At 43.5% G+C, this 110,070-nt stretch overlaps 1 protein-coding gene across 1 annotated transcript; it reads left to right on the top strand.

Moving 5' to 3' along the window:
• Nucleotides 1–566: 566 nt before the first annotated feature.
• On the top strand, nucleotides 567–107,544 carry LOC137375638 (uncharacterized). Its single transcript, XM_068043020.1, has 13 exons — nucleotides 567–608; nucleotides 18,904–19,008; nucleotides 19,873–19,972; nucleotides 23,182–23,287; nucleotides 26,611–26,671; nucleotides 32,414–32,545; nucleotides 43,133–43,216; nucleotides 43,713–43,841; nucleotides 43,989–44,028; nucleotides 47,645–47,697; nucleotides 65,690–65,784; nucleotides 103,128–103,251; nucleotides 107,462–107,544. Exons 2-13 carry the CDS (start codon nucleotides 18,912–18,914, stop codon nucleotides 107,485–107,487), a joined length of 1,047 nt encoding a protein of 348 aa, XP_067899121.1. The 5' UTR covers nucleotides 567–608; nucleotides 18,904–18,911; the 3' UTR covers nucleotides 107,488–107,544.
• The last annotated feature ends 2,526 nt before the right edge of the window (nucleotides 107,545–110,070 follow it).

Genomic DNA, 110,070 nt, shown 5'->3' with positions numbered 1-110,070 from the left:
TTTCACTGTGGTTCTTCAGCTGCATACATTTTTCACACCTAAGTACTGGTAAAGCAATTGATTTGAGAGGATGTGGAATGAACGCAAATTGCTTTCCCACTTATTTCTGAGTGTTATAATGTGGGCCTTATATTACTAGCTATTAATGGAAGTTCACTGAGAACTTTATCGATGAAACAATTACAACTCAAGCCATAATCCCTCTCCCATAGTGAAACCAATTCATTTGCGACTTTTAGCGAATAGGCCTTAACAGCCCCGACTATTTCGAACCCACGCCACTGTTCTGGCAACTCTCACTGTTGCCAATGGGCAGATCTTACCGCTGCGAACTGAGCAGCCATCAATCTGAAGCTTGGGAGGTCCCGCGCCAGCAACCGTCGGCTCCAGACTCGTGGCAAACGGTTGTTGCAAAGAAGCAGGTGGCGTTGGCGATGTCACAGATAGAGAGCGCGCGTGCGCGTTAGCCTTGGTGAAGTCACAGAGAGAGCGCGCGCGCCAACAGATGGCCTTGGTGATGTCATAGAGAGAGCGCGTGCGCGTGGCAGCCTTGGCGATGCCACAGAGTGAAAGCGCGCCAGGTAGGCGGAGCTGGTGCAGGACTGGTGGTGAGTATTGAAGGTGTGAGGAGCCATCTTAAGTGCTGAAATCCATTTGTAAAGGACTAGATTCCGCTTCCCTTTCAGTAGCTCTGGCTTGGAAAATGAACAGAATTGTTTTTATTGGTAATACATTTGTTTGTGAAGGTGGATGGTTTGACTGAACCTTGCTTGCCAAAGTGTCATTGAAATGGTTGTAAAACCGTATCAAGTCTTGCCTGGTTTTGGGCCCTGTGCCGTTCAGCCTCGGATAATTTGAGCTTCGCAGCACGGCGCCTGAAGAAGAAAGTGCAGCTGGCTCATCGTTTTAGCAGTATGAGTTTATCAGGAGGGGGCTGAATGGGACTGCGGTTCTTTATTCTTAAACAACAGTTGATGGGTGATCTAATAGGGCCCTTTACGTTCATGCAAGGGTTTGATTAGGTAGATTTAGAGAAGAGCGAGAGCAAAACTAGGGGTCATCAACGAATGCAATAGGAATTCAGGAGAACCGTCTTTACTTAGGCTAGAATGTGGAACTTAAAACCACAAGTAGTACTTGAGGCAACTAACATTGCTGCATTCAAGGGGAAACTAGATATGCACGTGAGGGAGCAAGGAATAGAAAGAAATACTGATAGGATGAGATGAATAGGGGTGGGAGGACACTAGTGTGGAGCATAAATTCTGGTATGGACTAGTTGGGATGAATGGCCCGTTTCTGTGCTGTAGATTGTTTAATCTCAATTAAATTTTGCAGTTACCACACTCTTCACAAACCTGATTTAATGGCTCCAAATTAATTATGTTTAGAGCTTGTATTAGAATGTTTCTTTAAAAGGCACAAATTTACAGAATTGATTTTCCTTTTTGTATGCCACTTCAAATAAACTTTTAAAAGTGTATTTCTATTAAAAGCTGCCAGCTACATTAATAGTGCAGAAAAACATTTTTTTAATGCCCTGTAAAACTGACTTTTAAGAAGACATGCATGATAAAATTATGAATGAGCTGAATGTTGTTTACAGTTGGCTGTGACTTTGGGAAAGAGACACAAAGTCAGCAAGGGAACAGAATAAGCACACTGCAAAGAATAAAAATTCCTTTCATATTGCAACTAGCTACTGTAAAATATAATAGTGTAGTTACACAAAGCTGAAAAACTTTTTAAAAATCATATTTCCAGTGGCAATGAAATGAAAGCAGAAATGGAAGTAGAAGAATAATTAAACAACTACCTAACACTAAGGCTCAGTTTGATGGACCAATGAGGCTGAAATAGGCAATTGGAATCATGCCATTGGAATCTGAGTGCAAAAAAATTATGTGGCTTAAAAGATTGTAGATTTTTGGGCTTAATTGGGTTAGCCTTTGAAACTATAATATGCTCAAGGCTCCCTGATCTTTTCATGTTCATCTTTCTCTTTAAATGACTGCACTAAGCCGACCAACTCCTGGTCCTCAAATGCGAGTATATGCCAGAAGTGCTTGTTGGGGGTTTCTGAAGATTGCAATCACATTTTCAAATGCAGCAGGAAAGAGTCATGTTGTTTTAATTACAAATTATTTTTAAAGAGTATTTTTAATTTGTTCTGACTGAGATCCGCATAGTGTGTTCTATTTCTTTAATGCATTTTTGTAGCAAAGTGTAAGTCATCTTAAAAATTGAAAATCTAGCCTGATTACAGGGTAGTAAAAATGTGCCTGATGTGCATGAATGGTGGTTAAATAAATTGAAATTTTACATTTACCGACTCCAAGAAGAAATATACTGGTTTGAGTTTGGCGTATTCTTGATCCGATAGTTTCCGTTGATTTATACTAATTTATGTCCATTTGAGTTTGGCTGTGTTCTAATACACTTGGAACAATACTTGGGTGTTTTTTGCCACTGGCTAGATCAGTGCAGCTTTGACCACAATTTAGGGTGCAACTTCTAGGTTATGCCCATGGAGGAAACTAACTATCTGCCATTAGGGGTGGTGGATGGAGGGTTAAGGGTGAGATGAATGACAGCAGACCAAGGGGAGGATAAAGGATTTGAGCAATTAGTTCAAAGGGGAAGAGGTAGGGCTACTGTTGGGAGAGCATTGAAGGAAAAAGTATGGGTGGTGTTAAAGTGGAGGGATAGGTGACATGATGGGTGGGAAGCATGAGAAAATGGGAAGGAAGTCACTGAGGGATACCTCTTCCTAGCAACTGCCAGCTTAATACAGATGATTGTGACTCCTTTCTCACCACCTCTTATCTGAAAGGAAAAAGGACAGAGAAACAGAGTTAAAAGTAGAAGAAATGAAATAGACAAAAAGAACTAGAGATAGGAAGAGAAATAGCAACACAAACAGTAGAGACAGGTAAGAAAGACCACATTCTCAGATTTGCAATGTACAACATCAAGGAAGATTAGCAATATATTAACTATTTTGAGCTGTTTGCATGGTAAATTATTTTTTATAATGGGAATTGGTTGTGTGTTTGTCATACTATAATTACACCCAGTGAAATATCACTGCAGCATCATTGGTGGGAAAGTGTACTTCCAATGTGGCAAGGTTAGATAGGCAGTAGCCATTCCAAAGGTGGGCATGGGAATTCAGTTCCTTCCTGGCTACCTTGTAACCCTCTAGAGCCCTGTCTGATCCTTGCTTCCTCAACCTTAAGTAAGCTTCCTTCTTCCTCGTGACTAGCTGTTCCACATCTCTTGTCATCCAAGGTTCCTTCACCCTACCATCCCTTCCTTGCCTCATCGGGACAAACCTATCCAGCAGTCGCAGCAAGTGCTCCCTAAACAACCTCCACATTTCTGTCGTGCATTTCCCTGAGAACATCTGTTCCCAATTTATGCTCCCCAGTTCCTGCCTAATAGCATTGTAATTTTCCCATCCCCCAATTAAATATTTTCCCATCCCCCAATTAAATATTTTCCCATCCCCCAATTAAATATTTTCCCATCCCCCAATTAAATATTTTCCCATCCCGTCTGCTCCTATCCCTCTCCATGACTATAGTAAAGGTCAGGGAGTTGTGATCACTATCACCGAAATGCTCTCCCACCGAGAGATCTGCCACCTGGCCTGGTTCGTTGCCAAGCACCAAATCCAACATAGCCTCCCCTCTAGTCGGCCTACCTACATATTGAGTCAGGAAACCTTCCTGGACACACCTGACAAAAACTGCTCCATCCAAACTATTTGCACTAAGGAGGTTCCAATCAATATTAGGGAAGTTGAAGTCACCCATGACAACAACCCTGTTAATTCTGCACCTTTCCAAAATCTGCCTCCCAATCTGTTCCTCCGTGTCTCTGTTGCTATTGGAGGGGTCTATAGAAAACTCCCAGTAAAGTGACTGCTCCTTTCCTGTTTCTGACTTCCACCCATACTGACTCAGTAGACAAACCCTCTTCGACGACCTCCCTTTCTGCAGCTGTGATACTATCCCTGATTAGCAATGCTACTCCCCCACCTCTTTTACCTCCCTTCCTATTCCTTTTGAAACATCTAAACCCCGGAACATCCAACATCCATTCCTGCCCCTTTGATATCCAAGTCTCCGTAATGGCCACAAATGTTGTTTCTATCTTCATAGTGTTTAAGAATTAAATCTAATTAAAGAGTTAATTTGTTGATTTAAAGACACCTGGTTTGCTTAGCCTCATTCAGGGGTTAATAGTACAATTTGGCTGGGTCTTTAATATGGAAAATTTTAAATGATATGTTAATTCAATCCAGTTGCTCCATAGATTGCCTAACAATGCGTTTCTCCCACTGCAATCAGAATCGTATATTTTGATTGGGGGCTTTGATTGGAGCGGTTGGTCGTAACACAAGGAAAGGCTGAAACAAAATTTACAATGAAAACCAGAAGTGTGATGAAATAAGATTTTAAATACAGAAATCTTACTTAAGATTTAAAGATTTATGGCAAACATGGTTTAAAGGGAAGATCAATAATAGTGCAAGATTTTAGATCTCAAGCAGCAGCATCTCTTTAGTTGTATTTAAACACCATACTCATTCACCATGGAAATATATTTTAGGGAAAATAATCCCTGATCCTATTACTTGATGTTGCATAGAATACTTGGAATGCTGACAGATGGAAAGATTTATAGGAGAGCATATTCAAGCCTTGTGAAGATCTAGATTTACACATTGACTGTTGGCCTCATACTAGAGTCCTGTCAGCACAGCGGAATAGCACACACTCAATACAGTCCAAGGAATAGAACCCATAGCAATAATGATCATAGCAGTAATCCCAAGGAGGAGTGAATTTTCTTGGGAACATGACCAGATGGTTTGCTTTAGTGGCATTGGTTTAGGGATAAATGTTTGCTAGGACACCAGGGAAACTCAGCAACTCTTCGAATAGTGCCTTGAAATCTTTGTCTATTTGAAAGGGCAGCTGAGGCCTAGGTTTAAAGGCCACATCTTTGCGCTCCTTCAGTACTGCACTAGAATAGCAGGTGCATTAGAACTCTGGTCAACACCTTGGCACTCCCTAGCCAACAGTATTGTGGGAGCACCTTCACATTGACTGCAGCAGCTCAAAAAGAAAACCCACCACTCTTCAAAGGCACCTATGGATGGGGAATAAATATAGGCCTTACCAGCTGTTTATATCCTGAGAATGAATTTTTTTAAATGTCACATCTGAAAGATAGCACCTCCAACAGTTTGGTACTGCACTTAAATGTCAGCCGAAGTTAAGTGCTCAAGTCTCTGAAGTGGGGTTTAACTTCATGTCCATATGACTGAGGCAAGAGTGACACCCTGAGCCAAAACTGGCACTCTTTATTGTACAAGAACTCATGAGACCACATAACCAGTAGATGGCCTAAGATTTCATGCTATACCATGCTCCCATTAATCTCTTCTACATTTGCTGCTCACCTAGGTGAAGCTCTCACACAAACCTACAAGCCTTCATTGCAGCACGTGCATGTCCATATGAATAAAACATATGTTGAAGGTGCAGTGTACAATTTGAAGCCTTGCCATGCTCCTATCTTCTAAGGGCATCAAGTCTCAAGTCATTGCAATGCAGGATTATCACCTCAACCATACTCAAATTGACCTATTATCCTATTCCTTATTTCTATTCAGCGACCTCCTACAGATGCTGCCTGACGTCCTGTTTGAAAGTTGGGAACATATCTGTGCATGTGCTCCTGAAATTACACATTGCGACACTACTTTTATGCACTCTTCTTGTACAAGAAACTGGAAACCACTCCCTGACCAAGCATAGGTATTGAAGGCACATCTCTGACAAGCTGAAGTACCTCCAGTGGGTTCAGACCCATACACTTGAGTAATTACAAGTTTATAGTCATCTGCCCTCCAAACAGGACTGATTCCCAGAGGAATGCCTATTGTAACACTAATATTAAGCTTCCTGGAAAGCTGTAAAATAAACCAACTCTTTTATATAAAAAAAAAATGTATTTAATTGCATGCATAAAAGCCCCAGAACCAAAAATGCGATGACATGATGAACATTCCTGAACTAACTGTTACGATTAGGTGAGGAGGGGTTGAAAGGCTCCCCTCTTGTCCCCCTCCTTGTTTGACCACAGCAGGGGGTTTTTTTTAAACAGTGGATGTGCTTACCAATTCAGTGAGTGTTTAACCCTCTATGTGCGTTCATAAAAAAAAACAATCAGAAAGGTTTTCTTTAGTTTAACCAAGAAAGGGGTTAGTTTGTTGTGTTTAAAATCAAAACCCGATCTAAGTAAAAATAATAAACCATGCTCCAACTTTCTCTCTCTCTCACGCTCACATACACACATAGGTTACAGAGTGATTAAGAATAGATTGGTTGGATTACAGTACAGAACAAATAAAAAATATTATACAGTCTGTGGAGTCTGGTAATTCAGTTGTCTTCAAGATGAATTCATTGTCCTGAAGTTCCTGGCTGGTAGATGTGACCACCTGGTCCAGGGTTTTTAAGGAGACACTGATATAGATGGCTTTCTCCCCGGAGTCTCTGTCTGCAGCAATGATAGACTTGCATGGTTTGAAACTGGGGTCCTGCGCTGATTAGCACTCAAAGCTTGTCTGCTGTGTCCAAAAGAAACTCCAAGTTTTTACACAGTTGGACAGAATGTCACATGATTGTCTTGGTGTATTCTCTTTTTCAGTTTAATATGATCCAAGTCTAAGAATTTCAATCTCTCTCAGGTCTTATTGTTTCAATATTTATCCCCTGGGGGTTCGTCTCCACTAATGCTATGCTCCAAGATGGCTTTGACAGTCTCGCTAATGAAAGTGATACCAGGTAGTGTTGGATCTCAATTTTCCTGTTCTCATTGGTTACACCAAAAAGAGACGAAGTCCGACTGTAGCTTTAAGAAACTTTATTGAAGTACTTAGTGGTTACATCATCAGCAAAGCGTACAACAACAACACCTGGGCTTTCCTCCCTCTTCTTCCGTGCTGGAGGAGGGAATTCAAGCCTTTCTTATAGTTCTTCTTACAAATCAGTGACACCCCCTTTATGTTCCCAATTGGTTTACAAACTCTGCAGTTTCTTGGTGTTATGGCCTGATTGGGGCACTGCCTTGTCACCTCCCTCAAGCAGTTTCTTATTCCCCTATCTCATGGGAATGTCGGGCTGATTTGTCATACAAAGGGTTAGTCTTCAGTATCTGCAGCTGTCCTACTAGCCTTAGCTGGTACTGATTTCTACTGATAAGCTGTCTGTGCATCCCTACAGCTACGAAGCTTATTCTGATAAACTGTCCCTCCCTGCAGCACTGAATAGGCTACTATGAATTTCTGATGAGCGGTCTGCAGAAGCTCTAAAGCTATGAAGTCATTACTGATGAGCTGTCTCTGCAGCTACAAAGCTAGCTTGTTAGCAATACATGATTCATTAATTATTTCATCTTAAATGTCCCCATATTAATTTGTTCTTAAAAATTCTGTTCTCACAGTAGCATTCAAACTGATAAAGTCATTGTTCTGAATGAGGGTCGTTCAGACATGCATCTCTATCTTGATACTTTGGAATGTGAGGTATTTCAATGGAAATTGTGGTGGCCATCTTAGTTGAATTAGGATTCCAGCTTTCCTTTTAAAAGTTTAATTTTGGTTTCCCACCAATGCATTAAAAATCATTATTCAGCATAGCACGTTTTCATGACCCCTCCACACCACACGGAATGAAATGTGATGACATGAGCATTTCATTTTCAGCTCATAGGTTTAAAAAAAAAAGAAACTGTACACATACATTCATTCTCAAACACTCACTTGAACTCACGCTGCCACAGCTAGGTTCTGGTTTAATTATCATCTGGGATGATTTTGCATTGAGTTAGCTGATGCCTTGTCCAGAGTCTATCACATTGTTCTTTCCTGCAATATGGGTAATTTTTAAGTGGTAGGATTGCAAAAGCAGGCTCCATTGAAATTGTCTGTAGGTTTTTTTTCCCAAGAAGTATGTGGTGTGCCTTTAAGGCTGGAAAAGGTTCAGTACTGCTTTAAGGCAGCAAACTCCAGGGACTGATTCAAAGAGTGCATTCTGGTTGCCCCGGGATACCGCCACTCAGACTGAGAATCAAAGATACAATGTTGCCGATTGACATTTGAAACGAGCTGAAAAACTGGCTTTTGAGACACAGTTAACAGACACAGACAGACAGCTGGACCAGCATGAATGGAACAGAGATCTCTGATAATTTAAACTGAAGGAAGGGAAGTTAGACTGTGACAATCTTCTATCCCTCAAAAATTCTAAAGCCGTATTGATTCATGAAGAAGTGTTTGCAAGTTGTTAATTGCTGAATTCGTCGCTGGAGAAGAAAAGCATTACTTCAACTGCTGAACTAGACTACGGACTGTTCGACTGTTGAATCACCTTTTTTTCCTTCCCTTTCGGACAGCTGTGAGAGCTTCAAGCAACCTTGGACAGTTCACATTGGAACATTCCACTTCGGCAGGAGTGTAGATCTGCAAGGACATTTATTTTTATTATTTTAAATGTTGTTACGACCAGGTGTGAAAGGTGTCTGGGGGTCTGTTACTATCTTCACCTGGTCGTCTTATAACAGGATTTAATTTTAAACACACTGTTTTGAGCTCCCCCTTTGTGAATCCTTGTTCACAACTTTCCAATTATAAGGCAAAGAAATGAGCACAAACAGGCTTTCTTTAATTTAAAGAAGAAATATGAAATTTATTAAACCTTAAACTTAAACCCTAATCCAGTTAACGCCTACAGATATACAATGCGCCCACGCTAGCACGCACACGCAATACACACCTGCAAATAGGGAGAGAAAAGAGCAGAAGAAAAGATAAGTAGAACAGTTTGAGGCAATATCATGTGACTGTTTCTCCAGCTTGCTGTAGTCCTTGATTGAAGATATTGTCTTACGTTTCGTTGGGGCTCAGTATTCTTCGTAAACTTTGTTCATGTAGGAGATTTTTCTCTCTCTGAGTATACATGTCTTCACGAGATTCAGTTCCGTGGGGAAGAGATGGAGGCAGGCAGACAGGAGAGGAAGTAATTCTTGCTTCAGTTCCAGGAGAGATCTTCACTCCATGAGCACATGGCTTTGTCTGAGTTCAAATCCTTTGTTGGAAATTCAAATTCTCTGCAACAGTCAGTTAGTCATGTGACTAAAACTGCTCTGATCACTTCTGTGTATTGGGGAAGCACTGACTGGGTCCCCATTGTTCCAACACTGCTAGTTTTATACAAATGTCCTAGTCAGGGGCTTGCAATTTTAAATTTTAATGTCCATGTGGCAAAATAATATGTGCCTCAGTCTTGGCAGTTTGGGGGGGAGGGGGGGGAAGTTGCCCGACAATGTTGTTTATATCTTCCTGTTTAAGAATTTAGTTTTTCTAATTAAACAGTTAATTTGTTGATCTAAAGACACCTGGTTTGGTTAGCCTCATTCAGGGGGTTGGTGGATGGTCAGTTGGCTGTGGTTTTCTTTGATTTGGAAAGTTTAAAATATGTTAGGCGATCAGTGGAGGGGCAGGACTGAATCAACAGTGCATTTCTCCTGCCACAGTCAGAATCATATATTTTGATTGGGGGCTTTGTCTTGAATGGTCAGTCATAACACCTTGCATTTTGATTTTTGAATTTCTCCACAAAGGTTAAGGGATTATGGTCAGTATAGACCATAGTCTCCCTATTTTGGACATAGCTCTCCAGCACTTTGAAGTCCAACAACATTCCCAGCATTTCCTTTTCCGCAGTGGAATACCTCTTTTGGTTTAATTTTTTGGAGAAGTACCCAACTTGTCTCTCAATGCCTGACTCATCAACTTGGAGCAGGACGGCACCTATCCCGAAGTCACTAGCATCAACTGCCAATTTAAACGGTTTATTAAAATTCAGAGCTGTGAGCACTGGTTTATTGGTTAAGATGGCTTTTAGCCCCTCGAAAGCTGTTTGGCACCTCTCTGACCGCACTGCCTTTGCCCTTTTCTGCAGGAAGTCTGTCAGTGGGCAGCTGTAGTGCTGAAGTTTGGGACTAACTTGCAGTAAAACCCACACATCCCCAAAAATTGCATTATTTTCTGTTTGGTCCTGGGGACAGGAAACTCCATCAGCATCTGTACTTTTGCTACTCTGCACCCGCCTCTGATCTGCAACATGCCCTAGGTAGGTTACTTGAGCTTTAGCAACTCACTTTTTGCAAGTTTTACCACTAGGTCAGCTAACTGAAACTTCGGAAAAGGGATTCTAATTTTTTTTTATTCATTCGTGGGATGTGGGTATTGCTGGCTAGGCCAGCATTTATTGCCCCATCCCTAATTGCCCTTGAGAAGGTGGTGGTGAGCTGTCTTGTTGAACCGCTGCAGTCCTTGGGGTATAGGTACACCCACAGCGCCATTAGGAAGGGAGTTCCAGGATTTTGACCCAGTGACAGTGAAGGAACAGTGATATAGTTCCAAGTCAGGATGGTGTGTAGCTTCGAAAGGAACTTGCAGGTGGTGTTCCCATGCATCTGCTGCCCTTGTCTTTCTAGGTGGTAAAGATCGCGGGTTTGGAAGGTACTGTAGAAGGAACCTTGGACTGGAGCAACTCACCATTCTAAATGGTTCTCCCCCCCCCCCCCCCCCCTCCCCTGCCCCCAGTCTCACTGTTCACTAACAGATCATTGAGGTACACCACACAGCTGGGTAGGCCAGCCACTACCTGGTTCATCAGTCTTTGAAAGAAAGCTGGGGCATTCCTTAATACAAAGGGCATCACTCGGCATTGGAATAGGCCCCATATGGGGTGACAAAAGCTGAAATCTCTTTGGCTCGGGGTGTTAAGGGAACCTGCCAATAACCTTATGGCAAGTCTATCTTGGTTATGTAGGTGGCATTTTCTACTCTATCAATAATCAGTTTTCCAGATGAGGAATTGGTTAAGAGTCAGCTCTGGTCACTGCCTTAACCTTTCTGTAATCAATGCAGCGCCTTGTTGAGCCGTTGGGCTTGGGCACCAGCATAACTGGGGATCTCCAGCTTCTCTTGCTAGGCTCAATTAGCTTGTTTTCCAGAATATACTGGATTTCCTCCTGAGCATGGGTCTGTTTCCTGGGACCTAGGCGATGGAAGGGGTCTTTCCTACATCCGTGTCGTGTAGGGTAGGGTTGTGCACCCTGGTGTGTCCCTGCAGATTTATTTAAAAGCTGTGAGCAGCTTTATTAAGGCTTCTCTTTGTTCTTCCTTTAAATAGGAGAGCACAGTGTCTAATTTTCCGAACATTTCAGTGTTGTCTAACCGGACTGTAGGGGGTTCGATTTGGGAACCCTCCAGGCCCCCCTCGAACTTGTCGTCACTGTCCTTTTTGTTGTCCTCTGTCCTAACTGCCTGACAGACGTGGACTTGTTTGTCCCTGCATTAATGTGGGACAGTCTTTGTTTTTTCCTACGATCAGGGGTGTCCATTAAATAATTCACCCTGCCAATTCTCTTTACTACTCCTGTAGGGGTCACTGAACTGGGCTTTCCGGTGTTTGCCCTATATTGGGAGTAGTACGAAGACATGGTCTGCAGGTCGAAATGTTCTGGCCTTGGCATGTTCATCTGCCTGCCTTTTAATATTTGTTTGGAAGGTCTCTAGGTGCTCCTGAGTCACTGCATAGGCCCTCATAAGCTGCTCCCGGAACATGGAGATGTATCCGAACAGGGAAGGCTTATCAAAAACCTCTCCTTGATTAGTTTTAAGAGGACTTCTCGCCTCGTTTCCATAAACTAATTCAAAGGAACGAAAGCCAGTGGTCTCATTGGGTGAGTCCCCAATGGCAAACAGGAGAAATCCCAGTCCTTTGTACTCACAGCAGTATGCCTTGATCATTGTCTTTAGAGTCTGGTATTACCATTCCAAAGCCCCCTGTGATTGTGGGTTGTAGGCTGAGGACTTAAGCTGGGTTATGCCAGATTACCCATGACTTTGTGAAAGATACTAGACATGAAGTTTGTGCCTTGATCCAATTGGATCTCGGCAGGCAGCTCATATTGGGTAAAGAATTGGGTTAGCCATTGCCCCACTACGTTGGCAGACATGGTTCTTTGGGAATAGCCTCTGGGAATCGGGTTGCCGCATCCATAATTGTGAGAAGATACTGGTAGCCCTTTTTTGTTTTCCACAGGGGTCCCACACAATCCACCAGCACTCTGCTGAAGGGTTTCCCAAAAGCTGGCATGGGAATTAGGGATGCAGATTTATTGCAGGTTGGGGCTTCCCCACAACGTGGCACGGATGGCATGTTTTAAAGAACTCCACGACATCTTTGTGGAGATTTAGCCAGTCAAAATCCTGTCTTATGCGGGCTTGGCTTTTTCGTATATCGGCATGCCCAGCCATTGGAAGTTTGCGGGCTATTCTTAGTTTCTCCTTCTGGTACCTCGGTGGCATCACTATCTGGTGAACCACTGTCCACTTTTCATCCGCAGGTCTGTGAGGAGGTCTCCACTTCCTCATCAGCACCTCATTCTTTAAATAGTAGCACTCTGGGACTCCCTGTGCCTCAGCTTCAGTTCGGACAGTCTGTGTTAACTTTTTTAACACTAGATCGGCTTCCTGAGCCTCGACCAAGGAAGACCTGTTTCACACATCATTTCGGCCCTCTAACTTTCCAAAGAAGTTTTCGGATTACCAGACAGGGTCATCTGTCTGCAGTGCCAGTTCAGCCTCCTCTGACGGAGCTTGTTTGGCCATGGACCAGGTAACCACACAGTCAGGGAAAATGCCGGGGACCTTCTCCTACAACTGCTCTGGGTCCCTGACCTCTTTGCGTCTTTCTCAAATTACTGGGGAAGCTACCACCTTTGCCCCCACCGGATCATTACCCAGGAGCAGGTTGACTCCATTTACAGGTAAACCAGGGACAATCCCCACAGTTACTGGCCCTGAAACAAGGTCGCACTCCAGGCGCACTCGATATAAAGGTATGGGCATATACTTTCCTCCAATACCGTTTACTCGCATTAGTATTTAATGCACTGTCAGGGAAAGGTCGTGTCTTTTCCCAGCAGAAGGGATTGGTTGGCCCTATGTATGATGATGGGCTTGCTTGCCTCACTCAAGGGATATGGATACCAGACATGAAGTTTGTGCCTTGATCTCGGCAGGCAGCTCATATTGGGTAAAGAATTGGGTTAGCCGTTGCCCCATTACGTTGGCAGTGATGGTTCTTGGGCAATGGCCTCTGGGAATTGCGTAGCTGCATCCATAATTGTGAGAATATACTGGTAGCCCCTTTTTGTTTTTCTTGGGAGACAAAATCCTGGTAACTCTGTCAGGGGTTTTGTTACATTTTCCTGAACCCACAGTCGTATATGTACTGGGTTTTACTGCCGTAGTTAAAGCCACAGCCTGGTCTGCTGTACTTTCCATCAGGGCCCCTTTTCCTGCACTGATCTGCCCTGATGAATGCTACAGGTTTTCCCTGTAATTTCCAGCAGTCAGCTCGAAGGTGACCTGCCTTGTTATGATGCAAACACGCACGTTTCTGGGTGTCACTCCTGCTCTCAGCACCATCCATTATGGCCTGAGGAGAGCCCCCTGTGTGTCCAGCTTTCCCTTCTCACCCATGGCTGTTCAGACTCCTATCACCCTCCCAACTTTTAACATTTTCAGGTTTTTGAAGGTGACTAGGTAAGGGTGTCGCTTGGGGTCAAGGGCTTGTGGACAGCGTAAATTCATCAGCCAGGGTTGCTGCCTGCTTGACTCAAGGAACCTTTTGGGTTTTAATGCAAAGGGGAACTGAGTTTTTGAAATCCTTAAGGATAACCTCTCTGAGGTTTTCATATGTTGGCTGTATCTTGAGTGCCCGTATCCATTGGTCAAAGGCAAGTTGCTTAACACTCAAACTCGGTACCAACTCGGATGCACTCAGGATAGCATTTTTAGTCATCTCATAGTCTGATGAACGCTCATTAGGCAACAGTGAACAAATATCATGGGCTTTTCCTGTTAGTTTGCTTTGCAATAGCAAGGTCCAGCTCTCTGATGGCCACTTCAGCTGTTCTGCAAGCTTTTCAAAAGAGATGAAATATGCTTCCATATCCCCCTTATTGAACTTTGGAATCAACTGGGAAAACTTTTAAGAACTCAACACTTGGTCCTGGCTAGGAGTAGTTCCCTCACTGGTAGTGCCTTCACTGGGTGCATTGAGACTTCCTTTAGTTAATTCAAGCTGTCTTAACTCCCTTTGGAAAGCTCTTTTTTTCCTTTCCTGAACCCCTGAACTCTCTTTCGCTCTCCGCAAAGTCTTTCTCTTTCATTTTCTTTTTCTTGGAATTCTAATTCTAAGCTCCTCTGTTCTAGCTGTATCTTACCTAATGTTACCTTGTCTGTTTTTAAGTCCTCTGTTTCAAGTGCAAAATGGTTGGCCACATGTTTTAGGATTTTGGATTTCCTAGCTTTTGGATGGATAGTAATCCCTAACTGCCCAGCTACATTTCTCAGCTCTTCAATAGATAGGGCTTTTAACCTGCACCAAGTTATTTCACTTGGGTCTAGGAAGGTACTGGCCTCGAATGTGGACATTTTAGTTCTCTAGCACTGAAAACCACAAGAAAACCTTTATTGAAGTTTTTAATTTTTTGCTAGTGGATCAATTTGGTTTCCCACTTCCAATATCTCGTTTTGCCTTTGGCTTTTGATCCCAGACACGAACCCCCAGATTTTCATTATGATCAGGTGAGGAGTGGTCGAAAGGCTCCCCTCATGGTACTCCTTGTTTGACCACAACAGGGTTTGTTTCTTTTAAACAGTGGATGTGCTTACCAATTCAGTGACTGTTTAACCCTCTATGTATTATCATAAAAGAACCAATCGGACAGATTTTCTTTAGTTTAAAAATCAAACTAAAATCAAAATCTGATCAAAGTAAAAATAAACTACGCTCCAACTTTCTTTCTCTCTCTCTCTCTCTCTCTCTCACCTCACTCACGCACACAAAACAGAGGTGGGTTACAGAGTGATGAAGAATAGATTGGTTGGATTAGCGTCCAGAACAAATAAAAATAATATACAGGTCTGTGGAGTCTGGTAATTTAGTTGTATTCTGGCTGAATTCATGGTCCTGAGGTTCCTGGCTGGTAGAAGTGTAAGATTTTTGTTCAGGTGGGTTGTTGACTAGCTCTTGAGCCACAAGGTACAAACTCTGGCTTCTTAATCAAGATAGAGAGTTTACTAAGTACAGCAATAATATACAAGCAATACTTAACCAAAAGCAGCAGTTATACAGCAGGATATAGGGTGTCCTCGGTCCTTGCCTTCTGAGCTGCTGTGGCGCCGTCTTCTTTCTTGTCTTTTTTTTATTTCCAAAATATACTTTATTCATAAAAATCTGTTTTTAAAAAAAAACATTACAAAACAGTTCCAGACAGTGCAAAGGAGGTCTGTTTCCTTCAATACTGCAGTGAGTTGCCTCACAATGTTTCCATTTCATTTTTCATGCCACATACATTTTACAGCAAATGAAAATTTTCCCAATACAGTTCGAGGTGTTTTCCATGGATCCAGCCCCTCAGTTCAGCTTGGTGGGGGGGCCTTACACAGTGGTCTTTCCCCATTGAGCCTTTGCTGCGGCTGCCCCAAGCTTTAGTGCATCCCTCCGCACGTAGTCCTGGATCTTGGAATGTGCCAGTCTGCAACATTCGGTCGTGGACAACTCTTTGCGCTGGAAGACCAGCAAGTTTCGGGCAGACCAAGGGGCGTCTTTCACCGAATTGATAGTCCTCCTGCAGCAGTTGATGTTCATCTCGGTGTGCGTCCCTGGGAACTGCCCGTAGAGCACAGACTCCTATGTTACCGAGCTGCTTGGGATGAACCTCGACAAAAACCACTGCATCTCTTTCCACACCTGCTTTGCAAAGACACATTCCAGAGGGAGGTGGGCAACGGTCTCTTCCCCACCACAGCCACCTCGAGGGCATTGTGCGGAGGGGGTGAGATTTCGGGCGTGCAGGAAGGATCTGACAGGGAGGGCTCTTCTCACCACCAGCCAAGCTACATTTTGGTGCTTGTTTGAAAGTTCTGGTGATGAGGCATTCTGCCAAATGACTTTGGCGGTCTGCTCGGGGAACCATCCGACAGGATCCACCATGTCCTTTTCTCGTAGGGCCTTGAGGACATTCCGTGCAGACCACTGCCTGATGGATTGGTGGGCAAAGGTGTTTTTCCGCAGAAACTGTTCCACGAAGGATAGGTGGTACGGCAGAGTCCAACTGGATGGAGCGTTCTGCGGCAATGTGACCAGACGCATCCTTCGCAACACCGGGGAAAGATAGAACCACAGCACGTAGTGACACTTGGAGTTTGTGTACTGGAGGTCTACACACCGCTTGATGCAGCCGCACACGAAGGTAGGCATCAGGTTGAGGGCCACATTGGGTACATTTTTCCCGCCCTTATCCAGAGGTTTGAACATCGTGTCCCTCCGGACCCGGTCCATTTGGGATCCCCAGATGAAGCGGAAAATGGCTCGGGTGACCGCCACAGCGCAGGAGTGGGGTATGGGCCAGACCTGCACCACGTACAGCAACAAAGTGAGTGCCTCACACCTGATGACCAGGTTCTTACCCATAATGGAGAGAGATCGCTGCTCCCACATGCTCAGCTTGTGTTGTACCCTGGCTACTCGCTCCTTCCAGGTTTTGGTGCACGCCCCGGCCCTTCCAAACCATATTCCCCAGCACCTTCAGGTAGTCTGACCTGACGGTGAAGGGGACAAAGGATCGGTCAGCCCAGTTCCCAACGAACATGGCTTTGCTCTTGCCGTGGTTAACTTTGGCTCCTGAGGCCAGTTCGAACTGGTCACAGATGCTTATCAGTCTGCGCACAGACAGCGGATCCGAGCAGAAGACGGCAACGTCATCCATGTACAGGGAGGTTTTAACCTGAGTGCCTTCACTGCCTGGGATTGTCACCCCTCTTATGCTCGCATCCTTCCTAATAGACTCAGCAACGGGTTCAATACAGCAAACAAACAGGACAGGGGAGAGAGGACAGCCCTGTCTGACTCCAGATTGGATTGGGAAACTTTCTGATTCCTACCCATTGATTGAGACTGTGCTACTGATGTTTGTGTAGAGCAGTTTGATCCAATTGCAGATTCCCTCTCCAAGCCCTATTTTGGAAAGCACGTCCATCATGTAGGTGTGCGATATCTTGTCAAAGGCCTTCTCCTGGTCCAAGCTGATGAGGCAGGTGTCCACCCTCCTGTCCTGGACATAGGCGATCGTATCCCTGAGTAGCGCGAGACTATCGGAGATCCTCCTGCCAGGTATAGTACAGGTCTGATCAGGGTGGATCACCAACTCCAGAGCAGACTTGACTCGACTGGCTATGACTTTGGACAGAATCTTGTAGTCAGCATTAAGCAGTGAGATGGGCCGCCAATTTCTGATTTCTCCCCCTTCCGCTTGTAGATGAGGGTGATGATGCCATTCCTCATCGATTCTGACATGCTGCCGGCCAGGAGCATACTCTCGTATACTTCCAGCAGGTCCAGGCCGACCCAGTCCGACAGGGCCGAATACAACTCATTAGGTAAGCCATCGCTTCCGGGAGTTTTACTCGTCTCGAAGGACTTGACGGCCTTTGTCAGCTCGTCCAGAGTTAGCGGCTTGTCCAGTCTCTCCCTCATGCTGTCATCGAAGACCTCTGTGATAGTTGACAGGAAGGACTGGGAGGCTCTGCTGTCTGTGGGCTTTGCGTCGTACTTCTTTTGGAAGAAGTAACGCGAGCGCATCTCATCCTGCTTAATGGAGCGGACTCTGGACCGGAAGATGATCTTGGAGGCCTCCGTGGCAAAGAGCGAGGCCTGCTGGCCCGTCACCTCATGGAGGTCCTCCTTGACCTCGACCCCCATCGTATGCAGCCGGAGCAGATTTTGCATACTTCTCTGGAGTCGGGACATTTCTCTCTGTCTCTCTCTCTCGCCCTCTGAACACATTTTGAAGATAAAGAACCTCTTGATGTTCTCCTTGATCGCCTCCCACCAGTGAACTGGAAACTCAAAGAGGGGTTTCACGGTCTTCCAACCTTTGTAATCCCTTTTGAGTTCCTCAAGTTCTCTGGGGTTAGCAGTGTAGCATTGAGCTTCCGTATCCCCCTGCCAACCCGCTGGTGTTCTGTTGACTGTAGGTTGGTTTCTTGAATCGGTGTGGCCAGAGTTGTCCCTGCACCTGTCATTTATGGCCCCCTCTGAGGATTCCTTCCTTCCATATTAGGTTATAGTCCACCTTTTGATTGGTCAGGTTTAACCTCACCACCTCTACATTGTCTCTTCTTGATTAGGTTATCGTAATCAGATTACAGCAGATATGACCCTACCCTCTGTACATTGTTTGTGCAGACAGCTTGATGGCCCAGTCATTGTCACGCAATGGGGAATGTTTGCTGTTAATTCAAGTCTTGAATGGTCTCTGAATATCTTTATTTGCATTATCATCCTTCGTGAGGCCTACCAAGTCTATCCCTTACTGTAACAAAAACAAGAAATGCTGGAATCACTCAGCAGGTCTGGCAGCATCTGTGGAAAGAGAAGCAGAGTTAACGTTTCGGATCAGCGACCCTTCTTCTATCCCTTACTGTGACTGAATCTGTCTCAGTTTGAAATGCAGAATGGGCATCCGGTCTCATAGCAACACTACTTCTGGTTTCACCACTTTCTAATTTCTATCTAATGACTCACGCTAATGAGACTTCATAACCAATTAAATGAGTACTGAAGGAATGCAAGTTTTTGTGGAACTATGCTCCAGCATCAGTCACCAACTTTGTGTGGAGACGAAAGTATGTTTCTTGGAAATTTGCAAAGACTAATTTTATTTTTATTCTTGCAGGAGACGTAATGGCTCACTTTAAAGGCAAATCAAACTGGAAACAAATGAGTGCGAATACACAGATGAACCACTGTTCCTCCCCAGCTCATAGTTATGGAAAGAGAAGTAATGTAACTGATACCGTGTAATTGTTGGCTGTATTGGTAGACGATCTTAATTCTTTCTCCCTCTTCCAAGACACCAACTGATGATGAGGTGTAGTTTAATGGACCCTCAAATGAGCCTAAATAATAAGTGCTGAACCAATAGTTTACCAATGAGCATTGACGTCTGTGTAGTTATGTCCATAAATGTCAAAGTAGCAGTCAGGAATGGGAACCCTACTTTTGTTCCTCTGTCCAACAGCTTGGAGGTAATGTAATTTATATCACATCTATTGCTGTTCCAGCCTAAATTGTTTGTCACATTTTCCTTTATTTACCCACTGATTCATCAAGGATTGTTGATTTCTTTAAAATTTAAATCTTGTACGGATTTACAGGACTTTTTCCCAACATGTCATTTCTGGTTGCCAGTGTCCTAGAATAACCCTCTTGGGGTTTATTAATGTCAGTGATCCCTCATTATCAGAGGTGTCAGTATATTTGGTCACTTTAAATATAAATGGCATGTACCTTTTGATTTCTAATGCTGCTTTCTATCACAACGGTGCAACATGTGTGTTAATTAATCTGGTATTACAACAGTGTAATAAAACATAACGGAGGTAAAATTCAATTTTGGCAATGGCCAAAAATGAGTGGTAGCCAAATTGTTGCCAATTGTCCTTTCCATTAACTTCAATGAAAAGGAAAATTCTGGTGGGGCATATAAAAGGCAACCAATCTGCTACTGCCTGTTTTGAACGCCTTGCAGAGGTTGGCTTATACCCCAATGTCCTGTAAAAGTTTCTGCCAAAATGTTAGTTGCACAGCATATGTTGTTCCTTTTTAACTGGACTCTTTTTTTTCTTTGAAACAATCACTACAGATATAAAACCAAGTTCCAAATTGAAGAAATTGTCATTCATCCATGAGGAAGCAGGTTCAGAATTATCTTCAACGTATAAACTGGCTTCTGGTGGCCATAGGTTAGTGTTGCACCACACTAGATTAGAGATACAGCACTGAAACAGGCCCTTCGGCCCACCGAGTCTGTGCCGACCATCAACCACCCATTTATACTAATCCTACACTAATCCCATATTCCTACCAAACATCCCCATCTGTCCCTATATTTCCCTACCACCTACCTATACTAGTGACAATTTATAATGGCCAATTTACCTACCAACCTGCAAGTCTTTTGGCTTGTGGGAGGAAACCGGAGCACCCGGAGAAAACCCACGCAGACACAGGGAGAACTTGCAAACTCCACACAGGCAGTGTCCAGAATCGAACCCGGGTCCCTGGAGCTGTGAGGCTGCAGTGCTAACCACTGCACCACTGTGCTGCCCCATGTGATAAGGTATGAGGTATCTTCTAAATGCATGCACGAAGTGAAGATTCAGGTTTACATTTTGAGGGAGAAGATAGTTGGTAAGGATATTTTAATTTAGTAATGTTGACCGTTCTGTAGGAGACAAAAAAAAAACTTTAATACTTTATTTTGGAATCGACACAGGAGTATTTTAGAGTATTGAATCTTCTTACTGAACAGTTCTGTACATTCAGACTATTAACATCTGTGTGCACATCCTGTCTGCACTACTTGACTTCCTGTTGCCTTATTTTTGACAGAATTTTTCATGTCAACTTCTTCCTGTTATAATTTCCTGTTTTTGCATGGAGGGGCAATAACATTTGTGTGAATGTGTACACACATGTGGGGAAGGAGTGTTTGTGCGAAGGTGCATTGGGGAAAATCATGTTTGTGTGGGTTGAATGTGGGAGAGGGAGGAGTGTGGGGGGGGGAGGGGAGGAGTGTTGGTGAGTAGTTGCAGTCCATTATTTAAATTGTGCAGAATAAAGTCACAGTGCACTTGTGATGAAGGGTGTACAGATATGGGACAGAATTTCCTGTGAGGAGTAATTGGGAAGTTACTCCTGAAATTATGCTAATTTTGCCAATAGCCATTTACTCCTAAATTTCTTGTCCATCTCATTAGCGTATGCAAGAAAGTATAATTCGGCACAAATTATCGGGCCTTTGGAAAACATTGAACTCATCATACATTTTTCCTTCCAAGTATGAAAATTGCAAGCCATCTAACCATCATTCAGGCACATTAGGTGCAGCATGTTTCAGGAAATCCATTAGTGGAAACTTTTCAATTTTTAATGTGATTTATACTGAAACAATAAAAATGCATTCAAAGAAACATAAAACACAGTGCAGGTTTCAGTAAGGATAAATAAAATCAACTGCATATAAACACCACAAAAATGATTTTCCTGCTGCACCTACAATTTTGGATTTGATTTAACTTTTATTTTGAACTTGTGTAATAGTAGGATATTTGCATGCAATGCTCTTAAGCATGGGATTGGAACCTTTCTAATGAACCAAGATGCATTCAGGTGAAAACTTTTGCACTGGCTATTTGCTTTACCCTCTCTTTTTGTCTGTCACCAGGTGCAAATATATAGGAAATTTCACTGCTTGGTTTTGCATGTTAAATGTTCATTTAGGCAGTTTGAATGTTAATTATTGACAAAGTAATTCAAAGTCATGATAGGAAATGAGGTGGATGGACAGGAAAATCATTAGGAAAATATTTTTATCTTACACTTCAAGATTTGTTTGTCATAATTCCACACAAACATAATTGTCTTTTCAAAAGGGAAAAATAGATAATTTCTTGCTGGCTTCTTTTGACTTATGATTGACCTCGGACTCTCAGCAGTTAGCCTCATCAACCTCAGGAAGGTTGAGCAATTAGACCTGCGGCCTGAGAAAAACATCGAGTTATATATAGTTGTCCCTTAGCAGAATATTACATTTTATGCTATAATACTTCACAGCAAGTCAGAAGATACTTCAGTTTATATAAACAATGCCCAAGGAGAACTGAGTGAGGTAAATTAATATCCTTGTGAAGCATTGTATAACTTGGTACTTCTGAAGAACAACCTTGAAATTCTATATTGAAGATCACGTAGGTGTTCTTATAACTCAATTTGAAATACTAGCTGATGACATGACTCTTGCAATAATCTGAGGCAAATCTGAATTTTCTTTTCATATACTTACTGTTGATGGAGGGGACAAAAGAGGAGACAATAGCCAGAATTTTCTCCACTTTAAAAAAATTTCTGGCGTTTGGACCATTTGTAGGCACCGACCCCACTTGTGTCAGAGGTGCGTCCTGCGGCGTGATCTTGCTGGAGGCAGCCAATTGACATACTGCCTCCACGTTCACTGTCCAATTAGGAGTGGCCTGTATGTCTTCAGTAAAAATTTCATTGCTGAGCACAATTAATGGCTGATAGCCCTCTTAAATACTTTGGCTACCCGCCACAGACGGGTGAGTGGTTGCTTCTGGGAGCCCGCCTCCGGGAAAAATCCCTTGGAATGGAAACACATCAGGAGACAACCCAATGCAGTTGAGTCCGATTTACCACGACCTCCCCCCACACCCCCTGTTCCCCAGCCTCCAAAGCCACCTCCACAAGACTGGTAAAAGTCTGGCCTATATTTCCACACAGGTTCAGGAGAAGAATCCAGTCTTCATTTACTCAGGATTTACATCTCTCAATGATTTGACTTTTTCTCTCCTTTTTTGTCTTTTTAATTTTCCAAAAATGAATAGAATTATCTACAGGGGACTGGTTCTGTAAATACTTTCAATCTGAGAACCTTTTATTTCAGAAAGTTAAAAAAAAAACTGCAGTGTAAATACTATTTTACAAAAATAGAATTATCATGTCCAGTTATTTAGCATACTACCCTAAAGAAAAAAATTTTCATTTAACATCGAAAAATATTTCAAGACTTTTCATAGATGAGTAATCAGAAGAGCAACTCCATTGTTAATATACGCCACCTTAAGCAGTGCATCGGAGTTGGAGGTGCGAGGCCAGAGTGCCATCATATGATTCTGCACATCCATGTATAATGGGGCAGAAAGGTTGAATACAGCACTTGCGCTGCAGATGCATTTGCCTGGAGGCTATTCCCCCACAGACTGATGCTCCTGGTAGTTCTGGCTCTTCGTGTTTTTTTTTGAGAGATGGAGAGTTTTAGGGTGTGAACTCTAGAAAAAAGATGGCTAAAGACTCAGCAGTCACTTGTAGGATGAGGAAGGATGTTCAATTATCATTTTGAAGAGAAAAAACATTAAATGTCTTTGTTCTTAAGGAGCTATTTGTCCCGAATGAAAACAACTGTACAAAAAAGCATTTTGAAGACCAAAAAAGGAATTGAACCTTTTCAGAACAGGAGTCCTAGTCTTCAGCAATGGAAGGTGTGTTCTATTGTTAGAAATAATAAAATTGCTTGTTTAATTCTTGTTACAATGGTGATTTTAGCAGAAAGTTCAGGTTTGCTGTAATTTTCCTCAGTTTGTAAACTAATTTTATATAGATAGTGACATGTTACCTCTTCATTTGAAAACATTTCAATTCAGATAAAAGATTTGGAATGCAGCTTAAATATAACGTGTGAAATGTTGATTTTGGATAAAGCCTCTGCTTTAAATTAGTATGCCAAACAACCAACTTCTACTCCACCTTCTTTTAGGTTGCCTGCTTTCTGTACCCAGAACCAGGTAAAGTGATTCAGTTCTTTAAAAAAAACTGCAAAAAAAGGCCTCTTTTCACCACATTTTCCTTTCCACAATCTATTTTTAGATAATATTTCCTACAACTTCAACTCCATTGTGAATATACACCTACCTCACAATAACTACTAATTTGGCAACAGTAGTATCAAAATAAGCTGACGTTTCTCTCTGACTGAAGATCGCTCTAACCCATTATGTGTATCATTGAATTAAACCCTTATCAAGCTATATCCAAAGCATAATGCTTCATTTTTTTGTCACCAAGCTCTAATGCTCATTCTGTGTCTGATGAAAATACAATTATTATTTGCTATGGAGATTAATCGTTAGACTCACCTTAGTCTCAGTGGGTAGGATGAACCTGTTTGCTACGAGTACAGTTTGTGGAACCTTGGTTTGCTTTCAGAGTTTCAATCATAAATAAGTCTGTACATTCAAGAAGCTTCTGTACTTGTTTTTGATATAAGCAAAGAAAAATCTACTTCACGTAAGATATGTAGAGGAAAAGTGAACAAATATCTTTGGTTTCTGGGACAATTCAAGGAACTCTTTCAAAATTGAGAGCCAGAATAATCAAGAGGCATCACTTAAAAATCATCTCTCAGAACCATCACTAGCAATGTCAGTAAAATTTTTATTACTGGTTAAGGCTTGTTTTAATAAACTGATCATTTTGTTTATTGAAGAAACCTGATTGGTGTGTTTTGTTCTGGGAAAAATAGAGTGTATGATTGACCGTATCAGTAAGTGGGAAATTTTAAATATATGTTGTGACCTGTGGAAAAGTGGGACTAGAACAAACAGTGCACTCCTTGGGCCTCAGTCATAACAACTGCCTGCCATGTTCCCCAATTGTGTAATGCTAAACAAGAACAATACAGAAGCAGCAAGTTACTGAAAGTATAACATTAAAAAATATACAGATTCCGTCCACAAGGAATAAAAGTACCCTTATCACGTATTTCTGCACAATTTGATTAAATGCATAATGTTTGGATAAAACAATCTTTTGCGAATATTTATATGCAATTTTTATGAGACAATTAGAGTTGAAGAGGCACATCAGCTTATCTTAGTTCATTCATCCAGAACCACATATAGCCTGCTGGCTCACATCACCACTGCAGGATCCAATTATTTCTTAAATAATTCTAGGTTTGCATCTCTACTATTCTGTATAGGAAAAAAAACTGGTCATCTTTTAGTTGCAATAATGCTTGGAATGATAAACCTACAACTTATACAAGCAGGATTTGTCAAAGTATTGAATAAATCTTTTACTCTTTGCTTACAACAGTTATAAAGCTTATCAATCACAGTGAAACACTATCCACTATTGAGTGAACGGATTAACTTCTAATTGCCAGTAACACACACAGTTGCAGCGAATATTTTATCAATATAACTATAAGTTGGCTTTTTGTAAAGGGTAGGTCATGCCTGAGAAATCTGAATCTTTTTGAAGAGATGATTAAAGTAGTGAACTGCTATGGATATTATTTATTTGGACTTCCAGAAGGCATTTAATAAAGTCTCTCATAAGAGATAGTTAGCAAAGCATAAACTCATGGAATTGAAGGCAAATTATTGACCTAGCTGGGAAATTGGCTGAGTGGAAGGAGACAGAGAGCAGGGATAAACGGTAAGTACTCTAATTGGCAGCATGTGACTAGTGGCGTCCTGTAAGGATCTCACTGGAGCCTTAACTATTCACTATTTATTAGCAACTTAGATGATGGGATAGAAAGTCACATGTCCAAATTTACCAGAAAAAGGAGTTTTGTTTTAGAGCTCACAAAAAAAAGCAGACAAAAAAACTTAAGCTGAAATAAGCTCATTCTTGAAGAAAAAATAGAAGATATGGAAAGATGTCCTTTGTTTTGGTTTGGTGTCCCAAATGCATATAGACACTGTCACTGGGATCTTCCTAGAATAGTTCTTTTCAGGTGATGACATATCAGTTTGGGTAGGCTCTCCAAGAAATACAGCTACAGAGGCTTCAGATAGGCCTTACAGCAGAAATGCAACAACAAGTGTTTCAGTTCCCGCACATTCGAAACACACTGTTTCTTCAAATACGGGAGGAAAGAGGAGACTGACACACCGGACACGCAAGGTTTCTTTCAAAAGGAGAGAAAGAGAAGAGCTGGGTTTCCTTGGCAGGCAAAAACCAACTGTCTTCCAAGCAGCTTACACTACAACTGTCTTTTTAAAAACATTTCCCATATACCATCTTACTGTCCAAAATGAAACCATAAACAATGTCACAAGAGACAAGCCTCCTGACCTCTATAAATCTTGACCTGTCACTTCGCTGCTAACATCTTTTCCCACGTCAAAAATAGCCCCTGATGGGTAATTATCTGCAGACAGGTGCCTTCCAATAATTGTTTGTTTTCAAGCCCAGTCCAAAAACCTTCTGGTGACCTCCCTTAAAAAAACACAATGTTCAGCATCTCTTCAAGCTTCCAGATGAATCATTGTCCATAATTCAACTGTAAGTCCTTAAAAACATATTTTTCAAAGAAAATAGAAGCACTCTCTTAATGTCCATGTAATTTCTTGTGTTATATACCATAACCAAAAGGCTAACTGTTAATTGCATGACATGCTATCCCACTGACAGCATATATATGTTTGTACATTTCAGTTTATAGGATACTTGCCTATTTTATGGAAATTGCCTTTTTGCTGTGAATGTGAAGCTGTTGGGAGAAAGCTCAAACTGTAATGGTGTCCATATTCTGAATATGTGAAGTTCAATGTTGAAAGTTTCAAATCTTAGTTCCAGCATGGTATAAAACTAATTTATTCTGACTATATTAAAGTGAAACTGTAATTATCCTGGCCTAAATTCCTGCATTTTTTTTTTCCTAAAATAGTATTGCTTCATATGGATCTCTAAAGTATTTAATCTGTCTCTGCAAGAGAAACTTTTGCATGGCTTGCAATTTGAAAGGGGAGCTAGAAATTTAAACTGCTTCTCAATTGTAAATTTATTTCAGGAATTTACCCAAAGTAATTCCAAAAATACAACATGTTTTGAGTCCACTGAAACTAGTTCAGGTAAGAAACCTTTTCAATATAAAAGCTAAAAATTTTAAATTATCATTGGAGGTGTAATATTTTTCTGACAATAGATCAATACTTTTAAATATTTTTTTGCATTTCAGAGACATTGATGTTGCCTATGGTCATTTTTACCTTTTATCAATTCCAATTTCTTTCAAACAAATACTGTTACTAATTAAAATTCACTGAACCTGAATTCCTACTGTTACAAAATAATTTGAATATATCATCAATACGCAGCAATAATTTGAGGAAAATATAACACAGAATTACCTGCTGTTGGATTAGGTTGTGTGTAGCCTATCTGCTTTTTATACTTCAGGTACTTGTCAACCTGGAAATTTTTGAGCATTTGGAAACCTGCAAACTTCCCTCAGCCATATCAGTTAAACTTTAATTGATATGAGCTTTGTGCTTGGAGAAATCACACTATTAGCCTTAAATACATTTATACCTTAGCAGAAAAATATATGGATCTGCTAAGTTTCATTTTTTTTCAGCGCCATCCACCCAAATCAGCCAAACCAATATAATTTCAAGCGCAAATCGGATTTCTGTGATCTTTCTGCTAGTTTAGAAAACATTTTAGCTAGAAGCTGGCCACACCCCTAATTGAATTATTCACCATCGCAAATTTCTGCTTATTGTGTCCTTTTGCAGGCCTTGGAGGAGGCTCTTAATTTTAAACTGATTCATTTGGACACAAGGATGCTAATAGCCACGTTTTACAAAACATAGAAAATAGGAGCAGGAGTAGGCCATTCGACCCTTCGAGCCTGCTCCGCCATTCATTATGATCATGGCTGATCATCCAACTCGGTAACCTGCTTCCGCTTTCGCCCCATATCCTTTGATCCCTTTAAACCCGAGAGCTATATCTAACTCCTTCTTGAAAACATACAATGTTTTGGTCTCAACTGCTTTCTGTGATAGCAAATTCCACAGGTTCACCACTGTCTGGGTGAAGAAATTTCTCCTCATCTCAGTCCTGAATGGTTTACCCCATATCCTTAGACTATGACCCCTTGTTCTGGACTCCCCCACCATCAGGATCATCCTTCCTGCATCTACCCTGTCAAGTCCTGTTAGAATTTTATAGGTTTCGATGAGATCCCCCCTCACTCTTCTGAACTCCAGCGAATATAATCCTAACCGACTCAATCTCTCCTCATACTTCAGTCCTGCCATCCCAGGAATCAGTCTGGTAAACCTTTGCTATACTCCCTCGATTGCAAAAACATCCTTCCTCAGATAAGACCAAAACTGCACACAATATTCCAGGTGTGGCCTCACCAAGGCCCTGTACAATTGCAGCAAGACATCCCTGCTCCTGTACTCGAATCCTCTTGCTATGAAGGCCAACATACCACTTGCTTTTTTTTTAACCATCTGTTGCACCTGCATGCTTACCTTCAGTGACTGGTGTACGAGAACACCCAGGTCTTGTTGCATATTCCCCTCTCTGTTTATAGCCGTTCAGATAATCTGCCTTCCTGTTTTTGCTACCAATGTAGATAACCTCACATTTACCCACATTATACTGCATCTGCCATGCATTTGCCCACTCACTCAACTTGTCCAAATCACCCTGAAGTCTCTGCATCCTCCTCACAACTCTGCCTCTTACACAGTTTTGTCATCTGAAAATTTGGAGATATTACATTTAGTTCCCTCATCTAAATCATTAATAGATATTGTGAATAGTTGCGGTCCTAGCACTGATCCCTGCGGTCCCCCACTAGTCACTGCCTGCCATTTGGAAAAAGACCCATTTATCCCTACTCTTAGTTTCCTGTCTGCCAACCAATTTTCTATCCATCGCAATACACTACCCCCAATCCCATGCGCTTTAATTTTACACGCTAACCTCTTATGTGGGACTTTGTCGAAAGCCTTCTGAAAGTCCAAATAAACCACATCCACTGGCTCCCCTCATCAACTGTACTAGTTACATCCTCGAAGAATTCTAGTAGATTTGTCAAACATGATTTCCCGTTCGTAAATCCATGCTGACTCTGTCCGATTCTACCACTGTTCTCCAAGTGCTCTGCTTTAAAATCTTTGATAATGGACTCTAGAATTTTCCCCACTACTGACGTCAGGCTGACTGGTCTATAATTCCCTACTTTCTCTCTACCTCCCTTTTTAAGTAGTGGGGTTACATTGGCTACCCTCCAATCTGTAGGAACTGTTCCACAGAGTCGATAGAATCTTGCAAGATGACCACCAATGCATCCACTATTTCTAGGGCCACTTCCTTAAGTACTCTGGGATGCAGACCATCAGGCCTTGGGGATTTATCGGTCTTCAATCCCATCAATTTCCCCAACACCATTTCTCTACTAATACTGATTTCCTTCAGTTCTTCTCTCTCACTAAACCCTGTGTTCCCCAACATTTCTGGTATGATATTTGTGTCCTCCTTGGTCAAGAGAGAACCAAAGTATGCATTTAGTTGGTCAGCCATTTCTTTGTTCCCCATAATACATTCCCTGTTTCTGACTGTAAGGGACCTACATTTGCTTCACCAAACTTTTTCTCTTCACATACCGATAGAAACATTTACAGTCAGTTTTTATGTTCTCCGCAAGCTTGCTCTCGTACCTTATTTTCCCCTCCACACAAGATCAGGGGGCAGGTTGTTCAACCTTGCCCGTCTAAGAGCAAAGTCCAAAGTACGGAAAGTCCTCATCAGGGAACTCCTCTTTGCTGACGCACACTACTGAGTCAGCGGCGCTTGAGATGGCTTGGCCATGTGAGCCGCATGGAAGATGGCAGGATCCCCAAAGACACATTGAACAGCGAGCTCGCCACTGATATCAGACCCACCGACCGTCCATGTCTCCGCTTTAAAGACGTCTGCAAACGCGACATGAAGTCCTGTGACATTGATCACAAGTCGTGGGAGTCAATTGCCAGCGTTCACCAGAGCTGGCGGGCAGCCATAAAGGCGGGGCTAAAGTGTGGCACGTCGAAGAGACTTAGTAGTTGGCAGGAAAAAAGACAGAGGCGCAAGGGGAGAGCCAACTGTGTAACAGCCCCGACAAACAAATTTTTCTGCAGCACCTGTGGAAGAGCCTGTCACTCTAGAATTGGCCTTTGTAGCCACTCCAGGCGCTGCTCCACACACCACTGACCACCTCCAGGCGCTTACTCATTGTCTTTCGAGATAAGGAGGCCAAAGAATCAATCCCTTGGTCCTCCTTTGCTGATTTCTAAACTGCTCCCAATCCTCAGGTCTGTTGTTTTTTCTGGCGAATTTGTATGCCTCTTCCTTGGATCTAATGCTATCTCTAATTACCCTTGTAAGCCATGGTTTGGCTACCTTTCCCATTTTACCGTTGTCCCTTTAAGTAACGTTTTCCAATCCATCATAGCCAATTCGCACCTCATACCTTCGTAGTTTCCTTTACTAAGATTCAGGACCCTAGTCTCAGAATCAACTATGTCACTCTCAATCTTGATGAAGAATTCTATCATATTCTGGTCCGTCATCCCCAAGGGGTCTCGCACAACTAGATGGTCAATTATTCCTTTCTCATTACACAATACCCAGTCTAGGATGGCCTGTTCTCTAGTTGGTTCCTCAACATATTGGTGCAGAAAACCATCCCATATACATTCCAAGAATTCCTCCTCTACATTATTGTGACTAATTTGATTTGCCCAATCTATATGCTGATTAAAGTTCACCCATAATTACAGATGTTCCTTTATCGCATGCATCTCTAATTTCCTGTTTAATGCCATTCCCAATATCACCACTACAGTTTGAGGGTCTATATAGAACCCCCACTCATGTTTTTTGCCCGTTAGCGTTTCTCAGCTCTACCCATACAGATTCTACCTCTATCTTTCCTCACTATTGTGTTAATTTCCTCTTTAACCAGCAATGCAACACCACCGCCTGTTGCTTTTTTTTCTGTCCTTCCTAAATACTGAATACCCCTGGATGTTCATTTCCCATCCCTGGTCACCTTGCAGCCATGTCTCTGTAATCCCGACTATATCATAACTGTTTACATCTATTTGCGCGATTGATTCATCCACTTTATGTGAATGCTCTGCGTTTTAAGGCACAAAGCCTTAAGGCCTGTCTTTTTAACATTACTTGGCCCCTTCCCACTATTTTTCACTGTGGCCCTGTTTGATTCTGGCCCTTGATTTCTCTGCCTATCACTTTTCTTATTCCCCTTACTGGCTTTTGTTCTTGTCTTTGATTCCCCCCCCCCCCCCCCCCCCCCTTTCTCTGACTCCTTGCAAAGGTTCCCATCCCCCTGCCATTTTAGTTTCAACCTTCCCCAACCACTCTAGCAAATACTCCCCCTAGGACATCAGTCCTCGTCCTGTCCAGGTGTAACCCGTCCAGTTTGTACTGGTCCCACCTGCCCCAGAACCGGTCCCAATGTCCTAGGAATCTAAAACCCTCTCCCTCACACCATCTCTTCAGCCACGTATTCATCCGATATATCCTGCTCTTTCTACTCTGACTAGCATATGGCACTGGTAGTAGTCCTGAGATCACTACCTTTTGAGGTTCTGCTTTTCAACTTACTTCCTAACTCCCTGTATTCTGCTTTTAGGACCGCATCCTTTTTTTTTACCTACGTCGTTTGTACCAATGTGTACCACGACCACTGGCTGTTTACCCTTCCCCTTCAGAATGTCCTGTAACCGCTCTGAAACATCCTTGACCCTAGCACCAGGGAGGCAGCATACCATCCTGCGGCCACAAAAACGCCTATCTATTCCCCGTACAATTGAATTCCCTATAACTATTGCATTCCCACGCTTTTTACTCCTCCCCTGTGCAGCAGAGCCAACTGTGGTGCAACAAATTGGGCTTTTGCTGTTTTAAAAGTTTTTGAATATAAACTTTGCTAAGAAACTGACTTCAGTACACCAATAGAACTAGAAAATGCTTCAGTGTAGTTTTTAAGTCATTTTCAGTTTAGAGTTACACTCCGATGATAGACTAGACACTGATTAAAAGTGCCTCTTGTTTGTGATAAACCCATTTTCAGCTGTATTAATCAAACTGCACTAAGTTTAGTTTAGAGATACAGCACTGAAACAGGCCCTTCGGCCCACCGAGTCTGTGCCGACCTTCAACCAATCCTACACTAATCCCATATTCAACCAATCCTACACTAATCCCATATTCCTACCACATCCCCACCTGTCCCTCTATTTCCCTACCACCTACCTATACTAGGGGCAATTTATAATGGCCAATTTACCTATCAACCTGCAAGTCTTTGGCATGTGGAAGGAAACCGGAGCACCCGGAGGAAACCCACGCAGACACAGGGAGAACTTGCAAACTCCACACAGGCAGTACCCAGAATTGAACCCGGGTTGCTGGAGCTGTGAGGCTGCGGTGCTAACCACTGCGCCGCCCTATATTGTTTCTCTATATAATACACTGAATATTTTTTAAAGCATTTTTCCCCTCCCAAACCACCTTTCCACCTCTTCCCCCACCCCTTTAAGATGCTACTTAAAAATTACCTTCTTTGATCAAGTGCTTATTCATCAGTCCTCATGTTTCCTCCTTTGGCTTAGTGTCAGTTTTGGTCAGATTAATCCTTTGAAGTGCCTTGGAACATTTTACCAAGTTATAGGTGTTCTATAAATGCAAGTTGTTGTTAAGTTGCATCTCTGCCCATAAGCCTGAGATAAAAAGACAGCACCACTCAAGTCAAAATGGTAACTTTAACACTTTTCTCCCCTCAGTAGAATTTTCTCTAACATTTGAAGTTTTGCCCTACCTCTTGCATTCATTGGATTCGGAGCTGCTTGTGGATGACTCCTCCTCTACTGGAACAGATAGTTGCTCTTCAGTAGAATTATTCCGAGAGGCGGAAGGTAAGGGTGAAGAGAACTAATTCAGCTACAAATGGAAAACCTTGTTCAACTTTAAAGCTGATTTCACAGCATAGTTTGTTTATTGCATCTGTTTTTGTTTATGTAATGTTTATTATTTTATCATTTATATTACCTTTGGTCAATCTACATGAAGATTAATAGCAGATATTTCGCCAGTAACAAATGAGTCAGTTCCAGGTATGACCATCTATCTAAAACAACTAGGCTTTGTGAGTAGGTATCTAGCATCCTGTAGTTAACAGATTTCATTTTATTTGTGAATGATTGTAATCCTAGTTCAGTATTTTTCTTAGAACAAGTAAATTTCTTGTGTTGCACGAGATGTCAAGTATAGGTCTCCAATAATGTGGGGTTAAAGGCCAGAGAATAATTGTGAATGAGTACAGATAATTTAGTCCCCATGTTAATGTCATACATTCAATAGTTATTTTTATGTTTCTAATAATAGTAATTCAGATATCGATGTACTTGCAAGTATTGGAGCTGTAGCTAGGGAAAAGTATAATTACATATATAAAATAAGTTTGAACATGGGAATTTGTCAAGAAAATGTTGATCATCTGCAATATGTAATATTTTTATATATTACTAGGCGATCTCCTGGGGTGTTGCATAGTGGGCCAGATTTTCCTGCTGACTTGCGCTATGGTGTAGACATGCTTGAATGCCACAAAAGCAGGAAGAAATTATGGATTGTGATTTTTGCTATTAATTATTCCACTCCATGGGTGGAATTTGATCAACTTTAGTCCCTGCCAAAACAGTGGGACAATTTTCAGTTTGGGAACCTCTTGGATCAATTAGCAAGCTTTGTTGAGGCTCTATCATCCTGCCTTCGAGTTCCTCAACCAATCAGGGAGGGCGAGGGCATTGTCATACCTAAACGAGCAATAAAACGATCTCTATTTAAAGGGACTCCAGCAGAGCTCACAATGGCAGCACTAAGTGAAGAATTCAAGATACAAGTGGGAAGCAGGAAACTGGTGCAGAATGGAGGCAAAACATAGGAAGGCTGCCTGCCAGCTCTCGAACTCGACTTTGGGAGGTCATGTTGAATGCAGTGAGGATAAGAAGAGAAGTCCTTTTCCCTGAGAAAGGGAGGAGGAGGCCAGCCAGCCTCACCAAGCAGGCGTGGCTGTAAGTCACAGAGGTGGTGAGCAGCAGGAGTGTGGTGCCCTGGATCTGGATCTAGCGCCGAAGAAAAGTTTAATTTAGGTCTGGCAAGATCAATGTCCTACAACTCTCAGTTGGCATCCATCACATTCTCACCTTCCTAGCATTCTGCTCCACAACACTCTGCTGACTGATACTCCTTGCTGTCATGCATATTACTTTCTCTCAAGCCTCCTCAATTCTCCATCTCAGCAGTCAACACTCAAACTCACTCCCATCCTATTGGCCTCTCGCACCCATTCTTCACAGTCACCCTCCTCAAATGTTCATCCTCCGCAATCAGGTCATTTCTTCCACTCTTAACTCTCTGTCTTTTCTTATTGCAAGAGAAGAGAGCCCACAAGTCCAGGGGGAAACAGAACCGGGCAGAAGTGGGGGGATGGAGTGGACCTGCAGACATGGCCACCCAACCACAATGGAGTAAGAAGCACTTGAGATTGACCAGGTGGCACTGTACTGGCGATTGGCAGTGGAGATGGGGGTGGCCCGGAGACCTGGTGACAGCATTTGATGAAGCACTGCTACTTGGCAGACACTGTCACTCATGTTCAATTTATGTCACCAATACATTAAATGTCATAATCTCCACAATGCTAACTTTGAACCCTGTTTCACCTACTGTCAGCACTAATTCCTATCTTTCATTTCTCGTGGGTGCATATTGGGCCCCAATGGAGGAGATGAGGGAGGAGCCCAAGGGGTCCTCAGAGGAGGAGGACCAGCACTCTGAACATGCACCATCACATGACTCCTGCCCACCCTCCACCAGCGCAGATACACATACCTTTGTGGGTCCAGCATCTTAGAGTGACACATGGTGATGAGCACATCATGTGTGAGCGGGAACAGGTGCAGTGGGGAAAAAGAAAGCAGTGGAGAGCCCTGATCAGAGTGCACAGGACACTCCAAGCTCTGCCAATCTGGTGGGGTGGGGGTGGCATCCATGCAAAGAGAACTTGTGGAGTAGCGACAAGAAATGTCTGCTTCTGTCAGAATTTCCAGAAGCAGTACGCACCCTTGCACGGAAAATGGAGAAGTCAATTTCTAGCATGAGTGCCATGATGTCTCTGGCATTTGTGCTGATGACCACCTCCATTGAAAGAGCATTCAACCTAATGGAGAATCAGACATGGCAGGCCACAGAGTGCATGAATGCCCACATGAATGAGGAACACCTCTGTCTGCAAGTTTAGAGGATCAAACAATGAACTCCCACCACTGCAGCAAAGGCAAGAGCTCTCTGCATCTGATTAGCCTCATCACTGTCAAAGTGCACTTTTGGGTGGCCTTGGCATTATGGCATCTGAATTGGGAGATGGACCTGTGGGCTGCAGATATCCTCAGCTGATTTCCGAAAGGAGCTCGAGGTGAAGAAATATAGGGCTATGTGACTTTGACTGCCACTGGCAGTACATGGCCACCTGGCCCTCTTGGAAGAAAGTCTTGTTTCCGCAGGAGTCTCCGCTTGAGGCACTGGTGCTCAGTCATGTTGAGAAGCTGATCCTGTGCACGCCCTGTGCTGGAGGTATCGCCACCTTCAAGCTGCAGCTCTCTGTTTTCTCTTCTGCCCTGTGGAATGAAATATGGCTGCAGAGAAAGCAGTTGATGCTGCTCCTACTGCTGCTGCTGGTCCTCCTGTTCCTCTTCAAAGGTCGATTTATAATGGCTGCATGAGCTGCTCCCATTCTACAGTGAAGGCTGAGAGATCCGTTTACAGCAAGATAAGTAAGGTCCAATGACTTCCAAAAAAATTCTCCCTGTCCTGTAAATCTGGGAAATCGTGCCTTCAGGAGAAGTGCTGAGACTACAAGCTTTTCCTGTAGGCATGGCTGCAGCTGTTCTATTTCTCTATGTAAATACCTTCTACCATGGCAGTTGCATTGTTCAGTGACTTGCCACTGTGCTCTCACCTTGTGCAACTTGACGAGATCCACAGAGCTCTGGAAATCCTTGAACTAGCTTTTAAAATCAGAGCAGAAGGTTAAATTGCTATTAAGCATATTTAAATATCTGACCCAGCACCTTCAGGGGAGTTCCAACTTGCTTCCAAGTATACCCCTATTAAATGCAGAAGAGAACGGGAACATGTTGGTTTCCCCACACACCGCCATTGTTTGGGGTTTTGACACTCGGCCCCAGCATATGGTGACTGTAGGGATTTTCCCTAGTTTGCCTGTGGACGGTGTTGACCTGCTCCTAGGTAATGATCTGGCAGGGTGAAGGTGGTAACCCCACCCCCCAGTAATGAAAGAAAGACAGGAGGAGATCAGAAAGACAGGGCAGTGGCAGGAGACAGTCTCCTGCAGAATCCCTGAATGAGTAGTGGGTCAGGCCATGATCAAACTGGCTCCCCCAGAGGAGACTGCATTGGCCCACTGCAGGCAAATGACCATGAGATCTGCCTGTCCGAGATTTTCTTTGGAAAGTTAGGAGACCCAGGGAATGAATTAAATGGATATTCCCTAGCTGAGGCTCAGCGAGCCGACCCAGTATTGCGAGAGATAGCACAGGCAGCTTCTGAAAGTGAAGCAGAGGGAGTCCCTGACTGCTACTTTTTAAAGAATGAGGTACTGATGAGGAAATGGAATTTACATCACAGACCTGAGGGCAAGGAATGGGCAGTAGTTCATCAGTTAGTGGTGCCACAGAGATACTGGGGAGGAATATTAAGAAGGGCCCACGAGACTATAGTGGCTGTACATGTCGGTAATACGAAAGACCAAAACCAGCAGAAGGCAGCAGTTTGACTGGCCAAAACTTCACAAAGGTTTGGTAGAGTGCTGCCAGAGTTGCCACATGTGCCAAGTTGAGGGGAAACCCCAACCTACAGTGAAACCTGCACCCCTAAGTGCTGTACCGGTGTGGGGAGGCAGTGATGTAGTGGTATTGTCAAGGACTAGTAACCCAGCGACCCAGGGTATTGCTCTGGGGTCATGGGTTCAAATCCCACCACAGCAGAAGGTGGAATTTGAATTCAATTAATAAATCTGGAATTAAAAGCTAGTCTAACGATGGCCATGAAACCATTGTCGATTGTTGTAAAAACCCATCTGGTTCACTAATGTCCTTTAGGGAAGGAAATCTGCTGTCCTTACCTGGTCTGGCCAACATGTGACTCCAGACCCACAGCAATGTGGTTGACTCTTAGATGCCCTCTGAAATGGCCTAGCAAGCCACTCAGTTGTATCTAACAGCTACCAAGTTAACAAAAAGGAATGAAACCGGACGGACCACCCGGCATTGACCTAGGCAACGGAAACGACAACGGCAAACCCAGCCCTGTCGACCCTGCAAAGTCCTCCTTACTAACATCTGGGCGCTTGTGCCAAAGTTGGGAGAGCTGTCCCACAGACTAGTCAAGCAACAGCCTGACATAGTCATACTCACGGAATCATACCTTACAGACAATGTCCCAGACACTGCCATCACTATCCCCGGGTATGTCCTGTCCCACCGGCAGGACAGACCCAGCAGAGGTGGTGGCACAGTGGTATACAGTCGGGAGGGAGTTGCCCTGGGAGTCCTCAATTTCGACTCTAGACCCCATGAAGTCTCATGGCATCAGGTCAAACATGGACAAGGAAACCTCCTGCTGATTACCACCTACCACCCTCCCTCAGCTGATGACTCAGTACTCCTCCATGTTAAACAGCACTTGGAGGAAGCACAGAGGGTGGCGAGGTCACAAAATGTACTCTGGGTGGGGGATATCAATGTCCATCATCAAGAGTGGCTTGGTAGCACCACTACTGACCGAGCTGGCTGAGTCCTAAAGGACATATCTGCTAGACTGGGTATGTCGCAGGTGGTGAGGGAACCAACACGAGGGGAAAACATACTTGACCTCGTCCTCACCAATCTGCCTGCCGCAGATACATCTGTCCATGATAGTATTGGTAGGAGTGACCACCGCACAGTCCTTGTGGAGACCAAGTCCCGCCTTCACATTGAGCACACCCTCCTTTGTGTTGTGTGGCACTCTTTTTCTTTCTTTTGGGCCTCCTTATCTCGAGAGACAATGGATACGCGCCTGGAGGTGGTCAGTGGTTTGTGAAGCAGCGCCTGGAGTGGCTATAAAGGCCAATTCTAGAGTGACAGGCTCTTCCACAGGTGCTGCAGAGAAATTTGTTTGTCGGGGCTGTTGCACAGTTGGCTCTCGACTTGCGCCTCTGTCTTTTTTCCTGCCAACTACTAAGTCTCTTCGACTCGCCACATTTGAGCCCTGTCTTTATGGCTGCCCGCCGGCTCTGGCAAACGCTGGCAACTGACTCCCACGACTTGTGATCAATGTCACACGATTTCATGTCGCGTTTGCAGACGTCTTTAAAGCGGAGACGTGGACGGCCGGTGGGTCTGATACCAGTGGCGAGCTCGCTGTACAATGTGTCTTTGGGGATCCAGCCATCTTCCATGCGGCTCACATGGCCAAGCCATCTCAAGCGCCGCTGACTCAGTAGTGTGTACAAGCTGGGGATGTTGGCCGCCTCGAGGACTTCTGTGTTGGAGATACGGTCCTGCCACCTGATGCCAAGTATTCTCCGGAGGCAGCGAAGATGGAATGAATTGAGACGTCGCTCTTGGCTGACATACGTTGTCCAGGCCTCGCTGCCATAGAGCAAGGTACTGAGGACACAGGCCTGATACACTCGGACTTTTGTGTTCCATGTCAGTGTGCCATTTTCCCACACTCTCTTGGCCAGTCTGGACATAGCAGTGGAAGCCTTACCCATGCGCTTGTTGATTTCTGCATCCAGAGACAGGTTGCTGGTGATAGTTGAGCCTAGGTAGGTGAACTCTTGAACCACTTCCAGAGCGTGGTCGCCAATATTGATGGATGGAGCATTTCTGACGTCCTGCCCCATGATGTTCGTTTTCTAGAGGTTGATGGTTAGGCCAAATTCATTGCAGGCAGCCGCAAACCTGTCGATGAGACTCTGCAGGCACTCTTCAGTTTGAGATGTTAAAGCAGCATCGTCAGCAAAGAGGAGTTCCCTGATGAGGACTTTCCGTACTTTGGACTTCGCTCTTAGATGGGCAAGGTTGAACAACCTGCCCCCTGATCTTGTGTGGAGGAAAATTCCTTCTTCAGAGGACTTGAATGCATGTGAAAGCAGTAGGGAGAAGAAAATCCCAAAAAGTGTGGGTGCGAGAACACAGCCCTGTTTCACGCCACTCAGGATAGGAAAGGGCTCTGATGAGGAGCCACCATGTTGAATTGTGCCTTTCATATTGTCATGGAATGAGGTGATACTTAGTAGCTTTGGTGGACATCCGATCTTTTCTAGTAGTCTGAAGAGACCACGTCTGCTGACGAGGTCAAAGGCTTTGGTGAGATTAATGAAAGCAATGTCGATGGGCATCTGTTGTTCACGGCATTTCTCCTGTATCTGACGAAGGGAGAACAGCATGTCAACGGTCGATCTCTCTGCACGAAAGGCGCACTGTGCCTCAGGGTAGACGCGCTTGGCCAACTTCTGGAGCCTGTTCAGCGCGACTCGGGCAAAGTTTTGTGTTGTGTGGCACTACCACCGTGCTAAATGGGATAGATTTCGAACAGATCCAGCAACGCAAAACTGGGCATCCGTGAGGCGCTGTGGGCCATCAGCAGCAGCAGAATTGTACTCAACCACAATCTGTAACTTCATAGCCCAGCATATCCCCCACTCTACCATTAAAATCAAGCCAGGGGACCAACCCTGGTTCAGTGAAGAGTGCAGGAGGGCATGCCAGAAGCAGCACCAGGCATACCTCAATGAGATGTCAACCTGGTGAAGCGACAACACAGGACTATCTGCATGCCAAACTGCGTAAGCAGCGTGTGATAGAGCTAAGCGATCCCATTACCAACGGATCAGATCTAAGCTCTGCAGTCCTGCCACATCCCAGCCGTGAATGGTGGTGGACAATTAAACAACTAACTGGAGGTAAAAGAAGAAGGGTCACTGACCCGAAACGTTAACTCTGCTTCTCTTTCCACAGATGCTGCCAGACCTGCTGAGTGAATCCAGCATTTCTTGTTTTTGAACTAACTGGAGGTAGTGGCTCCACAAATATCCCCATCCTCAATGATGGGGGAGCCCAGCACATAAGTGCGAAAGAAAAGGCTGAAGCATTTGCAACAATCTTCAGCCAGAAGTGCCGAGTTGATGATCCATCTCTGCCTCCTCCTGAAGTCCCCAGCATTACAGATGCCAGACTTCAGCCTATTCGATTCACTCCGCGTGATATCAAGAAACGACTGAAGGCACTGGATACTGCAAAAGCTATGGGCTCTGACAATATTCTTGCAATAGTACTGAAGACCTGTGCTCCAGAGCTTGCCGCGCCCCTAGCCAAGCTGTTCCAGTGCAGCTATAACACTGGCATCTACCCTGCAATGTGGAAAATTGCCCAAGTATGTCCTGTACACAAAAAGTAGGACAAGTCCAACCTGGCCACTTACTGCCTCATTATCCGATTCTCAATCATCAGCAAAGTGATGGAAGGTGTCATTGACAATGCTATGAAACGACACTTGCTTAGCAATAACCTGCTCAGTGACGCTCAGTTTGGGTTCCGCCAGGGCCACTCAGCTCCTGACCTCATTACAGCCTTGGTTCAAACATGGACAAAAGAGCTGAACTTAAGAGGTGAGGTGAGAGTGACTGCCATTGACATTAAGGCAGCATTTGACTGAGTGTGGCATCAAGGAGCCTAAGCAAAACTGAAGTCAATGGGAATCAGGGGGAAAACCCTCCGCTGGCTGGAGTCATACCTAGCACAAAGGAAGATGGTTGTGGTTGTTGGAGGTCAGTCATCTGAGCTCCGGGACATCACTGCAGGAGTTACTCAAGGTAGTGTCCTAGGCACAAACCATCTTCAGCTGCTTCATTAATGACCTTCCTTCAATAATAAGGTTAGAAGTGGGGATGTTTGCTGATGATTGCACAATGTTTTGCACCATTCGCAACTCCTCAGATACTGAAGCAGTCCTTGTAGAAATGCAGCAAGACCTGGACAATATCCAGGCTTGGGCTGATAAGTGGCAAGTAACATTCGTGCCACACAAGTGTCAGGCAATGACCATCTCCAACAAGAGAGAATCTCACCAACTCCCCTTGACATTCTACGGCATTACCATCGCTGAATCCCCCACTATCAATATCCTAAGGGCTACCATTGACCAGAAACCGAACTGGAGTAGCCATATAAATACCGTGGCTCAAAGAGCAGGTCAGAGGCTAGGAATCCTGAGACAAGTAACTCACCACCTGACTCCCCAAAGCCTGTCCACCATCTGCAAGGCACAAGTCAGGAGTGTGATGGAATACTCTCCACTTGCCTGGATGGGTGCAGCTCCAACAACACTCAAGAAGCTCAACACCATCCAGGACAAAGCAGCCCGCTTGATTGGTACCCCATCTACAAGCATTCACTCCCTCCACCACCGACGCACAGTGGCAGCAGTGTGTACCATCTATAAGATGCACTGCGGCAACGCACCAAGGCTCCTTAGACAGCACCTTCCAAACCCGCGACCTCTACCAGCTAGAAGGACAAGGGCAGCAAATGCATGGGAACACCACCACCTGCAAGTTCCCCTCCAAGTCACACACCATCCTGACTTGGAACTATATCGCCATTCCTTCACTGTCGCTGGGTCAAATTCCTGGAACCTCCTTTCTAACAGCACTGTGGGTATACCTACATCAATTGGACTGCAGCGGTTCAAGAAGGCAGCTCACCATCACCTTCTCAAGGCCAATTAGGAATGGGCAATAAATGCTGGCCTGGCCAGCGATGCCCACATCCCATGAATGAATGAAAAAATAGGATAATCCTCCAGCAAAGGGCTGGTGAACTGTAAGGGACCCCCACTGAGAACAAAAGGGGACAGGCAGGCACATGGCTGGCAAAGGTTTAGAAAGAGAAGGGGAAAAGGTGACCCAGTGGACAGTTTAAAGGAAGACAGGGAGAAATCCCGGATGAAAGCCCCTACCGCCCGGTCAGCCAACCCAAAGAAATGTGAAATGTTAGACCCCACATCTTCCTCGGTAAATGCAGACCCTCGAAGCACTTCACCAGATTTTCTAACAGCATTTACAGGAACCTGCAGAGACAAAGAGAGACCTCTAGGGGGCAGAGAATCCGTGAGGGTGATGCCTCACCTAGTCGATGTATCACAGGTGAATGCAGTTAAATCTGCACAATTACCTGCAGGTAGGAGTGTCCCAGACAATAAAGGGGAGTAACAGAGACTCTTCTCCCACAGTCACAGGAAAAGGGAACCACCCATCCCCTGAAGCCAAAAGTCATTACAGGAATCAGGGAGTTCAGGATAGACCCACCCCCCTACCAACTATCCTGAGCAAAATAAAGGGGAACATAAAGCAGCTTTGGCACATAGAACATTTTTACTGAGCTTCAAGATTGGCGAATGAATGGAAATGAATGAGGGAAATGCATGGTTCCTTGCCGTAACTTATATTTCTCTCAAACTCTGTAATGAAAGGCGCCATTTTTCCTCAAATCGCATTTCATTCCCCTGGGTCTGGAGCTGTCAGGCAACCCCCACACCACCGCCCCCCCCCCCCCCCCCCAAAACCCTCCACCTGTCAAGACTGAGGCACACATTATGTCACCGCATGAAAAATAACTTAAAATTGCAAGCTCTGACTGGAAGGACATGTGCACAGTTCCAGAGAATGTTGAAACAATGGGGACTCAGCAGTTGCTTCCCCAATGCACAAGTGGTCAGACCAGTTTTAGTCACGTGATTAACTGGCTGTGGCAGAGAAGTTGAACTTCCAACAAAGGATTGGAAGAGAGTGCCGTGTGCTCATGGACTGAGAACATCTCCTTTCCTGTCTGCCTGCCTTCATCTCTTCCCACAGAACTGAATCTTCTGAAAACGTGTGAAACTTAGAGAGAAAGGTTTCCTATTTGAACAAGGTTTTAAGACGACTACTGGGCTCCAACGAAACGCAAGACCATATCTTCAATCAAGGATTGCAGCGAGCTGGAGAAACAGTAACAAGATATTGCCTCAAACTGTTCTACGTATCTTTTCTTTTTTCTGTCCCTATGGGCGTGTTTATATCGCGTGTGCATGCTAGTGTGGGGGTGTTGTATATCCGTAGGTGTTAACCATATTAGAGTTTAAGTTTAAGGTTTAATAAATTTCATCTTTTTTAAACCAAAGAAAGCCTGTTTATGCACATTTCTTTGCCTTACAATTGGAAAGTTGTGAACAAGGATTCGCAAAGGGGAGCTCAAAACAGTGTGTTTAAAATTAAACCCTGTTACAATAAGACCAGCAAAAGACTCCTAGACACATTTCTCACCTGTTAGTAACAAATTAATGATGAAAAGAGTTGACACAACATAACTTCCTGTTATCACTTTTATGAACAGGAAGTGCACATGGATGTAATTTATCTCTCTCCTGTGATGCAGAACACCGAGTCATGACCAAGTGTGTCGAGGTGAAGCAGCCAGGTAATATTCATACCAGGGCAAACAGATGCAAGTCAGTCTCTATTTTGAAGTTATTCCTTATTATATTTCCATTACAAATTTCCATGTCGACATTTAGAATGGAAACTGTCTAGCTAAACTGCAGCAGATGCAATTGAAAACAAAGGTAGTTCAGACTACCTGAATGCTTTTTATTGCATATAAAATTTCAACATTTAATTTTGCATCAATTCCAGCTTTGACGCAGTCGGTGCAAGATTAACTCCTTTTGCATGATGCCATGGAAGGATAACAGTCAAGGCTAGTTTGGCAACATTTTACTAAAGACTTACATTTTTTCTTGCAATGCTTAAAAAAAAAACTCCAACATTATTTTCCAGCTATCTAGCTTATTATAATTCACTAGTTTGTTAGTGCTATTTGACCAGCCACAGTTTTTAAAATAAAAATCTTATTCATGGCTCCCCACGACCTAGCCTCTATTCTTGTAATAACAGTGCGTCAATCCACCTTTCAGATCATACACTTCTTGAGTATGAGGAAGACATCTGTTGGTTCCATTGCAAAAATTCTACTCTTCTGGACAGTAGTAAAGCAGCAAACATTGATGTGATTGATCAGCCTTCAAACCTCTCTGAAATTACAGGTAATCTGCATTTTTATGATCACTTCATTTGAAGTCTTTGCATATTAATAAATATTGGTTACAGGAGTGTGACCTGTACAGATACTGCCAGTTTTTCTTCCTCGCGCATATTGCATTGTTGTAATAAAATTTTCGTTTGGATTTCAGAGCAGACTGGAAATGTTAGAAGAGAAGGAAGCTTCAACAGGTGAGATGTTGCCAGTTGGAACAATATGAAGTATCATGATTCTTTTTTTAATATAAGAATATACTCTCACCAAAGGTACTGATGTCAGTACAATGAATTGCAATGTACTAATGTTGCCTTTTATGAAAAGCTCTTTTGAAATCTGAGAAGTTTACTGTTGTGGTAAAAGAGACCATTTTAAACTTGCCCTGTTTTTTTCATGAATCTTCCTCCCTACCTCTACCTCTATATAGTTCAATGAGATTGGGAAGCTTCATTCTTATTGTGCCCAACTCAGTATGTTGCTATGGAATCAGGAGGTACTGGCAAAATACTCTCTCAAGTTAAATATAGAGAGGGTGTGTGTGTGTGGTCTGTCGCTGAACCCAGCTCCTACTGAAAAATTTCAAGTAATACGTTTGTCCATCTCTTGGACAAGGGGGAGATCACATGATTGGAACTCCTGACTTTATCCTAAACTGTATAAATATATTCTACTGAGCATATTTCTGAACACTAGAACATGTAAATAGTCTACACTGCTTTATTTTTTAAAAAATTCTCACGAAAGAAAATACCATTTACTTTTAACAACTTGTATATCCAAGAGGCTTCACAAGAAAAGGAGGGATAAATTTCTTGAAGATGAGGAAATATGTAGCGAGGCAGAAAAATTTAGGTGAAGAGTTCCAGAGTGAAGGTTATGAGGTCTGCGGAACCTGTTCACCAATGATAGTGGAGTGAGAAGGGGAAATGCGTTATACCAGAATTGAAAGTGCAGAGAGTGAAAGCGGAGAAGTAGGGCTGAAGGAGATTGCAGTGATAGAGTGGGGGGAGGCTATGGAACATTTTATAAATTGAGATAAGGATTTTAAAGTCTGTTGAGGACACATGATCATGGAGGACGGGGATGATCGATGAGTGGGACTTGCTGTGAAAGAAAATTTTTGTACTGCCAATCATATTGTTACTGCAGCATGACATGATATATTCGAGTACCATTTTTTTTCTCTCCTCTTCCACACTCTTTCCACAATCGGGAATTTTTGTCTGTTTTCTAACTGCCTTATTGGAATCTTTTGAAATCTGAGATTCATGGCAGTGTGTTAATGTTGATTTTTAACAGATTAGAGCTGAGCATTGTATTTAAGTAGGGATTTAGCACAATAATATAATCCAGAGAGTTTGAGAAGCTTCTTATTGTGTTCAAATCTATGTTGCTATGGAATCAGGAGGTGCTACCATGATGCTCTCACAAGCAAAGCTATAGAGGCTGTCTAAGGTGGCATTCTCTTCAAGAAAGCAGATGAACTAAGAACTTTAAATAGGGGAAAAAAACTGAAGCCTAAAATTTCATAGTAACTGTTTCTAGGAAACTAATTCTAAATAACCAAAATTTTGATCACTGGGGTACCTGGAGTGGGAGTAGTTGCTGAGTTTATTTTGAAGATAATTTCATTTTTTCTTCTGTATATGCATAAACATATTTATGCATTTGCTCTGTGAACTTGCTACCTCTAACAATTTACCCCTCACCCTTTCCCTGTTACGATTTGTCAATTTCTTTACAGTATGAAAGTAATTCAGAGGCTAGAAATCCTGTGGCAAGTAACTCACCTCCTGACTCCCCAATGCCTATCCACCATCTACAAGGCACAAGTCAGGAGTGTGAGAATACTCTCCACTTGCCTGGATGGGTGCAGTTCCAACAACATTCAAGAAGCTTGACACCTTCCAGGACAAAGCAGGCCACTTGATTTGGCACCGCAATCACAACCTTCAACATTCACTCCCTCTACCACCGATGCATAGTGGCAACCGTGTGTACCAGCTACAAGATGCACTGCAGCAACGCACCAAGGGTCCTTTGACTGCACCTTCCAAATCCATGACCTTTACCACCTAGAAGGACAAGGGCAGCAGTTGCATGGGAACACCACCACCTGCAAGTTCCCCTCCAAGCCACACACCATCCTGACTTGGAACTATATTGCCGTTCCTTCACTGTCACTGGGTCAAAATCCTGGAGCTCCCTTCCTAAGAGCTCTGTGGGTGTACCTACCCCACATGGACTGCAGTGGTTCAAGAAGGCAGCTTACCACCACCTTCTCAAGGGCAGCTAGGGATGGGTAATAAATGCTGGCCTGGCCAGCAATGTCCATGTCCCATGAATGAATAAACAAAAAGAACTGAAGTGAGAGGTGATGTACAAGTCAAAAGCAGAGAAAATGGCAAGACATCTACTAATAAAAACCTATCAAAACCTTTAAAATCACCCAAACACTGAATAACTAATCAGGAGGACCTACCAATAATAATTTATTAACCTCAGTGGCGCAGTGGTTAGCACCGCAGCCTCACAGCTCCAGGGACCCAGGTTCGATTCTGGGTACTGCCTGTGCGGAGTTTGCAAGTTCTCCCCGTGACCGCGTGGGTTTTCGCCGGGTGCTCCGGTTTCTTCCCACACCCAAAGACTTGCAGGTAATAGGTAAATTGGCCATTGTAAATTGCCCCTAGTGTAGGTAGGTGGTAGGGAATATGGGATTACTGCAGGGTTAGTATAAATGGCTGGTTGTTGGTCGGCACAGACTCGGTGGGCCGAAGGACCTGTTTCAGTGCTGTATCTCTAAATAAATAAAAAAAAAGAAAAGGTGAGCCAGTTAAATCACCGTTAAGATTGCATGAACTTTATTGGAGTAGTGTAGGTGGTCAAAGATGGAGGTGTCATAATGGGAGGGTATGCCAAATTGAAGTAGCAAATGAGGGGAGTTCTGGGTCACATTTGCAGATGGATAGAGATATTCAGCAAAGCAGTTTCCCCAGTTTAGATAATGTACTTAAAGTATGGATGCAGTATACTGGATTGAAAGAAATACATAGAAATTTGCAATATCAGCTGGAAGATGTTTGGGGCCCTAGACAGTAAAATGGGAAAAGGTGAATGGATAAGTGTTGTACTTGTACAAGAGATACAATAAAACTCCAGGGGAATGAAAACAGATGGGGATATTGGAGCAGTGAACCAGTATATCCCAGAAGGAAAGATCCCTTTTGGAAGGTGAAGAAGGAAGTGGAGGAAGCTGTGTTGGATTGCAGGTTGTGGAACATAATCTGTTGAATGTTAAGGCTGGGGGTGGAAGTTGAGGAAAAGGGAGATTCTATCACTGTGACGAGTAGAGGGAAAAGGTGAAGCTAGAAACTATGACCACACATGGATGGGCCATGTTTACTATAATGTAGGCTGAAGAAACAGCAGGATGTTTCAGAAGCTTTGGTATGGAAGGTGGTATTGTCAAAGCAAATATGACAGATGGGACAAGTGAAAAGAGTTCTGACAGGAAACAGGGTGGGAAGAAGTGTTATCCAGGTAGTAGAACATTTATTATCACTTAACATTTATGAAAGTTGTCTATTTTTGTTTCAGATTTCCAGCACCTGTAGTCTTTGATTTTTATTTGGATCAAAATGATTTATGTTCTCAAGTTTATTGTTAAAATAGCATTGTTTTAGGGAAAGTGTCATCTGTAGTTACTCTGCACAAAAATAAATATGCAGTATCATTTCTCACTAGTAACACAAATGCTCCGTGTGTGTGCTTGCTTTGTATTAATGTTTTAAACTGTGCTTCTGTTTGTAGGGACCATGTGTCAGACAGAGATGAGGTGCATGGGAATTCATTTACTGTTGCAGGTATTGAGGCTATATTGGTGACCTACCTATTAGATAGTAAGACAGTTGATCTGAAATGATATTTAAGGTTTATGCCCCATTAAACTGTTTGCAACCTTGGTGTTCTGTTGAACTCTGAGCACAGATCCAACCCATTATCCTGTCCATCACAAAGACTTTCATTTTGTCCTCCATGCCATTGCTCACCTCTGCATTGCTGCAGCCCATCTGCTGAAACCCTCATCCGTCCTTTTGTCGCTTCCAGACTCAACTATTCCAGTGTTCTTGTTACGGACAGGTGGTAAGTGGTGTGGGTGGCTTCCACTTTCCACCTCTCAACTGACCGCAATCATGTTTGGTTAAAAATAGTGCATTAGCCCCAGAGTGTCAAATAAACAGACAAATGACAGGTTTTCTCATAGATATGATAAAAAGGAAGATAACTATTTATTGAAACAATTCCCGAAATGGTCTCAACCTTCATTTAATCACGCATTCACACACACATGCATACATAACAATTCTTTCTTTTGGGCCTCCTTATCTCGAGAGACAATAGATACGCGCCTGGAGGTGGTCAGTGGTTTGTGAAGCAGCGCCTGGAGTGGCTATAAAGGCCAATTCTGGAGTGACAGGCTCTTCCACAGGTGCTGCAGAGAAATTTGTTTGTCTGGGCTGTTGCACAGTTGGCTCTCCCCTTGCGCCCTGTCTTTTTTCCTGCCAACTACTAAGTCTCTTCGACTCGCCACAATTTAGCCCTGTCTTTATGGCTGCCCGCCAGCTCCGGCGAATGCTGGCAACTGACTCCCACGACTTGTGATCAATGTCACACGATTTCATGTCGCGTTTGCAGAGGTCTTTATAGCGGAGACATGGACGGCCGGTGGGTCTGATACCAGTGGCGAGCTCGCTGTACAATGTGTCTTTGGGGATCCTGCCATCTTCCATGCGGCTCACATGGCCAAGCCATCTCAAGCGCCGCTGACTCAGTAGTGTGTATAAGCTGGGGGTGTTGGCCACTTCAAGGACTTCTGTGTTGGAGATATAGTCCTGCCACCTGATGCCAAGTATTCTCCGAAGGCAGCGAAGATGGAATGAATTGAGACGTCGCTCTTGGCTGGCATACGTTGTCCAGGCCTCGCTGCCATAGAGCAAGGAATAGATAGAGAAAAAAGGGTAGGATGCAATTCAAATCCAAGGTGATATGAGTTTGTGGTTTGCAGAATACTGTTCAGTCTTCTCAGGAGGAAAGTCTTTTTTTAAAGGTGTAGGCCTGGATGTTTACAGTCTTGATCTTGCTGAGGTGTTGTAGAGCTCTAGTGGTTAAACTCAGCCCAAAGTTGGTGATGTAAATTTGGTTTACCTTCACAGATGGAGAGTCTCAAAGTCACCTTTGTAATTCCTCTTGTTGTGGTTATTCAGCACTAATACTGCAGGATTCGTTTGTTCAGCTGGATTTCTCTCTCAGCCTCTGACTGGAAACTGGCTTTCTATGGTCTTTGCTTGATTTCCCCCTCTCTCTTCAGAGAGTTACCTTTTAAGGTTAAAAGAAATCTATCACATTTGAGTCTCGTGTCAAATGTCACAGAGCCTTCTCCCCTGGTGTGACCATTGCCACAATGGTCCAGGATATGGAAATCATGTCTATTGATGTCTGAATGGGGACCATTCTGTTACAATGGGTGCTACTTGACACCTATTCATTTTAATTTGGGCTATGAGCCAGTCTATCTCCAGAACTTTTGTTAGTTCATTCTTATAGATTAGAGTCATCAATATGCATGGAGATCCTTAACATTTCAATGGGTTCTCCCCGGAGCTATTTCAAACAAGGTTAACAAGTTTCATCCCTAGTAGACAGAGGCTGTACAGGCAGTCATGTGACTGCTTCTGTGGTACGTGTCATGTTCTTATGGCTGAGTTTAATAGTTGACTTTTTATTTTCATAATTATTTCATTACGGCTCCTTCTGAGGATGACATTCTCCTGACCAGCCTCCCACCCTTTGCCCTGGATAAACTTCAGCTCATTGAAAACTCTGCTGTCTATACCCTAACTTGCACAAAATCTTGCTCACCCATAATCCCTATCCTCACGGACCTACATTTGGCTCCCGATCTGCAACATTTCAAGTTTTAAAATTCTCATCCTCGCATGTAATCCCTTCAAGGTCTCACCTCTCCCTATTTCTGTAACCTCCCCCGTTGAAGCTTCCCATTCTTCGTGGAACTTGCCACCGCACCTCCCTCCCCAACATCACCCCGCACCCCCGTAAACCCCCCTTTTCCCCCCCCCCCCTACCCCAATCCCCTCACGCACAACCTGGAACTCCCATCAACTTCTGAGCTGCGGGATTCCCCTTCCCCCATGCCTCTCCACTTTCCTTCTCCCCACCCCGCTTTGCTTCTCTTTCCCCCCCCCCCCATTTACTTTCCCCCCCCCATTTACTTTCCCCCCCCCATTTACTTTCCCCCCCCCATTTACTTTCCCCCCCCCATTTACTTTCCCCCCCCCATTTACTTTCCCCCCCCCATTTACTTTCCCCCCCCCATTTACTTTCCCCCCCCCATTTACTTTCCCCCCCCCATTTACTTTCCCCCCCCCATTTACTTTCCCCCCCCCATTTACTTTCCCCCCCCCATTTACTTTCCCCCCCCCCCATTTACTTTCCCCCCCCCCATTTACTTTCCCCCCCCCCATTTACTTTCCCCCCCCATTTACTTTCCCCCCCCATTTACTTTCCCCCCCCCATTTACTTTCCCCCCCCCATTTACTTTCCCCCCCCCATTTACTTTCCCCCCCCCATTTACTTTCCCCCCCCCATTTACTTTCCCCCCCCATTTACTTTCCCCCCCCCATTTACTTTCCCCCCCCCATTTACTTTCCCCCCCCCATTTACTTTCCCCCCCCCATTTACTTTCCCCCCCCCATTTACTTTCCCCCCCCCATTTACTTTCCCCCCCCATTTACTTTCCCCCCCCATTTACTTTCCCCCCCCCATTTACTTTCCCCCCCCCATTTACTTTCCCCCCCCCCATTTACTTTCCCCCCCCCATTTACTTTCCCCCCCCCATTTACTTTCCCCCCCCCATTTACTTTCCCCCCCCCATTTACTTTCCCCCCCCCATTTACTTTCCCCCCCCCATTTACTTTCCCCCCCCCCATTTACTTTCCCCCCCCCATTTACTTTCCCCCCCCCCATTTACTTTCCCCCCCCCATTTACTTTCCCCCCCCCATTTACTTTCCCCCCCCCATTTACTTTTCCCCCCCCCATTTACTTTCCCCCCCCCATTTACTTTCCCCCCCCCAATTTACTTTCCCCCCCCCATTTACTTTCCCCCCCCCATTTACTTTCCCCCCCCCATTTACTTTCCCCCCCCCATTTACTTTCCCCCCCCCATTTACTTTCCCCCCCCCATTTACTTTCCCCCCCCCATTTACTTTCCCCCCCCCATTTACTTTCCCCCCCCCATTTACTTTCCCCCCCCCATTTACTTTCCCCCCCCCATTTACTTTCCCCCCCCCATTTACTTTCCCCCCCCCATTTACTTTCCCCCCCCCCATTTACTTTCCCCCCCCCCATTTACTTTCCCCCCCCCCATTTACTTTCCCCCCCCCCATTTACTTTCCCCCCCCCCATTTACTTTCCCCCCCCATTTACTTTCCCCCCCCATTTACTTTCCCCCCCCATTTACTTTCCCCCCCCCATTTACTTTCCCCCCCCCATTTACTTTCCCCCCCCCATTTACTTTCCCCCCCCCATTTACTTTCCCCCCCCCATTTACTTTCCCCCCCCCATTTACTTTCCCCCCCCCATTTACTTTCTCCCCCCTCCCCCCGCACAGCCAAGCTTTTATTCATTCCACCTTTGGCTTGGCATTCATTTTTTCCTCGTGCTTCTGTCAAAGTACTTTTGAGTATTTTTTCTTTATTAAATGCATTATAGAAATGCAAGCTGTTGATGGTAAACTCAGTATATAATCTGCTTTAACCTCCCATTTGTTTCTCCCCCCCTCCCACCCCTTCCCTCTTTTAAAAACAAACCTAGTCACAGTGAAGATTCTGTAATATTCCACTCTATGCCCTGCACCATAAAAATGGGACAACCCTTTATTTTATAATCAGTATTGTTTTTAAACACCAACTAAACCATAAACTTTATCAAACAGTAAATAACAGCAACTTTAGGATACGTTTTATTAAATTGTATTTTATTTATAGAGGGAAAAATAAACCGCATTCAAACAGCAAAAACATTTTCAATGAAATAAATTATCTGTTGCATATTATGAATAATAAGCTTGAGGATAAAAATTCCCACTTGCATCTTAGAACCTAATCCAAACTGCTGCTGCTTCTTGCTACCTGCCTGTGGCCTCTACTGGTCTCAGCTCCCATCTCATCCTTGTAGTGGTGGGCTTACGAATATACAAATTAGGAGCAAGAGTAGGCCACTCGGCTCTTCGAGCCTGCTCCGCCGTTCAATAAGTTCATGGCTGGACTGATTATTCCACATTTCCACCTACCCGCGATAACCTTCCACCCTCTTGCTTATCAAGAATCTATCTCCCTCTGCCTTAAAATTATTCAAAGACTCTGCTGCCACCCCCTTTTGAGGAAGAGAATTCTACCTGTTAGCAGCTGCCCGCCATCCGGCGAGAGTTTGTATTGCCAATTTCCTGTCCTTGAACTGGGAATCACCCAACATTTTATTGTACTTTTTTTTTTCTTTCATGGGATGTGAGCGCTATCAAGACCAACATTTATTGCCCATCCCTAATTGACCCTGAGAAGGTGGCGGTGAACTGCTGCAGTCCATCTGGCGTAGGAACACCCACAATGTTGTTCAGAAGGGAATTCCAGGGTTTAGACTCAGCGATAATGAAGGAACACTGATGTATTTCCAAGTCAGGATGGTGTGTGACATGGAAGGGAACTTGCAGGTGGTTGGAGGCTTGTTGAGTTGCTGCAGTGCATCTTGTATGTGGTACACGCTGCTGCCACTGTGTGCTGTGGTGGAGGGAGCGAATGTCTAATGTGATGGATGGGGTGCCGGTTAAGTGGGCTACTTTGTCCTGGATGATGTCTAGCTTCGTGGGAGTTGTTGAAGTTGCACTCATCCAGGTAAGTGGACAAGAGAAACCTTGGTGACTTGTGGAAATGTTTACAGAGAAGTGACATGTCAAGATTTATGGTGGTCGGGAGGTTTCACTTTTGGGTTATTGTTTTGATTCAGTTGGGGTGTGGACTGTGTTGAAAGCAGTTGAGTTTGTAGCCTGATGAAAATCACCCAGCTCCTCTTTCTCTACCTCTTTGAAAAAATCTTGCGAATCCAGTGTATGAGAGCTAAAACCCCTGCTACTGCATTTCTCCTGAGTCGCTTCTGGAAGGCCTGCCAGATTAATTCACTGCTGCCTGAAAGGAACTGCTCCAGAAAAGATCCCAGCGACCCGTCTACGTGTACTCGCATGCCAGACTGTATGCTGTTTTTGGGACACAACATATCTCATCCTTTTTCTTCAAGAATTGGCCAAAGTATTCGTTTTTGTCTTTTTTTGTAAGAGACCTCAGCAGAGAATTTTTTTTTTAACCAGTGCGTGTGTATTGGGTATTTATAAAGGGAACTTTCATATTTCAGTCTGTGTGTTAATGCTTTGCTTCTTTGCTGGATAAGTCTTGTTTTATAATAAACTCGTAATTTTATTGTTTCTTAAAGAAACTTGGTAGGTACATACAAATTAGGAGCAAGAGTAGACCACTTGAGTCTGCTGCGCCATTTAATAAGATCATGGCTGATCTGATTGTAACCTGAACTCCACATTCCTGCCTACACCTAATAACCTTTCACCCCCTTGCTTAACAAGAATCTATCTGACTCTGCTTCCACCGCCTTTTGAGGAAGAGAGTTCCAAAGAATCAAGACCTCTGAGAGCAAAACATTTCTCCTCATCTCTCTCTTAAATGGGCAACTCCTTATTTTTAAACAGTGACCCCTTGTTCTAATTTCTCCCATAAGAAGAAACATCCTTTCCACATCCACCCTGACAAGACCTCTCAGAATCTTGGTGTATTTTATTCTGGGATAAAGAGTAGAGTATATGATTGACCATATCGGTAACTGGGTAAACATTTAAATATATGTTGTGAGCTGTGGAGAAGTGGAACTAGGGAAAGACAGTGCACTCCACCTGCCTCGGTCAGAACATGTAATTGGGGGTTCTGTGCAGGATAACCCAAAGCCAACAACATGAAATCATAAGTGGGGTAAAAAATAATTGAAAAGAGGAAAAGGAAAAACCAAGTTTCTCGTGCATTAGAGTGCAGTTTGCACCACCGGAATGCATTTGTCAGTTGCTATGACTTTTCTGGAGAGGGAGGATTTATCTGAGTGATTTGCAAATCTTAACCAAGACTAGGCGAAAGAAATTGGCAGAAAGTTGGAGCTAAGAAAGCAGATATAATTGAAGTAATAGCACAGCATTTGAAATTGGAAGAAGGAAAAGGCAATCCAGAGGCAGTTCAGTTGAATTAGCTAGGATTCAGTTGCAAATGAAGCAGCTTGAACTGGAAAGGGAAAGAGAATTGGAAACAAGAAAACAGGAACAGGAAAAATAGATGAAAAAACTTGAGCTTGAACAAGAAAGAAAATTGGCCATGCAAAAACTTGTACTTGAAATAGAGGAAAGGGCAAAAGAGAGCATTTCAAAGAGGAAAAGAAGAAAGGGAATTTGAATTTTAAAAGAAGATGGAACTAGGACAAAAAAGTGGCCTTGACACCAAGGAAAATTCTGGTGACGAAAGATCTGATTCTAGCCCAGAGCTCAGTGGACAGCTGTTTTAATTTGTACAAGCCCTCCCAATGTTTAAGGGAAGGAAAGTAGAGGCATTTTTCATTTCTTTTGAATAGCTAGACAGATGAAGTGGGCAAAGGAAAGCTGGACACTGCTTATGCAAAGTAGGTTGATGGGCAGAGCTCATGAAGTTTATGCTTTGCTTTCTGAGGAGGCTTCTGCAGATTGAGATGGCAAAAAAGTCAATTTTTGCTGCTTATGAGTTAGTCCCTGAAGCTTATAAGCAGAAATTTGGGAACTTCCGGAGACTGTCTGGGCAGACTTGTATAGAATTTGAGGGTAAAGCAAATTAATTTTGATCATCAGATGCGGGCTTTCAAGGTAGCAGTCACGTATGAGAACATTAGAGAAATAATTCTCCTGGAAGAATTTAAAAATTCACTCCCTCCGTTGGTAAGAACCCATGTAGAGAACCAGAAGGTTTCAACAGCCAGATGGGCAGCTGAGATCGCTGATGATTACGAGTTTGTTTACAAGCCCAAACCTTTTGTCCGTCACCCCCACAAACTCGAGAAGGATCGAAGGTGGGAGGGTGAAAGGAAGGCAAGTAGCTGGGGACAAGAAGGGACAGTTGGGAACGCCCTGGGATCTCCTCTTCAGGCCAGAAAGGAAGATGCTGAGGGTGGAAGTGAGGTCTGAAAGCCTAAGTGTGGGACACCTTCCTGCAGAATGCTGGAAGTTGCGAGGTAAACCCATGGGCCTTATTGGGGTACACGAGGCCAATGCAGAGCAAGGGGCTGTGACTGAGAGTATGACAGATTCGGCTGTATCTCTGACTGCAGCTGTAAGGCCAAGTACAAAAACTGCAGTGAGTGCAGGGGACGTGAACAAGATACCTGAGAGTTATAGGGAATTCTTGACAAAAGTTTAGTAAATTGACACAATCAGCTCTAACTGAAGCTGAGACAAAAGGAGTTCCAGAAGGCTACTGTATTAAAAATGGGATTCTGATAAGGAAGTGGGGATCTCCTCATAGACCTGTGGATGAAGAATGGACAGTAGTTCACCAGATGGTGGCACCGCCCAAGTATCGCCGGGAAATATTAAGAATAGCGCATGAAATTCCTAAGGCGGCACATGTGGGGATCTGGAAGAACCAATCACATATAGGTCGACTTTTTTACTGGCCTGGCCTTTTCAAGGATGTGGTGCAGTTTTGTAAAATGTGCCACACTTGCCAGATTGTGGGAAAACCGCAACCTGCCATAAAACCGGCACCTCTAATCCCCATACCAGTTTATGGGGAACCATTTAGTAGAGTGTTGGCTGACTGTCTAGGAACTCTACTGAAAGCAAAAGCGGGACACCAATATATACTCACTATCATGGATGTGGTGTTACAAGGTTTCCATTTTTGTGAAAACTTGAAAATTTGTATTTTAAAAAGATTGAAAAGGATTTCATGGACATTGAATTGTTGAACTTTGTGGGTGTTTTTTTTTTAAAAGGAAGGTGAACAAAAGGTTGACCAGTTTTTAAAAAAAAAGTATTGGACAGTACGTGATTTCAAGTAAACACAGCAGAGGTGTTCTAACCTGAAGGGCCAGATGTTCACAATGAAACGACAGACCGCAATATATAGCAATCACAGGATTGTTGCGGAATTGTTTTTTTAGTTTAATTTTGAACTGTTAAAAGCCAGCTGGTCTTTTGGACAAAAGAGGCAGTTGGAATTTGCGTTTGGACCTGCCAGGAGATCAGAAGAAAATCCAGACAACTGTTACCTCTCTTTGTAGAATCCCTGCTCTTGAAAAGCAAATCCTATATCTAGTTGTACTGTTCCTGTATTTTGAAGAAATCCTGAATGTTTGCAGAAACCTTGCATCTTTAAAAGAACTTTGCATCGAATGTGTAAGAACTGACACCTTTGTTGCTACACACTTGACGTAAGATCTATGTGAAGCCTTCTGTAGTTGAATTTCTTTGAACGCCTACCCAAACAGACTGTTCATCAACATTGCCTAGAAAGATTCCTAGTGGCACCTATTTGACTTTGAGACACCTCGCCAAAACAAAGGACTTCCTTTCATAACTTCTCTGCAGTCTAAGTTATTTTTTTTAATACCTTCTATTTCTTTGTAACAACTGTAAACAAAAATCCCTCTTTTGCCCCAGTTAACCGATTGTGTATGTGAGTGTGTGTGTGAGGGCTAGGATAAAAATAACGGGCTTTAATATTTCAAGTCATTTATATGTTTATTTCATTATTGGTTAGGACTTTGTTTATAATACATGGAAAATTTTGTTTATTAAAGAAACCTGGTTGGTGTGCATTATTCTAGGGATAAATACAGTATCAAATTGACTTTCGGTAAATGGGAAAATTTATTGATATGTTGTGACCTGTGGAGAAGTGGGACTGAATTAGCAGTGCGCTCCTCTCACCTTGGTCATAACAATGGCTACTCAGTTCCCAGAGGCCATTCCCTTGAGAAAAATTTCTGCGAAGGTAGTGATAGAGAACTTAACCCAGTGCTTCACTAGATATGGATTACCGATTAAGATTCAGTCGGATCCAGGTTCCAATTTTATGTCTAAATTTTTTCAGCACGTTATGTGTGATTTGGGTATAACACAGTTAAAGTCCTCAGCATATCACCCACAGACACACAGTGCTTTAGAATGGAACCATCAGACCCTCAAAACAATAATCAGGGTATACTGTCATGAATATCCCCATGATGGGGATAAAGGGCTAGAATTTCTTTAGGTGAATCCCTAGTGACAAAAACAAGTGAGTCTACCAGTTTAGTCCTTTTGAATTAGTTTATGGACATGAGGAAGGGGTCCTCTAAAACTAATCCAAGAAAGGTTTTTAAAACAGAGGGACAAATCTTCTGTGTTAGATTACGTATGTTCTGGGAGTGGCACAACAAAGCCTGCAAAGTGGCTCAGGAACACCTGAAAGCTTCTCAAATAACCATGAAGAAATGGGCAGACAAGCATGCCAAGACCCGAACATTTCAACTCGGGGATGAGGTGTTAGTATTCCTGCCTTTACAGGGCGAATCACTGAAAGCACTGTTCAGTGGTCCATATAAAATGGTCAAAAGAATTGGTGAAGTAAATTATTTGATGTACACCCCTGATGACCGGAAAAAGAATCGGCTGTGTCATATCAACATAGAACAGTACAGCACAGTCCAGGCCCTTCGGCCCACGATGTTGCGCCGACCCTTTAACCTACTCTAAGATCAAACTACCTACATACCCTTCATTATAGAAGGATATGTTAAATATGTTAAAACAATATTGCTGGGAAGAGGATAAGCAAGCACAGGTATGTTGGATAGTAAGGACAGGGAAGGATGAAATAGATAGTGAGGATGAGGCAGAAGGAAGCCTAGACGATTCTCAAATTGAAACTCCTACTATGCGGTTCGCTAATTTTGAATTGTTATGGAGATTAGATGCTATGCTTTCATATTTAGATGCAGAACAACGAGAAGACCAAGCAAGGCTAATCACAGCATTTAAAGGCGTCTGTAGGGACAAACCAGGATGTACAACCTTAGGCATACATGATGTGGATGTAGGGGAATCCTTTCCTATAAAATAGCATTTTTATCGCTGAAGTCCAGAGAAACAGGCCCAGGTGAAAGCAGAAATCCAATATATATTGGAAAACTACCTAATTGAACCCAGTCAAAGCAGCTGGAGTTCCCCAGTGGTGGATAGTGCCTAAACCTGACATTTCAACTAGATTCTGCATGGACTACAGAAAAGTTAATGCAGTAACAAAGGCAGACTCCTACTCAATTCCTCAAGTGAAAGACTGTATTGACAGACTGGGCAGTGTGACGTTTCTTACAAAAATAGATTTGTTAAAGGGATACTGGCATTTTCCATTTCCACCCCGAGCTAAAGAAATATTGGCTTTTGTTACACCAGACGGTCTTTTCCAATGTCAAGTGATGCCATTCGGGCAAAAAAAAAATTGCCCCAGCACTTTTCAGAGACCATGTGGTAGCCAATGTTCCTAACTGTGTGGTTTACCTTCATGATGTGCTGGTATACATTGTCATTTGGAAGGACCACTTGAAGCAACTGGAAGTTCTGTTCAGAAAATTACATTCGGCTGATTTAGTGATAAACCTTGCCAAAAGTGAATTTGCAAAAGCGAGGATAACCTACCTCAGGCATATAGTAGAGCAAGGACAAGTTTTGCCAAGAACAGAAGGGCACTTAGGGATGGGCAATAAATGCTGGCCTGGCCAGCGACGCCCAAATCCCATGAATGAATAAAAAAACTGAAAAAGTAGTGGAGTTCTCTACCCCTAAGACTATGTGAGATATCATGAGGCTTTTGGGGATGTGTGGTTTCTATCGCAAGTTTGTACCAAATTTCAGTACCATAGCTGCTCCACTGATGGATTTGCTTCAAAAAAAGAAAACCAAGGTAGTTTGGTAAGAGGAGTGCCAAGCATCTTTTGAGATGCTGAAAGCTATTTTGATTTATTAACCAATGTTGGCTGCCCCAAATTTCACTAAACCCTTCAGGGTAGCAATTGATGCTTCTGACCTGGGGGTCAGTGCAGTCCTCTTACAAGACGATGAATCGGCCATAGAAGGGCCAGTGGGATACTTTTCCAAAAAGCTAAATAGACACTAAAAGAGTTACTCAACAGTGGAAAAAGAAACCCTGGGCTTATTACTAGCTCTTAAACATTTTGAAGTGTATGTCTGCCGCGACTACAGAGACACACTGTTATATACTGATCACAACCCCCCAGCCTTTGTGGAAAAATTCAAAAACAAGAATGCCAGACTATTTTGTTGGAGTTTACTATTGCAACCTTATCACTTAAAGATTAACCACGTTGTGGGGGTAAATCATGTAATTGCTGATACTTTGTCTAGAGCTTAAGTTTGCTTTGAGTTATCTGAGTGCAAAGATTGTACAAAGCAGTACTGTAATAGTTACAGCTAAAGAGTGAATGAGAATGAGTGTGTAAATGTGTATTATATGTTTCATCTTTTTTTTCCACACTTCGTAATGAAAAACTTTTTAAAATGGAATTCCATTCCTTCAAGGATGGAGGTGTTATGAAAGTGCTCCTATTTTTTTCTATTTTTTTTTTTTTGAGGACTCTTATTTTAAAATTATGGACATGGTTCATTTGGAAAAACAGAAAAGATTCCATGGATGTGTTATTTCACAAGGGTCACTGAGAGGTCCTGTTTGAAAACAAACCTTTACTGGTTGTCACGTGCCTTAAGCTCAATAAAGAACAGAAACCTTGGTGACTTGTAGAAATGTTTACAGTGAAGTGACATGTCAAGTTTATGGTGGTCAGGAGGTTTCACTTTTAAGATATTGTTTCGTTCAGTTGGGGTGTGGACTGTGTTGAAAGCAGTTAGGTTTGTAGCCTGCTGAAAATCACCCAGCTACTCTTTCTCTACCTCTTCGGGAAAAAGCCTGCGAATCCAGTGTATGAGAGCTAAAACACCTGATACTGCATTTCTCCTGAGATGCTCCTGGAAGGCCAGCCAGATTAATTCTTGTTGCTGCCTGAAAAGAACTGCTCCAGAAAAGATCCCAATGACCTGTCTGTGTACTCACTCACCAGACTGTGTGCCATTTTTGGGACACAACATATCTCATTCTTTTTTCTTCAAGAATTAACAAGTATTAGAACATAAGAACACAAGAAATAGGAGCAGGAGTAGGCCATTCAGCCCCTCGAGCCTGCCCTGCCATTCAATAAGATCATGATTGATCTGTCCCAGGCCTCAACTCCTCTTTCGGGCATGCTCCGTCCAACCCTCGACTCCTTGAGATCTCAAAAATCTATCTACCTCATCCTTAAATATGTTTAGTGACCTAGCCTCCACAACTCTGAGGCAGAGAATTCCAGAGGTTCACCACCCTCAGAGAAGAAATTCCTTCGCATCTCGGTTTTAAATGTGTGCCCCCTTATTCTGTAACTATGTCCCCTAGTTTGAGATTCCCCCACTAGTGAAAACATCTCAACATCTACCCTGTCAAGCCCCCTTAAAATCTTGTATGTTTCTATAAGATCACCTCTCATTCTTCTAAACTCCAATGAATAAAGGCTTAACCTATTACGCCGTTCTTGATAAGACAACCCCTTCATCCCAGGAATCAGCCTAGTGAACCTTTTCTGAACTGCCTCCAATGCTAGTATATCCTTCTTTAAATACGGAGACCAAAACTGTATGCAGTACTTCCAGGTATGGCCTCACCAACACCCTGTATTGTTGTAACAAGACCTCTATTTTTAAACTCTAACCCCCTAGCAATAAAGTCCAAAATTCCATTTGCCTTCCTAACTACTTGCTGCACCTGCATGCTAACCTTTTGTGTTTCATGCACAAGAACACCCAGATCCCTCTGTGCTGCAGTATTTTGTAGTCTTTCTCCATCTAAATAATAATATGCCTTTTTATTCTTCCTACCAAAGTGGATTACCTCACACTTTCCCATATTGAACACCATCTGCCAAGTTTTTGCCCACTCACTTAACCTATCTATATCCCTTTGCAGACTCCTGATGTCCTCTTCACAACATCCCTTCCCACCTATTTTTGTATCGTCAGCAAATCTGGATACACTACACTCTCCCTTCCTCTAAGTCATTAATATAGATAGTAAATAGTTGAGGCCCTAGGACCAATCTTTGTGGCACCCCACTAGTTACGGCTTTCCAACCTGAAAAAGACCCACTGATCCCGACTTTCTGCCTTCAGTGTGTTAGCCAGTCCTCAATCCATGCCAACACATTACCCCCAATACCCTGAGCTCTTATTTTGTGCAATAACCTTTTTTGTGGCGCCTTATCAAACGCCTTCTGAACATCCAAATACACTACATCTACCGGTTCCCCTTTATCCACTTTACTTGTTATATCCTCAAAGAATCTAACAAATTTGTCCAACATGATTTCCCTTTCATAAGCCCATGTTGACTCTGTTTGATTGCATTATGTTTTTCTAAATATCCTGCTATTTCTTCCTTAATAATAGACTCTAGCATTTTCCCAATGACTGATGTTAAGCTAACTGGTCTGTAGAATAGGGGTGTCACATTAGCGGTTTTCCAATCCGCTGGTACCCTACCGGAATCCAGCGAGTTTTGGTATATTATGACTATTCTTCTTTTTTTCTTTTTTCTTTTGGGCCTCCTTATCTCGAGAGACAATGGATACGCGCCTGGAGGTGGTCAGTGGTTTGTGAAGCAGCGCCTGGAGTGGCTATAAAGGCCAATTCTGGAGTGACAGGCTCTTCCACAGGTGCTGCAGAGAAATTTGTTTGTTGGGGCTGTTGCACAGTTGGCTCTCCCCTTGCGCCTCTGTCTTTTTTCCTGCCAACTACTAAGTCTCTTCGACTCGCCACAATTTAGCCCTGTCTTTATGGCTGCCCGCCAGCTCTGGCGAATGCTGGCAACTGACTCCCACGACTTGTGATCAATGTCACACGATTTCATGTCGCGTTTGCAGACGTCTTTATAACGGAGACATGGACGGCCGGTGGGTCTGATACCAGTGGCGAGCTCGCTGTACAATGTGTCTTTGGGGATCCAGCCATCTTCCATGCGGCTCACATGGCCAAGCCATCTCAAGCGCCGCTGACTCAGTAGTGTGTATAAGCTGGGGATGTTGGCCGCTTCAAGGACTTCTGTGTTGGAGATATAGTCCTGCCACCTGATGCCAAGTATTCTCCGAAGGCAGCGAAGATGGAATGAATTGAGACGTCGCTCTTGGCTGGCATACGTTGTCCAGGCCTCGCTGCCGTAGAGCAAGGTACTGAGGACACAGGCCTGATACACTCGGACTTTTGTGTTCCGTGTCAGTGCGCCATTTTCCCACACTCTCTTGGCCAGTCTGAACATAGCAGTGGAAGCCTTACCCATGCGCTTGTTGATTTCTGCATCTAGAGACAGGTTACTGGTGATAGTTGAGCCTAGGTAGGTGAACTCTTGAACCACTTCCAGACCATGGTCGCCAATATTGATGGATGGAGCATTTCTGACATCCTGCCCCAAGATGTTCGTTTTCTTGAGGCTGATGGTTAGGCCAAATTCATTGCAGGCAGACGCAAACCTGTCTAATGCCTCCACTATCTCTGTATTTGGCCAAGATATTCTTCTGTGTCTTTTTTTGTAAAAGACCTCTGCAGAGAATTTTTTTTCTTTAACCAGTGTGTGTGTGTTGGGTATTTAAAAAGGGAACTTTCATATTTCAGTCTGTGTGCTAATGCTTTGCTTCTTTACTGGGTAAGTCTTGTTTTATAATAAACTGATAATTTTGTTCACAGAATTGTTAGTGCAGAAGGAGGCCATTCGGCCCACCGTGTCCACACTGGCTCTCTAAAAGAGCAATTCCCTCAGTTCCATTCCCCTGCCTTCTCCCCAACTGAACCAAAACAATATCCTAAAATTGAAACCTCCTGACCACCATGAATCTTGACATGTCACTTCTCCATAAATATTTCCCCAAGACACCAACAATAAACCTGATTGGTGTATTTTATTCTGGGCTAAAGAGCAGAGTAGATGATTGACCGTATTGGTAACTGGGTAAACCTTTAAATATATGTTGTGACCTGTGGAGAAATGGAACTAAGGAAAGACAGTGCACTCCTCCCGCCTTGGTCGTAACAATGGTAACCCCCCCCCCCCCCCCCAGGTTGATGCTGGCAGGGTATTCAGTGATGGTAATGTCATAGAATGTCAAGAGGAGATGGTTAGATCTTCTCTGAAACAAAAACAAGAAATGCTGGATTCACTCAGCAGGTCTGGCAGCATCTGTGGAAAGAGAAGCAGAGTTAACGTTTCGGGTCAGTGACCCTTCTTCGGAACTGACAAATATTAGAAAAGTCACAGATTATAAACAAGTGAGGTGGGGGTTGGGCAAGAGATAACAAAGGAGAAGGTGCAGATTGGACCAGGCCACATAGCTGACCAAAAGGTCACGGAGCAAAGGCAAACAATATGTTAATGGTGTGTTGAAAGACAAAGCATTAGTACAGATTAGGTGTGAATATACTGAATATTGAACAGCAGCAAGTGCAAACCTGAAGAAAAACAACCTGAAAAAAACAGTGGGTAAGCAAACTGAACAAACTAAGATGAAATGAAATAAATGCAAAAAATGTAAAAAGGAATGCAAAAAAAAGGAAGAAAAAATAACTAAAAATGACTAAAAATGAAAGTAAAGTGGGGGGCTGTCATGCTCTGAAATTATTGAACTCAATGTTCAGTCCGGCAGGCTGTAGTGTGCCTAATCGGTAGATGAGATGCTGTTCCTCGAGCTTGCGTTGATGTTCACTGGAACACTGCAGCAATCCCAGGACAGAGATGTGAGCATGAGAGCAGGGGGGAGTGTTGAAATGGCAAGCAACCGGAAGCTCAGGGTCCTGCTTGCGGACTGAGCGGAGATGTTCCGCAAAGCGGTCACCCAGTCTGCGCTTGGTCTCCCCAGTGTAGAGGAGACCACACTGTGAGCAGCGAATACAGTATACTACATTGAAAGAAGTACAAGTAAATCGCTGCTTCACCTGAAAGGAGTGTTTGGGGCCTGGGATAGTGAGGAGAGAGGAGGTAAATGGGCAGGTATTACACCTCCTGCGATTGCAAGGGAAGGTGCCCTGGGACGGGGACGAGGTGGTGGGGGTAATGGAGGAGTGGACCAGGGTGTCGCGGAGGGAACGATCCCTTCGGAATGCTGACAGGGGAAGGGAGGGGAAGATGCGACTGGTAGTGGCATCACGCTGGAGGTGGCGAAAATGGCGGAGGATGATCCTTTGGATATGGAGGCTGGTGGGATGAAAAGCGAGGACAAGGGGAACCCTGTCACGGTTCTGGGAGGGAGGGGAAGGGGTGAGGGTAGAGGTGCGGGGAATGGGTCGGACACGGTTGAGGGCCCTGTCAACCACAGTGGGGGGAAATCCTCGGTTGAGGAAAAAGGAGGTCATATCAGAAGCACCGTCATGGAAGGTAGCATCATCAGAGCAGATGCGTCGGAGACGGAGAAACTGGGAGAATGGAATGGAGTCCTTACAGGAGGTAGGGTGTGAAGAAGTGTAGTCGAGGTAGCTGTGGGAGTCAGTGGGCTTATAATGGATATTGGTAGACAACCTAACCCCAGAGATGGAGACAGAGAAGTCGAGGAAGGGAAGGGAAGTGTCAGAGATGGACCATGTAAAGGTGAGAGAAGGGTGGAAATTGGAAGCAAAGTTGATAAAGTTTTCGAGTTCGGGGCGGGAGCAGGAAACGGCACCGATACAGTCATCAATGTACCGGAAAAAGAGTTGGGGGAGGGGGCCTGAGTAGGACTGGAACAAAGAATGCTCGACATATCCCACAAAAAGACAGGCATAACTAGGACCCATGCGGGTACCCATAGCGACACCTTTTACTTGAAGGAAGTGCGTGGAGTTGAAGGAGAAGTTGTTCAATGTGAGAACAAGTTCAGCCAGGCGGAGGAGGGTGGTGGTGGATGGGGACTGGTTGGGCCTCTGTTCCAGGAAGAAGCGGAGAGCCCTCAAACCATCCTGGTGGGGGATGGAGGTGTAGAGCGATTGGACGTCCATAGTGAAGAGGAGGCGGTTGGGACCAGGAAACTGGAAATTGTCAAAATGACGTAGGGCGTCAGAAGAGTCACGGATGTAGGTGGGAAGAGACTGGACCAGCGGAGAAAAGATAGAGTCTAGATAGGAAGAAATAAGTTCAGTGGGGCAGGAGCAGGCTGACACAATGTGGATTTTAGATCTTCTCTTGTTGGAGATGGTCAGATCCTCTGTTGGAGATGGTCGTTGCCTGGCATTTGACACATCTGTTGCACCTAAACCCCAGCATCCTCCCTTTCCATTCCTTATAGTCCCCCAGGAAACTACTGCCATATCCTAATACAAATTTCACAGCTTCCTATGCCAATGCAGCAACAAGATTTTTCCCTGAAAGAATAACTGCCAAGTGCATAAAATATTTGATGAAAGGAAGACTCCAATCTGAAAAAATCTGCCAACAATTTCTTTCACTAATATTAAACTTCATGCAATGTGAAAGACCCTCCTTAAAATGGATGTGATTCTTGCGCTTTGGGAAAATATATTTAATAATGGTTGTTTAATAATGTTTATCATGGCTGTAATGCATTAACTGAATTTTGTGCTGTTGTCAACTATCATTTTTAATTAGGTAAAAACGTCTCTAAATTACAAGCGGGCAATGAGATCACTCTTGAACAGAAAAGATTACATGCAATTTCTCTCCCAATGGAACAGAAGAACCCGGTAAGAGAAAACCAGCATGGCATTGTATAATTTGCAATATTATATCTTGTAATGTCACCATTAATTTCCATTGTCAGTAGCAACTTTGCCTACAGGAAGGGAAACCCAGTCCAAGAAATAATTTAATCTTATGAGGTTGGCCAAGGTATACATGCACATCCTGAAACATTGCAAGAATCATGATGCACCTCCATACCCACCATACTCTCAAAGTGTAAATCAATAGCTGCATGAATAATCACAGGAACCTATAATCCCATGTGTACACACGCCACCATTCTACTTTTCCTAATCTCAATTGATGTGACCAAGGATGGTAGTAAAATGAAGAGATTGATGCACACCCTGCATCTGGTTTTCTCATCGAATATGTACAAGTGCCTGGGTGAAATGAAATATTGAATCAATTAGGTGCCTTTCTAAATCTGTATTCACTTTGCAAAGCAAAAGGTGACTCATAATCAGTAACAAAGTGTCATAGTGGTGGGCGGAACAGCAACTATCAGACTATTTTTTTAAAAAACGCAACGCACGCACACACACACAAGTTCTTCAGTTCCTCAGCTTTTATTGTCTAGTATACATCCTTCCACACTCTGAAAGCAGATATCTATCATCCAAGCAGCATGGTGCAGTCGGCATCCCTATTTAATAACTCATATTAGGCTTAAACCAGGTCCCAATGACAAGAATTGTGCTCACCATAAGACTAATACAATTTACAGAATATTCAGTGTTGGATGGGTCAGAACTTAATTTCCTTAAAAAGTTTCTTGTTTTTGCTACAAATCCTCCCAATAGCTTGGTCCTAGATTTTGCACATGGCCTGAGTAAAGCATTTCCTTTTATGTTTAGGAGTTCTGAAATGTGAAGAACTGTTTGGACACAGTTTAGAGTCCTGGAGTCCTTTACAGCACAGAAGGAGGCCATTCGGCCCATCTGAGGCCATGCCAGTTCTCCATGCAGCTATCCAGTCAGTCCCACTTCCCCGCTCGATCCGTGTAGCCCTGCAAGTTTATTTTCTTCAAGTGGCCATTCAGTTTCCTTTTGAAGTCATTCATTTGTCTCTGCATCCACCACTCTTGTGGGCAAGTTCCAGGTTTTAAAAAAAAAAACTTCATGTTCCCCCTGCATCTGTTGTCCAAAACCTTCAATCTGTGTCCCCTAGTCCTTGTACCATTAGTTAATGGGAACAATTTTTCTTTGTCTAACTTATCTTAGCCTGTCATAATCTTGTACATTCCTATTAAATCTCCCCTCAATCTCCTTTGCTCTGAGGAGAACAACCCCAGCTTTTCCAATCTAACCTTGTAATTAAAATCCCCCATTCCTAGAACCATTTAGTAGATCTCCTCTACAGCCTTTCAAGGACCCTCGCATCCTTCCTAAAGTGTGGTGACCAGAACTGGACGCTGTACTCTAGTTGGGGCCTAACCAGAGCTTTATAAAGGTTCAGCATAGCTTCTCTGCTTTTGTACTCAATGCCTCTATTTATGAAGCCCAAGATCCCATATGCTTTACTAACCACTCTCTCGACATGTCCTGCCACTTACAAAGATCTATGCACATGCACCCCCAGGTCCCACTGTTCCTGCAAACTCTTCAGAACTGTGCCATTTTCTGCCAAAATGCATCACCTCGCACTCTTCAGTATTACATTCCATCTGCCACCTCTGTGCCCATACTGCAAGCCTATCTATGTCCTGTTCCACGTGGTTTGTATTATCTTCACTGTTTCTCACAACTCCAAGATTGGTGCTACCGGCACATTTTGAGATTCTACTCTGTTCCAAGATCCATGTCATTTATATATAGCAAAAAAAGTAGTGGTCCCAGCACTGACCCTTGGGGAACACCAGTGTCTACAATCCTCCAGTATAAAAAAACAACCATTTACTATGAGTCGCCGTTTATCTGCCATAATCCTAACTTGCTTTGGAACTTTGTCGTTAAAGAAAAGCAATAATGACCAAAGTATCTTCGCTCTTTCTGATGATGTTCCAAGAGGACCATGTCCAGGCGACTAAATACAGATATAAGCAGTTGAACAAATGCCTCGTGAATCAGGAAGTACACAAGTAGAGAGAACTTACTTATGAATTGCAATATTATATTTAAAAACTCAATTTGCTAGTAGATGCTTCTTTCTGTGGTTGTAAGGAATGATTCTACATCCCAAAATACTATAATCGGGGTACTTAGAACTCCGTGGCACTGAGGGGCTTAATTCTGTAGTCACCCCCACGAAGTTTTGTGACACATGAATGCAGATTCTGCACAGCCCATCCAGGTTGTGGGGACATCTCAATCTCCATATAGTTTTCAAAATATTGTATAACTAGTGTTAAACTAATGGTTTTTGTTTCGAAAATCTGGTTTTAAATGTCAGTTACTCTGCTTGGCCCTGTGTCCACATGCTGCTTTAATGTTTACACTAATACCACTTAAAAAGTTAGGTGAGATTTTACATTTGAAATGGCAGTTAAGTTTATAATGGCCAAACAGCAACAGGTATACCAATACCTAGTCATAATATAAATTAAATTGATCCAATCTTTAATCCCCCATTGACGCGCAACTCACTAATCTCCATGTATTTATCACCTGCTAAATTGAACTCTGGGTTTCTGCAAAACCAGCTGGCTGAAGGGTTTATATAAGTAGGGCTGTATAAATCATCTTGCATTTCTGCCAGCTGTGGAATCCCAGAACCCTAGGACCTTACCATATGTAACTATTGCAATTAACTGTGATATCATGATTGTGCCATATGATCGATGCTAAATGCATTTAAAAGGGGGCCCTTAGAACTGGTTGTACATTACATAAGAGTTTGAGATATGGTGTTAATGTTTTAGGGTCTTATCTATCCCATCTTACTCTAAACTATTTCACTTCTCCAACTGTCATCACTACTGTTGGGAAATCTCAGTCCTCACACCAACAAGAGCATCTATCCTACCCTTGAATTGCAGGGAGAACAAATAACAAAATCCTGTCGGTTTATTTTTAAGATGCTGGAAATTATCCTGCACCTCCATACAATCTCCTTCAGGTCTCAAAGTTTCACAACTAGTCTCATTATAAAGTTAAAATATTAAGTGAATTTACTGAACAATAAATAATTGAATTCTATCACCATTTATTTACTTATTCACAGTAGGAAGTATATTATTTAACTGGTGAAAAAATGAAAGATTAGTGATCTATTGAGCTTTTCCTTTATGGGTTTATCCATTATCTTTTATATGCTTAGCCCTTTTCCCTCTAATTTCTTCTGTGACATGCCAGCTAGTATATCATCTTTATTCATGTGAAAATTGCACTCAGGCTATCTTAATATATTTAATCAGTATATTTTGTAAACAAAAGCAAGCACCAGTTCTGTGGCTTGTTTGCATTTTTATTACTATTTGGATTTCAAAATAATTACCTGTCATTTAACTGAACAAATCACAGATTGGGCGGAATTGTATGTAGGTGTCAAGGGGTCTCGGCTGAAGGGCCGGCTTGAGACCTATCTCGCCTCTTTTTGGGAAGGTCTGCCACATCAAGTGCCAGTCAGGCACTTAACTGGGCAGCAGCGGGCTTTCCTCAGCATTAGGGACCCCGGTGATGGGAGTCCTGCCTGCTGAGATCCATTGGCTAATCAGAGGCCGCCTGCTCTTTTACTGAACTGTGCCACCATGGAGGCAGTGGCTGCTGCCAGTAATGCACCCCCCGAGGCCTAGGACCTAGGCCACTGGTGTGTCATGGAGGGAGTAGGTTGTAGGGGGAGTCAGCAGCAAGGGCGGGGGGTGGCTCTCAGTGGACCCCCAACCCACTGTTCCTGATGCTGGGTCAATCAATCAGCCACTAAGTGCCTTTGAATAAGGGACCTCCTTTGAATAAGGGGGCGGCACAGTGGCGCAGTGGTTAGCACTGCAGCCTCACAGCTCCAGGGACCCGGGTTCGATTCTGGGTACTGCCTGTGTGGAGTTTGCAAGTTCTCCCTGTGTCTGCGTGGGTTTTCTCCGGGTGCTCCGGTTTCCTCCCACAAGCCAAAAGACTTGCAGGTTGGTAGGTAAATTGGCCATTATAAATTGTCACTAGTATAGGTAGGTGGTAGGGAAATATAGGGACAGGTGGGGATGTTTGGTAGAAATATGGAATTAGTGTAGGATTAGTATAAATGGGTGGTTGATGGTCGGCACAGACTCGGAGGGCCGAAGGGCCTGTTTCAGTGCTGTATCTCTAATCTAATCTAATCTCCCCCAACCCCCCACCCTGGCTAGGAGCTGGTAAGCAACCCTCATTGGTTTGCTTGCTTCACCCTCTTTTTTCCCCCCCCCCCCCCCCGCCCCCGGTGTGGCAACAGGCCTGACCGCTGCTGGGCTAATACCGGCAGCGGCATGATGCCCTTAATTAGGCATTAATTGCCTGCTTAAGGGTTTCAAATGGCAGCAGGTGGGGGGAGGCTGTCCACGGGCCTTCCCGCCACCGACTTAATTGGAGTGGAGGCAGGATAGTGGTGGGGTCCCCAGTTATATGCTGTCCCCGTCTTCAAAGGCCGTGGGGGAGAACATAAAATTCAGCCCTTGTGTTTGTTCCAAAGTGGGTTGGTTCCTATCCTTGAACCTACAGTTAAAATAAATTAGAAAAACCTTGCTACATAGGTATCAGATTTGGCTGGGAGGTAGCTTTTTTTAAACTGCACCGGGCTTTAAATGCCTCAGTCTAGAAACTTGATTGCACCTGAAAAAGTGCATGCTGCACATGCCTGTTCATATTTGCAGGAACCATGTCGAATTGGTGTTGGTATCATAATCAGAATGCTTGTAGCCACCACTACCTACACTGCTGATTGGTTGTGTGTCTGGGTAGGAGAAAGGTAATTGGATGTCACTGGTGCCTGTTAATGCAGCCTGCGCCTCTTAAAGCGGCACATTTGCAGAAAGAGGTTGCAAAAGCTGCAAATAGGACATCCAGGTTCATTGGATGTCCTGGTCCAGGCGGTTGGCAAAAAGTGACTCTTTGCAGGAAGTTCTCCAGCTAACACTTTTGAAGCAAGCAGACTGTTAAGATGTGTTGGATCCCATCAGTTACAAAGAGAGACAAAGTCCGACCGTAACTTTTAGAAACTTTATTGCAGTATATGGTTGTTACATTGCAAGGATACAAAAGGAACAAAAAGCAAAACAAAAGAACATGCAAATGAACATAACAAAAGAACATGTGCTCACTACAGCAAGCCTTTCTTATAGATATTCAAACAAAACTAGGAACCCCCCCCCCCCCCCTTGTTTCTGAGTGGTTTGCAGACTTCTATTATCAGTGCATGATTGGTTCATTCGTCCCAGCATTTTATATTTGCATTTTATCTCGGTAGTTTCACATCCCCCCTCCTTGAACTGTTAGGCTGATTATTAAGCAATAGGCTACTATTAAGCTATCTGCAGCTGTCCTGTTAGCTTCTGCTTGTTATTTTTTATAAATTGGCTCCACAGTTAGTCTGTTAGCTGATTAGCTTACTTTTGATTTGTCCCCACAGTCCCCCCTTTAATTCTTCAAACTTCTTTAAGAATCATTCCATCAATCCCACCTAGGTGCCTTTAATGGTCGCTACTTGTCTAGAAACAGCCTTCAACACCCAGAGGGGTTGCGCTTAATATGTTGCCCACTTGTGCCACAAGAGGAGACAATGGGAGATCTGTAAGGGCATAAGCCTGGCAGGGGCTTCAGTTACTTGTTTACAACAGCACTTAATAAGCAAAAACGTAAAATACAAAATTATGATTATAACAAAAAAGATCAAACCCTGTACAATTGAGGTCCCTATTGAGCCCAACCACCCGGTCGCCCAACTCTGAGGTGGGCGTTGGGGGTTGTTTGAGTTTTTCTATCTCCTTTTGGATGTGCTCCGCCAGATTAGAGATCTCTTCAGAGCTATCCGGAATAAAGGTGCAGCATTCGGGCCCTATCAAGGCACATGTACCCCGCCTTTTCTGCAAGGATAAAATCTAGGGCCATTCGGTTCTGAAGGGCCACCGTTCGTGTGGCTACCATTTCGGCATTTATCTTAACCAGGGCTTCGGAGGTGTCATTGGCCACCTTTTCTAGGACAGAGGCCATGTTAATAGACTCCCTGGCCAGTTTAGCTGTCCCATACCAGGGAAACAAGATCGCAAAGAATCTCTCCATTTCCGTGATAGCTCGCCTCATCCTTTGCCAGTGAGGTGGCACAGGCAGGGAGGTCAAATGACGGATATACGGCGTAACATAACCCAAATAACATGATACCGTCCAAAGTTTTGGTAACCAGGGATAGGCCTTGTGGCCTCAAATAAAGTAAGTGCCATTATAGGAGGTGAATTTGGACACATTTAGTGCCTTGGGCAGAAACATGAGATTCCAATGGCTTTGACCTGTGTGATTAAAAAGGGAAATGGAGACGTTGTCGCCTGGGGGGGTCTGTGAACACTGTATAGTTGCAAATCCTATTACCGACGGGGTAGCCATCGGTCAAATTACGGGACATGCACACTATTCCCATTGGCCGTCCCACTCCTGAGGTATTGGTCAATGCAAGATAAGGAGCTGTACTCAAGCCATTAAAGGAAGGTGTATACGAGCCCCACATGCTATCGTTATACCCGGATGATATCACGTTTTGGCGAATCCCGAACCTATACGAAGGGGAGTCGCAAACCCACTGTTACAACATATAGGTTGTCAGCCACCATCCCACCTGGGATGTATTAAGAGGGATGGGCCGTAACGGAATGCCTCCTCTGGAATGGATGGGCACGTGTGCACATATCCAACAGCTAGAGATGTTAGATGCCTTGGCATAGGTATAAAACATGTAAAGGAAAGTGTTAACGTGCAATTCCCTGGACAGTCGATTAGTTCCCCAAAGTGGAAAGGTTTGGTTAGCCAAAAGTAAACGGATACTTAAAATGCATGCAAAGAGGATAATAAAAATTCTGAACATATTGGCAAATGGTCTTGCTCTACGGCAGCGAGGCCTGGACAACGTATGCCAGCCAAGAGCGACGTCTCAATTCATTCCATCTTCGCTGCCTTCGGAGAATACTTGGCATCAGGTGGCAGGACTATATCTCCAACACAGAAGTCCTTGAAGCGGCCAACACCCCCAGCTTATACACACTACTGAGTCAGCGGCGCTTGAGATGGCTTGGCCATGTGAGCCGCATGGAAGACAGCAGGATCCCCAAAGACACATTGTACAGCGAGCTCGCCACTGGTATCAGACCCACCGGCCGTCCATGTCTCCGCTATAAAGGCGTCTGCAAACGCGACATGAAATCGTGTGACATTGATCACAAGTCGTGGGAGTCAGTTGCCAGCATTCGCCAGAGCTGGCGGGCAGCCATAAAGACGGGGCTAAATTGTGGCGAGTCGAAGAGACTTAGTAGTTGGCAGGAAAAAAGACAAGGCGCAAGGGGAGAGCCAACTGTGCAACAGCCCCGACAAACAAATTTCTCTGCAGCACCTGTGGAAGAGCCTGTCACTCCAGAATTGGCCTTTATAGCCACTCCAGGCGCTGCTTCACAAACCACTGACCACCTCCAGGCGCGTATCCATTGTCTCTCGAGATAAGGAGGCCCAAAAGAAAGGAAAGAAAGAAATTGGCAAATGGTAATTGTCCTGATAGCAGGTCGGTGTTTAGTCACGGGTCGCTCGCTTGATGTGCGAGGCGTGTATCCAGGCTTTCTTCCCTTCCACCTAACTGCTGCCTGGGTGGTCAGTAGCACTGGAAAGGTCCCTCCCACTTGGTGCCCAATGGTTCTTTATGTATTTTCTTCACGTAGACCCAGACTCCTGGGACGATGTCGTGCCCTCCTTCTGGTGGGTCACCCTAAGCTGCCGATACCTGCGAGGAAGCAGAACTGATAGCATTTGTTAGGTTCTGACAATATTCTAGTTGAGCGTCACTCATCAGGTGACAATCAGCTTTTCGCAAATCAATTGTTCCCGGCAGAGACATGGGTCTCCCTGTTATTATTTCAAATGGAGTCAGGCCCGTAGTTCTGTTTGGAGTCGCCCTATCACTGCACAGAACTATCAGCAGCGCCTGGGGCCATGGTATTCCTTCCTGGTGATAGTTAGATAGTCGTCGTTTTAGGATCTGGTTCATTCGCTCCACTTGGCCTGAGGACTGTGGGTGGTGAGGACAGTGTAAATCCCACATAATGTTCAGTAGCCGACAGACTTCCTGACAGACCGGGCCTGTAAAATGAGTCCCTTGGTCAGAATCAATGCTGACCGGTACTCCCCATCTGGGGATGTAGTCCTTACACAAGACCTTAGCTGTGTGATTGGCCGTGCCTCTTCTAGCTGGGACAGCCTCTACCCATCTGGAAAATCTGTCCACAATGACGAGAATGCCGGTGTATCCCTGGCAAGGTGGGAGAGTGATATCGTCGACTTGCAAGCACTGGAATGGGCCGGCTGGAGCAGGAGCTCTTAGTTGAGGCATTATCATGGTGGGTCCTGGATTGTTTTTCTGACAGACCACACAGCGGTCAGCCACCAGCTGGGCGTGTTTTTTGAACCCCCGTCCCCACCAGCTTTACTGGAACCGAGCCGTCATCTGTTGCGGGGCCAGGTGCCCCCAGGAGTGAATCTGTTGGGCTAAAAAGGGCATCAGCGCCTGTGGCGCGACTGGCCTCTGAGTCCCTTTACCTCCAGATGCCGTTTTCACATAGTTTGATCCCTGCCTCTATCCAGGTCCATTTTTCGTCTTTGGGGTACTCGCTCAGCATCACTTGTAGGTCTTGTGCCAAACTGGGTACATTCAGTTTACATATTTGCATCCGGGGTGTCACCCTGCAAGGGGGCTCCCTTGGCTACCTGGCTAGCTAGGGCGTTCCCCTGCGCCTCTATGGTATTATCCTTCGTATGGGCTTTACATTTCAGAATGGATACCTCTTGTGGCAATTGCATGGCCTCTAGCAAGTCTCGGACCTCTTTCCCATTTCGGATAGGTGTACCAGCGGTAGTGAAAAATCCTTGTTTGCGCCACAGCTGACCAACGTTGTGAGCAACTCCAAAGGCATATCGTGAGTCCGTATAAATATTAGCCGTCTCCCTCTGCTATCCGACATGCCTCCGACAGGGCCTGTAATTCGGCCTGTTGGGCTGACGTCCCCGAGAGCAGACATCCCGTCGCCACAACTTCGTGTAGGGTTGTCACTGCCCATCCTGCTTTCCGGGTACTGTTGTCAACAAAGGAGGAGCCATCTGTAAAAAGGATTAAATCTGGATTGTGCAATGCCTCCTGCGCCACTAAAGTTACTTCCTCTGTCTCTCTCATAGCCTCCACGCAGTCATGCTCTTCCTCCTCTTGCTCCCCAGGCAACGGGAGCATAGTTGCTGGGTTTACCGGGCTGGCTTGGACTATATGGAGGTTGGGGGCCTCTAGGACCGTTGTCCATCGGGTCCATCCGGCTGCTGTCACTTGGGATACTCTATTCATGGACAGCAATGTGTGGACGGCGTGCGGACACTTGACTGTTAGCTTTTGATCCAATACCGCACCTGCAGTAGCCATCACAGCTTGGCATGTGGCTTCCATGGCCCTTAGGCAACTGCCCCATCCGAGGGCCACGGTGTCCAGTTTTCTCGAATAGTATCCAATAGGTCTCGGTTGGTCCCCATGCTCCTGTCAATATGGCGGTCATTTATCCCTCTTTTTCATGTACAAACAGGGTAAACGGTTTCCCGTTGTCTGGGATTCCCAGGGCCGGCGCCGAGCACAAGGCCCTCTTTAAATTCTCGAAGGGCTCTTGTTGGTCTCTCGTAAGGGTGATCGCTTCCTTCGAGGCCTGCTTCCCTTTCAAGAGATCATTTAACGGTTGAGCCAGTTGTGTGTAGGAGTCGATCCAATTTCTGTTGAAGTTACACAAACCCAAAAAGGACCTAAGCTGCTGGATAGTGGTGGGCTGTTTGGCAGCCCGTATGGCTGTGGTCCTGTCCTGGGTTAGTTCCCTCTTTCCTTTCGAAATCTTTTGTCCCAGGTACACGACTTCTTGGACTATTTGCGCTTTGTCGATACTGGCCTTGTGTCCTCTCCGATGAAGGTGGTCCAATATAGTACGCAGATCTTGTTCGTGTTGTTCTTCCGTTTCAGAGGCTAACAGGATGTCGTCCACGTACTGGATGACCGTGGAGTGCATGGGAGGTAACTCCCTCAAATGGTTTTGTAGGGCCATATGAAATACCGTAGGGCTGTTGTGGAAACCCTGTGGCAGCTGGGTCCAGGTGTACTGTTGTTGTTGAATGGTAAAGGCGAACCACGGTTGGACCTCGGGTGCCAGTGGCACCGACCAAAATCCATTGGCCATGTCGATAACAGAGAACCAGTCATGTTCCGGCCTAGGGCATTGAATATCGTGGAGGGGTCAGCTACCAGAGGAGCCTTTTGATCGATACACTGGTTAGCCTTCCTATAGTCAACAGTAAGCCGCCAGGTCCCGTTTGGTTTCCGTACTGGCCACACAGGGCTGTTGGAGGTACTGTGTGTTTTAACCAGCACGCCTCGCTCCTCTAATTGTCTAATTACGGGTAAGATTCCTGCAATAGACATTGGACTAATGGGGTATTGTTTAGTGCAGGGCGGAGGGATCCTGTAAACATTGCCGGTTCCATTTGAAGTAGCCCACAATCGTTCTTATCCTGAGCCCATATTGAGTGCTCCCTCAGCTCCTCCTCCTTCAGATTTCTGATAGATCATGTTACCTGGCCGCCTTCAAATTGCAACGAGGAATTCAGCTGGGTAAGAACGTCCATACCCATAAGGGCCTGGTCCACCGGACCTATCCAGACTGGTGTTATCAATTCTTGTGGACCAAGACCAATGCGTATGGGCTGAGTTTTCCTGAAAACCACCCCATGGCCACCAGCCCCGTGGGCGGTCTTAACTTTACCATCCATCGGTAGAGTTTCCGTATCGTTGAGGTAGACACGTTAATTCGGCCCCAGTATCCAATCGGCAGTCTATGTCTTGATAGCCCACCCTTGCGGTTATATACAATCCATCTCTTCGTTGTTTTATTAGTGCCAGGAGGGGCACCGAAAGGGCGAGGGAGGGCTCCGCTAGTTTTCTGCCGCACCAAGTAACACCAGTATCTCCTTCCGTGGCTGGGGTGACAACTGTTTGAATTTTTCTAGGTCATTGTTCTCAGGGGAGGCACCTGGTCTTGGCGCCGGATTGTATCCTTGCCATCCTGTTGCCCGTCCCTTTGCTCTACACATCTTAGCCCAATGGCCTTCCTTCCCGCAGTAGTGGCATGCCCCAGGTCGCCTATCTTGCGCCTTATAAGGGTCTTTGGGCGTCCAACCCGCCTGCAGAGCTCGGCGTTTTGCTCCCATGTCCTTGTCCAGCTGGCTGCATCAATCAATCAACTGCGCGTAGCTTACTCTTGTGCCTTCCCACTCTGGTAAGGTTACCTTAAGCATCTTGGATAATTCTGGTTTTAGCCCTGCAATAAAGGCAGACTTCAAGGGCACAAAACGGGTATCATCCAGATCCTCTGGAGCAATGTCCGTTATCCCCGAGTGTTCCAGCCAAACAGATCTAAACCTCTCTTCATGCTCCCGCACCTCTTCGGTACCTTTTTGCTGACCGGTTGTAATTTTATTCCAATCCGTCTTTGCGGGATAGAACGCTCGCAGCCACTGACTAATCGCAGCCCATCCGGCATCTAGTTGTTGCTCGTCCTCGCCCAAAGCTGTTTGGACCTCTCTGTTCAGTCTTCGCCCGCTCGCCCGGGCACCATCGCAGTCAAAATCTGTACCCCGTCCCATGGGTGGAGGTGGTAAATTCCCTTCAGACGTTCCAACTGTTCCCACGTCTTCTGACCCCCCTTTTTCGGGTCAGGCAATTCTTTGGACCATTTATCAATTTTCTCAGGATCCGCCAGGACATGCATCCAATAAGTGTTGTGCTCAGACGTGATCACCTCATTACCGTCTGTAGTCTTCTTTTCCTGCTTGACCTAACGCATTTCTGTTTAAGGAGGGCGAGCCGCACAAAAGGAAACTCATCATCAGTATCACTTTCTTCGCTGGAAGACTCAGCTTCCTCTATACTGGCTTCACACTGTTGCGTTTTTCATAGTTCTTTTAGTAATGACTCCAGATTCGGGTACAGGCAAGACAGTTGTGGTCAGCGGGGTCTGCAGGGCGGTCCCGGTCCCTTCGGTTGCTTTGCCTGTTCTTCTCGTAATTGTTTTTAAGTTCTTTATTTTCGGTTTCCAACCTTGCTTTTTCAGTTTCTAGTTTTTCTAATTTAAGCTTTTCCTTTCTCCGTTATTCGCAGACCCCCTTCAGTTGGTCCTTCATATTAGTCAGGTTGCGGTTGCGTTGAGACAGTTGAGTTTGTTAGATAATTTGATTACGCTGTCGGATCTGGCCCATTACGACTAAGGACCATTGGGTCCGTTCTTTATCCTTTAAACGGGTCGTTTTTCCCCAAACACACACTCTATCTTCCAGGGACCACCGTCCCTTGGAGGCACCATATTTCTGTTCAATTTCAGTACAGGTTTTAGCCAAATTAAACTGTTGCTTTATATATCCTTTTAACTGCCAAAGGATTTCATCTTCGGAAAAGTCTGGCAGGGCCCGCTCGCCTGCCTTTTACGGTGGTTGGCAACTGTCAGTTTCCTTCGTCAGTCATTGTACCAATTTTGTGTGGGGGAGGGGGTCTCGAGCGTGGGGCTTCTTATACAGACGCCGTGGAGCTTTTCAGCCGGGCTGGTGTATTACCATCGAACACCGCCGATATAGACGTCTATAAAGGGGGTCTCGAGCCTCGGAAGAGTGCGGGATCGCGTGGTGAAGTACCGAAACTAGACAATGGCCAAGGACTTTTTAAGTAAAGAGGAGTCCTTACCTCCGGGGGCTGATATAGGTCCGATGTCCAGGGCTTGTGTCTTTATCCTTCAGCGATCCTGCCGACTACGCCAAGTTGTTGGATCCCATCAGTTACAAAGAGAGACGAAGTCGGACCGTAACTTTTAGAAACTTTACTGCAGTATATGGTTGTTACATTGCAAGGAACAAAAAGCAAAACAGAAGAACATGTGCTCACTACAGCAAGCCTTTCTTAGATAGTCAAACAAAACTAGTAACACCCTTTCCCCCCCCCCCCCCCCCTTGTTTCTGAATGGTTTGCAGACTTCTATTATCAATGCATGATTGGTTCATTGATCCCAGCATTTTATATTTGCATTTTATTTCAGTAGTTTCACATCCCCCTCTCGTTGAACTGTTAGGCTGATTATTAAACAATAGGCTACCATTAAGCTATCTGCAGCTGTCCTGTTCGCTTCTGCTTGTTGTTTTTTTATAAATTGGCTCCAAAACTCCACAGTTAGTCTGTTAGCTGATTAGCTTACTTTTGATCTGTCCCCACAGGATGCATCCCAATGTACTCGCATAAAGGTTTGACATTTAAATCCAGAAAGCCATTTTAAACTGTATTTGGCTGTGATGATACCACATATAGAGTACTGTGCAATTTATGACTTGATTTCAATGAAGATATTCAGTTATTGGAGAGTCCAGAGAAGGGCTACACAGTTGATCCTAGAATTTGAGGGAATGATAAAGAATGATTATCCTGGATCTTGTGTATCTTGCAGAGAGGACTGGGTGCTAAATAAAGGATATACATTGTTCATAAAAGACAGAGAAGCTAAAAAGGGAGGTGGGGTGGGGGGTATTGATTAGGGAAGACATTGTAGTGTTGGAAAGAGTGGATGTCATTGAGGAGGCAAAGACGAAATCCATTTGGTTAGAGTTGAGGAGGAAAAAGGGTATGATCACTCTACTAGGGGTATTCCATAGGCCTGTAAATAATGTGACAGGTAGAGAGATAAAGGAGCAAATCTGCAGGGAAATCAGGGATGAGCATAGAGTAGTGAAACCGGGGAACTTTAATTACCTAAATATGGGATAGAGTTTGTTGGAGTATAAGAAAAAGAGGGGGAGGAATTTCTGAAATGTGTTCAAGAGAACTTCCTTGATCAGTATGTTCTCAGCCCAACTAGAAAGGAGGCATTGCTGGATCTGGTACTGGGAAATAAGATATGCCAAGTGGTCTGTGGGGATAAACTTGGGTAAGAGTGATCATCGTACCATAAGGTTTAGACTTGTAACGCAGAAAAGCAAGGAACTATATGCGATAGAACGGCTAGATTGGAAGAGGGCAAATTTCAATGCGATAGGAAGGGATCCAGCCGAGATGAATTGGAATCAAAGACTGACAGATAAAATTGTAACGGAGCAATAGGTTATCTTTAAGGCAGAGATGCTTCAGATACATTTCAGCAGGGTGAAAGATAGGGGAACCAAAAACAGGACTCCTTGGATGACGAGGGAGATGGAGATTACGATGAAACCAGGCCAAATACAATTATTTGAGAGGGGAGGTGAAGAGGAAAGTAATACTGGCAAAGAGAAAATATGAGCATAGAATGGCAGTCAACATAAAAGGGAACCCAAAAATCTTCTACCAGCATGTAAATGGTAAGTGGGTAGTAAGAGATGGAGTGGGGCCGATGAGGAACAAAGAGCGTAATATATGCCAAGAGGCACCAGGCAAGTACTTTGTATCGGTGTTTACTAAGGAAGAGGAATCTGAAAATATTGGCTGAAGCGCAGAGAGTAGAGGCAATGGCTAGGGTAAAAAGTGAGAGGAAGGAGGTACTGAAAAGGCTGACTATGCTTAGGGTAGGTAAGTCACCTGGTCCAGATGGCTTGCATCCCAGGTTGTGAAAGGAAGTGGGAGTGGAGATAGTGGAAGGGCTTGCCATAATCTTCCAATCTTCACTAGATATGGGGAAGGTGTCAGAGGATTAGAGTGGCAAATGTGATACCCTTATTCAAGAAAGGGTGTAAAGACTGTCCTAGCAACTACATGCCAGTTGGTTTAACATCAGTGGGGAAAAAAAATCAACAGGCACTTGGAGGGGTTTGAGTTAACGGAGTGCTTCCTGACAACGCAAAGCATGTGCAGAGCAATCGCCAACGTCAGCAGTGTGTCCAAATATTTGCCATCTTGCCGGTATGAATCTGCGCATGTGCACATCGTCACCACGCAATGATGCCAGATGTAATGACATTCAAGTGTTGCCTCACCCCTTAATGGCTGCAATCACTGCCTCCATTCTCCTCTAACAGTACCCTGCTTCAGTCGTTTGCTTCCCGCCTGCCTCGCCGCTCCCCCCCTCCCACACACACTGATCGCTCCCTCCTGGCTTCACCGCTTCTCCCCTTGGCCAATTGCTCCCCACAATACCGCCCGGAGAAGTGGCAGGGGATGAGCGGCTGAGGGTGGAGCGAGCGGCCGAGGGGTGATGGGACTAGGTGGAGAGCGAGAAGCCGAGGGGAGACAGCGGCAAGGCGGGAAGCAGTGCTGAGGTGGGGAGCGAGTGGCGAGCAGACGGTCATGGGAAAGGGTGGCGAAGAGAAGCGCGACGGCAGGCAGGAGCGGGGTACTGTTGAGGTGGGATGGAGGCAGTGATCGTGGGTATTGTGGGGGCTTAGGTTTAATTTGTTTTTTGTGACAAATTGAGCAGTCATTTTTATTACTGGCAGCTGCCTGAGACATCACAGACAGTGATGTTGCAGTCGATGAGGCTGCAGTTGTGCATGTGCCAGTACTTATGCTGCCTAGTGGTTGCATTGTCAGCAAATGCAGCCTTGAGTTAATTAAGGATAGCCAACATGGATTTGTAAAAGGCAGATCATGCTTGACTAATCTGATTGAATTTTTTGATGAAGTAACTGTTGATGAAGGGATTCTGGTGGATGTTATTCATATGGGTTTTATGAAAGCATTTGACAAAATACCACGCAAAAGGCTCATTGACAAAATTGAGGCTCATGGAATAGGAGCGTCAGTGTCCAATTGGATAAAAATTTGGCTTAAGGACAGAAAACAAGAAGTCATGGTAAATGGTTATTTTTCAGAATGGAGGATGATAGACAGTGGTGTTCCCCAAGGGTCAGTGCTAGGACCACTGTTTTTTTTTTGCTATATATAAATGACTTGGATCTTGGAATACAGAGTAGAAGTTCAAAATTTGCCAATTCCAAACTTGGAGTGGCAAACAGTGAGGATGATCCAAACCACCTGCAACAGCACATAGATAGGCTAGCAGAAGGGCAGGCAAGTGGCAGATGGAATGCATTTTGCCAGAAGGGACAGGGTGAGGCAATGTAGACTTAATGGCACAGTTCTAAAGAGTGTACAGGAACAGAGGGACTTTGGGATGCATGTGCGTAGATCTTTGAAGCTGGCAAGACGTATTGGGAGAGCAGTTAGCAAAGCATATGGGTTCTTGAGCTTCATAAATAGAGGCAGAGTACGTAGAGTATTGCTGCTAGTTCTGGTCATCATACTTTAGGAAGGATGTGAGGGTGCAGAGGAGATTTACCAGAATGGTTCCGGGGTAGGGGATTTTAGTTACAAGGTTAGGTTGGAAAGGCTGGGGTTGTTCTCCTTGGAGCAGGGAAGATTTAATAGAAATTGTCAAGATTATGTCAGGCATAGATAAGTTAGGCAAAGAAAAACTGTTCCCATTAACTAATGGTACAAGGACATTTAAAAGATGAAAGAAGACTAAGAGGAGACAGAATATTTTAAAGTTATGAAAACTTTTTTTTGTTGCGTACAGAGTTTAAGCACAAATGAGTCATATTTACAAATGAAAATAGGGAATGCAGAACGAACATGGTTTTTGCTAAAAGGGTGGTAAGTATATGGAACAAATTGTTGGCACAAATGGTGGAATAAGAAACCTTAATATTTTATGGATAAATTAGGTAGGTTCTTATCAATAAATAGGATTCAGATTATTAGAAATGCACCAAGGAAATAGTGGATAGGTAGGTGAGATGGAGTGAAGTTCTCCTGCTTGAAACTATTAGTATGCTAGTGTGTGCTGGTTAACATTTATCCCTGAACCAACACCACCGAAAAGAAAACAAATCATTTATCTCGTATGCTTATAATATTTGAGTTATGATCTTCAAAAATGTTTCAAGAATAGGAAGATTTACGCTGCCCACTGGGTATAGCAAAACTATTAATGTTAATAAAGAATGTATTTATATTTTTGCTATATCTACCATATAGAGCAAATCTTTCCCAGAAGAGTTTTATTTAATGTGTAATTCCTTCATAATTTTTGACAGTTGTTAATGTTAGCTATGACCTTTTTTAAGATGAATGAAGAACCATCAAGTAGGCAGGTCATAAAATGCAAGAAGAAAGTTAATTTTGCAGAGCCACTAAAGATTGAATATGCGTCAGAATTTTCTAGGATAAAACCACTAAGCACAGGGCTTCCTTTTCAACTGGAACAACAACAAGTAAGTATAATCCATATACTTGAAAGAAGAAAGTGATTTTAATTGTATGTTCAGAATGTGTTTGTTTTCTTTTAAGAGGCTGACTTATTTGTAATGATACTATCTTGCTTGCTTTCATTGAACAAAAGTCAGTGGGACCTTCATATATAGGTTAAAGTCACCGCAATGAATCATGACACATAAAAGATATACAGAAGCATAAGAGCTGGGCAGAATGTTTTTAAAAAAAAAAAATTGCTGGAATGTTTCTGTAAAAAGACAAGGTGATCCTATTTTCTTCAATGGAAATAACAGTGTTTGCAAATGGTTAAATTTTTCTCTGTTCAATTGGCAGCATTAGGCACAATTCAGCCTTTTTGAGGATTTAAAAGTGAATTGTCCCAATGTTCCTCAAACAGGTTGATGACATGTAACTTTTTCCTGCAACAGGTCAAATGGTTGGTCAGGTACTCCTGTCTGGAATCAAAATCTTGGCTTTTTTTAAACAACAACCTGTATTTATACAGCTCCTTTTAATATAGTAAAACATCCCAAGGTGCTTCACAGGAGTGTCAATCAAACAAAATTTGACACCAAAACATATTAAATGATATTAGGGCAGATGACCAAAAGCCTGGTTAAAGAGGTAGGTTTTAAGGAGTGTCTTAAAGGAGGAAAACGAGGTAGAGAGGTTCAGGGAGGGGATTCGAGTTTATGGCTTTGCCAGCTGAAGGCACGGCTATTGGGTGGAGTGATTAAAATTGGAGATGCCAAAGGTCAAAATTGAACGAGTGCAGTTATCTCCAAGAGTTGTAGGGATGGAGGAGATTTGAGATGGGGAGTCACGAGGCCATGGAGGAATTTGAAAACAAAGATGCTGCTCAATCGGGAGCCAATATAGGTCAGCAAGCACAGGAGTAATGGGTGAATGGGGCTTGGTGCATGTTGGGACACGGGCAGCAGAGTTTTGAATGACATTGAGTTTATGGTGGGTAGAAGGTGGGAGGCTGGCCAGGAGCCCTCATTTTGCATAAATGTAGAATATAAGAGCAGGGCGGTTATGATGGAGCTGTATAAAATGCTAGTTAGGCCACAGCTGGAGGACTGTGTACAGTTCTGGTCACCACACTATAGGAAGGATGTGATTGCACCGGAGAGGGTGCAGAGGAGATTCACCAGAATGTTGCCTGGGCTGGAGCATTTCAGCTATGAAGAGAGACTGGATAGGCTAGGGTTGCTTTCCGTAGAGCAGAGAAGGCTGAGGGGGGACCTGATTAAGGTATACAAAATTGAGGGGCATTGATAGGATAGATAAGAAGAAAATTTTTCCCTTAGCGGAGGTGTCAATAACCATGGGACATAGATTTAAGGTAAGGGACAGGAAGCTTAGAGGGGATTTGAGGAAAGTTTTTTCACTCGAAGAGGGTGGTTGGAATCTGGAGCACACTGCCTGAGGGGGTGGTAGAGACAGGAACCCTCACAACATTTAAGAAGCATTTAGATGAGCACTTGAAAGGCCATTAGCATACAAGGCTACGGGCCAAGTGCTGGAAAATGGGATTAGAATAGATAGGTGCTTGATGGCCGGCACAGACACAATGGGCCGAAGGGCCTGTTTCTGTGCTGTATAACCCTATGACTATTACTCTGAGAACATTGGAATAGTCAAGTCTGGAGGTAGCAAAGGAATAGAAGAGGGTTCCAGCAGCAGATGAACTGAGACAGGGCTGCAGTCAGGTGTTAAGGAGTTGGAAATAGGGGTCCTTAGTAATGGTGCAAATATGTAGTCAGAAGCTGATCTTGGGTTTAAATACGATTGCAAATGATATTTTGCTTTCAAGCAAGAACAAATGAGTTATGATAACTGCTATTTTGATCTCTAATAATGTCAATTATAGAAATATTTCTCTCCAATTAAAATACAATGTTATAAGAAGATCCCACGGAATGCTGAGTAAGCTAAAGCATATGGTTTGGAATTTTAGTCATCACACATTTATGAATGTGCAATTGTGACTTCCCAACTGGAGCCCTCATTTTGCATAAATGTAGCAATTTACATTACGCAAAACACGGACAGAGATTAGAAAAAACTTATGAAGCATCTGATGTCACCTTAAAACCAAGAAACTAACATCCACTTTACAAATAAGAGTCAAACCTGTCATCAGACTTTAGTAAAATACAGCAGCATGACAAGTCAATATAAATGTCACAATCAGACACCAGCACATTAAACTTGAAAAGCTTGATCTAAGAAAAACTGATGGCATAGCTTCTCAGGTTCTCAAAAATGTGAGGCACCAGCTGCTCTTCATTGATTTGCTTTATCTGCTGTCATTGCAGGCCCCTACCTGCCAAGACTGAGGCACACATTATTTGGACACGTTAACATTGAAATTTAAAATTGTGGCTGGGAAGAAAAGAGGGCCTATCACAAGGAATTGCCAAGCCCCTGACTGGAAAGATATTTGCATGCTAGCAGACAGTGTTGGAACAAGGGACCAAGTCCTTGCTTCCCCAATACATGGAAGAAGTGGTCAGGTCAGTTTAGTCACATGACTAACTGACTCTTGGAGTTTTTTGAATTTGAACTTGCTGAGAGAAAAAACTCAAAGCTCTTTGCTTCTGGAATGAGCAGACGTCTCTCCTATCTGCTCTCGTCTCACTCTCTCCAGCTTCGGAAACCATTGAAGATGCATGAACCCCAAAAGAAAAAAGTCTCCTATAGTGAACAAAGTTTAAGAAGAATACTGGGCACCAACGAAAAGCAAGACTACTTACGAAAGGACTACAGTGAGCTCAACGCCCAGTAAACAAGAAACTCTTCTGACATTGCCTCAAGCCTCTCCATTTTATTTTTCTTCTCTTTTCTGTCCCTATTTGCCTGTGCATATCGCGTATGCATGCTAGCATGGGGTGCGTCGTGTATCTGTTGGCATTAACGGAATTAGAGTTTAAGTTTAAGGTTTAATAAATTTCACTTTCTTCTTTAAACCTAAGAAAGCCTGGTGTGCTGATAATCTTTGCCTTATAATTGGAAAGTGGTGAACAAGGATTCACCAAGGGGCTGCTCAAAACAGTGTGTTTAAAATTAAACCCTGTTACAATAAGACCAGGTGAAGACAATAAATGACCCCTAGACACCTTTTTCACCTGGTCATAACAGAAATTTGGGTGCTAGCGTCCGGAATTTTACCCACAGACAAACGAGAGAAATTGGAAGTGGGAAGTCAAATTGTTGTCATCAAAAAAGAGCAAGATTAATACAGGTTTTGTTGTGGTTGTGTGTGATTGAATACTACCATGTCTGCAACTGAAGCAAATAGCTCTCCAAGCCAGGGTGAAGTAACTTGGGATAAGTTAAAGCACTGTCTATGGAGGAGTTGAGAAAAATGTCTGAGCAGTGTGGGATCGCTGTACGTGGCAAGGCTAGGAAGTCTGAACTCTTAAGACTAGTGGCTAACCATTTTTCCCTTGAATATGAAAAAGCAGAATCCGACAGGGTATTGTTAGCAAAGATGTAATTGGAACAGAAGAAACTTGAATTTGAGGACAGAGAGGGAGAAAGGGAAAGATTTCCAGAAGGAACGTGAAGAAAATGAAAGGCAGGAGAGAGAGAGAGAGAGAGAGAAAGACAGGAGAAGGAACGAGAGAGAGAGAATCCTGAAGAGAGAGAGCTGAAGCGGCTTGAGTTAACTAGGGGTCGACAGAGTGACCCCAGTGAAAGCACAGCCAATATGGAGGAGCATAATTCAGGGCTGGGTACAAGATTGCTAAAACTCGCTCAATTAATTCCAAAATTCAATTAGGAAGATGTGGAAGCGTTTTTTGTGTCTTTTGAGAAACTGGCAAGGCAGCTAAAATGACCAGCTGAGACGTGGTCTCTCTTATTGCAAAGCAAACTAACCGGAAAAGCCCATGAGATTTATTCCTTGTTGCCAGATGAGAGTTAACCAGATTATGAACTGACCAAAAGTGCTATCCTTGGGGCATAACATCAGGCCAATAGCCCTTGTTTTTGGAGCCTACTGAATGAATGGAAGTTGAACTTAGTCCTACAATATGCATTTATCAGTTGGGAAACCATTGTTAGCCACCAGTTTGGTTTTAGATTAGATTAGATTAGAGATACAGCACTGAAACAGGCCCTTCGGCCCACCGAGTCTGTGCCGAACATCAACCACCCATTTATACTAATCCTACACTAATCCCATATTCCTACCAAACATCCCCACCTGTCCCTATATTTCCCTACCACCTACCTATAGTAGTGACAATTTATAATGGCCAATTTACCTATCAACCTGCAAGTCTTTTGGCTTGTGGGAGGAAACCGGAGCACCCGGAGAAAACCCACGCAGACACAGGGAGAACTTGCAAACTCCACACAGGCAGTACCCAGAATCGAACCCGGGTCCCTGGAGCTGCGAGGCTGCGGTGCTAACCACTGCGCCACTGTGCCGCCCTGGTTTTCAATGGTTGAACAATACAGAACAATTCATTTGAGGGTAGGACAAAAGATCACTCTGGACCATTTCTTCTTTTTGAAAAACATTAGGGAAACACATCATGTGGCAGAGATCAGCAGTGTTGCAGATCATATAACTGATTTCTGGTGGATATTGTGAAGGAAATGTAGAAGTCACCCAGTTAACACCGTAGCCACTTCTTGTCCAATACACAGTGGCCTGGAGTTTCCACTGTGTTTTTCTTTTTGACACGATTCATCCACTGTTGGTATCTTCTTTGCCGGCCTCGTCTCGGGAGACAATGGGTAAGCGCCTGCAGGTGTTCAGTGGTTTGTGGAGCAGCGCCTGGAGTGGCTATAAAGGCCAATACTAGAGTGACAGACTCTTCCACAGGTGCTGCAGATAAAATTGGCTGTCGGGGCTGTTACACAGTTGGCTCTCCCCTTGCGCTTCTGTTTTTTTTCCTGCCAACTGCTAAGTCTCTTTGACTTGCCACACTTTAGCCCCGCCTGTATGGCTGTCCGCCAGCTCTGGCGATCACTAGCAACTGACTCCCACGACTTGTGGTCAATGTCACAGAAATTCATGTCGCGTTTGCAGATGTCTTTAAAGCGGAGACATGGACGGCCGGTGGGTCTGATACCAGTGGCGAGCTCGCTGTACAATGTGTCCTTGGGGATCCTGCCATCTTCCATGCGGCTCACATGGCCAAGCCATCTCAAGTGCCACTGACTCAGTAGGGTGTATAAGCTGGGGATGTTGGCCGCCTCGAGGACTTCTGTATTGGAGATACGGTCCTGCCACCTGATGCCAAGGATTCTCCGGAAGCAGCGAAGATGGAATGAGTTGAGACGTTGCTCTTGGCTGACATACATTGTCCAGGCCTCGCTGCCGTAGAGCAAGGTACTGAGGACACAGGCTTGATACAAGCGGACTTTTGTGTTCCATGTCAGTGCGCCATTTTCCCACACACTCTTGGCCAGTCTGCACATAGCAGTGGATGCCTTTCCCATGCGCTTGTTGTTTTCTGCATCGAGAGACAGGTTACTGGTGATAGTTGAGGCTAGGTAGGTATAACTAGCGCAAAAGATTGTGGCATCTCTGTTTGTGCTGAATGCAGTTTGCCTTTAAAATTCCGCAATTTTTTGTGCTAGTTTACAACTGTTGCACAAGAAGCCTATTAATCCTACTAACTACTGTGAATTCATCACCGTTGGAAGTTTCTGTAATCGTACTCATTTGCAGGTCTTCAAGGTGGCTCCAGATATTAAACTGAAATATTTGGGGGCAAAAGTAAATTTTTTTTTTTTTTTAAACATTCAAATCGTATCTAAAATTCACTACTGTACACCAATGTAACTGGTAAATAGTTTGTATATTTTTGAAGTCATTTTCAATAATTTAAAATCTGGTTACTCAGGTGGTGGTTTGACACTGATTTATAATGCTTATTTTTTGTGATAAACCAATTTTCAGCTGTTTTAATCGCACTTTACCAAGTTACCACTCTTAAATAGCTCAACAAATTATTTCTTAAAAGCAGTTTTTCTTTTTCGAAAAAAAGCATTTTAAAGCACTGCCCAATTGGACTAGTCCATGGCTGATTTTGCATTTAGCAATTTGCAAGTGAGTTAGAGCAGAAACTCTGGGAGGGGGGAATGACTTTACAAAATGGGGGAGCTTGCACCATGATTGCTGATGTGAACCAAGCAGAAACTCTATTCCTGTGTTTCTTTGTATCTGTAAGTCAGATATTGGGTGGCACAGTGTCGAGCACCGCAGCCTCACAGCTCCAGCGGCCCGGGTTCGGTTCTGGGTACTGCCTGTGCAGAGTTTGCAAGTCCTCCCTGTGACCGCGTCGGTTTCCTCCCACATGCCAAAGACTTGCGGGTTGATGGATAAATTGACCATTACAAAAATTGCCCCAAGTGTAGGTCGGTGGTAGGAGAATTGAGGGAAGGTGGGGATGTTAGAGGGAAAATGGGATTAATGTAGGATTAGTATAAATGGGTGGTTGATGGTCAGCGCAGACCCGGTGGGCCGAAGGGCCTGTTTCAGTACTGTGTCTCTCTGTGACTCTATATTAATGTTTACTTCATCGTTATTACCTAGATTGTCTGTTCAGGATAAGTGATTTGATTCTGCTCTATTTTAAAATGTTAGTCCTCAGGCGCACCTTCACACAGCTCAGTTGACCTGCAAAGTCCTCCACACCAACAAATGGGAACTTGTACCAAAATTGGGAGAGCTGTTCCACAGACAAGTCGAGCAAAAGCCTGACAGACAGAATCACACACACAATCCTACCTTTCAGCCAACGTTCCAGACTCCCCTCTGCTGCCATCACTGGGTATGTCATGTACCAACAGACCCACCAGAGGTGGTGACACAGTGGTACACCTCCAGGAGGGAGTGGCCCCAGGACATTGACTCCCAACCCCATGAAGTCTCATCAATCAGGACAAATGTGTGCAAGAAAGCCTCCTGCTAATTACCACCTACTCCTCTGCCTCAGCTGATAAATCCGTACTCCTCCATGTTGATCACCACTTGGAAGAAGCACTGGGAGTAGCAAGGGCACAACATGTACAGTAGGTGGGGGACTTCAATGTCCATCACCAAGAGTGGCTCAGTAGCACCACAACTGACTGAGCTGGCTGACTTCTGAAGGTCATATCTACCAAATTGGACCTGCAGCAGGTGGTGAGAGAACAAACATGAGGGAAAAGCCTACTTGAACTCATCCTTATCAATCTACCTGTTACAAATGCACCTGTCCATGACATTGCTGGTAGGAGTGACCACCACACAGTCCTTTTGGAGACCAGGTCCTGTCTTCACACAGGACACTGTACATCATGATGTGTGGCACTACTGCCATGCCAAATGGGAGAGATTCAGAACAGATCTAGAAGCTCAATACTGGGCATCCGTAAGGCACTACAGGGCATCAGCAGAATTGTATTCCACTACAATCTGTAATCCCTCACTTGACCGTTACCATCAAGCCGGGGGGCCAACTCTGGTTCGATAGGAGTGTAGGAGATCATGCCAGGAGGAGCATCAAGCAAACTTAAATGAAGTGGGGCAACCTGGTGAAGCTACAACACAGGACTTACGGGCATGCAAAACTGTGATGTCCTTGGGACTTGAACAAGGTTTAGCCGAGTTTGGTATAGGGTATGATTTTTTTTTTAATTCTTTCATGGGATGTGGATGTTGCAGACCAGGCCAGCATTTATTGCCCATCCCTAATTGCCCTTGAACTGAGTGGCTTGCTAGGCCATTTTGAGGGCATGTAAGAGTCAACCACATTGCTGTGGATCTGGAGTCACATGTAGGCCAGACCAGGTAAGGACAGCAGATTTCCTTTCCTAAAGGACATTAGTGAACCAGATGGGTTTTTACAACAATCGACAATGGTTTCATGGCCATCATTAGACTAGCTTTAAATTCCAGATTTATTAATTGAATTCAAATTCCACCTTCTGCTGTGGTGGAATTCGAACCCATGTCCCCAGAGCAATACTTGGGTCTCTGAGTTACTAGTCCAGTGACAATACCAGTACGCCAAAGACTGCAACAGCAGAACTGAAAGGCTTCTCTTTTTTTTATTCTGTCCTAGTTTCACTTTCTCTTTGCTAGTATGTGTTCTACTGCAGCCCCTAGTGTACAAAATGCACAATGCCATTGTAATTTCAAAATTTCCCTCCCCTTCTTAGTAAATGAGACACAGAGCACCTTTCAGTGGTTTGTTTCTAAAAATGTAAATGATAAACTTCAACATAAATAGTTTTGTTTTGTAATATAGTCGCTTAAGTATGGTGGGTATTTTCTCTCGAGTAGGACACCATCTGACATCCGGTGTAATCTCATTTGACTCATTCTTCATCTGAGGTGTCGATATCTGAATCGGATTCAATGCTTGTGGTGTTTTCAGTGCTTTGAAGAATGACGCAGTTCTTGTGTTTTGTGAACCGCACTTAGCAGTGATCATTGATCCTTTTGTGTTGGTCACAACAAATGGTTGGAATTCATAAGGGGCTGTTTGCTTTCCAGTATGACCACGTTTCACGAGTACATTATCTCCTGGCTTTAGCGGTGTAGCTCTAATTTTCACTTTTCGCTCTGCATAGCATCATAGGAAATCGGAGCAGGAGTAGGCTATTCAGCCAATTAAGCCTGCTCTGCCATTCAAACCGATCATGGCTGATAATCCAACTTACGCCATTTTCCCCCACAATTCCCATATCCCTTGATGTTGTTTGTATCCAGAAATCTATCGATTTCTGTCTTGAACATGCTCAATGATTGAGCTTCCATAGCCCTCTGGAGTAGAGAATTCCACAGATACATCACTCTCTGAGTAAAGAAATTCCTCCTCATCTCAGTCTTAAATGGCCTGCCCCTTATTCTGAGACTGTGTCTTCTGGTTCTAGACTCAACACCCAAGGGAAACATCCTATCCACATCTAACCTGTTATGCCCTGTATGAATTTTGTAAGTTTCAATGAGATCGGCTTTCATTCTTTGAAACTCTGGAGAATACAGGCCCAGTTTCTGCAATCCCGCCATCCAGGGATTAGTCTGATGAACCTCCGTTGCACTCCCTCAATGGCAAGTATATCCTTCCTTAAATAAGGAGACCAAAACTGTACACACTACTCCAGTTGTGGTCTCACAATTGCAGCTTTATACAATTGCAGCAATACATCTTTACTCCTGTACTCAAATCCCTTTGCAATGAAGGCCAACATGCCATTTGCCGTCTTAATTGTTTGCTGCACCTGCATACTAGCTTTTAGTGACTCATGAACAAGGACACCCAGGTCTCTTTGGACATTAACACTTCCCAACCTCTCTCCATTTAAGAAATACTCTGCCTTTCTGTTTTTTTATACCACAGTGAATTACTTCACAATTATTTACATTATATTCCATCTGCCATGTTCTTGCCCATTCATTTAGCCTGTCCAAATCCCCTTGATGCCTCCTTGCATGCTCTTCACAACTTCCATTCTTTCCTAGTTTTGTGTCATCAGCAAATTTGGAAATATTACAATTGGTTCCCATATCCAAATCATTTATATAGATTTTAAACAGCTTGGCCCAAGCACTGATCCTTGTGGTACACCCACTAGTTACAGCCTGCAATCCTGAGAATGGCCCATTTATTCCTACTCTCTGCTTTCTGTTTGTTAACCAATTCTCAAACCATTGCAGTATGTTACCCCTAATCCCATGTGCTCTAATTTTGTTAGTGAACCTCTTATGTGGGACGTTATCAAAAGCCTTCTGAAAATTCAAATACACCACATCCACTGGTTTTCCTTTATCTGTGCTACAAGTAACATCCTCAAAAAACTCCCAACAGGTTTGTCAAACATGATTTCCCTTTCACAAATCCATGTTGACTCTGCTCATTATTTTCCAAGTGTCCAGTTATCTCATCCTTTACAATGGATTCTAACATTTTCCCTCCTACTGACATCAAACTAGCAGGTCTGTAGTTCTCCGTTTTCTCTCTCGCTCCCTTCTTAAATAGTGGGGATACATTTGCTACTTTCCAGTCTGCAGGAACCTCTCTAGAATCTGTAGAATTTTGAAAGATAACCACCAATGCATCCGCTATCTCTATAGCCACCTCCTTCAATACTCTGGGATGCAAGCTCACCTGGTCCAGGGGATTTATCAACTTTCAATCCAATTAAATTTTTGAGTATTTATTTTCTAAATTTTTCTTTATCGATACTAATTACTTTCAGTCCCTCTTTTTTACAAGTCGCTTAGTTCCCTAGTATTGGAGATTTTCTGTGTCTTCCTCCCTGAAGACAGTTACAAAGTAATTGTTTAGTCTCTCCGCCATTTCCTCATTCTCCACCACAAACTCTCCTGTCTCCGCCTGCAATGGACCCACATTCATCTTTTCTCATTGTTTCCTTTTCACATACCTAAAGATGATCGTACAATCCGCCTTTATGTTTCTAGTTAGCTTGCATTCATAATCTCTCTCCCCTTTTTTTTTTCAGTTTCTTGGTCCTCTTTTGTTGGACTCTAAATTGCTCCCAATCCTCGGGCTTACCACTTTTGCTAGCGACCTTATAAGTCACTCCCTTTAACCTAATGCAATCTTTAACTTCTTTTGTTAGTTATGATTGATTCACCTTTCCAGTTGGGTTTTTGTGTCTTAGAGGAATGTATATTTGTTGTAATACTACTTTAAATACTAGCCATTGCCTGTCTACCGTCAAATCTTTTAATGTATTTTTCCAATCTACCACGTACTTTCATTTGATCCTTCTGCTCTCGTTCACGTACATATTGATCAGTAGCTCCGCAGGGTAGCTCAGGACGACGTGTGCGCATAGGATGTGCAAAAATGAGTGTAGCTAGAGGTTTTCCAGTAGTTGAGTGAGGTGTTGCTCTGTAATTATGCAAAAAGTGATATAGCTCTCGCTTCTATGACTTGTTCTCAGCTGTAGTTGTACATATCACTTTTTTCAAGGTTTGTATAAATCTCTCAACTCCACCATTAGCTCTTGGCCCATTGGGGTGCGATTTTCCTATGAGTGAAACCTAGGTAGTTTGTGAATTTGCTGAACTCATCCCTGTTGAATGGGGGTCCATGGTCACTTGTTACTATTTGAGGGCTTCCAACAAAGTGAAGATTTGGTTAAGCTTTGGGATGACTGCTTTTGTTGAAGTTGACATAACTAATTCCATGATTGGGAATCTGATGTAGTCGTCAGTGAAAACAAGCAGGTGTTCACCTGCGGGCAAATCTGTGAAGTTAAAGCTGTTATGAAAGTGCTTCAATTTTTAAATTTTTTTGAGGACCCATGTGGAAGAATTGTGGAAATGGATTCATTTAGAAAGACTGAAGAGATTCGATAGAAGCTGGACTTTGTTTTTGTTTAAAAGATCACTGGAAGGACTTGAGATTTTGTTTAAAAACAAACCCTTACTGGAAGTCACATGTCTTAAGCTAAGTAAACAGCAGGGGCCTTGGTGACTAGGGGAGTTGTTTACAGAGAAGTGACATGTCAAGATTTATGGTGGTCAGGAGTTGGTTTTGTTTTGGATATTGTTTTGAGTCAGTTGGGGATAAGCCTTCTAAGAGAGAAGCCACCAGCTCATCCATTCCCACGTTTTTGAGAAACCGAGACTCCAGTGTGTGGACTGAAGAAATTAATGCCGCATTTCTCCTGAAAAGCCTGCCAGACTAATCCTCAATGTCGTCTGAAGAGAATTGCTCTAAAAAGATCCCAGTAACAGCCATTATGAGCATCTGGACGCCAGACTAAAAGGGCCAGCGGAGAACATCACGTCTCTTGTCCTTTTTTCCTTCAAGAATTAACAAGTATTTGGCCAAAGTATTTTTCTTGTCCTTTTTGTAAAGAGATCTCTGCAGAGAAAACTTATTTATCTTTTCTTTAACCAGTTTATGTGTGTGCGTGTGTGTTGGGTTAATTTAGAAGGTAACTTTTGTCTTTCAATCTGTGTGTTAATAAGCTTTGCATCTGTTTTGAATAAGTCTTATTTTATAATTAATAATTTTGTTGATTATTAAAGAAATCTGGTTGGTGGATTTTATTCTGAAACTAAAATAAAGTATATAATTGGCCATATTGGTAACTGGGTAAAACTTTTAAATATATGTTGTGACCCGTGGAGAAGTGGAACTAGAGAAAGACAGTGCACTCCTCCAGCCTCAGTTGTAACGACGCTGATTTCAATCTGTGGTCCTGGAGGTAATTCGGACATCTTAAGGGGATCATGAAAATTTGACATTGTGGTTGCTTGACATAGAAAACACTGATTTTGTGCTCTACCACGCGGTCGATTCCTAGGAACCATATGTTTTCCCTAAGGAGTTGATTTGTCTTGACTATTCCTTGGTGTCCTTCATGTGCTATATTGACAACGCAGATTCTCTTAAGTGTGGAATGACTATAAGTTGTGGCGTAATACATGATCAGATGTGCTTCTAGCGGTGAACTCATTTTGCACATTATGAAAACCTTGTGTGTGAGCAATTTCATTTGTAGACACGTTCTCAATCACGTCTTTCCAGTTTCTTGATTCCATAGCCTTCATACATAGTTGCAAAGCTTCAATCTCATTTTGTTGCTGCTTTGATGTTGACTGGTTTTAGCCACTTTAGCACCACATTTATGGTTACATAGTTAATATGGTATTCGGCAACCTTTTCCTTCATGACTAGTAGGACTGACGGCAAAGAATGTTGCGAAAGATAGTCTGCTGGGTTCAGCTTGCCTGGCTGATACTCTGCCTGTAACTTGTACTCTTGTAGTTTGAGTATTGCACTTTCTATTCGAGTGGGTGGTTTGCTGTGTGGATTGTTGAACAAGCTCACCGAGTGGTCTATGATCGGTTATTACTTTAAACTCACTTCCATATAAGTAGAGATTAAAGTGTAAGATACTCCATGTGATAGAGAGTGCTTCTCTCTCTGTTTGTGAACAACTTTGTTCTACAGGCATTAGTGATCTGCTTGCCATCGCAACGATTAATGGGTTACCTGTCTTGTCTTTATGTACGAGAACTGCACTTGGCCCAACTGGGCTTGCATCCATGATTAGCTGGGTTTTTTTCTCAGGGTCGAAATGGGCATTTGTGCAACTTGCTGACAAACGTCTTTTTGATCTGGTGTACTGCCTGTTTGTGTGATTTTGGTTCATTCCCACTTGGTCTCTTTTGTCAGATCACGTAGGGGGGGCAGATAGCGTAGTGAGATCCGGAATGAAACGACTGAAGTACATGATGAGTCTTCGCAGACTCTGGATTTTTTTGCACATTTGTAGGAACTGCAGCATTTACAATGGTTTCAACTTTCCGTGGATCTGGTAATACTCCTGCACCACTGAACAATGACCGAAGAATTCAATTCTGCTTTCATTAAACAAGCACTTGTCTTTGTTCAAGGTGCGGTTACATTTTAAGATGTCGTAGGCATACAAGTATGTGTGTCTAAAGTTCCTTTTTGGTGCATCCATAGGTGAGAATGTGTTACAACCGAGGCGGGAGGAGTGCACTGTTTGTTCTAGTCCCATATCTCCACAGGTGACAACATATATTTTAAATTTTCCCACTTAACCGATATGGTCAATCATATACTCTATTTCTCCCAGAATAGAACACACTATACAGGTTTCTTGAATGAACAACTAAATTATCGATTTATTATAAAACAAGTCTTAACCGTAATAAAGAAAAGCATAAACACACAAATTGAAATTGTAAAGTCCCCTTTTTACCTTAGCCCCTCACACTCTCATACATACATACACACACACACACACACACACACACACTGGTTATCTGAAAAAATAAAAGAGATTTTTAAAATTCAGAGCTCTGTTACAGACCAAAAAAAACACTTGGGCTGATTACTTGCTGATTTTTGAAGAAAACAGCAGATTGGATATGTTGTTCCAAAACTGGCATACAGTCTAACTTCCGAGTACATGTAGACGGATCACTACGATCTTTTAGAACAGTTCTTTTCAGGCGGCATCGAGAAGCAGTCTTAGAGGCTTTTTCTCAAAGACAGGCGATGAGATGAATTGACACAGTGGACTTCTAAGGGTCTTTTAGAGATTCTGGAAAGCAAGCTGGGTTGTGGTCTTCTCCTTTGCCTTCACTGCTTCAGTAGGCTAACTTTATCAGCTGCTCACTCCAGAAGGCTCAACACACTGACACTACAACCAAAAGCTTATGAGTTTGCTGCCCTGTCAAATGTGTGCTGCTGCAGCCGGGCTTGTCCAATCAAAGGGGCGTCTGTCACGTCTCTATCCGCTTCTTCCCCTGTTACAAGGGTTTCTGTTCTATTTTTAACTTGAATCATGTGACAACCAGTAAACATTGTTGCCACACTAGTTCTTTCAGTGTCCTCTTGATGACTCTCTTGGGAAAAAAAAGCTAGTCCAACATTTATTCAGTTTAACTGAATTCCTTTTAAAAATATTTTTAACAAAAAACAGAAGCGCCTTCATAACTAATGTCATCGCTGATGTTCAGCATGCCTTCAAGTCCTTGAAATGCAGATTGAATCGAGTGCTGAAATACGTCAGCTGCTGAGCTGACTCCAAAGTTAAGCCTCTTGTATCGAAAAAGTCCAAGTAGGGAATACAGTAAGAGATCTTGATTCTTCTGCAAGCTCGATTTGATGGTAGCCTGCATTGAGGTTAAGTTTAGTGAAGTGTTTCGCACCATTCGCTTTCTCTATGATGGCATCGATTTGTCGGTGTCAAATGTCTTTCTTGTTGTATAGCTACGTTTGGTGATCGCAGATTCTAATCTGATTCTCACTCTTGGGTTTCTTGACAACTTGTATGAGTGAGACCCAAGGGGGAGGCTCATTCCAAACCTTCTCAAAAATGTCAAGGTCAAGTTGGCATTGAATTTTCTTCTCTGTTTCCTGACATGAAATTGTATTAATCGCCATTGATGCACAACTGAGGGCACATTAGGATCTTCATGCAGCTTGCATGTAACACCTGTCAGCTTGCCCATACCAGGGAAGCGACCAGCATACTGTTGGTTACACAAAGGAAAGTGAGAGGGGAAAAGTTTAGGGGGGATATGCGTGGAAAGTTCTTTACGCAGAGGGTGGTGGGTGCCTGGAACGCGTTGCCAGCGGAGGTGGTAGACGCGGGCACGATAGCGTCTTTTAAGATGTATCTAGACAGATACACGAATGGGCAGGAAGCAAAGAGATACAGACCCTTAGAAAATAGGTGACATGTTTAGATAGAGGATCTGGATCGGCGCAGGCTTGGAGGGCCGAAGGGCCTGTTCCTGTGCTGTAATTTTCTTCTTTGTTCTTTGAATCATGTATGTGATTGCAATCGTGTGCAGATCTGTTTCTGTGTGGAAATTGATTAATGTGTCACATTGTCCCGATATGACATACTATAGAGCTTTCGTTCTAGTGTATTTGAATGAGACTGACATTTCAAAAGTTCTGAGAATTTTCATCGGTTTGTCACTGTTGTAAGGGAATTTTTTCTTATTCCTTGGTTTTCAGAGAATGGGGCAATCCTGAGGTTGGTTGAATGTTTTGTCTCCCATGACATTGACTGATGCTCCTGTGTCTAAGAGAGCATCTATGTCCGAGCAGCCAATGATCTCGTCACGTGGCTGTTTGCTGTGTCTGAGGGAGAGCTCAAAAGTATGTTGGGGTCATCTGCCTCTCCTTTAGCTATATTCTGTTGCCTTTTTGCTGTGGTATGCATACACAGCACCCTTCTGTTGGTATTGGTCTTAGCAGTTGATTTTGCTGATGAGTGACAAACACGAGCAAAGTGGTTGGGTTTTCCACAGGCTTTACACTGTTTACCAGTAGCAGGATACTGTCTGGTGTGGATAAACATAGCCACAGTGGAAACATCTTTTAGATAAGTCGGAGCTCTATTAATGAAACAGCTGTTGTGCTTTTCAGGTAGTTTCCTGGCACGTGAACGATAAATAGTGTTCACAGGAGTCTAACTTAGAATTTGAGTGAGCTTTAGCCGAGTTTGGTATAGGATATGAGACAAAGAGAGAGAGACAAAGATTATAGCAGCTGAACGTAAAGGCTTCTCTTTTTATTCTGTCTTAGTTTCACTTTCTCTTTGCTGGCATGTGTGTTGACAGCAGCCTCCAGAGTACACAATTGCAATTTCAAAACACTACAACAATATACTAAAGTGGAAGAATGTGCTATATGCCGATCCCACAACCAATAGATTAGATCAAAGCTCTGCAGTCATAGCACATCCATTCATGAAAGGTGGTGGACAATTAAACAACTAACAGGAAAAGAAGGTTCCACTCACATTCCCATCCTCAGACGGCTCGTGACTCCTCTTCTGTTGTCTCTCCTTTAGTTGTCTTCACATCTGTGCACCGAACCCCTCCAGGAACTGAGTCTTATTTAATTGGGGGAAATTTCTGCCCACCCAAAGAATGTTAGTCAAGCAGCTTGGCAAATCAGAGCTAGAGGAGAAGTCAAGAGAAGTGGTGGTGAGGTAAAGCTAGGTGTTGTCAGTGTACAGGTGGAATCTGACATGTTTTCAGATGAAATAAAAACAAGAAATGCTGGAAATACTCAGCAGGTCTGGCAGCATCTGTGGAGAGAGAAGCAGAGTTAACCGTGTCTGGCCCATTTCCCGCACCTCTACTCTCACCCCTTCCCCTCCCTCCCAGAATCGTGACAGGGTTCCCCTTGTCCTCACATTCCACCCCATCGGCCTCCATATCCAAAGGATCATCCTCCGCCATTTCCGCCACCTCCAGCGTGATGCCACTACCAAAAGCATCTTCCCCTCCCTTCCCCTGTCAGCATTCCGAAGAGATCGCTTCCTCCGTGACACCCTGGTCCACTCCTCCATTATCCCCACCACCTCGTCCCCTTCCCATGGCACCTTCCCCTGCAATTGCAGGAGGTGTAATACCTGCAAATTTAGCTCCTCTCTTCTCACTATCCCAGGCCCCAAACACTCCTTTCAGGTGAAGCAGCGATTTACTTGTACTTCTTTCAATGTAGTATACTGTATTCAATGTGGTCTCCTCTACACTAGGGAGACCAAACACAGACTGGGTGACCCCTTTGCCGAACACCTCCGCTCAGTCCAGAAGCAGGACCCCGAGCTTCCGGTTGCTTGCCATTTCAACACTTCCCCCCCACCCCCCCTCTCATGCTCACATCTCTGTCCTGGGATTGCTGCAGTGTTCCAGTGAACATCAACGCAAACTCGAGGAACAGCATCTCATTTACCAACCAGGCACTACAGCCTGCTGGACTGAACATTGAGTTTAATAATTTCAGAGCATGACGGGGCCCCCCATTTTACTTTTATTTTTAGTTATTTTTTTTTCTTTTTTTATATATTTTTTGTGTTTATTTTATTTTATTTCATCTTAGTTTGTTCAGTTTGCTTAACCACTGTTTTTTTTCATGTTTGTACTCGCTGTTCAATTTTCAGTCCATTAACACCCTATCTGTACTAATGCTTTGTCTTTCAACACGCCATTAACATATTGTTTGCCTTTGCTCCATGACCTTCTGGTCAGCTATTGTGTGACTTTGTCCTATTTACGCCTTCTCCTTTGTTGTCTTTTGCCCCACCCCCGCTTTACTTGCTTATAACCTTTTACATTTCTAATATTTGCTAGTTCTGAAGAAGGGTCACTGACCTGAAACGTTAACTCTGCTTCTCTCTCCACAGATGCTGCCAGACCTGCTGAGTATTTCCAGCATTTCTTGTTTTTATTTCAGATCTCCAGCATCCGCAGTATTTTGCTTTTATTTGAATGTTTTCAGATGATGCTGCCAAGGGATGATGTGAATGTAGATAAGAAGAGGGGGCCAAGGATATAGATCCTTGTGGGACTCCAGAGGTAACATTGTGTAAGTGGGAAGTGAAACAATTTCAGGTGATTCTCTGGCTACAACTGATGAGGTTGGAATAGAACCAGGTGAGGGCAGTCCCACCCAACTGGACGGTTGAGGAGAGGCATTGAAGGAGAATCGTGGCTGAAGGTACTTCCAGGAGATCTATATTCTCTTTTCCAGATTATATCAAATGACTCATGTACCTTTCTAGGTAATTTAGGAAATTGCTGCTAGAAGTTAAACTCCTTTAAACATTGAGCCATTTTTTAAAAACAAGGTTCAGATATATTTGTAGTAAACTGTATGACTTATAAAATACAGGAAATGCTGGAAATATGCAGGAGGTGTATCAGCAACTGAAAAGAGGAAATACAGAAAAACACTTTGTAGGTTTTGCTTCATAGTTTAACACTGGAATGTTGAACTTTTTTATTTTAGATGATCAACATTGGCAGTTTTCTTATCTGTTTAATCCTTCCTACCTACTTATAATTATAATTCTTCAGTGCCTAACAGATCTGCATTTGGTAAAAGTATATACATGTCTCATGATTGTAGGAGTCATATAAAATAACGTAAGGTCCCTTGTAAGCAATCTATATCTCATCAGTTGTGCATGACTTGCGCAGAAAGGAAATATTTTAAACCTTTTGTGCTGATTTCTGTATTTAAATGTTTTGAAGGTTACTTATTCTAAAATTACAGTCGTATTTTGAAGTAAAGATGGTAAGAGGACTGCCTAATTGAGTTTAGGGAAATACATTTGTATAGAGCCTTTAACGTCAGAAGACGTTCCAAAGCACTTCAAAGTAACATTCTTAGATGAAAATTAACACTGAGCCAAATAAGGAATCATAAGGACGGGTGACTAAAAGCTTTGTCAAAGAGGTAAATTTTAAGCAAGTATTTAAAAATAGGAGAGAGAGAGAGGTAGGGATATGAAGTTGTTTTAAGGAAGGAATTCAAAGCTTAGGGCCTAGATGGCAGAAGTCATGGTGACCGGTGGTGGGTGAAGCGAGTCAGCGATGAACAAGAAACCAGAGTTGGAAGAGCATAGAGTTCTTGGGGGTTTTAGGGCTGGAGGAGATAACTGTGATAGGGAGGGCAAGGCCCTGGGGGATTTTAACAGGGTGAGAATTTAAAATGACGAGTTGGTGGACCGGGAGCCAATGTACGCCAGCGAGGTTGTGAACAGATTTGCCTGAGACAGGTCAGGGGAGGGAGTTGAAGTCAGTGGTAGTGATTTGTGGTGGGGGCCAAAGATAATGATTTTGCTATTGCCAATGTTTAACTGGAAAAAGGTACAGCTCATCCAGGACTGGATGTTGGAAGAACAGTCTGATGGCATAGAAAGTGTAGGGGTTGAGAGAGATGCTGGAGAAGTAGAGCAAGGTGTTGTCTGTGTTGCATATAGGACCTGATGTCATGTCATCAGATGGGTGGCGCAGTGGTTAGCACCGCAGCCTCACAGCTCCAGCGACTCTGGTTCGATTCTGGGTGCTGCCTGTGCGGAGTTTGCAAGTTCTCCCTGTGACCGCGTGGGTTTTCGCCGGGTGCTCCGATTTCCTCCCACAGCCAAAGACTTGCAGGTTGATGGGTAAATTGGCCATTGTAAATTGCCCCTAGTGCAGGTAGGTAGTAGTGGAATTGAGGGAAGGTAGGGATGTGGTAGGAATATGAGATTAATGTGGGATTAGTATAAATGGGTGGTTGATGGTCGGCACAGACTCGGTGGGCCAAAGGGCCTGTTTCAGTGCTGTATCTCTAAAATAAAAATAAAAAGAGTAACTCTGGTTTCAAAAGATATGTTTCCAATTTATTCAATACACGTCTTCTGTGTTTTTATGAATTATCAAAATTCTAAGTCCACTGATAAAATGTAAAAAAAAAAATGATTTCTCTGTTTCAACCAAGCCAGGAGGTTTTTAGGTGGTGTAGCTTATTGCACAATGCCACAGTTTTCAGAATTTGTACAAAGCTAATAAAAAGTGCTGGTAACAGATGACAAAATCCTGATCATGAACATAATCACTTGGAGTAATGTATCTTTGGGCATTGAAGCTAACTTGAAAAATCATTTTCATTCTTGTTTATATGCTTGCTAGAGACTGAAACAACATGAAGTACCAATTTGCAGCATCATCCTTGCTCCTGTGTGTTCCCGACCATCTAATGTTTGGCAGTGTGAACATGTGCAATCTTGGACAACGTTTAAAAAAGCACCTATAGGTAAGTATCCAACTTCACTATGCCTGTTTATCCAGGGTTGTTTGTATCCTTCCTCTGAATGCATCTAAGTGGATCCATAAAAGTTAAAGCCAATTAGTTGGGCTCTACTAACATTTAAAAAAAAAATTAGGGTGCATGCCATAATTCCAGGTGTGTCCTTCTATTTGGGTATGTAGTATGGAAAATAAAATGTGATGATGGGAGATGTGATTGTGAGTCTGACGGAGAATTGAGATAGCCAAGACCAGCTTTTTCAGAATGGAGAACTTGTTAACATCAAAGAAACTGAACTTGATTCTTAGGAAAAGAATGCTCAGGTGCTACATTTTGTTATCTGTTGTATGCCTCGGAGACGTGGACAACAAACAAAGCGATTATTGATCTGAATTTTTTCGAGATGTGGAAATATTGGAGGATGTTCGGCATATCCTACATAAACACAGACTAGTGAGGAAGTAAAAACAGAAAGTACTGGAAATACTCAGCAGGTCAGGCAGCATCTGTGGAGAGAGAAGCAGAGTTAAAGTTTCAGGTCTGTGACCTTTCAGCAGAACTGGCAAAGGTCAGAAAGAATTAGGTTTTAAACAAGTGAAGGGAGGGAGGGGGTCAGCATTGGTGGGGAAGAGAACAAAAGGGAAGGTGTTTGATAGGGCAGAGGGCAGGAGAGATTAAATAACAAAGCTGTCATGGGACCAAGGCAAAAGAGTGTGTTGATGCTTGTGGTGAAAGACAAAGCATTAGTCCAGAGAGACTGTTAATGGCAGAATAATGAGCAGCTCTGTCTGCATGAAAAATAGGCACATGATTAAAAATAAAATAGAAAAATAAGGGCAGTCATGCTCTGAAAATGCTGGAAATGGCTGGAGAAAAGAGGAAGTTAGTGTATAATTTCAGAGACAAAGATACAATATGTCGGTCACATCATTAGAGCAGAAGGTAGACAGAGACAATTATTAGAAGGAAAGATCAACGGAAAACATAGAAGAGGGAAGAAAATGGATGATGCATATAATGGACTGGATGCAGTTTACCTATGCAGAATGTGCAAGGGCAGCACATGACAGACAGAGGTGGAGATCCATGGCCGTCAACCTTCTGGGATGAATATAACACCAACGAATGAACAAACAGTGCAGCTAATGCCACATCAAGCTGATAGCATATAGCAAACAATACACAGTTGTTACGACCTCTGTGAGATAGTTGACGTGAAAAATACAAGATACGAACCCCCAGACCAATTTCAAGAATTACACGACAAGATTTTATGTTTAAGACTTTTATTATAACAACGAAACAAAAAGAAATCCCATTAACTAAAGAGTACTTTTTAAGTAGTTGTGGCCGAGCCAGAGCTTTATAAAGGTTCAGCATAACTTCCCTGCTTTTGTACAGAGTGCCTCTATTTATAAAGCCCAAGATCTCATATGCTTCGCTAACCACTCTCTCAATATGTCCTGCCACCTGCAAAGATGTATGCACATGCATGGTGGTGTTAGAGATGATGGGGGGGGGTTCATAACAGGTCAGGTGATGAGGATTGAAGGATATTGGAAAAGTTAAGCTGCAAAGAGTGCACTAAACAAGATGTTTCATCAGTAGAGGATAGAACAGTTGGGGTTACTGTTCTTAGATATTAGTCTCACAATGGGCCTGGTGGAGAATAAGAGAGAGAGCGCTTTGGACTCATTCATGGAGGATTGCAGCCTATAAATGTATAAATAATAAGCTTCCCTAAAATTACAGGGTAGCCCTTCAGGAAACCCTGACCTTAAAAAAAAAAGCCAAAGAATCAGACTGCTGCAGTGCTGGAAATATTTATCTATCTTTTTAAGGAACTACGTGAAGTACAAGGATTAATCCTGCCTGATTTTGGATAATTAATCTAAACTACTTGTGCTTGGTTCCTCTGATTTTATGTCATCTTACCCTATCTGTTAGTTTGATATCTACCCTCAAAAACATACCATTTTTCAAACTGAAATTATCTAGATGCAAATGACCTGGGTTTTGTGTTTATTTTTATTATATGTGGAAGGTATTAGTAAAAAGAAACAAATTCCAAATTCTGGAGATCTGAAATAAAAGTGTGAACTACTGAAAATATACAGAAGATCGATCAGGATGGATGATAAAAGCGAGTAAGATGAAGCAGAAAAAGAGGGCTTATGACCGATGTCAATTTGATGATACAAATGAGCACCAGCCTGAATATAGGAAGTTCAGAGGGGAAGTGGAAAAGAAAGAGAGGCAAAGAAAGAGTATGGGCAGCTAACATAGAAGACTTTTCAAGACCCTTTTTATAGGTCTATAAGTAGTAAAAAAAAAAAGTAAGAGAATGGATGAGACTGTTTAGGGACCAAAAAGGGGACATATGATGCATGGAGGCAGAGGGCGTGCCTGGGGTGATAACTGAGTACTTTGCATCTGTCTTTACCAAGAAGATACTGCTGAAGTCAGAGTGAAAAAGGAAGTCGTTGAAATGCTGGATGGGCTAATAATTGATAAAGAGGAGGTACTTAAAGTCACCAGGACCAGACGGGGTGTATCCGAGGATGCTGAGGGATGTAAGGATGAAAGTTGCGGAAGTACTGGCCGTGATCTTCCAATCCTCCTTAGATACAGGGGTTGTGCTGGAGAATTGCATTTGTTACACCCTTGGGAAAGCTTTTAGAAATGATAATCCAGGATAAAATTAACAGTCACTTGGACAAGTATGGATTAATTAAAGATCTGTTGAGGGCAAATCATGTTTAACTAACTTGCTTGAGTTTTTTGATGAGGTAACAGGCTGGATGACAGTAATGCAGTTGATGTGATGTACATGGTCTTTCAAGTGCCACATAACAGGCTTGTGAGCAAAGGTGAAGCCCATGGAATAAAAGGGACACTGGCAGCATGGATATGAGGTTGGCTGAGTGACAGGGAATGTTGAATGGTGAATAGTTGATTTTTAGACTGGAGGAAGGTTTACAGTGGGGTTCCCTGGGGTTGGTACAAGGACCACCACTTTTCTTTATATATCACTAATGACCTAGACTTGGGTGTGCAGGGCACAATTTCAAAATTTGCAGAAGACGCACCTTAGAAGTATTGTGAATTGTGAGAAAGGTAGTGATAGACTTCAAGAGGACGTAAACAGGCTGGTGGAATGGGGGGGCACATGGCAGAAGATATTTAATGCAGAGAAGTGTGAAGTGATGCATTTTGGTAGGAAGAATGAGGAGAGGCAACAAAAACTAAAGGGTACAATTCGAAAGGGTGTGCAGGTATATGTGCACAAATCATTGAAAGTAGCAGGGCTGGTTGAGAAAGTGGTTTAAAAAGACATATGAAATCCTGGGCTTTATAAATTGAGGCATAGAGTACAAAAACAAGGAAGTTATGGGGAACATTTATAAAACACTGGTTCGGCCTCAACTGGAGTATTTTGTCCAATTTTGGGCACCACACTTTAGGAAGGATGTAAAGGCTTTAGAGAGGATGTAAAATAGATTGGCAAGAGTGGTTTTAGGGATGAGAGACTTCAGTTACGTGTATAGATTGGAGAAGCTGGGGTTGTTCTCCTTAGAGAAGAGGAGATTTGATAGAGGTGTTCAAAATCATGAGTCTAGACAAAGTAGGTGGAAGGGTTGAGAACCAGAGGACACCAATTTTAATGTGATTGGCAAAAGGAGCAATGCCGACTCAGAACTTTTTTATGCAGTGAGTGGTTAGGATGTGGAATGCACTGCCCCAGTGTACTGGAGGCAGATTCAATCATGGCTTTCAAAAGGGAATTGGATAAGCACCTGAAGAGGGAAAAATTGCAGGGCCTCGAGGAAAGGATGGGGGAGTGAGAGTAATGGAGTTGCTCTTGCAGAGAGCTGGCGTGGACACAATAAGCTGATGGCCTCCTCCTGTGATGTAACCATTCTGTGATTATATGAAAAGAAAACAAGGTAGGTTAATGTATTGCCTGTGAATAGTTTATCAGACTTTGTTGTTTCTGACTAAGGGTCTGTACCTGAAACATTAGCTTTTTTTAAGATGTTGATAAATCTGTTGTGTATTTTCAGCAGTTTCTGTTTCTACTATGAAAGATATTTCTTGAGATATAACTTGGCAGGAGACTGTCTCCTGCAGTAAAGAAATAAATCTGGACAGTGTTGATTTTGTTGAAATATTTTGACTTTTTACACAAAATTAATTTTATTTCTTCCTCTTGCAGACATTATTATTGATTTACCTGAATGATTGATTGCGCCTGTTCAAGATTTTTAAAACCCTATATTGTATCTGTCAGATTGGAATATCTTTCAAAAGAATTGTCCAGTAAATAAAATGTTAATATTTAAGTTAACCATAGAATAAAAATAAGTCTAGTAACTGCTTAATTTATGTATGGAATAAAAAAATCTTAATGTTTACGTATTGAAAATATTTAATAAATCCTCAATTATACATGGAAAAGATGTAATTTTTACATTAATATTTGAAAAAAAATTATCTTCTAATAAAATATTGCAAAGATTTACATTTTTCTGACTGGGCAACTAATTTTAGATATTAAATACAAATGAAATCGAGTATGATGTCCGATACAATGGTGTTCATTTGGGTGTTAAAGGAAGAGAAACCGAAATGAATTGTATCTCCCAACAGTTAATTGGTCTTTTTTATAACATTTCTCTCTTTAGTCCACCATCCTTCACCCAAGTGGATGTAATGGTCTGTTCAAGATATTAAATTGCTACTCAGCAGCTAGATAGCAAGAGGTTCATGAGAATAACACTGACTGTCCCATCCTTCAAATTTTTATCATTCTCTGACAAAAAGAACCTGTTGTCTGCTTGCTGACTTGCAGCAACACCACAGTTCAAATTGACCTCGCTGTGGAAAATAGATCATATACATGAACCTACATCTTGCCATCCTGGGCTACTGTTAGTTACAAATGTGTGACATCCCTACTGTCATGTAGTTTGTTGAGCCATATGCTGACTCTCGCAGTACCGGATGACTCCTACTATTGGGTCTCTTCGTTCAATATTACAAAAAAACAATTTTTTTAAAACTGCTTTGACCTGCTTAGTTTATTTTGAAAGCACTTTGTTTCATTTTCCAGATCTATTTTCAGGAATATAAAACGTAAAAAAAAACATAGAAACTGCTGAAAGGATAAATCAGGTACATCAATATATAAAGAGAAATGATAGGTTAACCCTTCAGGTTTGGATCACTTGTTTAAACTGGAGGAGAAAGTCTTCACTCCTGACCTTGCAGACTTACATACTTTGTGCCTACCTCTTTTGTGCTTCTAGAATTGAAATTTCAGTAGCTAACCTAATCTATATAATGTGTATAAATAGCTCTGTTTTGCTAGTTTTGTCAATTTTAAAGGCATCTTGCATCAAATACCCTTTAAATCATTACCAGTTAGATCAGTTAATGTTTCTTATCTATTCAGCAGGCAAAGTTCTGTAATTAAAAATGAAGCAGATCTCACCCCAATGCTTAACTGGATATAAATGTTGTAAATTTTATCGGTTGTCTATAAAGCCTGTTGGAGCAGCCAAGCTGCTTTTGAATAAATACATTGTGATTTGTTCTGCTAGGTGCACGACGGACATTTTCTCATGTGGTCAACAGGTATTCAAATCCAGGAAGTCCTGGGAATTGTTCTTGGGGATATTTAAGGAGCTATAACTGTCTGAACCTTGAGTCAGTTTGGAACTTCGAGGAGATGTAGTTCAGACTAGCACAGCTCTGCAGTCATAAGAAATACAAAACACATGTCTATAAAGACTATTTACAAAAGAATAGCTTGACATTTAAATTGAAACTTTTTGTTTCATGGAACTAGATCAAGGGATTTTGTTATATAGAGAGGTCGTATGGAAGCATAGGATAACTTTTGCAATTGAAATAATTAATTATTTGGCCTCCTTATCTCTAGAGACAATGGGTAAACGCCTAGAGGTGGTCAATGGTTTGTGGAGCAGCGCCTGGACTGGCTATAAAGGCCAATTCTAGAGTGACAGACTCTTCCACAGGCACTGCAGGTAAAATTGGTTTTGGGGCTGCTACACGGTTGGCTCTCTCTTTGCACTTCTGCCTTTTTTCCTGCCAACTGCTAAGTCTCGTCGACTCACCATTCTTTAGCCCTGCCTTAATGGCTGTCCGCCAGCTCTGGCGATCACTGGCAACTGACTCCCACGACTTGTGGTCAATGTCACAGAAATTCATGTCACGTTTTCAGACGTCTTTAAAGCGGAGACATGGACGGCTGGTGGGTCTGATACCAGTGGTGAGCTCGCTGTACAATGTGTCCTTGGGTATCCTGCCATCTTCCATGCGGTTCTATTGGCAAAGGCATCTCAAGCGCCTCTGGTTCAGTAGGGTGTATATGCTGGGGATGTTGGCTGCCTCGAGGACTTCTGTGTTGGACATATGGTCTTGCCACCTGATGCCAAGGATTTCCCGGAGGCAGCGAAGATGGAATGAGTTGAGACGTCGCTCTTGGCTGACATACGTTGTCCAGGCCTCGCTGCTGTAGAGCAAGGTACTGAGGACACAGGCTTGAAACACTTGGACTTTTGTGTTCTGTGTCAGTGTGCCATTTTCCCACACCCTCTTGGCCAGTCTGGACATAGCAGCGGACACCTTTCCCATGCGCTTGTTGATTTCTGTATCGAGAGACAGGTTACTTGTGGTAGGTGAACTCTTGAGCCACTCCCAGATCGTGGTCACCGATATTGATGGATGGAGCATTTCTGACGTCCTGTCCCATGATCTTCGTTTTCTTGAGGCTGATGGTTAGGCCAAATTCTTTGCAGG

Source organism: Heterodontus francisci, chromosome 12, assembly GCF_036365525.1.
Source record: "Heterodontus francisci isolate sHetFra1 chromosome 12, sHetFra1.hap1, whole genome shotgun sequence".
Classification (NCBI taxonomy): domain Eukaryota; kingdom Metazoa; phylum Chordata; class Chondrichthyes; order Heterodontiformes; family Heterodontidae; genus Heterodontus; species Heterodontus francisci.
Note: the sequence above shows the minus strand (reverse complement) of the source record. Positions and strands in the feature narration are given on the sequence as shown.

What these genes read in the sequence shown, in the direction of transcription:
- LOC137375638 (XM_068043020.1), top strand. Translation starts at nt 18,912, where the DNA reads ATGGCTCACTTTAAAGGCAAATCAAACTGGAAACAAATGAGTGCGAAT. An exon ending in CTAGTCTTCAGCAATGGAAG is followed by an intron (nt 23,288 to 26,610) that starts GTGTGTTCTATT and finishes AATTTATTTCAG; the next exon opens with GAATTTACCCAAAGTAATTC. An exon ending in AAACCTCTCTGAAATTACAG is followed by an intron (nt 43,842 to 43,988) that starts GTAATCTGCATT and finishes TTTGGATTTCAG; the next exon opens with AGCAGACTGGAAATGTTAGA.